At 35.5% G+C, this 121,896-nt stretch overlaps 4 protein-coding genes across 5 annotated transcripts; 2 read left to right on the plus strand and 2 right to left on the minus strand.

Moving 5' to 3' along the window:
• Positions 1-28,190: 28,190 nt before the first annotated feature.
• Positions 28,191-51,835, plus strand: LOC112052865 (pre-mRNA splicing regulator USH1G). The gene is made up of 9 exons (XM_024092098.2): positions 28,191-28,637; positions 40,913-41,056; positions 42,099-42,320; positions 42,931-43,157; positions 44,731-44,888; positions 45,799-45,959; positions 47,426-47,548; positions 48,083-48,204; positions 50,419-51,835. The coding sequence occupies exons 1-9, from the start codon at positions 28,615-28,617 to the stop codon at positions 50,688-50,690; spliced, it is 1,452 nt and encodes a 483-aa protein (XP_023947866.2). The 5' UTR covers positions 28,191-28,614; the 3' UTR covers positions 50,691-51,835.
• Positions 51,836-54,342: 2,507 nt separating this feature from the next.
• LOC112052867 (uncharacterized) lies at positions 54,343-116,303 on the minus strand. Of its 2 annotated transcripts, none has more exons than XM_024092101.2 (7): positions 115,906-116,303; positions 88,096-88,225; positions 61,345-61,450; positions 58,736-58,878; positions 57,942-58,039; positions 57,347-57,512; positions 54,343-54,569 (listed from the first exon to the last, which is right to left on the minus strand). In XM_024092101.2, the coding sequence occupies exons 1-7, from the start codon at positions 116,029-116,031 to the stop codon at positions 54,466-54,468; spliced, it is 873 nt and encodes a 290-aa protein (XP_023947869.1). In that variant the 5' UTR covers positions 116,032-116,303; the 3' UTR covers positions 54,343-54,465. The 2 variants fall into 2 exon arrangements, with proteins under 2 accessions (XP_023947869.1, XP_023947868.1); XM_024092100.2 differs by lacking the exon at positions 57,347-57,512 and adding an exon at positions 55,596-55,761 and having other exon boundaries at positions 115,906-116,302.
• Positions 116,304-116,608: 305 nt separating this feature from the next.
• LOC112052863 (nudC domain-containing protein 3) lies at positions 116,609-119,214 on the plus strand. Its single transcript, XM_024092095.2, has 5 exons — positions 116,609-116,845; positions 116,925-117,370; positions 117,684-117,869; positions 118,301-118,416; positions 118,943-119,214. The coding sequence occupies exons 1-5, from the start codon at positions 116,733-116,735 to the stop codon at positions 119,093-119,095; spliced, it is 1,014 nt and encodes a 337-aa protein (XP_023947863.2). The 5' UTR covers positions 116,609-116,732; the 3' UTR covers positions 119,096-119,214.
• LOC112052862 (zinc-type alcohol dehydrogenase-like protein SERP1785) lies at positions 119,082-120,987 on the minus strand. The gene has a single exon (XM_024092094.2). It carries the CDS (start codon positions 120,265-120,267, stop codon positions 119,224-119,226), a length of 1,044 nt encoding a protein of 347 aa, XP_023947862.2. The 5' UTR covers positions 120,268-120,987; the 3' UTR covers positions 119,082-119,223.
• Between the last annotated feature and the right edge of the window lie 909 nt (positions 120,988-121,896).

Below are 121,896 nucleotides of genomic sequence, written 5' to 3' on the forward strand. Positions count from 1 at the left end.
TTTACAAGTTCGCCCTTGACTACAATCTCACCTGATGGTAAGTGATGATGCAGTATAAGATGGAAGCGAGCTAACTTGTTAGGAGGAGGATGAAAGTCCATCTTGTAATTACCGTATAAATTAGCTGTATCATCAAAAGTTGCGCCTTATATCTGGACAGTAGTGGGTTTTACAAAACCACCTTTATAACTCCTTAGTTAGAAACTGTACTTGTACTTTTGCGTATTTTAGGAGCATCGTCTAACAAACTTCCCGTTTTTTAGTTCGGAAGCGGGTCACACTTAAAACTACATGATAGTGAACATCATCATCATATCAGCCGATAGACATCCACTGCAGGACATAGGCCTTTAGTAGGGACTTCTATACATCGCGATCCTGAGCCGCCTGTATCTAGCGAATCCTGGGACTAGCTCGCTTGACCACATGGTGGGGATTGAACTTCCTATACAAACCGAATAATGGATAAACCTAAAGTTTAAAGTATTAAGGTAAGACTATCTACCTTTGGAACCTACGGGTATCCGTAACTATGTGACAAAGCGAAGGAGATCCGTAGAGCCAATGTTGCTTTCATATCTTAAATATTCGCAGCAAAGATGAAATGGGTGAGATACATGGGTTTTTCCCTACCACTTACAATTTGGTATCTTTAAGTCAAGAGTGAATAGGTATCATCTAAACAAGCGTTTTCCACCATAGGCTGCATTGCTTACCACAGACGCGATTGCAGTCACTTGCAATTATTTGCAAAACTTTATTAAAAACGATGTACTGCGTTAAATAGTACAGAAAAATAAAATTGAGTCATTATGTAGCGCGCGCGCCGACCGATATCTGTACGATACCGATACAGCCTCGGGAACCGATGTGGAGTTACGTTCAACATTATTTTTTTAAGACTACCAAGTGCCCGACATCGCAGTAATCTGCTCCTTAAATACGAAACTATAACTGCAAATATATGGAATGGCCTTTCTGCTTTGGTTTTTCCCTACCACTTACAATTGGGTATCTTTTAAGTCAAGAATGTTCTGTCGCATTGCTTATCACAAGCATGATTGCAATCATGTGCTTAATATTAGAAAAAAAACATAACTAATGAAACACGATGCAGTGGCTTATGTACTGAATTAAATACACGCTAAAATAAAATAATCCTTCTGAAACCATCTCCACACCAACCATTCTCTAGTAATGAAGACACAATGCAGCCACGCCCCCGTAAGCGGATAATTGAGTCATTATGTAGCGCGCGCGCCGACCGATATCTGTACGATACCGATACAGCCTCGGGAACCGATGTCGGGTTACGTCCGACATTATAGATTATTTATCTTGAGCTTATTTTATTTAGTGAACACGATGCCCATCAAATTATGAGTGCGTCGTTCCGGTTTTTTGTCTTTTTTTGTGGCCCTTGTTGACGAACAAGCTGTTTAGTATTTAAAGTACGCGCGTTAACAACTGAGTCTTAGGGCCATAAATCATTTCTCTATATCTATCTCGCTTGCACTTATGGGTCTTATGGAGCCGTCTAGTGAAGGGTGTAACAATGAAAGACATATTATCGATAAGTAAAGTTTATTATCGTATCTTGTTCACAAAATTAAAAAAATTAACAATATTTGATTTAATATAATACATATTTCATATTATATAATTATTAACTAAATAAAATTAATCTTCATCTGAGTCTTCATCATCAGAATCTTCGTCTTCTGCCAAATTTATTATAAGCGGCGCGTGATCTCTAATTAGAGCTTTTTGTAAATCTTTGTTTTGAAGTTCTTCGGCATGCCTAACACATTTGGCCCAGTCTTCTCGTGTGACATTTTCTATGGCTCGGTGGAGGTGATTTTCGACATCTGCTATCTTGAAGGTATTATTATTCTTCGCAACTTCTCCCTTTACTTGTGCCCAAATTAATTACATTAGAAACCGACCAATCAGAATCGTCCAAATCATTATTGACTCATCATTAGCACGTGCGCAGGTAGCCGTTTATCGATAATTAGGGTGCGCAGGTAGGCGCGCTGCACATTCCTATCTTTTTTGACTTTTATGACCGGACGACTCAGATGATAACGCGCATACTATAGTAATGAAACTCTCAATCAGGCGCGATTTTGACCATATTATGTATGTATTTTTCAAATTCAATTTTATCTATAATTAAATAAAAATAATTCGTTCCGGTTACTTGTTTTTTTTTGTGATACCTTATTGATAAATAAGTTATTTATATACAACTCAGAGAGTGTGCTCAGGAACTATTTGATCAAATCTTTCTTCGCCGTTCTTTATTAAAAGTGTCAGGCATCGTTATAGGTATCCATTGTTACTAAACGGTTTGGTTCTTCATTGATACGCACGGAATGGAATGCATGGAATGCTTCTTCAAGCTTCTATTTTCCCTACCACTATATACATAATGTTGGTATGTTTAAGTCACGAGTGAATATCGAATATCTAGTGCAACAAGCTGATATACCTATCATCATCATCATCATCATTACGTACACATATGCGGCTTATTGGTGAACTCGAGTCTCCTTTCATGCGGATTGGCAGACTTCAAACATGCAGAGAATTAAAAAAATTCTCAGGTATGCAGGTTTCCTCACGATGTTTTTCCTTCACGTGATATTTAATTTCAAAAATGCATAGGTATAACTGAAAACTTGTAGGCACATGTTACTACACCCTCCAAATCGAAAGCAGCAGTCATGGGTCATATCTACTGGGCTATTACGGCTCTTGAGCATGATCATGTATAGATACTTATTTTGTTTCGGGGCCAAATCATCATTAAAAACTCTATCGAAATAATCATAGAAGAAAATCAAAGAAAATTCTTTTTTGACAAGAAAAGTCATCAAAGTGTTTGCTGGTTTCATAAGAAAAACATTATTTTCTGGAACTTGCTTATTATTATAATTATTGATATTTATATTTGAACATAAACTTTAATTTAAGACCAATAATGTCGGATTCAATTGAGGGAACTGATGGTAACGAAAACGATGGACTATTGGATACCACAAAATATCGTAAGAATATTTTTTAGCAAAATCAATAAAAATTTTCAGTCAAAATTATCAGTGAAATATATCATATATATATTGTTGTTTGTTTGGATTGTTGTTGTTGTGTTGTTGCTTGTTTTCATTGAATACGCCAATATACTAGTCAGCAAAATTAAACGACCAAGCAGAAAATGTCATCATTACGAGTAACACCCGATGGACGTCCACTGCTGGACATAAGCCTCTTGTATGGTCTCGAGTCGCCAGCATCCAGCGGCTGCCTGCAATCCATTGATATCCTTGGTCCACCTAGTGGGGGGTCGACCAACACTGCGCTTTCCGGTTCGGATCGCCATTCCAGCACCTTGGGACCCCAAAGTCCATCGGCTTTTCGAACTATGTAGCCTGCCCATCGCCACTGCAGCTTTGCGACTCGCTGACCTTTGTCAGTGACTTTAGTGACTGCGGATCTCCTCATTTCTGATTCGATCACGCAGAGAAACTCCAAGCATAGCTCGCTCTATCGCCCGCTAAGTAACTCTGAGCCTTCTAATAAGGCCATAGTTAGCGATTAAGTCTCAGATCCGTAGGTCATTATTGGCAACACGCACTTTTCGAAAACTTTCGTCTTCACTGAGGAATTTTGTACGTAAATACCTATGTCGCTGCCCAGCCGAGCTAGATTCGGCGGTTCGCCTCTTTTCGACATTGGACCTACCTAACTGAGTCCAGTTATAGACGAATATTTTTTTTATTCTTTACAAGTTAGCCCTTGACTACAATCTCACCTGATGGTAAGTGATGATGCTGTCTTAGATGAACGCGGGCTAACTTGTTAGGAGGAGGATGAAAATTCACACCCCTTTTCGGTTTCTACACGACATCGTAACGGAACGCTAAAATCGCTTGGCGGTACGTCTTTGCCGGTAGGGTGGTAACTAGCCACGGCCGAAGCCTCCCACCTGACCAGACCTGAATAAAGAAAATCTTAATCAAGGATCAAACCTAGGACCTCCGTTTTGTAAATCACTGCGTCACGGAGACCGTCAAAATTATTAACAACAATCTGAATTCTCTATATTTTATATTTTAGAGGAATCGACAAAACCAGATTTTTTGTCAGAAACGACGAAGGCACTTCCAAATGCTGAAGACTACAAAGTTTACGATAACTCCCAATACGCAGTTGAACGTATCCGTGACAGAAGAGAGAGCGACTTCTTACCCATGGCAGAAGAGAAACCGCAAGAGAAGTTTTTGACTCCACTTTATGTGATCACTGCGGTTTTTGGTGCTATAATAATCATTGGGCCATTGTTAGTCAAAAGAGGGCCAAATAGGGGGTTAGTTAAATTACCACCTGACTTTAATTGTAAATAATAACTAGCCACAACTTTGTCTACGTGAAATTCAGTTTTTCATATATACCGTGGAATCCATGGATCTTCCTGTGATGGGACACGGGATAAAAAGAAACCTTTATGTTGCTCAATAACCTCCACTATCTCCCAATCAAATTTCCTTTAAAATCGGGCCCGCCGTTCCAAAGCTTGAAATGCGAACAAACAGGTTGACAGGCAAAAATTTAAAAAAAAGATTGTATTTTAGTGTCCTGTAAATAAGTATAGGCGCATCTCGTATTTTGAAATCACGGACAGACACTTTTAATTTTTTTTTATATGTATTGTTAATTAATATTATTTTTTTTTATTCTTTACATGTTTACTCTAGATAAGTCATGACAATCTCATTAAGTGATGATGCAATTTAAGATGGAAGCGGGCTAACTTGTTTGGAGTAGTATGAAAATTCACATCCCTATCGGTTTCTACACGACATCGACGTTTTTGCAGGTAGGGTGGTGATTAGCCACGGCCAAAGCCTCCCACCAGCCAAATAGACTAAATTCTAAAACCATCCTGCCCGAATACTGCACAGTCAGAGCTGTGTCCTGTTGGGACGCAAAAGGATAGCGAATACAGGCACATTCACATCCCGACGCGCTTGTCGTTTGACGCAGTCGTGTCTATAAGGGTGGGAGTATACCTGTGCCATCTACCACCCGTTCTTCTTCTGCGGAGTGGGTCAGCATCAAGCGCCTGTCTCTGTTGCTTCGAAGCCTCCTTCAAGTCGAGAACGATCTCACAAAGGAGGCAGCATGAGATCATCCTTCTTTACTGTCGAACATGTAGTTGACAACGCTTGATAGCGAAAAGTCTCTCTAAAGAAGAGACACTAGTGAATGCCTTTACGGTGTCATAGACACCGTAAAGGCACACACACACAGTCTGCCAGGGTGTGACGTGTCATGACGGACCAAGCACCTCACCCTGCTGATGGTGAATAGAAAACCATAGTCTATAAACCATAGTCTAAACAGAGCAACGCTTCGCAGAGCATCCATATTATTCTGGTCTATTAATAGCTACTTGAGTTGTCTGTAATATTTTTCTTTGTTTTCTCTAGGATCATACAAGCATGCATCCTGCTGACAGGCTTTTGTATGTGGATTTTGTAAGTACCCTTGTGGCACAAAAATATAATATGTATACTACAGCCTTTCTTGATCAGTAACTTGTTCTTAGATAAATGAAAATAAGTTTGATTAATAAGCTTAGAACAATTAGATATGGTTAATATATTTCATAAAACATTTTACATACAAACCATACTTAATTTTAAATAAATAAGTTATGAAATGACATGCGTTTTCTAATTTCTTTGTTGGTAAACAGTACTCATCAAGAAAGGCTGTAGTATAATCAACTTATGACATTTATATGCATCTACCTATTTATGTATTTTACGTAATAGCTATAGATTTAGTATAATAATAAAAATCTGTTTGATGAACCTAATAATTATTATAATTAATAAACTTAATATTATTTTAGCTGGTTCACAATATATTTCGGCCAAATGAATCCGTTAATGGGACCTCGTCTTGAAAACACGACTGTCGCTTGGATGGCCTACAAAATAGTTAGTTTACTTAATAATTATTAACTAACAGACGCCCGCGGTTAAATAAAATACGGGGATAAATTATAGTCTTTCTTACTAGGATAACAGCAGCTATCTGCCAGCGAAAGTCTCGTCAATTTTGGTCCAGCCGATTCAGAACAAACAGGCAGACAGATGAAAATTAAAAAAGGTACATTGGAACAATGTGGTGGGCTTAAGCTCCATAATCATTCCCTCTTCTATGAGACCTGAACCTTATGCCATGTTGCACGTGTATTCTTTTTCTACACACAATAACGCTTCAAAAACTTTAATTAAATATATTTATCTGTACCACTCGTAGCATGAATAGAATCTACAGTCACAAAGAAAAACATTGCACAATATTTTCACAATAAGACGATAATTTTCAAATTTCAGGGAAAACCTTTCAATGCAACATAAACTTTTACATTAATTGAAGCTCGTCAATCGCTAAAAAAAGAAAACTATACGAAGTAAAATTATGGATGTAATATACTTGTATTACTGTGCCCCGCATTCAAAAAATCAAAGAAAAAATATAATTACACTAGATACCTTTGCTGAAATAAGGCAGAAGAACTCTCTGGTTTATTATGGTATGGATAGAGATGGTATACCCTTCTAGCTTCTGTTTTTTCTACAACCTACAATATTGGTTACAAGTCGAGAGTCAAACAAGTCAAGAGAGGAATCTTCAAGGCACGATTTCACCATATGCTACAATCTGGAATGATTGCAGTTAAGGGCTAGCTTACTCGTACATCATGTAATAAAAAAAACGATTAATCATAATCGGATAAAGGTTTAATGTGTTTCAGTCATTTAAGGTCTAACTATTTTTCGTTAATACGATGTAAATGTTTTTAATAATGAGTGAATTCAGAAGAGATTAATTTTAAGTTATATTTCAATAATAAAAGTAAAACCAACTGTTGTTGTTTCTCTTATTCTGCCCCGAAAATACTCTTAAGATAAAAGCTATCACACATGTATCAGATTTTAGATTTGATAGACGTATTACCTATATTCATGTTATATTTAAGATTGTACGTCTATTTGGCTCCAATCTAAACCTGTTTCTTCCAATCTAAACCTGGGGGTAGGTAGTCCCTGGATCTTCTAAACCAATTTTTATTTTACCACAAGAATGCCACGTTATTTGTGAGTGTCATAGGCTAATAGATTTAAGAGTTATAATTCTATGCATATTGGGCTATATATTTTATCCCCAAATTCTCACGGAATTACGCAGGTGCAACCGCAGGTCGTCAACTAATAAGCATATGAATTTGTATGAATATCAGTTGCATACTAATCCGGTAGCAAAAGTCACTAAGCGAATTATAGTGTTAACTAGGTATTTTATTTTAATACAAACCAATCTTCATACAGTATGGACCTATTAATTAGTAACACTAATTTAAGTATTACTAATTCACTACAAAATACACCAATCTCTGAAGAGAAATCCGTAGTAATTACTTGATTATCTGCGCCTTCACTACTATACCTACTTAGTATTTAATTTCAATACAAGCCAACCTTCGTACATCAATCTGTACCTATCACTGACGACACTTAAGTAAAATATACCTCTATGCTATTAGTTGCCTGACAATAAATCAATCTCGGAACAGAAATCAATATTAATTGCTTGATCATCCGCGCCTTCACTACTGTACTAAGCATTTCATTTTAATACAAACCATCTTTCTTATAGCATATAAATTTGTACCTATTAGTTGCCTGATAATCCGCTAACAACTAAGCCACTAATGTTAAGTGTTAAGCTTTGCAATTCACTACAAAATAAACCAATCTCGGAACAGAAATCTGTATTAATTGCTTGATCATCCGCGCCATAACAATGCAATCAAAAGGCGCCCCAAACAAATTGTGATCGCGCCCCAAAACAAATCCCGCGGTATCGCTAAAGATCAAAATAACATTTGTACCGAAATCATTTATCAGGGCTGATTCTCTTTCCATTTGGCGTCCCCCGGCTAACGGCGAACAGCGAGTCAGCTCCATTGTTAGGTTGCGGTCATTTTGTACAAGAGTAGCGATTTTGTTTTAATATATTATGTCTGTGTGTGTACTTTAAATAAAATTATAAATAACAGCAACACAATAAGAAACCTGGCTGAGTTTATTGTATGCTCGTAAATTAATTTATTTTATAACATTAATACCTGACCTTTCAAACGTGCTTGTAAACTAAGCCTAATTAAAATAAATGAATATTGATTATTAACTATTGGAAGAAAATATATTTTAAAATTGTTTTCTGTCTGTCTGTCACACCTAAAATATTAAAATATATATTCGTAATAGGCTTTGTTTCGTGAAGATCCGTTGTAAGGAAAAAACATATTTTCGTGGTAATCGACCGAGTAGCTATCTCGCTTTTTAATTTAAGTTGGTTGGGCAAATATTCTTTCAAGTTCTTTTAAAATAATTTCTGGTGAGGTGCTGGTGTCAGTAGTGATTTGACTGTATGTTTCGTTGAGAGAATAAGGCGGCATCTTTGTAGTGGCTGATGAATCGTATATAATTAATTGGATCTCCGTCGAAAAAACATAAGTCGCTCATATACCTACCTATGTTGGTGGTTTTTCGGTGATGCTTCATTTTTCTCTTATTCTTGTAGGTACCGATTTTGATATCAGTGATGATAAAGCATTGATACCTTAGTTTAAGTCAGTATTGTATGCGGTTGAAGTGGCTGGAGCTTTATACATCTAATCGTTAACTAGCTTGACTTACTGAATTTCTTAGTCTAAGTCTCTGTCGTGTTGTATTAAATCTGGCTTGGTTCATGCTTGTGCTTCTTTCGCGAGAGCTCTTTCCTTTTCCTGTTGTTGTAATTCTAAACTTGTAGTTCGGCTATTTTAGATTGTGAAGTATGAGTTACACTTTGTTTCTTGTTTCTTCTAATAGGAGAGAGAAAGTATATTAAAATCATAAGTATACCGAGTATATTTAAGCTAAACTGAACACTGGTTCCTAAGCTAGTTGTACCTACTAATAGCTTCAGGCACAATACGTTACAGGTATCCTTTATATAATTAATTTAATTGTATGATATAGGTACTCGTATTGACAACCCGCATTGGTGAGTTTAGACTACGACTAACTCACTAGTTTGAAGATTTTGGAAATAGGTGCAAAATTATCAATGTATTAGTTGCTTGAATATCTGCAAATAGCGGAGCGGGTAGCGGTTTCCGTTATACAACCAAAATCGCTATCCGCTTTCGCTGTTCTACGTTCACAATGATCGCGACACATACGACTAATGTGTTTCAGGGGAATAGCTTCTTTGTGGGGAGATCGTCATTAATACTCGTTGGTGACGACGTTTACATTAAAATTTAATATTTGTATTAAATCCAGACACTTGTTATGAATACTCAAATAGTCTGTACCTACTCGTGCAATAAAAGATAATCTATCGATTGAATACTGTTATAGGTAACCAAGGTGTATACCTAAGCTAAAAATTATACAATAACCTATAAATCATATACATTTTTTGTATCTCCACAGTTTTAAAAAAATATCGGATATTTTTGGTTTTCAATAACAGTCTGAAGCAACATAAAGCTTTCTTTCATTTAAATTTGATATATGTAGACAACTTTAACTGTAGCATCAGAGTGAATTCTAAGACAAAAAGCTCAAACTCGATGAGATTGCTAAGCTTAGGAGTGTATATGGCCACATTCTAACTCCATCTTCAGACCAGCAACATGGTAGGTACTATATTATTACTGGCACGGCGAATATTTTTATATTAAAGTCCATAACATGGTTCTAATTTATACTAACAGGCAGTAGCATGTACTTCTAGACTATGCACCTATTTTGAAAAAGGATTTTTTTATTTTGGAAGTACCTACAATTCGTAAGTATAGTGCCTACCCCAGTTGAAAACCTTGTGCACAACACTAACAGGACAAGTTAAATAAGAGCGTATAAAAAACGCAATACAAAACAAATCTCGCCAATACCGCCGATGTCCAATAAAGGCGCCACTCAAAACTGATTCCTGTAAGTACAAGCAATTTTCCAAAACTACGAACCTCGCCCCGACCCCCGACCTAACCGTCAATTGTCGGCTTTCGATCTATTTTTTCGGCGCGAATTCACGCCATATTGCGGGGCTACCCCATCTAAATGATAATTCGGGGGTCCTTCTTACAATAAAAATTATTGCGGCCAGTTTATTTTATTACACTTTTTATTGTATTCAAATAACCACAGACAACGCTTTGGTACAAGAGCTAGTGGGGATTGTGCAAAGTGTTTTTTTTATTATTGACTGTACATAGTCATTTATTATTATTTACCCTGATGAGATGGTAGCACGTTAACTTGAAATGGCTACAGATTACGGGTATTTAACCAATGTCAAACCAAATAGGAAACAAAAGAAAGAAAGAATCTTTACTTTTAAGTAACCATATAAAATTATTAAATTCTAAATTATACCATGGCATAACTGTCCACTCAAACAGTAGAGCAATAAAAGAAAGCTCTGCAATATGTGGCATAACCTAGAAAAAGCATTCTGCCACATACTTTCTTTACAAAAAAAAAAGTATGCAGCACTGATTTTCAGTTAGGACCCAGTTAAGGTGCAATAACAAAAATACTATCAGAACGCTTGTGTTTATGTATTTGTTCGTACGGCTGTACTAACTAGACACTTCTGAGCCTAACTGCCAGGAAGAAATTTGAGCTTATTTATTAAATATAAAATTCTAAATTGATCCAAGCTTGAAAGGGAAACCTGGAAGATCTTTCGGACATGTAACAATGCAATAAACATTGTGCTGGCTTGTGTCAACACCTAAGGGCTTGTTTGTTGAAATTCTTGGCGATTTTCTATTAGGTATTTGGTATTTTTAACGTATACAAAACTTAATTTGTTTTTGGCTGTGCGCCGCGGTTTAGCCCGCGTTGATCCCATTTATGTAGGAGTATTCGATTAAAAAGTTACTCCTTACAGGTATAATAATTAATTATAATCAAGGTCAGTGAAAGAATATATGGTCAAAATTAACAAGATGATTGTTTTTTTTTTTTAATTTAGACTCTAATGTTTTCCACCAGCTCTTAAACTATTGGATTGGGCGACTCATTTTGCTGTTTCCCTAAAATATAGACCCTAGAGGGGAGGTAGTAAAGTGGTGAACGAATTGAGGTGTTCTATCATGGCGGCTTCTTTATTTTCTCGGTCTTTTCGGGGAAATATCGCGTTCTGAACCTTCGAACAATTTTTCCGCCATTATTCTTTTTTTGTTTGGTCTAAGTCTACCTACATAGCTTTGTTACGAGATTTTTCTAGTATTGTTTCGAGTAGTGTAAAATATGAGAAGAGTGTCTACATTGTTTTTGTTTTCTTGATCTTATTTTTTATAAATGTTTACTAACAATTGCTAGTTATGTGCTGCTAGTCAGTCAGGGCAAACAATATAACAAGCATAGAATAGTTTCTTTATGTAAAAAATAAAAAAAAAAAACCCGACTGCCTGGCATGCTCGCATCAAAATTTTGTAAGACGAATAATAAATACCTAACGTTTTCACGTTTTTTTTTTAATATTATGATATACCATTTTGAAATCCTCTTGATGAGCCCTTGAATTTGATTCCATATCGCAATACTCGAAAAAAAAGTTTTTTTGCACTACTCTTGCCCAAAAACACTGTTATATTACCACTCCACAGCGGGGCTAAACAAGCATTTTAGCCTCTAGGGGCTAAAGTAATTTTGTTTTTTAATTCTTGTCTGTTACGAGTGCTAGCCAAGTACTAGCCTACTATAAAACGGAGGAGGTTTTATTCGAAAATAGAATCATTATAGGTAAAGCCCCGATTGCTTTGAAAAATAAATAAAAAACTTTTAATTGGAATCAAATGCAGCGTTTTTGTCTGTGGAATGCGTTTATTTTTTTATTTAATTTTTATTGAGTTGCGAATAGAGCGAGATTTGAAGACATTGAACATCCTTTATGGTGTAATACCTTTGCCTTTTTCTCATGTGAAAAAAATAAAATTAAAAAGCGAGAATTTAAAAAACAATTGGCGTGAATAATACACACTTGATTTTTTTCAGAAATTCATTGTAAATTTTGTGACCGTAACTTACATATTTTTCAACAATAATTGTTATTGTTGTCTTCATCAAGTGATTATGGTGATCCTAATTTGGAGATAGATGAAATTTTCAATCTGTTACCATCAAAGTCGAGACGCATTTACTTAAATACTTACCTACGATACCTCCGAATACCTACAAAAAATTAAATAAGTGGAGAAAACAACAACGAATGGATTTACTTACGAAAGGAGTTTTTTAAACTATTATCTCCCACGTTTACCTCACATACTCATTATTCGTCTTCACAGTAGTCGGAAATTATGTTACCGGGTAAAAACATCTCCCTTAATATCCAAAATTGTAGACTTTGTAAATTTAATTTTCAATTAAAATAAATCATTGAATATTGTACTAAACTATTTTATTTTCTCGCAATCGTAGTGAAAAGCAGAGTGTAACACGTGGGGCTAAACTCATTATAAACTCGGTTTCTATTTAGGTGGCCCTCGCCTTACGTCTCGGGCTCTAAAAATACCTCGTATATAATGGGTCTTTTAGCCCCTTGTATAACAATCTACTATTTTTCACTTCGAGACTATAGCGTCTTACAGTCGTCATATTGGTTTTTTTTTAATTTCACCTAGCTAAGAACACTTGGGTTATTAAGACATGTCTAACGATATCTTAATTACGTAAATCCGTTCAGCGGTTTGGAAGATATGAGGTAATAAAGAATATTACATACATACGTACATACAAGATACAGGCGAAAAACATAACCTTTCTTGCAGTGAGGTAATAAAGCGAAATGTTCAATGTAGTTCTACATAGCGGAAATTCATCATGTTCGCTAGTTATGTACTCGTAAATACGCAATTAATGTGAACATGCCCTAACCCCACCACATGAGCTTAATGACTGCACATAATTGCTTCATTACAAACTCTCATACGTTTAAAGCCAACACATTAACACCTTCAAACAATGCAAATAATAACAACTGTTGTTTATTTATAATCCAGTAATATTCGAGTGCAAGACAAATACGCAGACTATACGAAGAAGATTAATGATAGACGCTACCTAGAAATAAATAATGACATAATTATTGTATTTTTAATTATATTTTTCTCTTTAATATAATGGTTTTTGTCATTTTGTTTAAAGTTTTCGAACATCCGAGATGTATATCTAGTAAAATCTGCAATTGCAAAAGAAACTCTTTAAAAATTTCATCATCTAAGGATCTTTTGTAGGTACGCAGGTAAATATAATATTGTATGTATTTTTTTAAAAGAGCAACTGTTGAGTATTTTGCCCGTTTCTTCTCAGCAGAACCTGCCTTCCGAATCGGTGGCAAGCAAAATAGCTTGTAGACTGAATATGAAATAAATGAATTTTGAATCTGTGTACCTACAAAAGATTTTTGGGATCTAATTAACATGGTCGCTTAGGTTCATCGATCTTTTGCTACGAATTGCTATTGTTGCAAGATCGATAAAACTCATCGATCAAGATAAACAAATATTTATTGTTAGTGAACGTTTATCATCATCATCATTTACAGCCGATGGGCATCCATTGCTGAACATAAACTATTTGCATGGAGTTCCAAACAACAACAAACAACGACGGTTTTGAGCCGCCATTATCCAGCGACTAGTGAATGTTATTGAGTGTTACAACTGCGGAAAGACTAAGTCCTCATCCGCACGAGGGGAAGTCAAAAAGCGATCTCTAAAAACTCAGCGTTGGTGCTTTTATTTACGTTCTTAATTTAATTCATGGTCTATTTCCAATGCCCAAAATTGAAAATGCAACACTGCTCGATAAAAAAGCGTCGTGTTTAAAAAACGCTGTAGTATGAACATTATTTTTTTTGTATTTGATCGCTTTTTTAACGTCCGTTATAAATACTCTCGTGCGAATGAGGGCTAAGGCACTATTAGCGTAGAATTAGAACGAAGCTTTTTACGTCATCATAATATGGTATACGTCGTCATCAACTCGTACCTCGATTTATTAATAACACGCTACTTAACTATATTTTTCGGTGCTCCGTCCACGTATTTTCTATAATCTATGAACAAAGCTGCCACTACCACCCCGTCCTTATCTGCATCCGAGATCGCAATCAGCGACGCCATGTTTGATGCCATTATGAATCAAGTTCCCGCCTTTTTACTTTTTTTTTCATTTTCCATTCGCTAGGCACAGGGCGTCAGATCTCACAGCCGATAAGTTCTTTATTATCCTGGATGATTTTTTAATCTGTCCGTAGTTCGTATGGCGCTCGTGTTTCACACATTGTGCATTGTTGTTGAAATTGCAATCACACATAATAGTGAATTAAAACTGAATAAACATTTGTCTTGGTAGCGTAATGCGTTTTGTGTAACAGGTTCACAGAAGTGCTTATAAAACATTACGAGTTTCTATTGAAATGGTTATTATCGAGCGGTTGTACCTGTATGTTAAATTACAGCTAAGTGGCTGTTAACGTAGTAAACTAACGGAGCTCCGCGGTTTTACCCGCATATATCCCATTTCTGTAGGAATCACACATAATAAGGGCGAAATTTGGTATGTATGTTTGTTCCTCCTTTAGGCTGCGACTACTGAAGGGATTTGGTTGAAATTTGTCAAGGAAATGGATTTTATTCTGGATTATCACAAAGGTTTTTTTTAACCTGAAAAATTCATGGATTCCGCGAGATATGTGAAAAACGGACGATGACGCGGACGTCTGTTAATATCTGAATAATAAGTAGACTCCTTATAACATAAGCTATCTGACAGTGAAAGTCCCGTCAAAATCGGTCTTTTGGTTACTCCTCAGCCAGCGAGTTCCATGGTACCTGGGTGAAGATTGCGTTGATATGATCCGGAGATTCTTTTAATCACACTTTAAAAGCGAATGTTTGTGTGTAAATGTGAGTGTATGTTTGTTACTCCTTCACATCGCAACTACTAAACCGTTATGGCTGAAATTTAGAACGGAGATAGAATATGCTCTGGATTAATACGTTGGCTACTTTCATCCCGGAAAATCTATGGTTCCCGCGGGTTTTGTGAAAAACAGAAATTTACGAGTCGTGGACCACAATATGCGGGCGACGCACGGGGGGAAAGACTGCGCGGGTGTGAAATCGTGTATGCGGGAAAGTGAGGTGCATCAGACGTGGGGTTTTCATTCATCGCTACACGCCCCCCAGTCCGCATGGACTATCAGGAGTGTTACGAACGAAGTTGTCAAGCTATAGTATACAACACTTTACATTTTAAGAATATACACACAAGAAGGGGCTAATTAAAAAGTAAAGCTTATTTCGCGTTAACCACACGTAATTGCACCCCCAAGACGTAGCTTTCCACAGATCTGTGCCGGGCGAGAAAATTGGAAAAAGAAGGGCGTGGGGCGAGTTCCGAACTTGGTCTCTAAGTAGATTTTCCAATTTGAAACTCGTTACAGCCGGAGATTCTTTGCTGCATTGCTCATTTATAGCATACGACTTTAAGCCGCGAGAATAATAAAAAACCGAACAAGTGTGTGTCGAACACACGCGCTATGGGTTCTTCACCATTATCTACAAAAACGGATAAAAATTATATTAATGTTGTATGGGAGCAACAGAAATACATCATCTGTGAAAATCTCAACTATCTAACTATCGCGGTTCATGAGATACAGCCTGGTGACAAACGGACGGACAGCGGAGTCTAGGCAATATTTTTTTTAGATTTAGAATATTTATCAAGACAGCAAAATTGTTTTTTCCTGCGAGTGCGAAGTGAACACCTAGCAAGCGAAGGATTCTAAGATTGAACCAGAGGGCTTTAAAAAGAATGCTGAGTATCGTGAGGGATTGAAGGATACGAGAGGTAAATGAATTTACTGCCGTACGCAACACAAAAGCCTTTTCATTTTCACATTTAGACAAAAAAAGAAATTACAAACATAATTGAATTTTGAACATACTATTTACCGTGCTTTATCCGAAAAATTGCTAACCTAGGCAACCACGAGATGATTTGAAGTAACTAACTAACATGTACTTGTTTTATAAAACATACACAATATACCAGTACCTAGTCAAAGTAAATAAATCATTAGTCTTATATTTTTCTAATAGAAGTCAATCAGCGGGCAATGGAGCGAGCTGTGCATGGATTTTATCTGTGTGATCGAAAAAGAAATGAGATCCGCAGACGAACGAAAGTCACTGACGTAGCTCAGCGAGTCGCAAAGCTGCAGTGGCAAAGGACAGACCACATAATTCAAAGAGCCGCTGGTCTTTGTGGTCCCAAGGTGCTGGAATGGCGACCCCGCACCGGAAAGCGCAGTGTTGGTCGACCCCTCAATAGGACCGAGGACATAAAGCGGGTTGCAGGGAGCCGCTGGATGCTGGCGGCTCGAAATTGTTGTTACCATGCAAGAGGCCTATGTTCAACAGTTAACGTCCATCGGCTAATAATGATGATAATGATGATATTTTTCTAACTAAATGCAATTCTAAAGTTATATTAAATTGTTTATTATTGAGTTTTGATTGATTTAAGTGTTTTAGTGGCAAAATCGTGTCGTTTACGTTCCTCGAATGTAAAACACCAACCGAGTCCTTTTCACTTGAACTTAGAAGAGGATTTATTGGTGAACTTCGGTGAACTTTGAGAGAGACGGATGAAAATTGTCAGCAAGAGTTATTTATTGTTAGCTCTGTACGGAACTTGTGAGCCAAAGCGTAAATAATGATTATAGCAATGCTAGTAAAACAATCAAGTACAATATTAGAGACTAACTAATCAAAAGTTAAAAAAAAACCTTGTAAAGTCGTATCTAGTAGAGATGAAAAGCCTCAATAGCTCAGCGGTGAAGGAAACGGACTCATTACCGAGAAGTCTTGGTTCAACGGAATATTGGTCATATTTCAAAACGAAACTGAAGAGTTTGCGCGAGAGAAGCTTCCAAAGTGGTAAAATGTCCCCCCCCCCCTGTAACTTCTAAAATAAGAGAATTAAAAAAAAATATAATTGATGTATAGTCGTCATACAATTCGTAATCGTAATATAGATATATTTAATGTGTATATGTAATTAATAAGCTAGAAGTTTATGTTAATTGCTGCTACGGAACCTTTCATGGGCGAGTCCGACTCGCACTTGGCCGCTTTTTTAAAATTTTTGTCTGTTACGAATTGGTACTAACGTACTATAAAACGAAAAAGGTATAATTCGTAAATAGTTTTTCCATAGTAAAATAATAATGTCCTCTACGAGTATAAAATATGTAATAGGTATCGTATACATATAATAGGTACCTATCAGTGACTCAATGACGTTTACTCATGTGACCACGGAATGTGCACAACACAATTCTGTTGCCAACGAAGCCAATTTTGAAAAATAAATTATTATTAAATCAGCAATCACGAAGTCAGTTTTTGTCGCTTAAGTATTATTAACTTATTGGCATTGTTGTATGTATGTGTCCTGTGCTTTCCGTATCCGTATTAGACCGAACCGATTTAGGGGTGAGAACAATACTTCAGATACCGATACCGCCATTAGTGTCGATTTCCTCCAACTTCCGGATAAACTCTGACACGTCATTATGATCTCTACCCGTTTAACGATGGTAAGTAAGGTAGATAATAATTATATAGGTACCAGTTTGCTTTAATTAGATAAAAATTAGATAAAACGATTAATTATTCGGCTCACTGTTAAGCACGAGACTCCTGTCAGAATGAGTGGGTTAGGCTAACAGCTACCTAACGCTGGCCCAATTAGCACAGGTACAGTGCCCGCCACGAGATATTCTGTTTGTGAAGTTAGCAACAAATGACTGCGCAATGAATTAATAACGGTACAAACGACGCCGGCTAGACGCGACTGCGCATCTATACTCATTCCGCAAATAACTTCACAAATATAAAGATCCGTGGCGAGCACTACACGTATGCAGGTTTCCTCGCTTTTCTTTCACCGTTTAAGACACGCGATATTAATTTTCAATGCACGTAACTGAAAAGTTGGAGGCATTTTCTCTGAATCGATGGCAGAGGTCATATCCACTGATATATATGATAGCTCTACATTCCTCTTATCTATAACACTACTAGGTAATAATAATTTATTAACAAAGATAACCGATGGATTTACCGTAAGTACCACCAGATGAGCCATCTGCTTGGTGAATTATCTATACCTACTTAAAATAAATCTGTAGAGAAGTCAATTATGTACATGAAATATATTTCCAAAATAAATATCAGGGGGTGATTAGTGATCGATACTAATGACAAAAAAGCAATCAGTAAAATTTTTGACTCTCTGTATTGTTCGTTATAGAAACAAAAACTACTTAACGGATGTTAACGAAACTTGGTACAATTATTCTTCATACTCCTGGGCAGGTTATAGTATACTTTCATCACGCTACGATCAGTAGGAGCAGAGCATTGAAGGGAAATGTTGGGAAAACGGGAAAAGTTACTCCATTGTTACAGCGATATTGTAAGGGCTGGATTAAAGAGTGAAGTGGAGAGGCGTCCGCTAGTTATAAATAAATAATTTCTTTGAAATAGTGGCAACCCTGTTAATAAATGTAAGCAAACACCATCCGCGCTGGATAGTGTATAATACGGCGACATTAAGAGCCAGTTCCTGCGCAGTAATGGAGTTAGCGGCAGTGCAAACAGCGCTAAGTGGCGGAAGTCGGCAGATCGATGGCTCAACGATGACTGGCGATCGCTATAGCGAGCTAATAACGTTATGTAGCTACCGTTAAGTGGATTTGTTTCTTTACATATGTACCGTAGTACGAGACACTTAGAGAGACTGCGATAGTTAGACACGCCTACTATAAAGTTTTGCAGTTGTATGCATGAGCTTTTCTTTGTTCAAAGAAAGGAGATCTCTGAAATTCGACCCACTTTGAGAACGATACAGAATTGAAAAATGTACTAGAAATCTTGTATATTTCATTAAGCTATTCCTTTACAATCTTAGCTAAAATAATATTCCCTAACAGGGAAAATAAAGATTTCATTATTTTCACACCGATCGTATGTATCCTCTTTGATGCGAATTTTACTGATTGTCAGTTGTCTTTTGCCAACGCGAGCTGTATTTTTTCTGAGTCAATCAATGAATGAGATGTCATTGTGAAATATTATGTCATGTATGTTTATCAAACTGACAGTTTTCCTATAGATTTGACATTATATAATGTCCTATTTTGACTAAATGTGTCAAGTTAGTATCAAATCAAATCCTTATTAGGACTGTCGCCTGTCAGTTTGACAATGTTAAGCATGATTATGCAATGAATTATATGTCAAAGGCATAAGAATTATTGCTCACCTGTAATGAGTAATTTAACTGATTAGGCAAATATAGATTTTTTGGATATTTGGCCTCATGAGTTCTCCTTAATTGTCCCAGTTTATGGCCAATTTTTAGCTCTTTTTTTTTAATTCTTTACAAGTTAGCCCTTGACTACAATCTCACCTGATGGTAAGTGATGATACAGTCTAAGATGGAAGCGGGCTAACTTGTTAGGAGGAGGATGAAAATCCACACACCTTTTCGGTTTGGTAGGGTGGTAACTAACCACGGCCAAAGCCTCCCACCAGCCAGACCTGGACCAATTAAGAAAATCTCAATCGGCCCAGCCGGGGATCGAAGCCAGGACCTCCGTTTTGTAAATCCACCGCGCATACTACCACGGAGGCCGTCCAGCTCTGTAGCATTCGTATAATTTGGGCCCGAGGAGACAGAGATCCTTTTGATATCCTTTTTCGGATAAATTCTCTATCCGTAGTTGGGCAGTTAGTTGGTGGTGTTACCCCCTGTTATGCCTCAGAGAGTCGTCGTGCCATGTTAAGCCGTCGATCGTGATCATTATTATAAAACTCGTAACTATTGTTGAAGATAACTTATCAACCATAGTCAACAGCATGGTGGGTCTAAGCTCCATATCCTCGTAGAGAGCCTGGTACAAGTAAATTTATCTATACTATAAACTAATATTAAAAAAGATGTAAAGTTTGTGGTGTTGTAGCCCGGGGTAATGTTTGGATCTACTAAACCGATTTTGAAAATTATTTACCACTAGCCACGTTATTTGTGAGTGTCATAGGCTATATTTTATCGCCGTATTCTAAGGGAACGGAAACTACGCAGGTACGCGGTACGTAGGCTAGTTAGGCTTAATAATAAAAAAACGAAATAATAGAAGAAGAAGAAGAAGAAGAAATATACTTTATTGTACATTAAAAACAAAAATAAACAATAACTTATAATAACACTTAGAAACTAATTTACAAAAATAATAGTTACTTAAAGAACTAAATAATAGCAAGTTAACGTTGTTGTATTTTGATAAGCCGACAGTAGGTAAAAATCTATTAAACAAAATGACCTCTCTGCGTTGTTCTAATCTATGGGCGGCGACACGTCGATTGATTGGTCCCGATGACTCGTAAATGAGCATGATGGCGTCATTTCCATATCGCCAATTATTATTGGAGCGCTCGTTAGCGCGGACGCTCACTTGACTAATGACATGAAAAAACTGTAATGGAATGGAAAGGGGTACCTGACTTTCACTCTTCTTTGACAGCTTATCAAGCATTTTAAGCTTTAACAACTTCACAGTTAAGAGGACCAAAGATTTTAAGATATAGAGATTTTCTTTTTTTTAATCATATATCTGCCTAGCCGCATTGAAATAGCGAGGTCAGCCAAAGATTTTCTACTATTAAAATAGATATGTTACTTGCCTACAAAATCACCGCAAAAAGTGATCTTATTTTAACTACTCCACTGAGCGCACACATGTACTGTTTTGTGTTTACTTACATTATAATATATTTATGTAGCTATAGTTATTAGATATGTTACTAACACATTGAAACTGAGGCGCTTAGGTACCTAATTGTCTTCATTTCTAGTCACATAGTAAACACCGAAAATTATTTAAACAAATAATACCTAAATATTGTCTATAATGTCAAGTTGTGTGTTCAGGAAGTGTAAAGTACACATATAAATACATATATAATAAAAATAAACACAAAAAGTACAATTGGATCACTTTTTCCGGTGATTTTGTAGGCACTTAAGAGTGTGCAATATGTAATTTGGTTGTTACAAATGGTTCTGGATCTCAGATTCTGGAAAAGTTAGGAGCCTGATATTTGGGTAAATGATTTTTCAAAGTGTTAGCTTCGTTATGACTATACAATATACACAATTTGTAAAACTTTTCTCGATAGTTTATTTTTTTGAAAAATACATGTTTTGCTCACATTTTGCTTTCAATCTCAGGAAAAGCAAACTTATTTTCTTAAATTTTTGTTTTGTATAGAAAATTAGGTATATATCTTGAACATGGCCATTTTGTTTTTCGTTGTGTTGTTTTACTTGCAATTAGGTAAAAATGGTTTCACATCATAAAATTTGCGTCGCGCGTCAATCGCTCCGTGCTTTTCACTCACGTGAAAGTCATAATTTGGCATCTCGTTTGCGCTTCGAATTTTATCCATATCGTACCGACGCGCTGCGCGCTCTTAACATGTCTAAGTATAAAATGTCGTTGCTATTTACTATATTTGCAGGCAGTTTGTTATATAATGTGTCTGTGTATTGTTGAAATAAATACAAAATTAACTAGGAAGCTTAGACAGTAGGAATATTTTGAAATTCTATCATGCTACGAACGCTGTAGCGGCTGACTGCACCGCGCTGGCTCGTATCGCACCGTCTACCCGCAGTTTGTGTTTATTTCTCTGACTCACACCATTGCACATGAAATATTGCAAAGGAAGCCTTATCTGAGCCGTGATAGCCCAGTGGATATTACCTCTGCCTCCGATTCCTGAGGGTGTGGGTTCGAATCCGGTCCAGGGCATGCACCTCCAACTTTTCAGTTGTGTGCATTTTAAGAAATTAAATATCACGTGTCTCAATCGGTGAAGGAAAACATCGTGAGGAAACCTGCATACCAGAGAATTATCTTAATTCTCTGCGTATGTGAAGTCTGCCAATCCGCATTGGGCCAGCGTGGTGGACTATTGGCCTTACCCTTCTCATTCTGAGAGGAGACTCGAGCTCGAGCCGAATATTGGTTGAAGACGTAAGCCTTATCTGAGGTCAAATGGCTACACATATAGGTAGAGTGCATAGTTTAACGCTATATGTACCCACGTTTATAGTTATTTACAAAGATTTTATACTATTAGCAATATCACTAGCGCGTCGATACTGAGGCGATCAAAGGTGGCTAATTTTGGTTCATTTAGTCGCATAGTATATAGGTATACAACGAAGGTTATATAAACAAATTAATACCTAAATATTGTCTACAATGTCCAGGAAGTGTTAAAACTATATATTAATAAATATTTAATGCAAGTAAATATAAAATTGTGCATTTGTGGGCTTTGTGGAGTAGTAAAATTCGGAACACTTTTTGCGGTGATTTTACACGGCACCACGTACACAAGCACGTAACATATCTAGTATAAAATATCGTTGGCTATTAACAACATAAATAAAGAGTAAACGAACAAGACTGCATTCAGGTTTATGTCTATACACCCCTATCAATTTCATAGTTTGAAGTTTTTCACAAAGCCCTTGAGAACCAAGGATTTTTTCGGGACAAAAGTCCCATTAAGTTCCAAAGATTAGCCCAGCTAGGACAAACACAAACAAAAAAAAGTTCGTTTGTGTTTTGGTATCAATTGAGAAAACACAGTTATTTTAAAATCACAGACATCAGACACAATTATTTTTTTATTCATTACAAGTTAGCCCTTGACTACAATCTCACCTGATGGTAAGTGATGATGCAATCTAAGATAGAAACGAGCAAACTTGTTAGGAGGAGGATGAAAATCCACACCCCTTTCGGTTTGTACACACCATCGTACCGGAACGCTAAATCGCTTAGCGGTACGTCTTTGTCGGTAGGGTGGTAACTAGCCACGGCCGAAGCCACCAGCCAGACCTGGACCAATTAGGAAAATCTTAGTCGGCCCAGCCGGGGATCGAACCCAGGACCTCCGTCTTGTAAATCCACCGCGCACACCACTGCGCCACGGAGGCCGTCGAACACGATTACATTTTTAAAATGATGTTTTGGTTCTACTTAGATACGATCTATCTTGCTTGTAAAAGCTCATCTGAAAATCTGATCCTTGTTAATAAGAAATTTTCTCACGAATATCGTAGGTACATTCGTGAGAAATTTCATGTTAGCATCAAGGAGTGATTAAGGAATGTAGAAAAATATACCAGTAATACTAAAATCTCATCGTTTGTATTAAAATCGTGTTTCTCTAATAAAAAATAACAAGACAAATGCACCCGTCGAGTCGAATAAAACTTTCTCCGTAATGAAAATTAATGTAAAGTAAAAGTACCTACGTTCTGACATAAAGAGACGTGATAGCCTTGTGGATGTAACCTCAGCCTTCGATTCCGGAGGGTGTGGGTTCGAATCCGGTCCGGGGCATGCACCTTCAACTACAATTGTGTGCAATTTAAGAAAACATAGTAAGGAAACCTATATACTAGAGAATTTTCTTAATTCTTTGCGCGAGTGAAGTCTGCCAATCCGCATTGGGCCAGCGTGGTGGACTATTGGCCTAACCCCTCACATTCTGAGAGAGACTCGAGCTCAGCAGTGAGCCGAATATGGGTCGATAATGATGAGTGTAAGAGTATCAACTCTATTCCTATATGATGTAAGACATTTTTGGCGTATAATCGAGTGCCAGTAGATAAAATAATAATTTTACTTTACTTTTAAAAAAGTATTTTTTGCGTTGGGAGTTTATTAGATTTTTAATTGAATACAATTACAGTTTGTATTAAACGTTGGTACGTTTGAAATGCGATTGAAAAATAATGTCCGAAAACAAATACGTGCAATAATTGGCGAGCTCGGTTAAGCCCAATGACGGTAAATGAGCAAAACCACAAAATGCTAAAATGGCGCCGCCCGCCTCACCATTATATTGATTTCGACGCCATTAAAACGGACCGGAAATTAAAAAGAAATAAAAACATATTGCTTTCCCGCGCGTCCCGAACTTATCCAATTTGTACATGTTCCGTTCGGAGCTTCGGTATTTTTGGATAATCGAATACGACCGACACGATTTTTAAATAACAACATAACATCAACTTTATGTCTATACAATAAAGTTTATTTTAGCAGAGCAGTTGTTCCGATAAAATTCGTAACATTATGTCGATCAGAATATAGGGTAGGTAGATTTTATTTGGCATGCCATTATTGTCAGCGTGATATGATTATTATATTATCGGGCGATAAACGAGCATAAAAAAGATATATCGCGCTCGGCAATCATGTAGGATTATGACGTCATTACACCTATTACCGAGTTTTGTATTTTATCGGGTTTGCTCTACTAATTAGCTTTCTGATGTGTAGGGAGACGATAAATCTTGCTTTTGAGGCTTAGGAGAGGATCAAATCGTAATAGGATTTTGGTTTTCGTGTGAATGGAAATATGTGTCTAGCTACTATTGTTTGGAAAGCTACTGGTAATAATGCATGCTGTCTACTCACTTGGTTTCTCAAGCTTAGTTTAAAGAGAAGCTTCCCCCATCACCTTAAAGGATATGCCTCATTGGAGCGTTGCGTTGCGTCGTGACAACGAATCATCGCATTATACTTCACTTGTGTTGCGACGACGCACGATGTCGCAGTGCAAGAGGACAACACACCCAGTCAGTGGCGTGCACTTCGTACATGCACTAAAGTACTGCATACCGTAAGAGTTGTCGTCTTTAAGCTTATTAAATGAAGAGTATTCCCAGTTTGCTTAATTTTCTTACTAGTGCATATCCTGACCGACAACCTTATGCACGCCACTGCACCCAGTCATGTCTCAACAATGGATCGAAACAAGTGAAACACTGTCCATCGTCATGTCTGATGATAGACATCGGCCTTGGTAAGCATCGGCCATATGGCTGGACCCTACCGAAGAAGACGTGTCTCCAAAAGATTTAGCGTTCCGGTACGCTGGCGCGTAAAAGCAGTCAGATATACGGGTAGAACAAACGTGTATCTCTTCCAAGTGGGCTTAGTTCCATCTTAGACTGCATAGACATCAGCACGGCTATTAACGATGTTTTGTATAACTCGCAAGTGCGACTTCCTCATTCTATAGTATCGTGTTAAACAGAGAGAGATAGAGGTGAATTCGAAACTCGCACTTGCGAGTTATAAAAATGTCGTTACAGAATAGCCTAGCAGGTGAGATAGCTCTTAGCAGTCACAGGCTAACTTTTCATAGAATAATGAAAATTTTATTTAAAATATATGGATACAACGTAGTAATGAGGCATCGCCCTAATCACCGTTTTTTAACCGACTTCAAAAAGGAGGAGGTTCTCAATTCGGTCGGTATTTTTTTTTTTTATTCGTTTGGCTGTTGGATCAAAGGTAAGACACAAAGCAGTAGTTAAGACGACGGCGTGCATTGTGAGGAACTTTGACTACCTTTGCCTGGACCCTCAAGCCTTTAATTTTTAATTTAATTTTTTTATTCTTTTAAAACAATGCTCTTGGAAGTAATAATAGGTACCTACTGTCAAAATGCAGGGATAAGGGATACGATTTCAGGGAACCTCTATACTGACCCCTATATGTTGTCTATAATATAAAAGGTATACGACATTATTGACTGTATGAGGACAACTACAGTTCGTTTCATGTAGGATGGTGCGGGTGACAGTACGTTTCACTCTTGAAAGTTTGCCGCGATTCACAATAGGTAATAGTACCCACGTAATATGAACGTCATACAGGTGACTGTCACCATACCCATGGTATCTGAAAAACCACTATAAACGAAGGAGGAAACTTGTGTCCTGTCATTAAAATTAAGCTGGTATGTATTAGGTATATGATAATAATGACAACAATTTAAAAGAGGACTTTAAATTACAATCTTCGTGTGAATTATATGTAGCAATAAACAGCCTCAAACTCAAACGATAGGATAGTATATTTTGCACAAAGATTTTCAATATATCCATTTGTTTTTAGGGTTCCGAACCTACGTAGTACAAAAACGGAAGCCTTATAATCTCACTCGCGCACATTTTAATGTCTGTCTGTTTTCTCCGAATGTACTGGGCTAATCTAGTTGAAATTTGGTACACGTTTAAATTTAAGTGACCCAAATAGATACAGGGATGTATCGTGAATAAGTAAAAATTGAAAATGTGGGGCACTTATGGGGGTAAGACGGAAAGTTGAAAAAAAAACTTTTACAAAATTCATTGTGTGATAAATGAAATAGGTAATAGATCTTGGTAAGAGGATTTAAAAAATATTTTTTTGGAATTTAGGAAAAATTACCTTTTAAGTTATTTAAACAAATAGACGAAAATTGACCATGCCCTTTTTCTCCTAAATTACAGTATCTAAAATTTTGAGAATAATACAGAAATCAGTTATTTTTTAAACTTGTGTCCTAAGATTTCCAGTATTAGGTGTCGCACATCATTTACAGTATACACTCTGTAACAGTTTGATTCGCATGGCGTCAAGATAAAGCTTCACAAATCATGATTGTTTCAGCACATTTGTCGGCGAAGAGTTACACGCGAAACGCATTAGCCGATAAAAGTCTAATGGATCACAAATATTTGTACAACGCTATCGTTGAGTACGGTAGATGTCGCTATCAATATTGCCTTTTAACAATTCATCCAAGATAATCCTTTTAATTTATAGTTTATTGTTTTGGCTTCTACCAACGCATTATGGATTAGAAACTAACAGACGCTTTGTGGTTTCACTCATGTAGTCTCCATTTCTATGGGAATATAATATGCCTATGACACTCGCAAACAAAGGCGCTTTCTATTGGTAAAAGAATTTTTTAAATGGTTCAGTAGATCCAGAGATTACCCCTCTACAATACCACAAGCATTCGTCGTTATCAACCCATATTCGGCTCACTGCTGAGCTCGAGTCTCCTCTCAGAATGAAAGGGGTTAGGCCAATAGTCCACCACGCTGGCTCAATGAGGATTGGCAGACTTCACACACGCACAGAATTAAGAAAACTCTCTGATATGCAGGTTTCCTCACGATGTATCTTGAAGGTTTGAGAGACGTGATATTTATCTTCTTAAAATGCACACAGCTGAAAAGTTGGACCGGGATCAGAGATCCACTGGGCTATCACGGCTCACAAACATTACCTCGTTATAATATTTAGTATAGAAGTGCTTGCGATAACCAGACCTGTCTCATTTTATGAAGGCTAAAAGTTTCTCACCTCATGCTACTATCCCAGGTAAGTGCGGAGCCAATTATGGTGATTGGATCGACGTGGCTTTGGAAGGATAGGCTTAAAGGATCCAGATCAACTGTCCAAATATTAAGCGTATTTTTTTAATATTTTCGGCATACTTTGATAAATCATAATAACCCAGTGGACATGACATCTGCCTCCGGAATTGGAGGCAGATGTCATGTCCACTGGCTACCACGGCTAGCTATTCTCTAGCCGTGATAGCCCGGTGGATTATATTATAATATAGCTGACGCCGCGCGTTTTCACCCTCGTGATTCCCTTTCCCGTAGGAATAAGGGGATAATATATAGCCTATAGCCTTCATCAATAAATGGGCTATCTAACACTGAATGATGAAATCGGACCAGTAGTTTCAGAGATTAGCGCGTTCAATGAAACAAACAAACAAACAATCTCTTTAGCTTTATAGTATAGATGATGGTTATTTAATTAAACATAAATTAATATGTAAAATATTATTTATAACGACTGTACTTAGAAGCTCATTTTGTACCTATAGCGCCATCTACTGTCGAGATGCTGTTTTCAACTTCTATTCAACAACAGATGGCGCTGTAACGCAAGTTTAACTTTAATGTAGTATTCATAAAGTTAACGTAGTTGGACGGTTATTCGATAGATGGCGCTGACAATTATCACTTGGGTCATTGAATCTTATCGCCGCTATCTTCACACTGGTTCAGTAGGTATTCACCTTTTCCCAGAAAGCAGGTGTTGATAGAATTAATTGTTGATGTAGCGTATTTGAAAGTGCAAAATTAAAAACACTTTGTAAAATCAAAATATTGAACTACATTATTGTTCAAAATTATACTTGTCTAGATTTGTGTACAGTTTAGTTGCATTTTACTGAAGTTAGTGTTATAAAACACTGTTTGGTTTAACTTTTTGTGAGAAAATTATATTAAGCTGCGACAAAAACTAATAATTCGGGTGAATTGAGGTGTAAACTGTGACAGAATTGCGAATAGAAATTTTCTCGCGATATTAATAAAGTGCTACAGTGAAGGTGAAGCCATATAAAAAGTAAATTAAAAGTGTTTACTTTAAAATGACTTGAACGTATTTTTTACAGTTTCGTTGAGTTATTTAAATCGTGCCTAGAATTTAAACATGACTACAGACAGATTTCACAAGTAAGTTTTACCAAAGTTTATATAAAAACATAATCATATAAAATGTCGATAACTTGTACAATTATCTATTCAATCTACAGAAGATAAGATTAAACTCACCGATAGATCAATAATTGCATTAGTTATCGTAATTAATCACTACAACGTATGATTCTTTCTTTCTTTTGTTTTTACGCCAAGCCTTTTTTATGGCCTCGCGCAGTGATATGCGCGGTGGATTTTAAAACAAAGGTCCTGGGTACGATCCCCGTCTGGGACGATTGAGGTTTTCATAATTGCTCCAGTCCAGGTCTGGCTGGTTTCTGGAGGCTTCGGCCTTAGTTAGTTACCATCCTATCGGCAAAGGCGTACCGCCAAGCGATTTCACATTCCGGTACGATGTGAAGAAACTGAAAAAGATGTGGATTTTCATCCAAGGTAGCCCGCTTCCATCTTAGAATGCATCATCACTTACCGTCAGGTGAGATTGCGGTCAAGGGTCAGCCTATTTTACCAGTCATACCAATTCTACTTAAAGGTAATATGGGGCTTAGGCCCACCACTCTACTCTAATTTGCGGCTTGATGGTTGCTCCAATATTAAACTCTTACGAGCACTATCATCATCAACATCATCATCATCACATCAGCCGATGGACATCCACTGCAGGACATAGGCCTTTTGTAGGGACTTCCAAACAACACGATACTTTCGCACGATTCGCTGGATGCAGGCGGCTGCCCTGCGACTCGCTTGATGTCGTCAGTCCACCTGGTGGGGGGTCGACCAACACTGCGCTTTCTAGTGCTGGATTCCATTCCAGCACCTTGGAAACCCAACGACTCTTCGAATGAGAGGGATTAGGCCAATAGTCCAGCACGCTGGAATAAAGAAAATTCTGTGATATGCAGGTTTCCGCACGATGTTTTCCTTCACTGATTGAGACACGTGATATTTAATTTCTTAAAATGCACACAACTTCGAACACACACCCTCCGGAATCGAAGATAGAGGTCATATCCACTGGGCTGTCACGGCTCTTATGGATGTTAATTATTATTATAAAAAGTCATTGGTGATGGTCGGGAGGAGCGACACTCAGAAGCGAGATATGCAATGCAGCTATAACTTGGCAACTTCGTTCGTAACAGTCTCGATGGTCCGCGCGGGCCGGGGGGCGTGAAGCGATGAATGAAAAACCAGCGACTGGTGCACCTCACTTCCCCGCACACACGATTTCACACCCGCGCTTTCCCCCCGTCGCCCGCATATCATGGGGATGTCATCAACAAACTTGCCAGACAATACCGTCGTATCAGGCTTATCAATGATACAGGCCTTTCGGACACAAAAATTGGTGAAATGTAATCCATAATGTCACTTAATCTAGTGCTTCCCAGAAAAAAAACATTATCAGATTTTAATGATAATGACGGAGTATATACTATTTCATAATGACCGTTATCCTTAACCTAACGTGCTCTCCTAAGCACGGGGGTGTAAAACCACCAACTTCCCTACTAAAGAAATTCAACCGTGTAGACGCCGCCTTACCATATCTAACTTTAATTAATTACTTAAGTAATAAAAAATGCCAGATTTTTGCATAAGTAATAGTCATACCTACTTGTTCTATTCAAAAAAGAAATCATTTTTCCATTTTACTTATGTGTAATTAAAATAATTGCTTCACGGCATGAATTCACATAGCATTACAGTTAATTATCACCTATTTATTTATTTGCATTAAAATTCTAAACATTGCACTAATCTTATATCAACATTAATAATTTTTTTTATTCTTTACAAGTTAGAGTATTATCTCACCTGATTGTAAGTGATGATGATGATGATGGCTATCTTGTAAGGAGTAGGATGAAAATCCACACCCCTTTCAGTTTCTATACGACATCGTACCGGAACGCTAAATTTTATCATCCCAGTAGGGTGGTAATGGTAACTAGCCACAGCCGAAGTCTCCCACCAGCCAGACCTGGACCAATTAAGAAAATCTCAATCGTCCCAGCCGGGGATCAAACCCAGGACTTCCGTCTTGTAAATCCGGCCTCAGTGGCGCATAATCATCATTATCAGTACCTATATTTTTACTACAGGCAGGCCAGACTATTTAAGTGAGTGGATATGGACCCACCATGCTTATCCAACGCGGGTTGGCGTTAAAATAAAGTGATAGTTTTAATTTAAGGTATAAGTTATAGAAAATTGATTTAGTAAAGTTTCCTATAGGTTGTTTTGTCAACACCTGCCCGTGAAGGGTTGCTAAGCAACGCTTTGTTGGTATACAGCCTACATAACAGTAACAGTTACTAATATTGAATTCAGCTAGAAGGGTTATGTTTTTTTACGATAAGTTAACCGACTGCTAGAAGGATTATGTTTTTCGCGCGTATCTTGTATGTATGTTAATTACTTCATATCTTCCAAACCTAACATCATTTCATAATAAATGTATTCTTACATTAGTGAAGTTAAAAAATCCAATACGACAACTATAAGACTGTGAGACACAAGGTGAATGTATTTTTTTAGAATATTGCAATATGGGTATCAAATTCTAGGGTTCATCATGAGAATTTTTAAATTGTATAGGCCATGTTAAAAAAACTTAAATTAGAAAAACGTTATTTATTGAGTTATTCATTTTATTATTCATCTACATTTATATTTTAGGAATTTATCACATTTTTTACACGCTTATTTAGCTTCACTTGTAACTATGTATGTAAGAAAATCTTGGAATCTTAACCCACTTCCCGGTCTTCGATTAGGATGAAATTTTGCATACGCTCTGAGTTCTGATTACAATACATGACTAGCTAGCTAGCAGCCTCCCCAAGATGGCGGACAGGCTATTTGAAATGCACCCCCAGAAATACGAAAAAACTCCATTTGTAATTTTTAGTGGTTGTGTTTTTTTTAGTTTTTTTAAACTATTAAGTATATTATTTAAGTTTCATAAGATTTAACCAGACCACCTAATCAGTTCAACTAGGAAAATGAATAGACTTAAAAAACAGCGCGTCTGTAAACTAATACGATATTTTCATGCTTCTTATCATATCTAATGTCATTTAGATTTTGGTTACTCATAACTATCTCAACAAGAAACCCTTTACCTTCAAACAATCTCGCTAAGATTACCTGCTCTACGCCATATCTATAAAAGTTCCCACGGAATAGGAGCACAGATAACGTATGTTACAGAAATCATAAAAAATGGGACATTTTTTCACCTAATAGCTACTTGACACACGCGATTTCACACCCGCGCTGTCTTTCCCCCCGTCGCCCGCATATCATGGGGATGTCATCAACAAACTAGCCAGACAATACCGCCGTATCAGGCGTATCAATGATACAGGCCTTTCGGGCACAAAAATTGGTGAAATGTAATCCATAATGTCACTTAATCTAGTGCTTCTCAGAAAAAAAAACATTATCAGATTTTAATGATAATGTCGGAGTATATACTCTTTCATAATGACCGTTATCCTTAACCTAACGTGCTCTCCTAAGCACGGAGGTGTAAAACCACCAACTTCCCTACTAAAGATTACCTGTTTTACGCCATATCTGTAAAAGTTCCCACGGAATAGGAGCACAGATAACGTATGTTACAGAAATCATAAAAAATGGGACATTTTTTCACCTAATACTAGACGAAATAAACAAACCAACTGCAGGCTTATTTACTATCTTTGACCTATGCTACTTGACATAGCTATATGAAATTGAGATTCCATGTAAAAATGTCATCCGGTGCTTACTGGATATCACACAGTAGATAAATGGCTTTTTGTCAATTGGTTTGATGTTTATTTTAATAGGTTGATAATAAAACCAAAATTGTGAATAATCCAGCAGCAGCTGGTCTATTGACTAATTTGGTCTTTATTAAGAGCGCGCAGCACGTCGGTACGATATGGATAGAATTCGAAGCGCAAGCGAGACGCCGAATTATGACTTTCATGTGAGTGAAAAGCGCGGAGCGATTGACGCGCGACGCAAATTTTATGACGTGAGCACCAAAACCATTTTTACCTAATTGCAAGTAAATTAAACAACATAACGAAAAACAAAATGGCCATGTTCAAGATATATACCTAACTTTCTATACAAAACAAAAATTTAAGAAAATAAGTTTGCTTTTCCTGAGATTGAAAGCAAAATGTGAGCAAAACATGTATTTTTCAAAAAAATAAACTATCGAGAGAAGTTTTACAAATTGTGTATTTTGTATAGTCATAACGAAGCTAACACTTTGAAATATCATTTACTTAAATATCAGGCTCCTAAATTGTCCAGAATCTGAGATCCAGAACCATTTGTAACCACCAAATTACATATTGCACACTCTTAAAACCTATTAAAAGCTCCGTGTTTTTTATTGTGAAGTGCATATCAATTTAAAACAGTAACTTCGTCATAATTTTAAATAATTTTAATACATGCAAATGTACTTATAATATGAGAATATTACCTAGATAAGTTGGGTAGTCTCAGTGCTTGAAGACAAAATTCTTCGAACAGTGCGTGTTGCCAGTGATGACCTATGGTTCCGAGACTTGGTCGCTAACTATGGGCCTCATAAGAAGGCTCAGAGTCACACAGCGGGCGATGGAACGAGCTATGTTAGGAGTATATCTGCGTGATCGAATCAGAAATGAGGAGATCCGCAGAAGAACCAAAGTCACCGACATAGCTCAACGAGTTGTGAAGCTGAAGTGGCAATGGGCGGGGCACATAGTTCGAAGAGCCGATGGACGTTGGGGTCCCTAAGTGCTGGAATGGCGACCCCGCACTAGTAAGCGCAGTGTTGGTCGACCCCCCACCATGTGGACTGACGACATCAAGCGAATCGCAGGGATTCGCTGGATGCAGGTGGCTCAGTATCGTGATGTTTGGAAGTCCCTACAAAAGGCCTATGTCCTGCAGTGGACGTCCATCGGCTGATATGATGATGATGATGATGAAGTTGAGTAGTGAGAGAACAATATAGACAGCCTGTGTAGCACAGATACTAATTGCAATGCGTACTAATTTTCTGCTTACTCAAGTCTCAATTATCTGCTAGCACTTTTTTGACTAACTCCGATGTAATCTATTTGTCTGGCTATAATTTTAACTTATAGTTTTTGTGAGACAATTGCAGAGTGCAACACTTTTACAATCTAATTACATAATAATTGGATTAGTTAAGGTTGTTGCTTTGTAGATTGCATCCGTGAGCTCGTCGGCGCATCCAGCTAATTATAGAAATTGGATATCACTTCCAGTATTTAACGAGAGAGAACATCCGATTTCTACGTAATGTGTAAGATACAACGTTATGTAGAAATGTTTACCTTACTGTTATTTGTTTAAAGGTTGTTTTCCTTTAAATAGGTAGGTAGGCTTTTTATAATAGAGCTCTTTGTGACAGTGCTTGTTAGGGGGAACTACCACAGAATCTAACACTTTTAAACGAGCAATACATGTATTTATTATATATTATACCTTTAAACATATATTATAATCTGAATCTCAAAAACGGTTGCAAAAATTTTCATGAAATTTTGTATGTAAGGGGTTTTAGGGGTGACTAATCGATTTAGTTAGGGTTTCATTTATAGAAAACATACCTATCAAAAAATACCGAGTCAGTAGGTACTTAGAGCTCGGTTCAGGTATTAAAATATAATAGTACAAGGTAACATTTGCTTTTATTATAACAGTAAAGTATGGGTTTTTCTGTTGAAGGGTTGCCGGTGTAATTACCAGTACATAAGGTTTGAGATCATGCGGTCCTGATGTCGGGCTGTGAGATGTAATGTAATTTGTACTAAGAAATTTTCAGTCAAATTATCTGTCTGCAGTTGAGAAATCGATAGTGTTACCCTGTACCTCAGAGAGCACGTCTCGGTCTTAACAATAACAGCAAATAGTGGTCGTTATGAACATTATCACCCTAATCCAGTTAATCTGTATTGGAGCAGTGTGGCAGGTAAGCTTCATATCCCCTCTCTTGTAAGAAGGGAGACTTAGCTATGAAGTGGAACGATAATATTGAAGGTTTAACACCTTAGTAACCGAAAGCAAGGCAGTAACTGCTTATTTATGGATACGTAAAAAAAAATCACAAAACTAGGATATATAATGAAATTACAAGGAAAAATATAACGGCTAATTAGCATTTGCTATTTAAAGAGTAATAGTCGACCAATTTAAAAAAACGTAATTGGAAATCGAAAATTGCATACTAATTCCGTTGTTAATTAAAAAGATAAAGTTGTCAGTACGATAACTCAGAGTTTGTTAAAACTAGAAAGATAGAATTTAGTTTGGGTATGCTTAATTTCGAAAAATATAAAATGAAAAAGAAGGTTTGAAAAAAATTATGCAAAGTTATCAGTTTATAAGAATTTTGTATGGTATGGTTATCGGTATATTTGTGCATTACATACGTAATTAAAGTGCTAACTTAATCTACGCAACCCTACTCTACGCGTGGACCGGCATGCACTTGGCCGGTTTCTTTTGGCTACGGAAATGATAACTTTGACATTCATGCAACATACTCAATAGTTTACGTGTGAAATCTAATTTCCCAGTGTTTAATGATGAGCTCGTCACCTATCGGTCGTTGAACCGTCGGTGACGATGCGGAGCGTGTCTCCTGCAGCCTTCCACTTCCGCACGGGTGTCAGTGTCGACGCACTGCGTGCCCAGGGTCATGGTACCGTGATACATGATACCATCTTTCATGAATAGTTCACATGCCCATGTTTAGGTGACGCGTTTATTGAAAAAGGAGATGGTCCAAAATTGTATGGAGCCCAGGATCACTCATTGTCGTCGTCGTCATCAAACCATATCCGGCTCACTGCTGAGCTCGAGTCTCCACTCAGAATGAGAGGGGTAAGGCCAATAGTCCACCACGCTGGCCCAATGCGGATTGCCAGACTTCACACACGCAGAGATGTATACAGGTTTCCTCACGATGTTTTCCTTCACCGTTTGAGACACGTGATATTTTTTTTCTTAAAATGCACACAACTTAAAAGTTGGAGTTCACTCATTGTACCCTAGCGGAAATAAAAGAAGATATTTTTTTTAAATATTTTTGATTATACAAATCTACGAATTTACTTTAATTCTTTCGAAATAATATTCATTATCTCCCAAGAAGTGCAACATTATTTAGGGTATTAATGGCGTATAGATGACGTTTTCAATGCATTATTCGATTTGACGTTTGCTGTCAATTGTCATGTCATAGTTGCTCTATGGGCGCCATCTTGTTATAACTCAAAAACTTGGGTTTTTATTTTATTTTTATTTTTTTATTTAGTTAGATTAATTCACTTTAATAAATTTTAATAAAATTCTTGTATTTTTTAAATTTAAATACGATACGATGTACAAGAGTGGACTTGAAATGGATCATCTCCTTTTAGCACAAAATTAAAGAATAATTAAAAAAATTAAAATCGACTGCCTATCCTGCTCGCACCTAGTCATCCGCCTATTTGTATAGCGATTAATAAATAACGTTTTTTTTTTAATATAGCCATGATATACTATTTTGTAATCCTCTTGATGAGCCCTTGAATTTGATACACATATCGCAATATTAAAAAAAAAATTTTCACCTCGAGTCTATAGCGTCTCACAGTCGTCGTGTTTTTTTTTAATTTCACCTATGCATTTTTTTTCATCTATGGAATGCATTCCATTGTCACTACTACATTAGCTAACAAGGGTTTTTGGATTTCGTAGTCAACAAGGAATAGGTAGTTTTTGTGAATTAATACGTCACCGGCTTAGTACCGCCTTCATACTGATCAGCAGCTCGAACGTATTATGATGTTATATTTCGCTTTTTAGTTTAGTGGATACTTTTTTAGGTTTTGAAGTCGGTTGTATTTTTTTATAAAAAAATCATTATCTTTAAGTATACTATATTATTTAGAGCTTAAATCTAAAAATACTATATTTTTCTGATAAATTGTTGGCAACCCTAATCCACCTAGTGAGGATTCCGCTAACTTTCCTTTGTACCATAAACTCTACAGTTGATAATGTAACTATGTAATAAATGATAATAATAATATGCACTTTATGCTTCAGCAACCATGCCATGAGGGTAAGGTATTGCAACCACACTGACAAATCAATTAGAACCTTAACACTCAAATATTAGAAATCATATTCACATAACAGCGTGCTATCTATTATCAGCACAGGTGTTAGTTTACCGATACCGGTGCTTGGCAACGTTGACACAATGTAAATATACAGAAAAAAAAAATATTTTCACTACTCTTGCTCAAAAAAACTGTCTTAATACCACTCCACAGCGGGGCTAAACAAGCATTTCTTACACTTTGTACATTTAATTTTCAATTAAAATAAATCATTGAATATTGTACTAAACTATTTTATTTTTTCGCAATCGTAGTGAAAAGCAGAGTGTAACACGTGGGGCTAAACCCATTATAAACTCGGTTTCTATTTAGGCGGCCCTCGTCTTACGTCTCGGGCCTTAAAAATACCTCGTATATAATGGGTCTTTTAGCTCCTTGTATAACAATCTACTATTTCGTAATTTTTGTGATGACAAAATACAAAAAATGAACCTTTCTAGATTATTTCGGATGAACAGAGGAACTCTCAAAGTGGTTCAATTATGGACAAAAAAAATCAAATATACGTATAGACGTGATAGCCCAGTGGATATGATCTCTGCCTCCGATTTCGGAAGGTGTGGGTTCCAATCCGGGCCGGGGCATGCACCTCTAACTTTTCAGTTGTGTGCATTTTAAGAAATTAAATATCACGTGTCTCAAACGATGAGTGAAGACATTGTGAGAAAACCTGCATACCAGATTATTTTCTTAATTCTCTGCGTGTGTGAAGTCTGCCAACCAGCATTAGGCCAGCATGGTGGACTATTGGCCTAATCCCTCTCACTCTGATAGGAGACTCGAGCTCAGCAGTGAGCCGAATATAGATTGATAACGTTATTATGTATGTCTCTGGATTATTACTACTCGAGCATGAGTATGAACATTACAAATGTCAACGAAGTCGTAAAGTAGAAAGAATTTTGAAAAATATTTTTTTTAGGGTACCTTCCCTACACGTAAAGTGGGGACGGTTCTTTTTTTCATATATAGTCAAAATTCATTTATTTCAATTACGCTTAGTTTACAAGCACTTTTAAAACGTAGGTAGCGGGCGCCCGCGACTTCGTCCGCGTGGAATTTAGTTTTTCACAAATCCCTCGGGAACCATGGATTTTTCCGGGATAAAAAGTAGCATATGTTAATGCAGGCTACAATATATCTCAATACCAAATTTCAACTAATTCGGTTCAGTAGTCGAGGCGTGAATGAGTAACAAACATTCATATCATCAAATTCATCAGTTTTTAAAAATCTCGGGAAACCAAGGATTTTTTCGAGATAAATTATAGCCTATGTGTTAATCCATAGTAAAATTTATTTCCATTCCAAATTTCAGTCAAATCGCTTCAGTAATAGCGGCGTTAAAGAGTAACAAACATCCAAACATACATACAAACTTTCGCGTTTATAATATCAGTAGGATCTGGTAGGATGGTGTTATGATTAGTCGAAAACTTAATACATAGTGTGGGGTATTGTTGTATAGGTCTTTAAAATATATGAGGGGTATTTCAAACACTATTAAATTTAGGCATCCGTTTGTGAAATATTAATCTTCTTCTAAAAAATAATCACTCAAAAGCAAATATCTTTCTATTCTATTCTTTTCATTCAGTGTTTAAACAAAGCTGATTAACATAATATGACAAGAACGGTCAAGTACGTATCTATAAAGTACAGAACTAGTTTTACTTCGTGCAACATTTTCACGGTCAATAACCTGCGATCACGGTAACTCTAACTAGCCATCACATTCTTTATAATTATAGTTAACTTATTTAGATTTTTATCATACACATGGACATATAATTTTTTTTAAATTGACTTTAAAAATCTACTGATTTCGTATTTTTCTTTTTATTCTCTACAACTTAGCCATTGACTACAATCCCACCTGATGGTAAGTGATGATGCAATCTAAGATGGAAGTTAGCTAACTTGTTAAGAGTAGGATGAAATCCACACTCCTTTCGGTTTCTACACGAAATCGTACCGGAACGCTAAATCGCTTGGCGGTACGTCTTTGTTGGTGGTAACTAGCCACGGCCGAAGCAATTAAGAAAACCTCAATCGGCCCAGCCGGGGATCGAACCGAGGACCTCCGTCTTGTAAATGTTGTAAATCCACCGCGCATACCACTGCGCCACGGAGGCCGTCAAATTCAAAGTAAAAAAAAAAAACCACGCTATGGGTAGTAGTAATATCACAGTGTTTTAGAACAATAGTAATGAAAAATTATTATCAACATGTCAAACCTATGTATCATCAAATTCTACACTCGTGACTAAGCAGGTAGATAGCAGCTAGATTAGTAGCCTGATAAATACTATCGATAAATTATTTTTCTAATGAAACGTTTTTGTAATGACAAAGTTAATCAATTAAACATATATTAGGGGCTACCAATGATAATTTTATACTATTTAATAATTAATTATTAACAGTATTTAATATCATTGAAGGGCTACCCATGTTTTACGTTACACGAATTTCATGATTTTGGCACCAGCGCCCAGTTGTGAAACTCACAATCTTCATCATCATCGTCATAATAATATGTGGTTATTAGGAGGTATTTACCCACACTTAACTTGAAAATTAAAATGCATCTTTGGTCCAGTGTTTGGCTTGTGTTTTCGTCTTTTAGGCCTAGTTCGGACTATTTTAGTATTTTAGTCGAGTACGAACAATTTTTAGATTTACCGCCCAAAAATTGTTCGTACTCAACTAAAACAAAAAAAATTACCTATTGTGTACATTTTTCGTTATTGTTATTTTTTCATCATCATCATCATCATCATCAACAGCTGATGGATGTCCACTGATGGACATAGGCCTATGACGCAAGGAACCTCAAACATATAGCTCGCTCCATCGCACGCTGAGTGACTTTGAGCCTCTTTATGAGGGCCACCACAGTTAGCGACCAAGTCTCGGATTCGTAAGTCATCACTGGCAACACGCACTGTTCGAAGATTTTCGTCTTCATGCACTGAGGAATTATGGACGAAAAGATGTCGCGGAATTTCCCGAACGCTGCCCTACCGAGAAAGATTCGGCGGGTTACCTCCTTCTCAAAATTGGACCTATTATTATTTTTTTAGTCTATGATATTTGTCGGCTATAATTCACGCCTTTAAAATGGTGTCCACCCGTGCGTATAACCACGTGATTCAGCGCGTAAATAAGTCTAGTTCACACAGTGACACTGCCTCCACTCGGTGAAAGTCATTACCCATTGTACAAGTGGCAATCACCGCGCAACCATTATTCACTTTTCATTGCTTCCGCATGTTTGTTGGTATATCATCTATCATGGTGAAATTGTTCTTATCATTGCTATTGACTAATGTTTTGTCCCCAAACAAAGATTTTGTACTATTAGATATGACACTAGCGCGTTTAAACTGAGGCTAACAAATGCGGCTAATTGTCTTAATTTCATTTAGTCGTATGCGACAGTAATAACGAAAGTTATTTAATAAAGGTCTCGTTTCCTTGTGAATACGGGAATAAACCATAGACTATGACATTCGCGAATAATGTGGCTTTCTATTAGAAAAATAAATTAAAAAATCGGTTTAGTAGGTCCAGAGATTACCCCCTACAATACCACAAACTTTACCTCTTTATAATATTACTAGTTGTTTTTAATGCACTTCTACAATATGGGTATCAAATGAAAGGGCTTTCTAAGAATTATTTGAAAAATAAAGTGAAGTCAGTCTAAATCCAACATGGCGGAAGTATAGTATAGAACTATCACGAACTAACTTTAGTAGGTAGTCCGAGAGCAGTATAAATTAATGATTGGCTAAGAGATTTAATTACAAATTGTGCCTAAGACTTAGCTAAGAATGAAAATTAAACGATGGAAGTTCTTTTGGAAGTCCTTTGTTTTTTTTTTAATTATTAATAACTTCCTACATAAACTATTATACACAATCTTCAATACATAATATTTATCAAGATTATGAAAATTATACCATTAAGGGACTTCAAAATTCATAAAAGTCATTATTTAGCGAGACACAGCAAGACAGAACCTCCCAAAGCCACCATAGTCAAAGCCATCATGTTCATTTCGTATTTTTTTTTAAATTCCAGAGCTGCCAAGGATGGTCTGCTGGTGGTACTCGGAGAGGCGACGAGGAAAGAGTGCAACAATAAGGATGAATCAGGGATGACGCCAACGCTGTGGGCCGCCTTCGAGGGACACATCGAAGCATTGAGATTACTATGTGCAAGAGGGTAAGAGACGTCAAATCAATATCTATATATCTATATTCTTTACTAGCAGACACCGCGCGGTTTCACCCGCGTAACTAAGGTCCCTTAGGAATACGGAATTTATAAAATCGGTATAGTAGGTCCAAAAATTACTCCCTATAATACCGCTTTACCTCTTTATGATATTACTAGTTTTTTATAAACACTTCTACAATATGGGTATCAAATGAAAGGAGTTGCTAAGAATAATTCGAAAAATAAAGTGACGTCAGTCTAAATCCAACATGGTGACGTGATTCCCGTTCCCGTAAGAATAAATATAGTCTTTCCCGACTATTTGAAGAGAAATGGAATCAAGCAATAACAGTTCTAATTAAATATCAGTATTTAGATAAAGACATAATACTAGGATCATTCTTTTCAAGGCTGTTAAAGTTTGAAGTTAATTTGTTTAGTTAAATTGACTCTATCTCTAAAAAAGCGTGAAAGAAGAGCAGTAATTATTCTTGAGAAATACCAATTTAAATTTTAAATCAGCTGCAAACTATAGTTGCAATTCATAAATAAGTTTAATACTTTAATTTAATATCATTTTTGCTTTACGATTTCGTGTTTTAAGTCTTTTATCAGTAAGAAGGTAATTTCTGCATATTTTATGTGCATACCATTCTGTTATCGATTATTATTGTTTTATTAAAGAATCTTTTTTCACAAATTTCTCGGGAACCATGAATTTTTCCGGGATGAGCCTATGTGTTAATCCAGAGTAGAATCTATTTCCATTTCAAATTTCAGCCGGTTAGTTAGTTGCTGATTGAGATTTTCTTAATTGGTCCAGGCTGGTGGGAGGCTCCGGTCGTGGCTAGTTACCACCCTACCGACAAAGGCGTACCGTCAAGCGTTCCGGTACGATGTCGTGTAGAAACCGAAAAGGGGTGTGGATTTTTATCCTCCTCCTAACAAGTTAGCCCGCTTCCATCTTAGACTGCATCAGCACTTATTAGGTGAGATTGTAGTCAAGGGCTAACTTGTAAAGAATAAAAAAAAACTATTTTATTTTCAGAGGTGAACCTGACAAAGCTGACTACTTCGGCAACACTGCCCTCCACCTAGCAGCCGCGCGAGGTCACAAAGAATGCGTCACCTTCCTCATCAACTTCGGGGCGAACATGTATGCGATGGACGTGGATGGACACACGGCTCAGGAGCTGGCCGCCATTAATGGCAGAGACGATATACTGCGCTTCTTAGACCAAGCGACGGGGAAGTTAGAAAATAATGACAAGTGAGTCACAGATTCAAAGAATTCATTTTCATCATCTTTATAAGTCGATAGACGTCCATTGTTGGACGTAGGCCTCCTGTAGAGTTCAATTTCTTTAGCGGCCCTCTGCAATCCGCTTGATGTTACCGATCGACCAACACTGCGCCTTCCGATCCATGATCGCAATTCCAGCACCTTAGGACATCTATCGGTTCTTCGAACTAAAACTCTGCCCATTGCCACTTCAGCTCTACGACTCGTAGCATTGTCACTGACGTTGGTTCTTCTGCGGATCTTCGCATCGTTAATTTAATATTTCGAGCATATCTCAATCGCCCACTGAGTGACTCTATGCCTTACTACGAGGCCTAAAGACGAAATCTCAGATCATCGCTGCGGTCATCACTGACAACACGCACTGTCTGAATACTTTTGTCTTGAGTCACTGGGGGATTTTGGACAAAATCAAATATTTTCAGTATCAAAATTACAATTAACCCACGATTAACAATAAACCTTTTTACCTATAAGTACTACTATAAAAATAAAAATACCGTAATGGAGATTTTATAATTTCTAAAACCCGCATCAAACCACAAAAAAAAAATTATACAATTCGTTTCATTTACAGAAAAAAAGCAAAATCTTTAAAGGAAAAAGCGAAAAAAGATCACGAGAAACTCCAAAAACAGTACACAAAGAGACAGAGCAAAGCTGAGGTGAACGCTGAGAAGGAGCTGAAGAAACTGACGAAGGAATGGGACCACGGGTACAACGAGGAGGTGTCGACGATGCCGCACAGGCCCAGTAACGTGCTGATGGCTTTGAAGCAGAAGATGACTCGGTCGTCTAGCCAAGGTAAGCCTACCTAATCTTTCTCAGTAATTATCTACAAGTACTTCTTCTAAGCCGAGCCTTAGCCATGATAGCTCCGTGGATATGAATGACCTCTGCCTCCGATTCGAATCCGGTCCAGGGCATGTACCTCCTACTTTTCTGTTGTGTGCATTTTAAGAAATTAAATATCACGTCTCAAACGGTGAAGGAAAACATCGTGATGTTCTGCATACCTGAGAATTTTCTTAAATATTTAGGTGTGTAAAGTCTGCCAATCAGCATTGGGCCAGCGTGGTGAACTATTGGCCTAAGCCCTCTCATTCTGCTCAGCAGTGAGCCGAATATGGATTGATAATGATGATGACTTCTTCTAATATTATAAAGAGGTAAAGTTTGTGGTATTGTAGTACGTAATCTCTAGATCTACTGATTCGATTTTTAAACTTTTTTTACCAATAAAAAGCCACGTTATTTGTGAGTGTCATAGGCTATATTTTTTCCCCATATTCTAACGAGAAGTAGAACTTCGCGGGCGAAACCACGGGCTTGTCATTGATAATAATTCTTGGGACCATGAATAAAATTTATTCATGACCATAAGTACTGCGCAAACTTTGTGTATTTGGGAATTACGCAAATTCTGGCCTTCCAAAAAGTCCGGTTTACCGATAATTCTTCCGATATATAGACTAATCTAATAGTCCGGGATTCCGATATATAGACTAGTCTAAAAGTCCAGTCTTCTGATATATAGACTAGTCTAAAGTCCGATTTCCGAACTACAGTGCCCCAGCTTGATCAGGGCTCCAGAAATTCTATTCACAATACGGGCCGTCTCAAAGATTACTGCCTTCTGTACCGACCTTTGATTCAACAGCTAAGTAAAAGTTTCTTCAAGTGTTGGCTCAACCTTTTTGTTAAAAAACTCATTGACTGAAACTAAGATTGCAACAATAACAGTTCACGTAGGTAAGTTAAATTGCCGTATGCTTCGTCATGCAGCATAATGCTGAGCTGGTACCTTTTCAAGGTTGTGCCAATCGTAACAAAGTGGTGTTATGGTTATGGTCTTGACATGCCCAGGTGGTTGAGGCATCGGACAGTACAATTTGTGAACGTTGACACTACTAACGGTCGGAGTTAAGCTGTCTTTCTCAAACACCATTAGTTAATTTCTACAGCATTCCACTAAATCTACAATTCTACATCAAATCTTTATGGAGAGCTGTAGTAGGCCATTATAGACTGATAATGATGATGGTCAGAGCTGTGATAGCCCAGAGGATATGACCTCTGCCTCCTATTCCGGAGGGTGTGGGTTCGAATCCGGTCCGGGGCATGCACCTCCAACTTTTCAGTTGTGTGCATTTTAAGAAATTAAATATCACGTGTCTCAGTTGGTGAAGGAAAACATCGAGAGGAAACCTGCATATGAGAGAATTATCTTAATTCTCTGCGTGTGTGAAGTCTGCCAATCCGCATTGGGCCAGCGTGGTGGACTATTGGCCTAACCCTTCTCATCCTGAGAGGAGACTGGAGCTCAGCAGTGAGCCGAATATGGGTTGATAAGGAATGATGATGGTCGATGTACCAGGCAATCTGCTGGAGGAGCAGCCGCGGCCGACGTATAGCGCGCTGGTGGGCACGGTGGGCGGCGGCGCGCGCGGTCGCGGCGCGGTCTACAAGAAGGCGCTCGCCAGCAAGTTACGCAACGGCACAGTGGGCAAGAGCGCTGCTAAGGACGACTTTAAGGTAAGCTAATCGTCAAATAGCCGTGATAGCCCAGAGGGTATGATCTCTGCCTTCGATTTGTTCGAAGGTTTGAATCCCGTTCGGGACATGCTCTAACTTTTCAGTTATGTGTTTCAAATGGTGAAGGAAAACGTCGTGAGGAAACCTGCATACCTGATTATTTTCTCAATTCTCTACGTGTGTGAAGTCTGCTAATTCGCATTGGGCCCGTGTGATTATTAGCCTAAACCCTCTCATTCTGAGAGGAGTCTCATGGTCAACAGTAAGCTGAATATGGGATGTTATCTCAGACCAAATACTATTAATAGGTCTTGTATCGGCCTAAAAAATACCAACAAAATTGTCTGTCGTTTTTTGAGGGGAACGACATAAACTCACACATCGAAAATATTTAACCCCAATAAATAAAATACTCTGTGTCCTTGCACTACACACAACTATAAATTTGATTCGCAATACACACAGAATATTCGATTCTTTTTAGATATTGTTTTGATTACAAGTTTAATATAATTAAGTTTATTTATTGAGAAAGAATACATTAAGGAACTTTACGCTAACTTATCCTACTATACTATATACTATACTAGACATACTATACTATACTATACTAGACATACCTACTTATGCCACTTACCAGTTTCAGCTTTTTCTGCTGCGGCTCCCTTGATTCTGTCATATAAATACTTAGTAAACTAAAAGTTTTTGACCGTTTTTTATGCCATGCAACTATACAAACCGATATTTTTGGGAATCTTTTTACAAGACGAAAACGATTACACCAATAAAACAGTTTTTATAAACGCTTTAGATCGTTGATCGTACTTTGACGGTGGGGTAACATCTAACGAGGCAGGTCCCTATATAATTAGTCTGAGGATGTTAATAATGATGACGCACTTTGCGCTAGGTGGGCGAGGTGGAGCGGACGGGGCGGCGCTCCGTGACGTCACTGAACGGCGTGCGGCGCGACTCGGAGGTGATGTACGTGGGCACGTTCGGCGCGGGCCCACAGCAGCGCGGCGCCGTCGCCGACGTGTTCGACGACACGAGGAAACCCGCGCTCACGAGGTAAGCTTAAACCATATTAAGACCTTGGTGGGGCGAATTCGTCGCCAATCGTATCGCGCGAATAATAACGCGTGTTGTCGAAGTACTAGACATCAATACATCGCGTCCACAAGCATCGCGCGAATTAAATCGCATGCACTACGCCTCTCGACTCTCGACTCGCGGTGATTCGCGCGTATTACGCGCGAGTCGAGATACTAGGGACGCCTTGTTGCGTTCAGTTAACGCACGAACTCTAGAGCGAGTGCACGTTCAACTCCATGTTTCGTACTGAATTCCTCCCCAAATGCTCGCGCGTTGGTACGCGCCTTGTGGACGCAACGGTCGCGCGTGAGAATCGCGGCGAATTCGCCCTTTCTGGACTGAGCCTTAAGCGTTGCTTCATTGCAGCGACGTTTCAACGGAGCTCCGTTGCTATGATTACAACAGACAGTGTTTCACTTGTTTCATTCCATTGTTGAGACTGACTGTTGATTCGTGATGTGCTTCGTCGCAACGTAGGTGTGGCACACAACGCAATGCACTAACGAGACATTACCTTTACTATAGTCTGTGACGTCACTAAGCGGCGTAGGTGGGTCGTCATATAAAGTGGCCTGCACGAGACTGCTGGTTGAAAGCGGCTCAAGGCCAAGGTGTTTGGAACTCCATCCAAGAGGCCCATGTCCAGCTTCTGATCAGCCGCTAATGCTGATGATATACACTTGCAACATCAGAAGCACTACAAATGTTGTCGGCTTTTGAGGCATTCGTTTACACCCATATCCCCATCACAAATTTCATACAACACCTCAGCGCGGTATTGGTTCCAAAATGTACTAGTAGATTAAACTAAGGTTCATCATCATCAGCGTATTTTAATATCCTCCCACAGACCACAAACCACCTCCGTCCTATAAGAGCTACATTTAGAGCTTAAACCCACCTACCCCGCTCCTACCATTGTTTGCTTCACTTATTCTTGATGTGAAGCATCTATAGCCGCACGTAAAACCGATTTCTGGCGTGGCGACGCGTAGTTCATATCACAATCTGTTCTTTTCTGCATATTACTTTTACAGAATAATGTCGATGTTTCACATCTGCCAGGCGTCCCGTGACGGATCACATTTTTTTATTATTCTCTATCACTATGAGACGTTAGTTAAATGGACTGACTGTTTTCACGAGCTCATCGACGCACGGATGTAACACAGCGAATCCAACTCCATACTGTTAACTGAGAATTACATCGGAAGCTTGAAAAATGCAATATTTCATAGACATAGGATTTAAACCAATTCCACGTAGAGTAGCCACTGGAAACTGGCTCAATGTGTTGAAATTTCACCGGCCATACCTTTAAAATAGCAATAGGCGAAAAAGTCGAGCTATGTCATATTAAGCACCTCAACAACAGACCAAAACAGAGTTTTCTCATAATTATTCCACAAAATCACACGCACTGCACTTTTTGCACCGCACAGGTCAGCCAGTCAGCCAGACTTCATGGCTGCACAGAACGAAGACAGTGGCATCGGACAAGAAGTGTTGCTTCAAGAACCCGCCAGCATATTCGACCGGCCTGGCTTCGGCAGCGTCGCTTTTAGGTATACTACACATTATGTATATTAAATTATAAAAGTCTAATGTAGATTTATAATGTACATCTAAAAAAAGCCTTTTATAATTTAGCTTAATCTTCTCAAGTCCATGTACTTCGAACACATTCCCTTTAATTAGATATTTCCCTTTAATTCGTACTTCTTGTCATCCTGTTGGTTTTAAGGTTTTAACTGTTGATACATTTTTTGTGTTGCATCTTTTGCAAAAAATAAATATGTATCATGACCTGTGATCAGCATTGGAGCTGTAGAGCTAAAAGGTACAAGGTTGTAGAAAGTTTTATTAAAACACAAAAGTTACAACTAAACTGATAAAATTAATTAACTTAATCTATAAATTAAAATTTGCCGCCCTTATTAGGGCCCATTCCCACGTTGAATTGCGATAGAAAATCGTTGCTTGAGATAGCTGCCTTGAGATAGTTGTTTATTTTTATTTTTAATGTACAATAAAGTATATTTCTTCTTCATTTTCTTCTTCTGCCTACCCTGATACATGTTCTATTAAATCCTTTCCAGACGTTCGATAACAGCAACGCTGAGCGCTTTGCCGGCTAGCGAGGAGCTGTCGATCGGCTCGGCGGGGTCATTGGCCGCCAGACACGCATACCAGCCCACTGAATGGAATTCCACACAATCTGGTAAGATACTCTTAACCACAGATTAATCTATACTAATATTATAAAGAGGTAAAATTTGTAAGTTTGTAAGTTTGTCACATTTTTTAAATGGGGTAATCTTCGGAACTACTGGTCCGATTTTAAAAATTCTTTCACCAGTAGAATGCTACATTATCGGGGAGTGCTATAGGCTTATAGCACTCCTACTCATATATTTTATATTGGTATCATATATATTAGCCGAGTTATCACAGTTTTTATCATACAGGTCGGACTGAAAATCCTCTTAAACAGACTTATTCGCATGCGCTGCCTTAACTATTGTGTAAAATTGAAATTAATGTATGGAGACTTTATGTATCTTTAAAAGTTCTACAAAAAAGTCCGCGACACCATATATCTATCTTCTATATATTAGCAGATATACCTTTTGTGTTTTAAAAATTATTAATTTTATATACTTAGGTTTACGTCATTATTTATACAACTAAACTTTAATCCTTATTAAAATAAATTATTTAATAATCACAAGGATATTACGGAGATAAGATTTGCCCTTTACAGTATGTTAATTACTTTAATAGTTTCGGAGATAATACAAAAATTTCTAAAAGACGCAGAAATTCCGCTATATGACGCCCGGCGCTTTCATTTACGTAGTTCCCGTTCCCGTGTGAATATGGGGATCAAACATAGCCTATGACACTCGCAAATAACGTAGCTTTCTATTGGTAAAACAATTTTCCAAATCGGTCCACTAGATCCAGAGATTACCTCCTACAACCACACAAACTTTACCTCTTTATATTATTAGCATAGAAGTCTCTATTTCTCTTGGTCATACCACCACTCTCGAAGGACTGGACCGATTTTGCTAGGGGTAGGAGTAAGATAGAGAAGTTACAGGGTAGGGTAGGGTACGGGTAGGGAAGCGTAGGGGTAGGGTAGGTTTAGGGCCGGGTTTAGGGTAGTGGTAGGGTAGGGGTAGAGGTAGGGTAGTGGTAGGGTACGGGTGGGATAGGGAAGTGGTAGGGTAGAGGTACGGGTAGGATTGGGAAGTGGTAGGGTAAGGGTAGGATAGGCGTGAGATAGGGGTACGGGTGGGATAGGGGTAGGAAAGGGATAGGGTACGGGGAGGGTAGGGGTAGGATGGGGGTAGGGTGTAGGTAAGGTAGGGGTAGGTTTGGGGTAGGGTAGGGTTGGGGTAGTGGTAGGGTAGGGGTAGGATAGGGTAGGGGTAGTAGTAAAGTTGACATCGAAATTTACGCGGACGAAGTCGCGGGCGTCCGCTAGTAATAAATATATTAACAAACTTTGTTAATGGTAAATAGGTTTGCCATACTAAAAGAAATGTTGAGGTATAAATTGCAGACATTCTTGCTTTTAAATTATAGGCAAAACGAAACAGACACCGGAAGGGTAATCCACATTTTAGCTATATCAATTTGAATTGGAAATGCAGAAGTAAGACATTTAAAAAGGGTCGCCTCGATCTCAGAGTATGTTTACATCAAGGTATAAATGATCTAGTAGTTAACACGTGTTTTCTGAAGTCTAAATACATCCAGAATGAATGTTATTTAAACGGGTACATACCACGATAAAACGACGAGATTTTTATTTTTATACCACCGGTGGTAGAATTGTGCAAACCAAGAGGGCGCCGCGATACGCATAATAACAAAAGCGATGTCGTGAGTGTGGTTTGCCTAAACAGCCAAAAACGCGAGGTCGTTGAAAAAAGAAAAAGAACAAGAAAGAGGGTAGATCGATTCTGCCCCTAACAGCTGACTTCACTTCTCATCTCGCAACTTCAGTCCCGTCGTGACCACGATCCATGCAACTGGGTCGAAATATCGACAATAAAAATCTCGTCGTTTTATCGTGGTATGTACCCGTTTAAATAACATTCATAATGAACAACCACGAAATAAGTTTAACATCCAGAATGATAAGTAAAGTTACTGTTCTGATAATCTAATCTCAAATATTAGAGGGGTATTTAATATAGACCTTTAATGTGGCATTGGCAGGTATAATCATGACAACCCATAAGGGTAACAACACAACTTTCATAAACAGTTACTAACGATTAACCGTTTACGAAAGTTCAAACTTAAAACTACTATTAAAGCAAAATCTAATCTACCAATCTACCATCAAAATGTCAATCTCTCCCTCGAAAACAAATAGCCAATTCTCAATACAAGACAATAAACAACGATAAAATTACAGGAAGTTCAACCATAACATCCGACGAGGAAGGCGAAGCAGACGAGACAGGCTACTCCTCTCTAGAGCGCTTCCTAACAGCCTGGGGCTTGTCTCAATACATACAGAAGTTCAAGGACGAACAGATAGACTTGGACTCCCTCATGCTGTTGACGGAGAGCGACATGAAGTCGTTGGGTCTACCGTTAGGGCCGTATAGAAAGCTGGTAACTGTCGTACAGGAGAGGAAGCAAGCGTTGTCACATCCCGGACCTATGATTGATACTGCGATATGATTTACTTGGGGATAGACTCTGTATGGCCAGACCTTCATTGTATAAAAGCTGAATGTTTGTTAGATGTCCTACCATAAGTATGACATACAATCATAGAGACCGTGCAGTAGCTTTGGGAAGTAGAAGATTTCAAGGGTCTAATCCGATTAGGCAGAGTCAGCTTAAGTTGTATATTTCAAATGATTTCTTGGCAATTAAAGCTAAAGCTAAGTGTCGGGACTCTCAATCAACTGGGACTTGATTTCTTATATTATGACGAAGAATTGCGATATGGACGGTTAAGGATCATCTGAACCATTGAACCTGCTATCTTCAAAGCTACCACGGTTCAAACTCCTAAGTTGCCAATCAGCAAGTAAGCCTCTTGCCATGGGTATGGTATAGCCAATTGCTTATGGCAAGTGGTATACGTATTTTCTGCTTTTATATTGAAATCAGCAGTCTGGTTATATCACAGGTTTTTGTTCTGATCAAGATGATACCGAAATTATTGAATTTATGTGTTATTTTTAGTCAGAGTTTTCAAAGATAGATTTGATTTTGATGATTTTCTTGGCTTTTATTATATATTTTTTATATAATTGTGTGTCCATGTTTAGGCATATATATATTTCATAGAAGTAATGTCATCGTATATTAAAAATAAAATACAAAATGTTTAGAGGAATTGTGTAAATTAATTCTAGTTTCTAGTTTTGAACACTACAAAACACAAAACAATCTGTATTTTCGTATTTCATATGCGATCACAAACGCAAAATATTAAACACTGATGTTAAAAATTAAATATTTTGTAAACAGCGAATCAAAGCATAGATTATAGAATACATAGATACCTAATAGAATACGTAATGTAATATTTTATTAGATTTACGACTTTTGAGAATAATGTAATTTATACACTTTATAAACTATTTACATATTTTCGCAGACCTTTTTATATTTATGTATTCAAATTACCTAATTAGTATGCGTGTGTGCGTTTTCCAGTGTTAGTTTCTATCATGAAATATCCAGTAATATAAAGTAGTTTTAATATTAATAACATATTGTGATGTGATAACTGTAAACATTCCATTCCATCCATACGCCATATTAAATATTTTTATAAAAACAAATATACATTTTTGTAAGATTTTTCAAAATGGAGTTTTCTTTGGGGGCCAATTTTTATTTTTCAGGTCAACTGGCCTATTCACTATTTTGGTCTTTATTATCAACCTATTAAAATAAAAATCAAATCAATTGACAAAATGTCATTTATGTGTGATAAGCACCGGATGATATTTTAACATGGAATCTCAATTTCGTATATATCAAATAGTATACGTCAAAGATAGTAAATAAACCTGCAGGTTATTTTACTTCGTTGAAAAAAAAACCATAATCAATTTTACAATTTTTATTTTTGAAATTATAAATACAAATTCAAGTGGAAAATACACTAAAATCCAATAATAGTTGTACCGAAATAAATCTAAATTGATTAATTTACAGTGTCTCTTAACTAATAACTAATAGATATATTTATTTATTCGAAGTGACTATGTGGTAATTAAATACAATAATTAGGAATTCGGCGAATTTAGATTTCAATATAATGTCATAAAGGGACGGATTATAAATATCAGTCGTAATTTACTCGAAAGAATAGCAATAGTAGTAATATTGAAAAAAAATAACTATAATTATACAAAATTATATCATTCGATTCTTTGCTTTACCTATAAAATATAATTAATAATAATTGGAATAAAATTAACTATCACTCTGTAGTAAAAATAATAAAATGTTTCAAAATGGCGCCGCTTCTACTTGTCTCTGGCTCGATCAAAAACTAGAGAGCCTTGTCATTTCAGAATTAAATTATCGAATACATTAGAAATAATTTGAAATCTAGATAAAATCTTGATTTTATAACGGAAAATATTTGGCACTATGCGACGACGTAACTTTTTGAGTTAAAATATTACGGAGATTTATATTATAAGATTGTATGACGCCATTTTGAAGTTTTTATTAATTTAAAGAGTTCCATCAAGAGACTAATATAGGATATGTTTTATTCTTATTTTAAAATATATATGTATAATGAGCATTGTTTAGTCCCAAGGCACTGATTCCGATACATAACACTCAAACATTCATACATTATCAATAAAATATTACACCTTACTTAGAAGATCTTACAAACTAAAAGATTTGTTTTTTCGATACACTTATGGCGGAGTCGTGGACGACTTACTCCTAATTAAAAAATACCTACTTTACTCAAGTAGACTTTGATACAATTATTATAATATATCATATTATTTTTTACTAAATTCGTAACATTTTGTTCGAAAAAAAAATTGGAAACGCGTCAAGTTTCGAAGGCGGTGTTAAGAGTTTCGTAAAGCCGTGCTCAGAGGAAAAGCAAAAGTTTGTTCGATGGCAGACTTTTATTTAGTTATTGGGTTATTTGTTACACTGTACTGTTAAAGATTTTTAAACGTTGTTCATATATTTAAATTGTACCAAATCTAGTTTCTATTTTGTCATAATTAAAAGTTATTCATAAAACTTAAGATAATATTCAATAAATCCAACATTCATAATATTCAATAAATCCCAGATTTCAAGATTACTGAAGTAGTTATAATACAATTGGAATGATATTATTCTACTTTAATTGAACACTACTCGTTTATCGTGCTTTTTCATGTATTTATGAAAAAGCACATAAAAGCGTTATGCTTTACAGCGTGTCAATTGTCTGCTTTTATTTAACTAAAAAGATTCCACTCCATGCGCCTTTCTCGAACAACCTTTGCTTTTGCCGTTATAAAACGTGCCAATAAGTACTATTTTATTCATATTCCACCAGATTCGGGCCACCCATTTATAAAAGCAGAGTATGATTGTACCAACATATCACGAAGACTTTCCTAGGACTTGTTAAGATAAAATTTATTTAATTTATTTATAAACAGACTGTCTATATCATCTACAAATTTATAAGTTCAAAATTAATTTTATCTTAACAATCCGAAACCTTTTAAAAAACAAAAATAAAAAAAAAACCATGGGTGTGGGTCATAACGGCATTCGTTTCGAAACTCGTAAACCATTTCGTATAACTCCTGGCAAACATCCGCGCTCAGTACATGAAGGCTAGAAACAGGTTGTTGGATTTGGGGGAAGGCTTTTTTCTATTGTACTTCCACTTCAGACGATTCAATCTGCAGTCATCGTCATGGTAATACGCGTATTCGGGGTAGGGGATGTACGCGCCCGTCGCAGGGTCTAAAGGAACCATTATGGGTAAATCCATTATGGACGCTGGTCTTTCGTCAGACCCTGAGTCGAAACCTTTGGGCTCAGCGTATTGGGGACTGACGCTTTCTATCTGATTCTCTATATCCTGGCTCTGATTGCAGACGGGAATACTTCGACTCGTGTCATCAGATACGTGCGATCGAGAACGTATCATTGGTCGAGTTGACGAGAAGTCTGTCGAGTGCTGCAGAGACTTTGACCTCGGTCGGTTCAAGGTCTGTGGCGGCGTTTCGTCTATTCGAGACAACGTATGTCGTCTGACCGGTCTGTAGACTTTCTTGTCACCGAGTTTAGGTCTCTTCAGCTTACGGTGGGAGTTGTAAGTTTCTATAGATGAGGTTGAGGGTTGTCGGTAGGGGTAGGGGTAGGGTTGCGGGGAGGGGTTGCGCGCGGGTGCCTGCGGGGCGGGGGCGTTGGCGAAGTGCGCCGCCACGAGGTCCCTCATCTGGTCGCATGCTCAGTAGTTGTAGGGCCCGTACTGTGAGCCGTGGTAGTAGGGCCCGGGGTAGGCCTGCGGCGGCGGGTAGCCCGCGTACGCGTATTGCTGCTTCTGGGGATACACTGGAGAACGCGGAAAATTTTGATTAGTAATATTGAGATTTCCTAAATTGGTCCAGGTCTGGCTGGTGGGAAGCTTCGGCCGTGGCTAGTTACCACCCTACCTATCCTCCTCCTAACAAGTTAGACCGCTTCCATCTTATACTGCAACATCACTTACCATCAGGTGAGATTGTAGTCAAGGGCTAATTTGTATAACTATTACATATACATTTTTATTGAAGCTTAGATTAATTCATCAAAGAAATCAGGAAATATTTTGTTTTCTTTTTTTAAATAGGCAATTAATAAAAATTCTAATCTAATATTTTAATGCACATTGAAGCCTCTTTAATTCCAAAGTTAGAAATAGGGGATAGACTCAAATCCAAAGGTTTCTGGGTTTGGCCTTGCTTGGTTTATTCATCATTTAATTTTTTTTCAACAATAAATCGCCTTGATGAGTTGTTGTATTTAATATTTTACAAAAAGCGTTGCAAAATAATTCAGAAACAGACATGATATGATAACTTCAAAATAACATTTCCCAATAACCAGGAAAACAATATTTAACATCATGCACCCAGTAAACAGTGACCCATTCCCAATTATATACAAAAGATTGTGATTTTCTCAAAATATAGAATTTCAGCTAAGGTTCTGTTATTATTTGAGAATCCATAAGAAATCTAGACAGGTACTTCAGAATTTAACGTCCTAAATATATTTTATATTATAATACCTAATTATTATGAAATTTAGCTAAATATTTTTTTAAAAAAAATTGTACAGGTACCCTGTGTTTATTTAAGCCTTGTATGATGGACAGTATGGAATGAATATCCGAATGATTGCGTCAAGCGAGCTCACGCAGCGCGAGTGAAGTTAGGACTCTGCTTTGAGCTAATATTTGCAATTTTATAAAAAACGTTTCCGAACGTGTCAGCCACCGAAGTTGGTGACGATAAAACTCTGAATTTGATGTTTAATGGGTTTAACATTTGAACAACATGCATTGCATCCATGAGGCTGTATGTGAAAAGCGTTTACCCGGCATGAGGTACTGCATGTTAAGCGCCTCCTCTCGCTCCCGCTCGCCGCGCAAGCAAATGGCGGCCGACGAGAACAAGATGGCGGACAGCAGCGAGAGCCCCACGCCGCACCACGCCACCATGTACGACCAGTCGTACCACACGCGGACGTTATCACGCAATATCTGGTTTATACCGGTTACCGTACCGTACCATGTTTTTGTTTTGATTGTGTGATTGAAGGGGACAAAATGATTAATTAAATTGGATATAAAATATCAAACCGTTTACAAAAGTATTGTATTTCGTACCGTACCATTTTTTTTATTAACACAAAAAAATTTGAATTACCAAATGATTTGCGTCAGTCCAGACACATTTACCAGAGGTTTTTTTGTTTTATTAGTCGAAAAATAAATAATTAATTTCGTAGGATATTTTAACAAACCGTTGACAAAAGTGTTGTATTTCGTACCGCACCGATTTTTTTTATTAACACAAAATAATTTGTATTACCAAATGATTTGCATTATATCGTCAGTCCAGACACGTTTACCAGAGGATTTTTTTTGTTTTATTTGTCGAAAAAAAATTAATTAGACAATAATAGTTGATAGTGAAATTGTAAATGTAGGTAGGTTGTTTTTATATTGAGGGAATTTATAAGAATCACAAGATTTTTTAATTGGAATCAGATGAGATTTTTATTTTTTTTTTAATTTACACAACAGATGTAATGTAGAATCAAACAAAATATGTTTTAGTTATTATTTTAGTATTAAAATGTATTGATTTGATTTGATTAGTAAATTTGGGGAATATTTAAACAATTTCGATAAAATAAAAATTAAATATAAAGTTATTTAATTCATTTATTTTTGAAAAATAACGGATTTATGATAAAAGAATTATAAAATAGGTGTGATCAGGATGTGAAAAGAGTATGATTTTTGGAAGACCAAAATGTTTTAAATTAATTTGAAAAATGTTTAATATATACAAATCCCACGTGTTAATAATTTGGTAAGCGAGTTAGTATGGCGTTGGCGTAAACCAGATATTAAGATAGCGCGTTTTTATTTTATTAAAATGCATTATTTATTTATTTTTATTAAAAAATGCAATATTTTCGGTCGCATATCCGTTGTCCGTTATACGCAGTAGCCACGTTTCAGAGGAAACATGAAAAGAAAAGAAAGCATTTTGTTAGTGTAAGACTTACCTTACCTTATTAATATTTAAAGTTAAACCTACCTTCGTATTGAATTAAATATAAAATAAATAAAAAATACGTATTACATGGTAATACATACGTAATAAGTATAAAAGTACCTAATTATAATATTTAAATGAGCATTTATAATATGATAGGAACTTCTGAAGGTCTCTTGATACTTATCTATTACATACAAATAAATACTAAATACCTACTTAAATAATTTAAATGTAATAATAATAATTTTAAACATTGAAAGGAGATTATTGTTACGGAAGACCTTATTATTTGGATTACAAGGTCCACAATTGTTCGGCAAAAAATTATATGTATAATGTATATTGATATAAAAAAATATAGATATTAGATATATTATATATTTATAATAACATAATGAAATATAATTTTAATAAAAATTTATAATACACACGACAAAACAATGAAGGCATAAAAAATATACAACAGTGGCAGAACTTAGATTTAAAATGATCCTTAACCGCCAAGCGTTAATCAATCACCCGTCCACAAAATGGCGTCCAAGATGGCGGTCTAACCTGGCATTATATACTGCACGTTATTCTGCTGTTCTCGTCTCTTCTCTTTGCTGAGGCAAATGGCGGCAGAGAAGAATAGTATGGAGCTCCCGAAGGATACACCAACTGATAGCCAAGCGAGGATGTACGACCAATCGTACCAAATCGACGAGTAGTCTTTTAATACCTGTTTTATTTAGTTTTGTAACTATTTAGTAAGGTAGGTATCTATAATACAAAATGAAATGAAATAAAGTCTAACTATAGATCAATGCTGTAGTCTACTGCTGCTTTCGTTGAAAATAGACCTATTTTATATATATAGAATTACGGCTTTAGTTTCTAGCCTTTTTGAGCCATTATAAAACTCCATCCCAGACATTATTGTTTACACAAATTATTGTTTATACAAAACACAAAACTAACGATCTTAAATGCTGGGTCTAATTTATCTCTAGCATCAAAAGCCATTCAGCACTTCAACAGTGAGAATTCAACAGACACGTGGACATTCGAATTTATAATATTAGCAAAGATTGATTTGGGGATTTCAAACACTCCGCACTCAAACAGTATCTGTATGTATGTATATGTACTGTAAATCGATTGTACTTACATGAGGCCACTGCTGATAATATTCCTCGCCTACAACTTTTTCCTTCTCGTAGAACTCCACTCCGTGCCATAGAGCCATCGCACCGGCAGATAGTAAACCTGAAATCAACATCACCGCTTATTTTAATATATAGATAAAAAAAATATATTCAAATAGTGTACCAACCTTAAAAAGTATTAAAAAATAAAATTTAAGGTAAAATGGAAAATCAGTCAGTTCAATTTTCATGTGTAATATCGCACATAATAATAACATTATTTCGGGAGACTTTTCTTTCAGATTATATATAACTTTAATCTATATCATTATTTAATTCGCTATTACACCCCTGAAAATCTCAAATACCCACAAGGGGACATTATCGTCCACGTTGAGAACCTGAGTCAAAATAGGTAGGAACTATAGTAAAAACAGTTAATAGTAAAAGTAACAGGTGACGATCCACCATAATAAAGCCAGAAAAGACAATACTAACAAGTGACGATCATGAGCATGCCACCGTAATATAGCTAGAACAGGTAATACTAACAAGTGACGAGCATGAGCATGCCACCGTAATATAGCCAGAACAGGTAATACTAACAATTGACGAGCATGAGCATGCCACCGTAATATAGCCAGAACATGTAATACTAACAAGTGACGAGCATGAAGATGCCACCATAATATAGCCAAAACCGGTAATACTAACAAGTGACGGCATGCGCGTGGCACCGTAAGCCAAAACAGGTAATATTAACAAGTGACGAGTATGAGCATGCCATCGTAATATATCCAGAACAAGTTATACTAACAAGTGACGAGCATGAGGATGGCGGTGGCGGTGATGTTGCCGGGGCTGCGCTTCCAGCAGCCCACCACGCCGGTCCAGAAGGCGATGAACAGCGACAGGAAGCCCACGATGAACAGCGCCACCGTGGAGCGCGCCATGTGTAGCCTGGAAACAACCGGTTTACTTTATTAGCAATTTTTCTATACCTCCAGATATTATATAAAGTATATAAGTAATCAGCTAGCCTATTTACTAATTTTGGGTCCTTGTTTATCGACTAGCTATTGTTAGGAATTCTCAAGTCACGTTATTACGTTATGCACTATTTATATGATGCTAACTGATCAAAATTGTGGTAAAAATTACCTCCGGTAGTCACTGACAACACGTCGTAGTTATTATAGAGTGGATATTATCCAGTTCATATTGTGATTTTTGTTAAGAACAGGCTTTACGGAATACAAAAAATGCGGTTGTTATTGGTTTGATGTTATTTACCTACTGTCTAATACTGTAAAATTTATCTACTGTCATAACATTAAGCTTCAATAATGAAATTAGGTGCTATGTATTCTCGATACATTCTTTAAAAAAAAAACCTAGTACGAGTACCTAGTTAGTAGAGTACCTAGTAGGTAATAATACTCGTAGTGTAGTATAAAGTTTTGATGATTGAGTTTACAGACTGATTCAATACCATAATAAATACTAATGAAATCTATTATCTTCGAATGACATATATAAAAAATTACATGTCACGTTGTTTTCCAAAATTGTGTCCTAAATTACTTAACCAATTTTACTCAAATTTTTACACCGTGTGCAGTTTGATTTAACTTGAAAGATAGGGTAGGGTACGGTAGGGGTAGGAAAGAAATAAGTGCATGTAAGTCAAAGCGAAGCTTGACCGGGTCCAAAGTCTTTTAACCGACTTCAAAAAATGAGGAGGTTCTCAATTTGACGCGCAGGTTTTTTTCATGTTTGTTACCTCATAACTTCGTCATTTATTCTTATTTTTGTATGAAAGAGAATACTTCCAGAATGGTCCCATTTAATTTTCACGACAATCAGTTTAATAAATTTGTGTTAAAATCAAAATAACTGATCTTTTGATGTAGTCTTTGTAGTCGGTTCCATTTTTAGGGTTAAAAAAATTACAATACAATGTAGGTCATTGTGGACCGCTCAATATTAACAATCATCAAATAACGAATTGTATGTACAGAAACAATGCAGTAACTATTGCGATTTATTCGTACCAATTGATCTAATTGGCGACAAACGTCGGCCCAGTTTTCTTTATTGCAAGGCTATTGCTCGTGTGACCGTTACTTTACATTCGTAATGTGTTAATTCATTAAAATATACCCGTTACAGTATGTGGTTATTTCAAGTAACAGTTAAAATATTATCTTGCATATATTTTTCTTTTAACTTAGGTTATAATCAGTGGCGTGGACTTCATACATGCATTAAAGTACTGAATGAAAGTTGTCTTCTTAATGCTTATTAAATAAAGATTTTTCCAATTTTCTTACTAGTGCATACCCTGATCGACAACCTTATGCAACCCATTGGTTATATACCTATTGGGTTATTCCATTGTACGGTTAATAACATCAATGAATTTACAGTTTTTTTGAGCTTTTAGGTTTGAATCTATTGAACCGATTTTGAACATTATTTTCTAGAATGTCACGTTATTTGCGAGTGTCATAGGCTCGTCATAGGTTTTATCCCCGTATTTAGGACGGAAACTACGCGGGTAAACCGCGGGGCATCGGATACAGATAGGTAGGTAAAAAGCTTTGATCAGTGTAAAATTTGATTTAAAATTTTAATGAATTAATTACATTTACATAATTTGTGAAATTTATTGATGATCAAAAGTAAATCTAATCTATCAATCTTTTATCTAATCAATTTTACTCAATTTATCTATTAATAAATTGAGTAAAATTGTTTTCATTAATTAATGAATAAATATATATTGAAAGAAATCTCTTTTTAGTCTGATTAGTAAAAGCTACGCATGCTTTTGGAAGCGCTATGACACCTTACGTAAAATATTTATAAGTAGACTATGTCATCGTTACTACTTCTTTTACACAGGTAAATAAACACCTACCTATATACTTACCTGTTCAACGCATCGTCGGACATATTTTGATATTTGACAACAGGTAAAATAAATCAGTTTACCCGTATCACAGGTAAATAAAACATCAGCTTATCTGTTCATCGCATCGTTGGAGACGCAGTATGACATCTTATGTAAAGCCAGCATTCACGAAATACGACAGATGAAATAAATCCGTTTACCCGTATCTCCTCAAAGGTTAATAAAACACCTGCTTATCCGTTCATCGCATCGTGGGATGTACTAAACATGACGTCATAAGCAAAGCAAATTTTGATAATAAATAAGTATAATAAAATAAGTCAGTTCACCCGTATCTCCGCATTAGTAAATAAAACACTAGGTGTAGTACTTGGGCTGTTCAACACATCGTTGGACGCAATAACTTTAGACATCTTATGTAAAGCCAACGACAGAAGTACGACAGAAGTACGACAGGTAAAATAAGTCAGTTTACCCGTATCCTCTCGAAGGTAAATAAAACAACTTACCTGTTCATCGCATCGTCGGACAGTCCTTTGGTTTCGTTGTTCTCGTCGGGAATGAAGTAGTCCACATTACTGCAGTGCGTTTCTACCGGTGACAGGTAAATCTCAACTGGAAAGAAGAAAAAATAAAAGTTCAACAAATTGAACAAATTGAATTTTCAGTAGACACTAGCGGTCGCCCGCGACGTCGTCCGCGTGAAAGTTGTATTAACTGTTCAAAATTACTAACCATTATGTTTGTGATTGATTTGATGTTATTTATATTCGGTGGTTAATAGAACTAAATTAGTGCATAAGCTAGCAGATACTTTATTGTTATAAAATGTAATTTTTTGATATTCTTTACGGGAAAGCATGAGTCAATTTAGAAAATAATAAATCCTAAACTGGGAATCAAACCCACGACCTCTCTGTTGAGCACCACACATCACTAAAAACTGACAGAGAAGTCAAAGTTATATAAATATAGTCAAAGTAATAATTACGTCCATACTAGCATACTACAACGTAAATGATCATAAGGATAATTCACAATAAAGTTGTTTCTGGTTATGAAAATTTAAATGATATTCAACATCAAGTGAATAAATGCCAACATATTGAGTCACAATGTTCGAGTATCCGTTTCCAAATGACTAAGTTGCTAGCGAGAATATTACTCAGACATATTTCTGAGGGCCAAAAAACTTACATTAGCTTTACAATTAATTTCTTAATTTAAAATTATAGTAAGCGCGTTATCAACTGAGCCGTCGGGCCAACATTTTCTCGTCGCTATCATAATGACATTCGTGGCCACAACTCCGTGGGACTTTGACGATTTCGGATTTCGAGGTGGTTATGGAGGTTTTGTGCCTGTGTTATTTTTGTGAAATTGAAAATACCTACAATGATGATTAATTTTCGGTAACATTTTATTTTTTAATTTATGGCTTTATCAATTAAGCTTAACAAAAGCTTTAAAGAGTAGCTTTCGTTCGAGCTTTCTCACTTTTAAGTCTATTACTTTGTCAACAATCGCCAAACTTCGGTTTTTGATTTTTCCTGAAAAATTAGCTTTTTGAAATCACAATTTTATGCGGGAATAGAGACAGCATTTTTTTTAGAATCGACAAAAGTAATACGAAGCTCGTGTAAAACTACTGAATTTTTGCTTGGTTAAGTAGGCCTACTTTTCCATATTAAATATTATCATTAAACAAGTGAACAATTTGAATGCAAAAAGCTATTGTTCTAATGCTTCCTACTGTTCAGTCTTCACACGAATAGTTCCACTTATTACCGAATAGAACACGACATCTGTATTGTTAGCGAGATACTTCCCACAAATATAAAACCTATAACATAATAATTAGTCAAGTTTCTTATATATACTTTCGCTTTATTATATATCAATCACATTATATTCAAGCCCCTTATTAAATTATTTTAACAGAGAGTGAAGAAGCCTGCAACGATTTGGGCATATTCAAAAACAATTTGCAACGTTGGATGACAAAACAGAATACTGAAGATCCTAATTTTGGAAAAACTAGCAGACGCCCCGCGGTTTAATCTGCGTAGTTTCCATTCTCGTGGGAATAGGGGGACATAATATAGCCTATGATATACACAGATAACGTGGCTTTCTATTGGTAAAAGAATTATCAAAATCGATTCAGAAAATCTAAAGATTTACCTACAACCTCACAATCTCACGGACTTTACCTGTTTATACTCGTAATCTTAATAAAGAAGTATATATTTTGTCAGACAGTGAAAATGTCCGAATCGATTTGGGCATATTCGTAAAAGTGGAATGACAACGTTCGATGACAAAACAATACACTGAACAACCAAATATTTGAACCCCAACCCTAAAAAAAACGGAGAGAAGGTAACAATTCGACGTGTATATTTTTTTATAGACAGTACAACCAGCGAATACTTTTTGGTTTGAGTTAACCGTGAATTAGTAAATTAGGCTTTAATTTCAATTATGTTGTCGTGGAAGAACTTTAGTTAGATTTTCAACTTGATACGTAACGAAATTGATACAAGGCTGATAATAAACCTGCCGCGTTTTATGAATATTTAATGGGCACCAACAATATGCAAGCATTGTTCTACCCACATAGCCTGGCATCCAGTGTCGAGCCGTGCAAATGATACTCAGGTAGCACTTGATAGAATAACTAATTAAGTTTAATATCAAGCTTCACAATCGAATTGTTCATGTGAGTTAATCCGGCTAAAGGTGCCAATAACTTTGGAATCCATGAGCTTATTCTTACCACAGATAAAGCAAATATTCCCGTTATCTTTGACTTTTTGAACATGACAAATTTTTCCTTTTCCTTTCCAACCAAGTCAAAAACCACAATGTGCGACAGTATTTAGTCGACGGGGATTGGATTCCGGCACATTAATATTGATCATCTTATTAGAAGGCTAAAAGTCACTCAGCGGGCGATAGAGCGAGCTATGCTTGGAGTATCTCTAATCGGATCAGAAATGAGGAAATCCGAGAACCAAATTCACTGTCATAGCTTAGCGAGTTGCGAAATTGAAATGGCAAGGGACAGTCTACATAGTTCCGAAGAGCAAATGGACGTTGGGGTCCTAAGGTGCTGGAATGGTGATCCCGTACCGGAAAGCGCAGTGTTAGTTGCAGGGAGCCGCTGAATGCTGGCGGCTCGAGACCGTTGTGCTTGGAGGTCCATGCAAGAGGCCTTTGTCCAACAGTGGACGTCTATCGGCTGTTAATGATGATGATAATGATGAATCGTTACCAGTATCGTGCACTTCATATATGCAAAAATGCACTGCCTATCCCAAGAACGCATTAGAAGCCTAACATTAAAAAAGAAAAATTCCGAAAGAAAGTAGCAAGTCAAAAACCTTGTGAAGCTACGAGTATGTGTATGTATAGTATGAAGGTATATAGTATGAAAAAGGTTCCATTAAACTGCATATTTGCTTACAGGTAAATACGTAACCTAATTACATAGAGGCACTGGTATGTAAATATTGTTATCGTATAATCTTAATCTTCTCAAATAATGGCGTAACTCAGTTGATTAATGGTCCACTCAGAACTTTCTAAGCCCGCGATCTCTTATCTGGATATCTTGATTAATTCAAGTTTCAACTGGCAGACCTTGTATCTAAAACTGCGGTGGATTAAACTTGGGCAATGGACTACTTGCAGGTACAGTCAATACCAATAGGATTATCTAAACTTATAATAAATCTGTAGAGAGGTCAATTCTGTACATGAAATGTATTTCCAAAATAACTATCAGGGGGTGATTAGTGATCGATACTGATGCCAAAAATGCAATCAGTAAAATTTTTGTCTTTCTGTCTGTATGTTCGTTATAGAAACAAAAACTATTCGACGGATTTTAACGAAACTTGGTACAATTATTCTTCATACTCCTGGTCTGGTTATAGTATACTTTTCATCACGATCAATAGGAGCAGAGCAGTTAAGGGAAATGTTGGGAAAACGGGAGAAGTTACTGCTGAGATTAAAAAAAGAATTCTACTAATATAAAGCCACATTATTTGCGAGTTTCATATGCTATATTTTATTTTTATCCCGTTTTCCCATGGGAACGGGATTTGGACGGGTGAAACCGCGGCGCGTGTGCTAGTATTTAATGTGAAAGCCTTTCTTTTTAGTGTTACAAATGAAATAGAAATGGCGGTAAAAGTTTGCCGGTTTCATTGCATGTTTTATGCGCATTATGTAAAAGTTAATATCATAAATTTTTAAATGACGTATTAGTTGTTTATTGCTACAATAATTATGATCCTATTTGCATTCAAGCTATAGAGAAAGTAATATTTAATGTCTGTAGAAACTCAATCTTTATAACAAAGATGACAAGGCAATCTGTTTTATCGCTTATATGCTTACCAATAATTACTTATTTTATATATCTATATTCTATGTTGATTTATCTATGTGAAACCTGACTACATAAAGGTGCTGATAGACTTGAGCATTCACTTGTAACAGAACATCGAGCATTCGCCGTTTTTACAACGAGCCGAGCCAAGAATAAAGCCAAACATTGCTACGAACATCCTGAGAATTTTAGCGAAAGCTCGATTCATTCAAGCAAATCTGCTCGCTCGAATGCTCGGCTAAATGTTCTCGTATTTGTCTGTGATGTAACATTCGCAAGAATACTCATTCCAAGTGAATAAAGGAAAACGTATTTAATTTATATGTTATCTATATCTATCTATTCTTATAATAAACTTATAATACACGAAATATATTTCCAAAATAACAATCAGGGGGTGATTAGTGATCGATACTGATGCCAAAAATGTAATCAGTAAAATTATTGTCTGTCTGATTTTAACGAAACTTGGTACAATTATTCTTCATACTCCTGGTAGGTTATAGAATACTTTTCATCACACTACGATCAATAGGATCAGAGCAGTGAAGGGAAATGTTGGGAAAACGGGAGAAGTTACTCCATTTTTACAGCGATACTACTGTAAGGGCTGGATTAAAGAGGTCTAAGGGCGGACGAAGTTGCGGGCGTCCGCTTGTCTACAATATGTACATTTTTACACTGTAAGGGCTGGATAAAGAGGTTAAGGGCGGACGAAGTCGATGGCGTCCGCTAGTCTGCAATACCTATGTATGCATACTTATTTCCAAAATACATTTATCGAAACCTCAGTCGTGTCGTGTCGTGTCGCAAGGTACAGCACGACACGATAAACTAACGGATTCACATTACAAAATGATATGATAAGTAGGTAAACTCAATAGGTAACCCGGTCCGAAGTATTTCAGTCAACGGGCGCGGCGCTAGAGAAAGTCTTCGACACAACGTCCTTGTGCGTGACTCTTGATACAACTAGTTGCCATGCAGGTGCCAAATACGACGTCTTTTAAATGTTTTAAAGATAAGGGTAATTGAGTAGCTATCTTAAAAGAAAAAGCAGTTTCTCCCGTTTGTAAAAACAATCAGCTGGTAGAGCTGGCATACTCGTAGGTAACTTATTTATTTTCCCGCCGCACTGTTTTATTTATAGTTCCCGATATCATATTCTGGTTAAAAAAATTAAACAGAAGTATCATTATGAAGGATCTCTCGGCCGAAAGTCGGCGAATCAGTCCACAGATACGACGATGGTTCCTTTATAAGTATATAATTGTAAGAACGGAGGGCGGAGTTAACAACTCAAGAGCCCGGAATTTGTGACCGATAGATGATGATGGGTTTAGGTTTGGAGCTCCATTAAAATTTATGAACACTCCCCTTTCATAAATTCCCCCCCCCCCCCCCTTCGCTCGTGTTGTTCTCCCTGTCCAGCCAAATATGGTATGAACTTATATACTAGAGCACTTTTAGATACTCATTACAATATAGGACGCAATTACGTAAATAAAAGCGAATGTCGTTGTTAAATAACTAAAAACGTGGACCCGTTGAAAACGAAACATTAGAAGGAAGGTAACAAGATATGAAACAGCTGAGCCGTATTAAGTAACTACTCAATTTGAATATAGAAATTAGAGACTACCAACTGTGTGACATTAGAGGCTAAGTAGGCTCTACCTACAACAGTTTAGTTATAACCAGTTCTGAAAACAAATTATACAATTCCTCAATTTCAAAGTTTGCAGGTATTCAAATCCTTTTTAACAGCTATACCTATAAGGCGTGGCAAAGCGTAACAAAAGGAAAGCAGTTGTTAAATCAACAATTTAGTTACATATTGCATGTGTATTTACATGAAGCAATATTGCAATTTATTACGAAACACTAAAAATGCAGTAATTACAATACATAACGTAAAGCTACATTTAATGCACTTTAACACAAAGCAAGTAAAAAGAAAATGTTACGAGCCTGTATGTAATACTTAAAAATAATTGTTGTGTTACACTAGTCTTCCAGTGTTCTGTGTCCTGAAATATAAAATGTGAAAATGATACGAACGAAGTGGAGGAGCTATTTGAGCTTGTACTACCGTCACCTATTTAACATCGCACTGCAAAAGACATCGGGTAGGTTTCCATCCCTACATCATTGACATTCCTAGAACTCGTACGAAGCGATATGCTTCTTCGTTTCTTGTACGCATGGCCAGGGTATGGAACTTTCTCCCGAAGAGTTTCTGAAGAGGAACTCTCTCCTTTCCTAATTTTTACAACTTTGGGCATCTTTAAAATGAGAGTGAATAGGAATCTTCTAGGCAAGCACGTATCACCTTAGGTTACATCTACACTTACCATCAGGTGAGATCGCGATCAAGCGCGAGCTTATTCGTTATAAAAAAATATATCATCATCATCATTATCAGCCGATGGACGTCCACTGCTGGACATAGGCCTCTTGCATGGACTTCCAAAAAAAACGGTGTCGAGCCGCGAGTATCCAGCGGCTACCACCTAGTAAGGGGTCGACCAACACTACGTTTTCCGGTGCGGGGTCGCCATTCCTGCACCTTTTGACTCCAACGTCCATCGGCTCTTCGAATTATGTGGCCTGCCCATTACCACTTCAGCTTCGCAACTCGCTGAGCTATATCAGTGACTTTGGTTAGTGACCTTGAGCCCGCTGAGTGACTTTGAGCCTTTTTATGAGGGCCACAGTTAGCGACCAGGTTTCGGATCCGTAAGTCAAAAAATATATACATATCGTTAATTGTTATCTATTTATAACCTTTATTTAATAACACTTTATTTGATAACCCTTTGGCAAAAAAACTAAGCATAGCGATAGTATCCCAGACGAGCGCTGCCAATAAGAACTTCATTACTACTGAAAAGTCATTATCTCGTATGTCAGCTATTGAGATATGAACAACATTACATAACAGATAATAACACTTGTATTTGCAACGTTCGAATTGCATTGCAGAAACGTCTATAACTGGTTGCAAAAGCATTAATTTGATTGTACCCAACTCATAGTTGCGTGGGTTATGAAGGTATGTTTTTACTATTAAGTTGCAGTTTGGTGTCGTGTTGTCAACCGTGACTCGCTTTTCCCATACGCTAACGTAGGATTTAATGGTTGGATACGTTCAATGGTATTTGTTTACTTGATGTTGCAAACTAGACTTATGCATACTCTTTATGTACTTAATAATGTTAGGTTGAAAGGTTTGATAAATAGTTACTAACCGTAATACAAACATATTTACGATAATAGTAACGTGTTCATTATACATTCATGGTACATACTGAACTCGTTACTTTCCAGGTTCAGGGTTATGAAATGATGGATTTTTCTTCTTTACTAGAAGTTCACTGACTGTTGCCTCAGAAAAAGATTAGGTCATTTATTGATTGCTATTATATAGTATATTATAGCGGCTCAGGGCCATGTTTTTTGGAAGTCCTTTAAAAAGCATCTAAGGAGTTCCATCCTTTTCTATATCCAGAAATGGGCATATATCGGCTGATGATGATGTTGATAGAGGTTGTTAAAGATTCAAAACATTATCTCACCATTCAACTGGTCAGTCAATAACAATAAAGCAATGTGGTGGGTCTACAGTCTACACTCTACACGCAAAATATCTATACTAATCTATATTAATATTATAAAGCTGAAGAGTTTGTTTGTTTGATTGAACGCGCTAATCTCAGGAACTACTGGTCCGATTTGAAAAATGATTTTAGTGTTACATAACCCATTTATCGAGGAAGGCTATAGGCTATATATTATCCCGGTATTCCCACGGGAACGGGAACCACGCGGGTGAAACTACGCGGCATCAGCTAGTTGTCTTATAAAGAAGAGTCTTGGCCCTAAAGTAGACCACTACAGATGCTAAAAATAAAAGAAAATTAATTATTATATATACATTACATATCACATAATAATGTTAGATAATAATTAATCAGTACTGACGGTTAAGTTAAGGCTAAGTAAAGTAAGTAGGGTACATCCGGAAAGAAAATTCAAGATGGCCGCGCCTACCTTACTTTTCCCGCCAATTATTGACAAGTCACTTTCACTGTACATTTCCGAAGCAGTTGCTAATTGCGGAACGCTTTTGGCATGACGATGACAACTGGTTTTCTATATATGGACTAAATAAAAATGTACCAAAGTTGTTTAGATGTAAGAAGTTTCAATCCAGTTTTATGGATTTCCGGCTTCCTATCAATCTTTGCAATCGATTATTATTTATTTACTTCGTCATTATTCGTTATCATTATCAAATTTTTCCTAATAATACTCTACAGGGCTAGGTAAATCGCTTTTGCGACAGGGAATGTATCCCATATTCATCAGACCAAAATCATATGGTTAAAGTACCCGTCGATTAAATAATATTTTAACGAGTAAAAATTTGATTCTTTGTTTGTTAGTGACGAATAGACTCTGAAACTACTGAATGGATTTTTTAAATGGAGAGCTACATTATCAGCAAGTAACATAAACTATATTATATCCTCGTATTCCCATGAGAATGGGAACTGGAATAGGGTGCTAGTCATTATTATAACTTTAAAAGACCAGGGGACCCAATAAGCTTCCTTGAGATACACCATGCGTAGGTAATAATTAAGTGTTTTTCGTATTTCATATTTGGAACTTTCTGGTATGATTACTTAATTTCAATACAATCTTGTTGACGTAATCGTATTAAAGTCCAGCGATAAACGAATAACCAGGTTTGTATAAGAAGCAAGTCGTGTATGATTGAGCGTGTTTTTCGTCACCGCACGCCGTCACGCGTCACGCATTCATTGATAGGTGGGTTAGCTCGATCGCCCACACGAATCATTCTATTGAACCTATCTTTATGTATGTACTATGAATTTTCATACTAGACTTGTAAAAAATAACCACTTGTAAGTTTAACTGCTATCAGCTTAATAGAACGATTATATTTATTTATTATAGGTAAGTACGGTATGAGACGAGATAGTGGATGTGAGCTCTGCATTCGATGCGGAAGGCATCTTTTTGATTCCGGTCTGGGCATGAACCTCCAACTTTTCAATTCTGTGTATTTAAACATCAAGTGTCTCAAACGGTGAAGGAAAAACATGAGGAAACCTGCACAACTGAGAATTTTCTTAATTCTCTGTGTGTGCAAAGTCTGCCAATCTGCATTAAGGCCTAAACCCTCTCATTCTGAGAGGAGTCTCGTGCTTAACAGTAAGCCGAAAATGGGTTGTTAAGAAGCTGAATGATGATTTAGCTTTAGACTATGATGGCTTTAGAAGGTCTCAAAGGTTTAGACTCTCAATCGTTTAAACACCATGACTTTTATTATGCAATAGTTTAATACTAAACCTTATTTCTTTTCTATGAATAAATTCTATTAATAAAGCAATTTGGCTGTAACACGATAAAAGTGACAAGTTTAGATGAAGGAACAACAATGCCTTTACTGTGTTGGTTTTATTTAATAGTTTCAGTTGTATGTAATACATGTGTCGTAGTGTAAATTGCACTAAACATACAAAGTAAGGTATGCGGCCACGCAACGGGATTGGGGACGCGATGTGTGCCGCTTAAATATTTAAACACGAGGAAGGCATATTTGCTACTGCCTTCGCTATAATAATTGTAAAAACTTACATGCTTAATTTTGTTCATAATGATGTAATGGTACGTTTATGGACTTTATACTGTCTAAATTTGTATATTAGAGCCGTGATAACCCGGTGGATACCTCTGCCTCCGATTCCGGAGGGTGTGGGTTCGAATCCGGTTCGGGGCATGCATCTAAAATTTTTCAGTTGTGTTTGTCGCATTTTAAGAAATTATATATCACGTGTCTAAATCGGTGAAGGAAAAACATCGTGAGGAAACCTGCATACCTGAGAATTTTCTTAATTCTCTGTGTGTGTGAAGTCTGCCAATCCGCATTGGGCGAGCGTGGTGGATTATTAGCCTAACCCCTCTCATTCTAAGAGGAGACTCTAGCTCAGTAGTGAGCCGAATATCTGTTGATAACGATGATGACTCTCGAAATTGGCTTAGGTCTGGTCTAATGGTAGGTGCCGGCCATGGCCAGTTACAAACTGGCAAAAACGTACCGCCAAGCGATTTATCGTTTCACTTTGAAACTGTCAAAAGTATACTAGACTATTCCAAGTAACCCCGCTTCCATCTTAACCAGCACCAGCAACCAGTAACATTAGTTGAAATGCGAGGGTTAACTTGTCATTCAGTACAGAAAATCATACATTCAATTTTGTGTTAGACAATATTTAGTCCGTCAATCAATCAAGTTACCATTTTACATCATGATAAATTAAGACGCCGAGAGATAAATAGGACGACCATGCTTGTACTTTGGAATCGTAGTTACGACACTCATCATCATCTCCTTACCCTTATCCCACTTAAGTGGGGTCGGAAAAATATGTCAATCTTTTCCATTCGTTTCTATTACTCGTCAACTTATCATCCACTCCTTTTACACACATGTCCTCTTTCACACAATCCAACCATCTCTTCTTTGGCCTTCCTCTCCTCTTATGTCCTTCCACTTGCACATTCAACATTTTTCTAGTAATATGACTTTCCTCTCTACGCATCGTAGTTATGACACTATCATACTGAATTCAAAAAATATTATAAAAAAGTCAAAATGGGATTTAGTTATAATGACAATTAATTGGTTATTTGTAGTTACCGATATAATGTAACTTAACCTGCATAAATAGATATTTCTGGGGTTTATTGCAATAATTTATTATCGGTAGAACATATTTATCGGTTTTCCTGTACATCAACTAATTAACTCAAATCTTCATTGCTTGGTAAATTTTCCTTCCTACTCTGAGGTTCCGCGCGTTTGTTTTGTGGGTGAATGGAAAATTTTCGATATAAGCTTGTCTGCAATTTTAAAGTTAGGTACATGGAGATAAAAGCCAATTAACTGGAATCTAATACTAGAAAATGGTTATTTTGTACAAATCCTTTCAAAGAAGTCCCAATAGGGGAGAATCCCACTAGTTCCCTTAGAGTCTGGACTTGAACTTGAAAGTGACAACGGTCCATGCAATTATATGGAAAATATATCGGCAATAAACATCTCGTCGATTTATCGAGTACGTACCCATCCAAGAACCTACATTAAAATGGTCATCATCATCAGGAAGGATTATAAATGCATTACGGAACTCTAATATTCTATCACTTCAGCAGAATGACACACAGTAATATAAATAGCGTGCACGATCGAATAATAAGACAACAAACAAGTTTGGTGTGATTTTGATTAACATTATTGAGTCACGGACATTACTCGTAAATAGCTTAGGTATAGGGGTTCTTTTGTACTAATAATGGAGAATAAGGAAACCCGTTTTCAAATAGATGACGATAATATTCTTAACCATAAAACTTAATTATTATTAAAGCACTTAACAAAAGAAGATAATAATCTGAATACATAATATTATCCGCAATTACGTTAGACGAGATTTCTGGCACAAATATCATCATTCTAGCAGAATTCACTGTCAAGGATTTTTCCAAAGGAGATGGTCCAAAATTGTAAGGAGCCCAGGATCAGTCATTGTACCCTTAAAATAAAAGAAGACATTTTTAAAACTATTTGTGATTATACAAATCTACGAATTCACTTTAATTCTTTCGAAATAATATTCATTATCTCCCAAGAAATGCAACATTACTAAGAGTAATAATGGCGGATAGATGACGTTTTCAATGCAGTAATTGATTTGACGTTTGCCTTCAATTGTCATGTCATAGTTGCTCTATAGGCGCCATCTTGTTATAACTCAAAAACTTGGGTTTTTATTTTTTTTTTAATTAGTAAGATTTATTCACTTTAATAAATTTTAATAAAATCCTTGTAATTTTTAAATTTCAATGATACGGGGTACAAGAGTGGACCTGAAATGGACAATCTCCTTTAACTTTCAAAATTTAACCTTTTCCTTTTTGTTGGCAATTGGTTTGAAAATACCAAAGTTACAAAGCGCAGTGAACAGTTATAATGATTTCAACCACTTGTAACTTTGTATCTAACTTGTTACCCAACCAACAACAGCCATTGCTATGCAACAAAACATTAACAATTATTAAGAGACTGTACGAAAACTAATGCGCATGTAAATAGTCCGAGGCCTCGGCTATCGCACATCCGAAGTATGAGGTCGGCATTCCTTCACGGTACGTTGGCCGGTTACAAAACGTATCTTACTTGATATGGGTTCGGATTCGCCTGGGCCGTGGCTTGCGAAACCACCAATATGAGCGGCGTTACTAATTCTTATTGAAAACTAGCGGATGACCGCGACTTCGTCCGCGTGGCATTCACTTTATTAATCCCGCGGGAACCATGCATTTTTCGGGGATAAAAATATAGCCTATGTGTTAATCCATGTTTTTGAGTTAAATCAAGTCGTCCATAGAGCAACTATGATATGACAAAAATGACAGCAAACGTCAAATCGACTACTGTCATCAATTCGCCATTATTACCCATATTAGTGTTGCATTTCTTGGGAGAGAATGAATATTATTTCCAAAGAGTTAAAGTAAATTCGTAGATTTGTATAATCAAAAATAGTTAAGAAAAATATCTTCTTTTATTTCCGCCAGGGTACAATGACTGATCCTGGGCTCCATACAATTTTGGACCATCTCCTTTCAACCAAATCGGTTAAGTAGTTGCAGCGTTAAAGAGTAACAAACATCCATACAAACTTTCGCGTTTATAATATTAGTATGAAGGATTCAGCGGCGAAATCGAAAATATCGCTATCTCTTTCGTTGCGATGATGACAGAGAGAGAGCGATATTTTTGATACCGCCACTATTGGTTGTCAATGCCTTCTGTAAGTCAGAACCAGGATTTCTATAATATAATGTGCTAGATTAAGGGTCACAGCAAACATATCAAGTCTTGGGTATTGTCACAGTAGGTGCGTTGATTGGTAATATTGTCCCGAGGCTAGGGAATTATGTCACGATTGTGATTAGTATGCGGTGCATTAAAAAAACAAATAGAGGTAGTAAAAAACAAATGATTTTATGTGGAGATTGGAACATAGATATGTTAAAACAAACTAAATACTCGAGGGAATTATCGTCAGTGTTAGCAAACTATAATTTATTCAATCACATCACTACACCTACGAGAAAACAGGCATGCATTGATTTGATAGTCAGTAATTTACCATCAGTAGAATCAAAACAATTTTGCTTAGGTTTATCCGATCATGAAAATGCTCAAACTATCACTACATCAATACGGGTTAAAGGTGAAATTTATAAATCTAACAAGCAATTTTGGTATGAAAAAAAGAGAGATCTTGGAAAAGACAATATACAAAAATTCTTAAAAGTGATGTCGTCCTTGAGTTTCAATGAAATTTATGAGGAATCAGATGCAGAAAAAGCATTCAATAAATTTCATGAGCTGGTTATTTTGTTTTATAACTTATGCTTTCCAATAATAACAGTTAAAGTCTCAAATAAAGTTATAGAGCAAACATGGATGACTAAAAATATCAAAAGATGTTGTATTCGTAAAAGAAGTTTATATTTAAGATATCATCTTTCGAAATCTAAAGCAATGAAAAAAAATTATAAGATGAAATACCGTAAATATTCTTCAATACTTAAGAGATGTATAGGGACTGCGCGACGTATAAACAATCACAACAAATTACAACAGTCCAATAACATTTGTAGGTCAGCTTGGCAGATAATAAAGAACAACTTTAATTATAAGACTAATGTAAATAATAACTTATTAAAAATTAGACATGATAATGAAATTTATACAGACCCCAAAATAATTTGTGAAAAATTTAATAATTCTTACATTAATGTAGTAAATAACACTAATAAAAAATCGGACAAACATAATTTTAAGATTGACATTCCTTTTAATCCTAATAGTATATTTTTAAGCCCTGTAAGCTACTTCGACATATACAAAATAATAAAAGCATTAAAGAATACAGCATCTACTGGTTACGATAATATTAACACTGGAGTTTTGAAAGAGACAGCTTCTGTATTAGCTCCTCCTCTAAGCCACATTATAAATTTGAGTATTGTTCAAGGGCATTATCCTTCACGCCTGAAGTACTCTATAGTTAAACCGCTCTTCAAAAAAGGGGACAAAATGGATATAAATAATTACAGACCTGTCACTTTGATACCAATAATATCCAAAGTTATAGAAAGGGTCATGTACAATAAATTATACAGCTTTTTGTCGACTTGTGATATTTTGAAAACTGAACAGTTTGGATTTAGGAAAAATAAGTCTACTACATTAGCGTGCTTTTCATTAATCAAAAGTGTGACAGAAAGCCTTAATGAAGGTGTAGCTCCTATAGCAGTATACCTTGATATGAGCAAAGCGTTTGACTTTGTTGAACATAATACTCTTCTCAAGAAACTGGAACATTATGGCATAAGAGGACCAGCACATGATTGGTTCGAATCGTATTTAAGGGATAGGAAACAATGTGTTGAAATTTGTAACATTGTCGGGACTACTAAAATAATATTTCGATCGTGTTATCGAGAAAATAGATTTGGAGTACCACAGGGCAGTGTTCTTGGACCCTTACTTTTTCTCCTTTACATTAATGATTTGCCTAATACAACAAATCATGAATGTATCCTTTTCGCAGACGACACCACCCTGTTAATTAAATGTAAACAACATCAAAATATTGAAAGTGAATTAAAAGGTGCAATAACAGGTGTGGTGGAATATCTTAAAAATAATAATTTAAATGTTAACATGGGCAAAACGAATATAATGCGATTTCAAACTTATAAATCTCAACTACAAAAGATTGATATAAAACTAAATGATACGTGCATTCAGGAAGTGGATGAAAATAAATTTCTAGGTATTACATTAGATAAGTTTTGTAATTGGAAGGCTCATATTCAACAACTTATTCTAAAAATTGACAAATATGTATATGCCTTAAGACGCATAAGGCAAGTTGTATCTGTGGATGCAGCAATTCTAGCATATCATGGTTACGCCTCTTCCTTATTAAGATATGGATTGATACTTTGGGGTAATTCAACTGAAGCGCATCTAGCATTTAAGGCACAGAAACGTTGCATTAGGGCTATATGTAATGCTGATTGGACGGATAGCTGCAAGCCTTTGTTTAAGAAGCTAAAAATTCTACCACTTCCATGTTTGTACATATTTGAAATCTGCATTTTAATAAAAAAGAATCCCGAATATTTCAAGTTTAAATCAGAATTAAACCCAGAATCAAGGCTCAAAAATAAATTATGTGTACCCTACCAACACTTGGCCTTGTATAGGGATAATGTGTATTGCTCAGCTATACGTATTTATAATAAGTTGCCACCGCACAGTTACGACATGTCATTTTTGTCTTTTAAAAAATATTTATTGAAATTATTATTATATAAAAATTATTACTGTGTAAAAGACTTTTTAAATGACAAATTCTGAATGCAACAATAAATATAATCAGTTATGATTTTCTTATAAATTATTGACAATTTTAATTTTAATTTCTGACATTAATTTTTAATTTTTGACTTCATTTTTTTAATTATATGACATTGATTGATTTAATGTTGCATTACACCTGACATAGCATTTATATTGACATTGTTTAATTTTAATGGATTCTGATAGTATATTAATTATTTATATTTGATGTTAAGAATGCTTCGTCAAATTATGCTAATTGTACTTGTATTTTTTTTTTTTTATTATTTATTTATACCATGTTCACCGATTGAATATTTAATTATTGGAATTTTGGAATTATTAGTTAGTATAATATTATTTTTTAATATTCATACACCTGTCAAGGTAGAAAGTATGTATGTCTATAGCAAGTTCTGTAAACCTTCTGTACTTTCTCATGAATAAATAAATTATTATTATTATTATTATTATTATTAAGGAGTTTCATATACTCATATTTATGATGACGATCCCTTTCCAAGTTGATATGAGCAAATTAATGTAAAGGTATTCTCTTTAGTTACACTTACACTTATGAATAAGTAAGTTTAACTGCATCTAATTTAATGAATGCGTTACTGACTTCTATAAGTGTGATAACAATAGGATAATTGAAAATTTATGTCTTACTTATGACAAAGATAACCTTCAACCTTGCATCACACCATGGACTCACAGAGGCGTTTACAATTGCGATGTTATTTGTATGCCAATTCAAAAAAAAATGCCAATCTTCGTAGAATCTTTAACTGTCAAATATGTTGGAGTCTTGGAAAACTCTCGCTTTTATTCTTGGGATGTTGAGGGTTTGGACCATTGAAGCCAGCTATTTTAAAGCCATCAAAGTACCTTCATAGTTGCCTATCACTACCTGCCAATACTAGGTCCAAGCACAAATTGACAAACTTCCCTTAGAGAGTCGTTCCGCCCATCTCTTCTGCTTCTGCCTTCAGGCATCATCACACATACCCCCCAGTGACGCTACTGAGGTCCCAGTAAGGAGGTCACACCACAAACTAAACCACTAACACAATCAAAAAGAAAAACTTCTAGCTTTGCTCTCGTTCTAATATGAACATTTCTGAAAGTTTCCTGTCAAATTTATAGATATCTACTACATTTGGACAGGCTGCGTGTATTAGTTAGACGGCTTCCGTGGCACAGTGATATGCGCAGTGTATTTATAAGACGGAGCTCCTGGGTTCGATCCCTAGCTGTTCAAATTGAGGATTTCTTAATTGGTCCAGGTCTGGCTGTGGCTAGTTAGTACTCTACTTTCAAATACGTACCGCCAAACGATTTAGCGTTCCGGTTCGATGTCGTGTAGAAACCGGAAGGGATGTGGACTTTATCCGTATCTAACTACTTTATACACGCAGTTTTTGTAACAGATATTGACCTTCAATGTTGCAGGTAGAATTTACTGTAAGTAAATCTGTTTTTTTTTTTATTTCGTTAATGTATTTCTTTAAAAGTGGATAAAATTAATTTTGGCAACGGCACATGTTAAATTGGGACATTTTTATTACACTTCTGTTATACTTATACGAGGAAAGGCCCGTATCTAAGAGTACTTATACACCTCGTGATGGCATCATCATGATTATAAGACGTACGAATAATGTACGACGTATCTAACTTCTTTACACACGCACTTTGTAACTGATAGGTTAAGACTGATCTTCAATTTTGCAGGTAGAATTTGCTGACGGTAATAGTAGGCGTCCATCGTTACTTTACGGTAGATTCGTGGGATTCTTACGGTGCGGTTCAGTGGACTCACTTGTATGATGTACGTTTATTTTGTCAGTATTTAAAAAAAAACTCATCATAAATCACTGTAAGCTATAGGAAACATTATGATGTAAATCCTGTCGCGAGAAAATCGGAGATCGGAAACTTTAAACGTAGCTATATTATATTCATTAAATTTTTTACCCTAACTTTAAAGCGACCTACATTAATCTAAGCTTTATATAAAATCGTTAAAAACCGTGCGTAGGTAGTGTCTACTGTTTGGTATTTCTTAATTTTATACTTTATTTGGTTAGTTTCGATAGAGCTATTGACCTTACTCCAATATTCCAACAGCATTGCAATTTGAACTTTATGAAGTGCTTCATAAAGTAGATAATTGCCTATCAGCTAATTTGGGTCCACTATCCACTTGACGCCATTTAAATTGCCGTGTTAATTGGTGAGTCGATTAAAATATATTTAGGATTAGTACGACACAGACACAAGACAAAAAAGGAATGCTTATGGTAAAAAACATTATGATTATCAGGATTTTAGTGACTAAGAATATTTTATAAAATGCATACATTTAGCTAATAATTATACCTTGGATTTCCAGACCAAAATAAGGATTCAAAATATCATGAATTTTTTCGAGAACCGGCCTGCGCCACACATTTGAAAAAACGCTACTGTACATAAAAGGTAAAGTAATTATAAACGTTTTTTAATGATTTTCGTAGAAACCTGACATCCTCGTAACATGCATCTGAACATCTTAACCCAACAATATACAACTTCGTCCTAAAAGTCGAGTCAAGTTAGCAAACTGCTTCATTTATTTAATAAACAAGCCCAACAAACTGACTTGTCAGTTAGTATTTAACAATTAATCACTGTTGTGATTTTCAAATATCAGTAATAATAAGAGAAATCTGATGGAAATAACGTTAAAAATGCCTTATCGATACTCCAAAGTTTACCAACAGCAGGTATACTGCACCATAAATTGTTGTTCTACTATCAATGCGTTTTAATGCGTTCTAAATACCACACCGATTTATTTATGGAGTGGTTACCCTCAAAATGTTTACAAAATTCCAACCAAAATGCGTTCTACAATTCCAACAAATGCCAATTTTAGCATATTCTCTCAATATTCAGTTAAGTAGTCTTTAACGGCCAGTTTCTTCATCGTAAGTAACAGTCAAAGTAACGTCATAAAGCAAAAGTGACGGTCTTAATCACGGAAAAATAAAGTGTTCTTTACTACTTACTACTTTTACTGTTACTTTAGCTTTACATGAAGAAACTGGCTGTTAAACTTTAGTATTTAGTCCCTAAGGACTAAAGTTTAAATAACCCCCGATAATTAATATTTTTTTAGCTAGAATGAGGACAATGTCAAAAAAAAATATTTCTTTATCATCATTATCAACCCATATTCGGCTCACTGCTGAGCTTGAGTCTCCTTTTAGAATGAGAGGGGTTAGGCCAATAGTCCACCACGCTGGCCCAATGCGGATTGGCAGACTTCACACACGTAGAAAATTAAGAAAATTCTCTGCTATGCAAGTTTCCTCACGATGTTATACTTTCACCGTTTGAGACACGTGACATTTAAGTTCTTAAAATGAACTTAACTGAAAAGTCTGAAGTGCATGCATCGGACCGGATCACACCCACCGGTATCGGAGGCAGGGATCATATCGACTGGGTTATCAAAACTATAAAATATACCAAAATATTTGGATGGCTTAACCGACATTCATAGCTTTTCTGATATCGTTGGATATGCTTATCCGAATCTCATATTTTCTTCAATCTTTTCAAACAGTTTTCTATTATTATGCCATGCCCATATCCGTCAAGTACTAGGTTGCCAGTGACAAACACACATGTTAAATATTGAGTCGGGGCTTAGAAACAAAACATAATGAACAAAAACAGTACCTTAATATTTACCCTCATATTTAAAACCTCAGTATCTGTTTGTTACACATTTTTTGCTCGCACTAAATAAGACAAACATCCTCAAGACTAACGTCCTAAAGCTTTTTTGTATATTTACAAGGTACCCACGACCTTTCTAACTTAAAAAAAAATATCTTATCTCTTACTCATCCTCGTTTGGCATGAGCGAGATGCACTCAGTAAAGCTATTCTCGTAGGACCGGTCTCAGTGGTTTGTGGAACAAAGATTTCACCTGACAGCGATGAGTTTGAAACGATACTCGAGTTGAATTCTCCGATTATTATCGAGAAAGTATGATCCCATCTGTGATCGAAATTCATGAGACTGTTAAATCGATTTGAGATCGATGATAGAGCCAATTAAGGTTTTAAGAGATGTTAAAACCAAGTTAAAACTGTATTGTTGTCAACACTATCAATTTATTTCATCTTTTTTTTTTAAATTAAAAGACGCCCTGCAGTTTCTAACGCGTAGTTCATGTTGCTATAAGAATACGGAGCCTATCACACTCAAAAATATCGCTAGTCGTGTGGTTTTCTAGTACTATTGGTAAAAGACTATCAAAATTGGTTTAGTAACCAGAGATTACCCTAAAATTCCACAAACTTTACCTTTTTTAATATTAGCGTCACAGAACAAAGAGCACTTGTGTTGCTTATAAAAGTAAGTAAGTTGATAGTCTATACTAATATATAAATGCGAAAGTCTGTCTGTCAGTCTGTTACCTTTTCACGGTTAATCGCCTGAACCGGTCCAGATGAATTTTGGTATAATGATAAATAGGACCTTGGAGCAAAACATAAGGTACTTTTTGACCCTAAAATAAAAATAGAAGAGGGTGATATAGGGGTTAAAAGTTTGTATGGAAAGTCCTTCATTTTTAGTTACAGTTTTAAATATTTGTTTATAAATACATAAAAAAAAAAAAAAAATATAACGTGATTCTTGAATTTTTAAAATTTAACTCCTAAAGTGGTGAAATTAGGGTTAAAAGTTTACATTGATTTCGCGGACAAAGTCGCGGGTGTCCGCTAGTATAACAATAACAGAAAATCCTACTAATATTAAAAACGCGAATGTTTGTATGGATGTTTGGATGTTAGTAACTCTTTAACGTCGTAACCACTGTTTTGGCAGAAATTTGGAATAGAAATAGATTTTACTCTGGTTTAACACATAAGCTACTTTTCATCCCGAAAAAATCCATAGCTCCCGAGGGATTTGTTAAAAACTAAATATTACGCGGACGAAGTCGCAGGTGTCCGGTAATCACTCAATAAATCGGTTAGTATTGAAATTGGAAAATCGTCATAGTAGTAGGAATTTATAGCTGATGGAGGCCAATAGGAGGCCAAGGTCAGTGTGGTAGGTTGTATGAATTCGGAAAGAGTGGGCGAAGGCCTATACAATTCCTGTTATTGTTTGCTTAACACACCGTAACTAGAAACAGTGCTAATATCGAACTAACAATCAAACAATTCATCAACCAATCGATTGTTAATGGAGATATATGGGGTCTATAGGACATAACTACGCGTATAAAAGTAAACATACAAATTATTCCTATAAAATGTAGTGGTCGGAACTGCTATTGTAAAGCATCGACCTTCAAACACTAACAATCTTTGATTTGTCGTTTATATTTGTCCTACATGCATCCTAAATAATATTATAACCAATGTGAATTTGCTTACTTTGCTTACTTTTGCTTGTGTTACGCTTTCACAAAGAAACCACTAATTAAGATTTTAAATTTTCTTTCTCTAATGGAAAGCTATCTATACTAATATTATAAAGCGGAACAGTTTGTTTATTTGTTTGATTGAACGCGCTAATCTCAGGAACTACTGGTCCGATTTGAAAAATTTTTTCAGTGTTAGATAGCCCATTTATCGAGGAAGGCTATAGGATATATATTATCCCCATATTCCTACGGCAACAAGAACCGGCGTCAGCTAGTATATAAATAATTTGGTATAGTATATAAATAATAGTACCTATTCGTTTCACTCTTGATAAAGTTGCCGCGATTCACGATAGTAATACGCATTATGAACGTCATACATGCGACAGTCACCGTGCCCATGCTATCTGAAAAATACTGTAATAACAATATTTTATGGATCTCATATCATAATGGTGCCAACCAAAAACAAATTATATGAAGAACTTAATTGGTATGTAAATATTCACGTAATAAAGATAAAAATAGAATATAGGGAAGTGAATATTACTGAATATTATAAACCTTGCTTCAAGGTGTTAAAATTGATGATAATTCGCGTGCTGCCTTCAATCTAATGGTTAGCTCTTAATGTATGTCATATCAGTTATCGTTGTAGTGACAATTTGAACGTGACTAATCTAGGAACGTAACAACCTTGGTTACATAGCAGTCACTTAAGTCCAGAACAAGTAGGCTTTAGATTTAATGGTCAACAATCATACATAGATATTTTTGAAATAACAACTAGACTTGTTATAAGTAAGAACAAAAATGGTCATTATTTATACTTAGTAGTAAATTGTGATTTAGATGACAAGCAATTATTTTACTTATGTTTTAAATTAAATGATTTAACCTAAAACATAGACAATAAAAGTTAAAATTAATGTCGTATTACTAAATATAGCAGACGCTCACTATAAATATAACCATGAATTTAATCAAAGAAAGCGTATGTTTCTCCTTCTTTGTTAAAAGGTACCTACTAAAGAGCTCTGTTTTGAAGTCCATCAAAAATTCGTGGTAATTCAGTCAGTTCTGATTACTTTTTGGTTTCTGACGTTTCTGGTAGAACAAAGTTTGACCAATAAACAGAAAATTTCAATCGTTGGTTTAATCCAAACTAATTTAAGACATGACATATCATTGATAGCTATTGTTATACATATCACGACCAGCCTAGACCTTCGGTCACACTTAAACAATATTCAAATCGTCCTAAATAGTCGCAGCAATGTCTCGATGTCTTGCAAAAGGCATGTATACTCGTACTGAATATACGATCGGTGAGGTCCTCACTTTCGAATCGACCTTTAAACGACCTAAAGGAAATGGCAGGTCGGTAACATTGAAAATAAGAGGTCATCAAGAAGAGGTCATGCGAAAACAAGAGATCGAAAGTTTTAGCCAAAATTATCTTTAAAGTGTAAGAAATTGACATCAAAATGGAATGAACGTTTCACGATAATGAATCGAACTGTGAAATGGTTGTAAAGAATGGAAACGTGATTAATGTTGATGTGACATTTTTTATTTCCATACAATAAGATGTAAATGATGCTAATTATACGGATGAAAATAAGCATTAATTAAATAATTCCATAGATGGATTGAGTCTATAAAGAGTGACTCAGGAAAATGTGTATTTTAGAATTTAAACTATCGTGAGTGTTATTCATATTAATTGATTACGAAACACGGCTAAAACTCAAACTGCAGTTTGGATGGTGTCGCGATGCAAGAACCAGCTCATGACTAAGGGCCCCGTATGGGTTCGAAACTAGTCGGGCATACTCCGACCTAATATCACGTGAGTTTTAGCCGTGTTTCATAATCAATTAAAATGTATATTGATTTAATATTATATCAATTGCTTGTGAATATGTATTTAACTTATCTAGATACTCTAACGGTATTCAAGTCAATAATGAATAGACATACATTCTAAGCAAGCACGTTCCTTTGGCAGACATCAACATTTTAATGTCTGATGCAACTATTACAGCCATTACTTTATCTTTAAAAAAAAGTCCGTTCTGACGTGTCTATCAGTTTGTCGGAGAAAGATATAATATCAAAAACACCGAGAGAAGAAGAAGAAGAAGAAATATACTTTATTGTACACTAAAAAAAAATAAACTAATGTACAAATGAATGAGAGGTTATAGATTCGATCCCTGCTCACTGGAATATTGTCGTATCCGCACTTCTAACATAGTCTTTCCGACTAATTGCATCTATACTAATCTATACTAATATTATGAAGCTGAAGAGTTTGTTTGTTTGTTTGATTGAACGCGCTAATCCCAGGAACTACTGGTCCGATTTGAAAAATTCTTTCAGTGTTAGATAACCCATTTATCGAGAAAGGCTATAGGCTATATATTATCCCCATATTCCTACGGGAACAGAAACCACACGGGTAAAACCATGCGACGTCAGCTAGTCGGAAATAAAAATTCACCATAGTCACAACATATCTTTAGCAATTTTTTTTTAAAGAGTAAGTACAGTATTAACGTTTGATTGTCGCGTAATAACTGACAATCATTATCAATTCATAACGCGTAATTCTAACGTCAACAGTGAACTGGAGTCAGGTTAAATTCTTGGCAGCCTTTCACACCGGTTACCGTGGAGAAATTTAGCCTGACACCAAATATACAGGCCTATACACACATGGTAATGTAATGTAATCTAACTTCTATTTACTAGTAAAAGTTGTGGCTAAAGGAATAAATAGTCAACGTACTTGCATTTAAACTGAAATCATAAGAGATCCTGCGAATATTTAACTTAATCTCTGATTAAATTTACTGGCGGATAAATTAAATAACATTGAACTTCGTTCTGGAAATAATTTATTTAGTAATATTATAAAGCTGAAAAGTTTATTTGAGCCGCTAATCTTTGAAACTACCTATTAGATTTGAAAAGTTCTAATAAAATGTCTCGGGCAGATAATTCTAGTAGCTGACCATGACATGAGAGAGTATGATATCCCCGAGAAAATATAAAAACATCCATTTTATACTTGGACAATTAACCCTTAAGTACTGCTAATTCCCAAAGCCATCAGCCCAAACTCTATACTTGCCTGCCATACTAAATTATCTATGGTAAATGACAAAAAAAAGGTCTCTCTAAAACATACACTTATCAGCGGCGATCGTTTCTAATAACCCAATTCCTATCGGGTTACCTTTTAAAAATCCACGAGTTTTAAGTTCGTACATAACTTACCGTACTCAGTCAAAAACATATTTAGACTAAAAACCACAGGAACGGGTTGGGTTACCTACGAGAAAATTTCAGTCTTCGCTACTGACACTTATACCAATATAATCTACAGAACCTATTGCATGCTAAGCTAAGCTTATGCCGGAAGTCCAGTTACCTACTCTAAATATAATAACCCCACAAAGAAAACTAATAGGTTAACGAATATGATGCTTCACAATAACACAATACTTATTGTGCAGTTAGACACCTGTCTTATACCGTATACTCCACTGTGTCTGACCAGAACATCCTTTGCACGCAAATATAGACATTAATTTAAACGGCACAGTGGTCAATTTCCCATGTTAATAAATCACGCACCGCCTTGCTCCAATAGGTTCTAATTGTTACCATATATGTATAGGTAATTGGGCTAAATACTTGCGGCTTATGCGTTCGTGTATGCTGCAAATTAAATAAGTTCTAATTGAAATCCATATGAACAATGAATAAATGATTTATTTTGCTATCATCCGCCATAGACCGACAAATCTAAGCGGCAGAAAGTCGCTGATCAAGAGTCAAATCTTTAAAAGTCACTACAAAAAGTCTATATCCAAGGACATAGGCTGATATTGATGATTTTGTATTCTTAATTTAACTCTTCATTTTTATGTGGCTGCCATAAAGTACAATAATTGCCACAATATTTCTTATAAGTATGTACTTGTACAAGTATTTACTTGTAATTAAGTGTAATATAATTCACATTTAAAATAAACTTTATATTTCTGTTGATTTCTGATCTCATTAGTATGATAAAAATTAACGTTTAAGTGAGTTTTTGTAATTATGCACTGTAACTATTCACAGGAAATACGAGTATATGCTTATCTTAAAGGTTAGATTTACCTACAAAGGTTATTCATTTTTCAGTTAGTTTTCTAATATCTATTTCTTAATAACTAGACCGAACATGATGATTTATAGTGTCTTTCAGATAGCATGGGTGACAGTTCGTTTCACTCTTGAAAGTTTGCCGCAATTCACAATAATAGTACGTATTATAAACTTCAGAAGGTAACTGTCACCGTACCCATGCTATCTGAAAAACACATAAAATTTTAAATATAATATGTTTTAGAAGATAATCGTGAAAAGAAAAACGAAATTAAAATCAAAGACATTCAATTATGCGGATTCAATGAACCTAAAAGATCAAGATCTCCTACTCGTTTGACGGACTTGTGAAGGTGCGAGCCCATACAACAATAGTCGAGTTGTCCCGCAACGAAACCAATTGGCAAAAGCGTAGAAACATCCAAGAAAAATACTAGCAACCACGACCGTACTTAAGCCAAGAGTACAAGACTTGGAAGAAAAATTCAGTGTAAATAATATACTCAGTTTAACTGTATTATATTGTACTAATGAATATATTGTTGTATAATTTATAGATCATTTAATTACCAACGAAAATGTTGCAATACTTACTATACAAATACAAAGTTATTAAAGAATCGCCTTGACTTCGCAGATTTCCTAATCAAATCGTCGGTTATAGTTACAACTAAAATTGCGTATTTAAATTGGGTAAGTAAAACGGTTCTCTCTTTTTATCTTTACTTAATTAGAATATTATTTTTATTTACATTGAATGCCAAAACTCTTTGAACTTCTGAAATTCAGTAGATTTTATTGTTACAATCGTCTAGTTTTTACATCACTAGGTGATGGCAATATATCTTGCGACGACTGCGATGATTAGGACTACAAAAAATAAATATAAGTAAATAGCTCGTCAAGCACCAACGGAGAAACGTTTAGTGTCTGATCTCCATATCCTCTTATTTTCCCCCTAAGGGTGGCTAGCAGTGGCGAAGCTTCCGCCGTATCAATGACTAGCTGACGCCGCGCGGTTCCTGTACCCGTAGGGGATAATATATAGCCTAGAGCCTTCCTCGATAAATGGGCTATCTAACACTGAAAAAAAATTTCAATTCGGACCAGTGGTTTCTGAGATTAGCGCGTTCAACCAAACAAAAAACAAACAAACTCTTCAGCTTTATAATATTAGTATAGATACGGTGCCTCTGGGCTACAGAGACACCGTATCTACAGAAATCGTCTTCAGCTGCAGATAATTCAATAAATAAATTTTCCGAAGATAAAGGCAGGAAAAGAATTTAATTTGATTTGTTATTCTAGCTCGATTTATAAGACAAAGTGATAACTTATAATCAATAAATATTTTTTATTTTCTTATCTTTTGGGTCAACTAATTTTGATACAGGCATGGCATGCTACGCCCCTGAGGCTAGGCCCTTGTAGTGGGCCCTTAAAAACTAGGCTGTGATAATGAAGATAAAGATGAAATAATAAATCGTTTCACATTTTAATACTATCTTATCCTATAAGACATAGGTACAGTTTGCACCATCCCGCTCTCTCTCCGCAGGTCCTATATCATCAGAGGTTGCCTATAAAAGATTGCTTGCAATAAGGCAGCCTTTGCATGGCAACATGTTGTTCTGTTTATTTCTATTTTGTATGTTTGTTAACTTTTGTGCAATAAAGTGTTTCTTCTTCTTATTAGAGATTTTTGAAACTTATATTTTTGTATGATAAGGCTCACCCGTGGGAGGTCGTTCCTTAGGATAGCAGATTCGGAACAGGCCGCGCGTCCTCGTGTAGAAGTAGTACTTTGAGTTGAGGCTCTCGAGGATCGCTTGAGAGTTGATGTCCGTGTTCTCCGTCACGTATGTCTGCAACAACGAGAAGAGATGTTATTAGACATGATGTCATTGTGTTATAATTGTATATATATATATATATATATATATATATATATATATATATAATGTATTAAAAGTATGCTATGTAAATAGTAAAGAAATTTTGTAGGAAAGGGTATCTGCGATTATTACTTCCGGAGCTACAGGGATTTGGAAGGGCATATCCGCGCTGCCGCGAGTCTCTCAAACACTCTCCATACTAAATGGTACGAAAGGATGACGTCAACCATTCGTGAGAATATTAGATTAGTCAGGGCGTTTAAACAACACTGTGTGTCAAAATTGTGTTAATTAAAATGTCCTTTACAGACAAACATGAAGATACCTAGTTCTTTAAGTTTATTTAAAATTACGAGTATATTTTAAAACTAATAAATCAGCTTAATCTTCTTTATTTGCTTAATTAAATAACCAGCTACTTAATTAAACAAAATTACAAGTTAAAATATATACATAACTAAAAATGCAACTTTACGCAACGCAAGATTCCGATTTCAACTGAAGCAAATAATAGGTCATACCGAATATCCTCAACTTTCAACACAAACTAATTAAAGAACGATCGATAATAATGAATTACCAACCTAATATCAAGTTTTTAAACTAGTGTCTATTGTAGAAACATCATGCGTCCATTTTATTACGTTCGCATTTTTAAGTATATTTTTGTAAGGAAATCGTGAAACTGCGGATCATAAAGTTTTACGGCGTGGAGTTTTTACAGGATTTTATACAGGAAATTTATTAATTTTGTTGTTTTTTTGCTTAATTTTGAGAAACGGATAGAGAATTGTAAAATTGAATAAATGTGATGTAAAACAAACTGTTCTATATATTTAAAATCGTTGTGGACTTAAATGAAAGCAAAATATATTTTTTTATTTACCGACGATCTAATTATAATTATTATTGTAAGACTAAATTCTAAGACTACTCGACCCTTATATATCCATAATGATAAAGATGCTTGGAGGTCATTGAATGATCTTCACACAACAAGTAAAAAATACAATTATGCATGTTTTTTTTAAAAGAGCAACTGTTGAGTGCTCAAACTCAACAAATCCTGCCTTTGCCGAATCGGCGCGGCGGTAGAATCGCAAACTTTTACTGCTTTTAGACTAAGCTTATTTGAAACTAATACATTTTGAATGTTGATCTACAAACTTAACAACAAACAACAACATTTAAAACTGTAAATTTCATGAAATTAGTGAAACAATAACCTTTCAAATGTCGGTTACACCGTAAATATATAGTTCATGTTCCGTTAATTTCGCTAAAACAATACAACATTGACGTAGTCATTGTCTGCCGGAATTCTTCCGATTGCTTTGTCATCGGAATTTATAGAACGTAGAGTTTGTTACAATCAGTATCAGCCGTGAGAAACCGGTAATGATTAACATTATAAACGGGCTTCGCTAGAATAGAAATTATGCGAATTCCATTACTGAGCTCTTTAAGTGGGAGTTAGTCTTTACTATTCGTATAGCTACCAGCGGCGAACAGTTCATGGAAGTCGATTCCCGCCGAGTTACCTTTAAAAATCCATGCGTATACATTATCTAGATATATGAGAAATTGTAGTTTGTTTCACGCCATATGAATTTCCTTCTCTTTGGTTCGTAAAACTTATTGACCAGTATTAGTTCAAAAGATTGCTTTAGCTTTCCCTCATTTTAGGATGGATGAAAATTTGTCAACCCATTCAAGTATAAACGGGATAAGGCGAGGTCAAAGAAGAAGCATTGATGTAATAGTTGACTAGGCCAATTTTCTATAAGCCTAGCAGACGCCGCGCGGTTTCACATGCGTCTTTCCCGTTCCTGTGAGAAGACGGAGATAAAATATAGCCTATGACACTCACAAATTTTAACTCTTTATAATATTAGTAAACAAGTTAGGATTTACTTATCGGCATCAGCATTTGAAATTGTGCACAAAAGACGAATTGCATTTGTCAATTGCGAATAAAAAAGATTTTAGATTAAATCCCGATCGTTATCTATGTCAATAGTAAAATTGTTTGCAAACCGTTGTAACTATTATCAACCGCAATGGAGAAACTCATTCAAGTAGGCGACTATTGTAAGAATAAATAAAACATTAAAGTACCAGTGTGTCATTGCCACACCATTTTCAATGACAAAAATCTAATGAAACACGCAAAAAAGTGTATATACCTACACAAGTTTCGCTCAAACACAATAATGGAAAATAATACTATTTATTCGATTCATCATCATCATTATCAACCCTTATTCGGCTTACTGTTGAGCTCGAGTATCCTCTCAGAATGAGAGGGGTTAGGCCATTAGTCCACTACCACTACGCTGGCCCAATGCGGATTGGCAGACTTCACACACGCAGAGAATTAAGTAAATTTTCAGGTATGCAGGTTTCCTTACGATTTTTCCTTCACCGTTTGAGACACGTGATATTAAATTTCTTAAAATGCACACTGGATTCGAACCTACACCCTCTGGAATCGGAGGCAGAGGTCATAGCCATTGTTCTATCACGACTTTATCCGATTAATGAAATCAAAAATTAACTTTTTGTAATTAGCAAAACGGAAAACACAACGGCATTGGAATATTTTTTTTTTTAATCAATTCCACTATCAGGCTGTAAATTGCTTTATTTCCTGCCTGAACAGGGGTGTGATTCCGCTATTTGAGACGTGTTAATGTAATATTCGCCTATTATAATTTGAACATTATTTCTATGGGATGCCAAAAATAAAATGTCACTAACAACGTAGTTGCGATGGACATGAGCGATGTCACATCGCTGTAACTTTACAGAATGCAGGGGCTACCAATTAAAATAAGTATTTCATTTAGAACGATCACCGCCTTTGCGCTATATAATATTTTTTTATTTTTGACTGAGCAATAGGGAATTGAATAATAAATAATCGGTTGGTTTTAGCCTACAGTTTTGAACAGTTTTGAAGTTTTTATTAAGCTCTATAGGAATTATTGTAACCTTCAAAGTCTTATTTGACTGGATTATTATGGCTAGTCCTAAACATGGATAAAGCTGTAAGCTGCAACTATGTATTTGTAAAACTGTCGCCATTAATACCAAATGCATCTTCGATATTAGTCTATTTTCCACTACCGCTAAGAATTTCTCAAAACACTTTCTCAAAATATTAAATATAATTTATTCTGTTTGGTTACACCGATTCCAAATTAGCTGTGTAACGAACACATGTATTACGTACGCCATCGCAGCTTCTACGTGGAAAAGAAAGTAGCCGCCCAGTCGCCGTATAATGTGCATTATAATGTGTTGTGTGACCTGGCTACTGCCTGTGACTGTGACTAGATAGTAGATAATATGGATGATGACAGTTTTTTAATCTTATAAGTACTAATACAATAAAGCTGAAGAGTAGAGCTAATCTCAGGAACTACTGGTCCAGTTTGATAAATTGTTTTCAGTTTAGATAGCCCATTTATCAAGGAAGGCAATATGCTACATATTATCACGCTAAGACCAATAGGAGCGGAGCACCAATGAAGAATTTTTTAAAATCAGGGTTTTCTTTTCCATTGAGAGCTTACCTACTTACTTATAGCTTAGATCGAGATCTGGTTCTGGTGAAAATCAATAATATACTTTAAAGTAACATTAGTTTTTTTTAAATAACCTACCATCTACATGATATCAGATTATAAGACGCAGTACTTACTCATCTATATAAACGAAGTCGCGGGTTAAAGTTAGCGTTAACCCAAAGTAACTATTCCACACGGACGTAGTTGCGGGCGGAAGCTAGTTGTAGTGTAAATTAAGAGTATGGTAATAAATATATAATATAGTAAAGCAATTTTGTAGAAATAAGAGGGTAAGCATCTCCGAAAGTAATGATCGAATATCATTACTTTCGGAGATGCTTAATGCCAAAACGCTACATATTAAATGGCACAAAAGAATAACATCGTCACTAAGAGCGATCAATTGTATGGGCGTTCAAACAAAATTACAAATATGTTTATTTTATTTAAGGAGTCCTTAGGGTAGACACTAGACAGTGCATTTTTGCATCTATTAAGTGCATCACAGAATCTATATTACTCGAACAAGTAATAATTTTAATGGTAATTTATTTTTAAATCGGTCCAATTGTTTTTAAGTCAAATCAAAAAAAAACAATCAAGTCTCTTTATGATTAGTTTATATTAGTGTGAATGAGCCTTAACTTCTAAATCGGAATGCTACTTGCCAGTAGAAATCTTTTACGACAAGAAACCTCAAACCTGTCTATAATGACGTGGGTAATTTCCAGGGGAAAAACAGAATATTATGACGTTTATAGAAACTTAACAACGATACATGGCCGTTAAGACTTTATGTAGGTACATAGGCATGTAACCTATCTATTTTCTGGAACTAGAAGACATAATTATATCTTAGAGCTGACCCGGCAAAAGTTCTACCATATCAATTTCCAATTAAAAATTTTACAAAAAATGGAAGTGTAGGGATAGTGAAAATCACTTTACCTCGTTCCTTCCAAATATACTAAATAACTAATTAAACTTGGTCTAGGCATTTCCGACTACAACTAAAACAACGTAACAAGATATTTCTATATACTTCTATATAAAAATGAATGTAAAAAATGTATTGCTAAACCGATTAGACTAATTCTTTTTTTTAGAATATTCCTTGAATACGATGGTTTTTACGGAGAGTTTTGTTTTTAGGGTAGGGGTAATGGTTCGAAGAGCCGATGGACGTTGGGTCCCAAGGTGCTGGAATGGCGACCCCGTACTAGAAAGCACAGTCGCAGGGATTCGCTGGATGCAGGCAGCTCAACATCTTGATGTTTGGAAGTCCCTACAAAAGGCTTATGTCCAGGGTGGACGTCCATCGGCTGACATGATGAATAAATTATGCATAACATAATATTGGTATGGTTTACTCGTCAACAGGAAAATGATTAGGTAGCATTGTTTACTGTTCCAATGTATATTTTAAGATTAATTAAGGTTACCCACATAACGAGGATATAAGTATGTTACATGTCAGTACAATAGGACAATGTGAAATATCTGATGACCTTCGTGGCGCAGTAGTAGGTATGTGCGGTGGATTTACAAGACAGAGGTCCTGGGTTCGATACCCGGCCGATTGAGGTGTTCTTAATTAGTCCGGGTCAGGCTGGTGAGAGGCTTTTGCCATGGTTAGTTTCCACCTTACTGAACAAGATACCACCAAGTTATTTAGCGTTCCGGTACTATATGTAGATATCGATAGGGGTGTGGATTTTCATCCTCCTCCAAATAAATAGACAAAAGAAAGATAGTTAACCTATAGTTTAATTATCGTAGATACTATATCACTAATACTCTGGTTAAATTTGTTCTCTAATGCCACAAACCTTCTCTCACCCGGTATACTATAAAATCTTTTTAACAAAATAACATCGTATAGTACCTTCTTATCACTTAGAAGGCGGTGCCAAGCCAGTGACGTATTAATTAAAGCCGTTTCTGAAAGAACGGGAAAGAATTTTCTGAAAATCATGATTTAAACAGCTTGAGTTCATGCGTCACTGTGTTGGAACCGCCTTAAAAGTGATCAGAAGGTAGGCATTACTAAGTTATTAGGTAACAAACATTAAAAAAAATTCGAATTCAGAACCTCCTCCATTTTTTGAAGTCGGTTAAAAAGTACGGCAAAAGCGATACCTTCACCGGGCCTGATAAATTTGCGGCCCTATTTTCTATGGCCAAATAATATCTTGAGAATCTATTTGAACGTTAAACTATATATTTCAGACCTTCAATGCGTAAGTACCTTCGCAACTTGACACATAAAGTTGTCTAATCAACAAAAAGATGTAATAACGCCAGCTAATTATTATTATTGCCTTAATTTCCTACAAAAAGCAACGAATAAATCATCTTAATTATGTGTTTGCAGCACACTTGTTTCAACATTGCACTTTTATCGACAGTCGATACGCAATTATTGATTCCCACGATCGATACACGCATCTTTTACTAATGTTGTAACTTAAGGCACGTCGATATTAGACTATTTATGTAGTAATTATATGTGTGACACTAAAACCGGAATTAGGTATAGAAATTGGAAAGTGTAGTTTATTTTAGTAGTTGTTAGATTTAATAATAATTTAAACGATGGTAGAGGAGCTAAAGAAAGGATTTGTAATGTATGCAGCAGATGAACGAACACTTTTGCTAGCATGTTGTTGAGTATTTATTTAAAAAAAACATTCATACATCCGAACGTAAAACCTCCTCCTTTTTTTTTGGTAGTCGGTTAAAAATTGTGCCACCCATCACGATCATAGTAAGCACTAATTGTAGTGTCTGATGCTTCAACCACCTGCAGGCTGATTCACTATATTTGACGTATGCTACTTGACATATACGAAATTGAGATTCTATGTAACAAATGTCATCATACGGTGTCTACTGGTGGATATCATCTATCTATACTTATAATAAATCTGTAGAGAGGTCAATTCTGTACATGAAATATATTTCCAAAATAACTATCAGGGGGTGATTAGTGATCGATACTGATGCCAAAAATGCAATCAGTAAAATTGTCTGTCTGTATGTTCGTTATAGAAACAAAATCTACTTTTAACGAAACTTGGTACTTTTAACGAAACTTGGTACAATTATTCTCCATACTCCTGGGCAGGTTATAGTATACTTTTCATCACGCACACACACACACACGCACACAGCAGAGCAGTGAAGGAAAATGTTGGGAAAACGGGGTACTCCATTTTTATAGCGATACTACTGTAAGGGCTGGATTATGGTTTAAGGGCGGGCGAAGTCGAACGCGTTTAATTAGGGTAAGGTGGGTTATTTAGTCTAACTAAAAAGACTAACTAAACTAACTAAAAAGTGTGCATTCTAAAATACTGACGATTTGAACGTAACCTAATTAGGAGTGTGAGGGTTGCAACTTGCAACTTTGTAACCTTCCCACTCAAATATTCAAATCGTCAGAATTTCTAGTAGTAAATAAGTAATTATAATATATAGAGATTTAGAAAAAACTACGCAATATTGATCATGTCGTAGTTTGCACGAGCCTCAAGAGATTCCGATTGTTGTTGCGAACGTTTTTTCAGTAAAATACTAAGTCGACAGTGATCAGGTATCGGAGCGAGACGTTCCTTCAACTCGAGTTCATCGCACGCTGTTTTTATATCCTCTATTCACTATTGGATTGGAATAATTGACGAGAAAAGTTACTAATTATTGTTATTGATGTTTTACTTATCTAAATCATTATGGTAGGAAGTATCATGGTCTAATTATATTAAGCATGTTATATTCACATCTACTCGTAGTAGGCACTTAAGGATGTGTAGGTAGTATCTATTGTTTAATAACTTAGGTTGAGTTATTGTGCCAGTATTGTAAACCAATAAAGAAAAAAAATATCTAAGCTAAACTCGATTTCTAATGAATAAAATAAATTATTATTACTACTATATTATTATTACTTTATTATTATTCTTATTATGTGTATAATATAAATGAACTGAATTACACGTGTAAAAGAAACTATCCTCCTGCCTACCAGAAATATTTTTGTCTAGTAACAAAATAACATTTTTATCTATCTTTTGTTCTTACGTACTATGAGTAGTACAAATGTAGGTAGGAGGCTATAGTACCTATTCTTTAAATTAAATTCTGGGATTTTCAACGTCAATATAAAATAAAGGCTGACAATTATTGTTATTTTATTAGGAATCACACTAATCGACTACTTACAACAATCAGCTAATAGAATAAAAACTAAAATCTAAAGGATACGTAAGTAGTCTTTGAAATTTAGTAAAAAAAACATTAAAAACTTAAACTCTTATGTTTTATGAGTATGAGTTTATGTTTTTTTTTAATTTCAAAACTTTACTCTTGACTCTACTACTGGTCACTTATAGCAGAACCAAAGTTTCGTGTCAGATCACACCAGTGATAAGAGATATTAAACAAATTGACGTATCCTTATTACAGATATTAACTACTTAATAGAAATACGTATCGCAGTAAATAGAGCGGACGCGAGTAGGAGCGGCGAGCGAAAGTCGCAGACAATGGTCAGTGTTTAAATGATTGTAGCTCACACGCAGCAGGCGAAAGTCAAATTGTATGATTGTATGTCTCCGACCGACGTTTATTACATCTTGATGTGTGCGCGTTAAGATGATGTGATACGAAGTTAAACAGTGGCCTAACTAACTACCAGCGGCGAAGAGTCCATACAGGCTGATTATCTCTGGGTTACTCTGGGTCAGCTTTCTAGAATTTTTCTCTAGGGACTGGGATTTTGAGAGATTTCCGACATAGCACTCCGATAATCATCCTAAATAGCGGTACTTATTGCTGATATGAGAAACGATAATTCATACAAACATGAACTGTTTATTTTAGATTACCTACTTTTATTAAAAAAAAAATCTAGTTTTCCCGGTTCCCGGTTTGTGAAAAGCAAAAGCGGTTGTTAGTTACTAATACTTATTTTCGTTTGAGATATAGTTTAATAGGTATCAAAATAAACCACCAAATAAATCATTATAAAAAGTTTCCGTTGTGTTTTGGTGTATAAATAAGGTCACTTTACCAAATCAATGGTACAAATAACGTAAAAACAACCAAACGAAGGAAGTAAACAAACTTTCTTAATCTTTTTTTACAGTTTAAAGTACATCTCGACGTTATTCAATTTGCGAGACGCGGACAAGAAACCAGATACGGCGCAAAAAACACGACCACTTGTGGCGTGCCTACTAGACACGGGCCCGCCACACTGGCGTCGGCTCAAACAACTTAACAGATAAGAATGCGCCTATGTCTGTAACATAGGATACTCTAAACATGAGTCGTTTACTCAACGTATTCTAAAACTAGCGGACGCCCGCGTGGAATTTAGTTTTTCACAAATCCCTCGGGAACCATGGAAATTTTCGGGATAAAAAGTAGCCTATGTGTTAATCCAGTCTATAATCTATCTCTACTTCAAATTTCAGGTAATTCGGTTCAGTAGTCGCGCCGTGAAAGAGTAACAAACATTCATACCATCTAAATAATCAGTTTTTTTTACAAATCTCGGGAAACCATTGATTTTTTTATGAATAATGACTTAAACTGTTGCTACTTTTAGCGGCGGATTGTAAAGCCTATTTTTTTTTCTTTTTATCTTATCTTAAATTCTTTTGTTGTTATACCTTAATTGAATGCATTCAAGATTTATTGTAATTAAAGCAAAAACAAAACTAAAATGGAATTTAATATATATTAATTAAGGAGGTCAAATTAAAAGACTAATAAAACCAAATGGATATGAACATAAAAACTAAGCACGAAATACATAACGGTTAATACATAATAAATATCCCACGAGTCACGCGAGTAAATATCACACGGTACCGATAAATGAAAAAAGATGAAAAAAACAATAATTACACATAATTGTTTACTATTCGCTCTGAAAACAAAGTATTATAAGAGTAAAACAATCGAATACCGCATAATTAATTCAGTAGTATAATTTTATCAGAGGATTATTTTAAGAGTATGTCGATTTTCTTAGCTTTGCACGAGGTATTTTTTTTTTGCATAAGTGTAGGTGATTCCGGTCCACATAGTTACGGTACGACTATAATATATTTAATAATATGGCATGTTTTATTGTATTTTTCAAATAAAACATGATATATTGGCAGGGGGTAAGGGCGGTAGCCTAAAAAACGGATTCGTGGTGCCAGACTGTTTTAGAACTGCAACTATGGGAACGCAAATGACCAGTTAAAATACCACAAATGAAGTAGAAAGAGGATATCGAGGCGTCGAGCTATAACTGGATTTTCACAACCCAGAAGCATTGGAAGAGGTTGAACGGGACTTATATTAATAAGGTGAAGATAATAATAGGAATAAGAAGAAAATGGCTGATGAAGAAGAAGATTATATTTTTTTGTTTTTCTTACATATTGTAGTAGTAATATCTAAAAGCGGTTATTGTTTTTAAATGATTCAAAATAAGAAACAATATTTAGAAGTAATGCGATCGCGTTGATGTCTTTTGTATGAGTCACTGTTATCATCGAATTCTAGACCCGTTTTGAAAGTAAAAATATGGATGACTAATTTATGTTTTATAGGCACCTGTCTACGTAGATGGCCGAATTACAATCTATGTACATTGTACAGAAAACACAACACTAGTGTATGTATAGCGATGTAGCCCATATATGATTGAGCATTTTGGTATGTGGTTACGAAGGAGCTTAGAATAATCTGCAATCAATTAATGATTATGATCATAGTAGCTTTATGGTCATAGCAAAAGCTAAGTCATGACCGTACAAGGCTTTACTTGTCATTCTTCGCAAGAGAATGACGTAATCCAAAGCTGCAGTATACTGGATCGTTGGTTCAATGGTTAGCCTGGCTTACCAAATTATAGTTTTCCTTTCTTCCGAGAATAACAAACGTTCATATAAACTTTCGCAATTTTTTTTTTATACTTTACAAGTTAGACATTGACTGCAATCTCACCTGATGGTAAGTTATGGAGCAATCTGAGATGGAAGCGTGCTAACTTAGGAGGAGGATGCAAAACCACACCCCCTTCGGTTTCTATACGACATCGTACCGAAACGCTGAATCGCTTGGCGGTATGTCTTTGTCGATACAAACTAGCTACGGCCGAAGCCTCCCACCAGTCAGCTAGTACCAGTATAAAAACATTCTCTCACTAACTGATAACCGCGACTTCGTCTGCGTAAAATTAGGTTTTCCACAGTTAACAACCAGATCCAGTCAGTAGTTTTACGTGAAAGAGTTATAGATACTCGTACCTTCATAACAATCAGGTTTTCGAAAATATCGCAGAAACGATGTTTTATTTTGGAACAAAAAGTAATAAACAAAAAGTAATTTTATAAATCTTCATTTCAAATCTCAAATAAATTGGTTCAGAATTCGCAACGTTAAAGACTAAGAAACATCCATCCATCCAACAAACTTTCGCGTTATATTATAAGTAGTTATAGTAGGATTACTGGTTACTGAACGTTCCTCACAAATACAAAGCGTTGAGGCAACGGCGTAAGACGCAGATCACGCAGAGGGCGCGGTACGCAGGACCCGTCTTGATCACCTTGCAATGCCGATGATCCTACACATTGCAGTAGTGTGTGTACACACAGACACGCTGGGGTATAATGTGTCGGTATTTCCACACTTTGTTCTGATATACATCAATTTCCGGCTGTTTTGCTGTTATATCAGAGTTAATATGGATCGAGTTGCATTTTTTTTTTTTTAATAGTATCTTGAAGTTTTGTTAAAATGTGAATGCAAGATGTCTTTTTCTAAAAAAAATGGATATAACATCGCGTTTTCTGAACACTTTATATAATTTTTTAAAGCATCACCACAACTAAATATAAAATATGTGCATATAAATGTATTTAATGTACACATACAACATGGTCCATATAATTACTCTCTAATCCTTTCAAGTACATATTTATGATTGAAGTTCACGTATGGGGAAGTTAGTATTACTTGTCAAATGTTTTCTGTGGTATAATCATCAATTGATTATATGAGTTATAGACAAATTACTGAATTTATTGTCTTCACTTGTGTATCAATTCTTGACGTTATTTTTACTTGAATTTTTAAACATAATTAATTAAAAGTAAGTTCAAAATAACGTCGAAATTCCAAAACATCCCAATACAGACAATATTATGGTTTCAGGACGAGTTTGAGGAACAAGTCCCGAATCCCGATCACCTTGCAATGCCGCCGCCCTTCCTCCACACACACACCAATGATGATAAACGCATACACACACAATCACCGTAGCTGTCGGAACAACGGCCCTTATTAACAAGAACTCGAGAGCCAAGTTCAAAAACCTTATCTATACTGCGTAGAAAAGATACGTATAGTTTTTAAGGCTTAACTTTTACTAGCACAAACTTTTACCATACTAGAATATAATATACATACCTATAGAAAGAAAGAAAGAAAAGTTTATTCAGAATACACATTACACAAAGGAAAAAGAAAAAATTTAAACAATTATTAAAATAATAGTAATATACGAGTACATATACTAAGAGATGTGTCTTTTGCGTTTATTTTTGGCTACTACAAGCAGACGCTATTAGGTGAACCGTGGGAATACGGGGTTAAAATATAGCCTATAGCACCCGGATAGTGTAGCTTTCCAACAGTGAAAGAATTTATCAATAATTTTCATTCAAATCCAGTACATAGTTGTTAAAATTTTCAGATAATCTAAAAAAACATCGCACTAATAACAGGTTTAATTTTCAGTTGTTCAGAATCACTTAGTACCAAGTAATTCAAATACTGGTACAAAATGAATTGCAATCATGTCGAAGGCCTTTACGGCATCAACCCATATTCGGCTCACTGCTGAGCTCGAGTCTCCTCTCAGAATGAGAGGGGTTAGGCCAGTACCACGCTGGCCCAATGCGGATTGGCAGACTTCACACACGCAGAGAGTTAAGATAATTATCTGGTATGCAGGTTTCCTCACGATGTTTTCCTTCACCGATTGAGACACGTGATATTTAATTTCTTAAAATGCACACAACTGAAAAGTTGGAGGTGCATGCCCCGGACCGGATTCGAACCCACACCCTCCGGAATCGGAGGCAGAGGTCATATCCACTGGGCTATCACAGCGAAGGCCTTTAGGTAGGTGTATACTAGTTATTATTTTTAAAACGTTACAAAATCTTTACATAATTATACAAAACGACATTGACTTATAATGTTCTGTATTATAAATCAACTTCCTCACATTGTATTCAGGTAGAAGTGAAATATTCTTTATCGAGTATTGTAAATTATGACATGAGAATTCCAGTCGCATAATCCTTCCGGTAGGCTCTTTGGTGGCATCGAGGAGATATAAATCTTTTTCTTTGTAAATACATAACTTGTTTTACCAGATTTATAGTCCACAACTTTAGGCTTTTTACACAACAATATCACTTCTCAAAAAGGTTCTTTTAGGGCGACACTTTTCGTTTCGATTCACATACATTGTATTTTTAATAATAAGCTTTACGGCTCTGGGTTCTAGCCCTTTTGAGCCCGGATTCACAAACAATAAATTAATTATCTCGGACCAATAATAGAAGGACCTACCTCGCAAGACGTTACCTCTCTGTCAAAGAATCAACGATCTATCTATAAGTGTTTGTAAAATCGACTGGGATAGTTGAGCGGCTAACGCGTGTAAAAAAACTAACAAACGCGTTAGATTGTTCGATTGTATCGATGTTTCATTGTTGTAATCGTTTTCGTCGTCTAAAAAACTCCCTAAATATTCCGGTTTGTGTAGTAAGTAGTTCAATGGCATGAAAAACGGCCAACAACTTCTAATTCAGTAAAAGATGACGTGACGTTCAATTTGAAAATATTTCTATTTTATTTTTGTTATTCTTTACATGTTAGCCCTTGATTTCAGTCTCACCTGATGGTAAGTGATGATGCAATCTAAGATGGACGGTATGATTTCTACACGACATCATACCGGAACGCTAAATCGCTTAGCGGTACGTTTTGTAGGTAGGGTGGTAACCAGCCAGACCTGGCACAATTAAGAAATTCTCAATCGGCCCAGCCGGGGATCGAACCTAGATCCTCCGTCTTGTAAATCCACCGCGCGTACCAGTGCGCCACGGAGGTCGTCAAAAACATAATTATAATTTATAATAAATTTGTAATAAAAACAATATCTAAAAGAAAAATCGATTCTATTCTTCTAACGAACGAACGAACAAAACATCGATCCATTAATTTAACGTTCTGTGTACAGATTATATTATTCTTGTTAAATATTTTATTATTTATTCTTGTTAAATATTTTCGATGACTGAGTTTACCTCGTCCCTTTCAAAAAACGACAGACAATTTTGTTGCTGCATTTGGGTGCGATGCATTTCCATTTCTAATTCCTCTATGTTAAATATATAGAGTTTGCACAAAAACAATACAAACGACATAAAAAGAACCCAAGCAGACATGAGTCACAAACCATTATGAAAAATAAAGATATTGAGTTTTATGGGTATTAAATGTGCATTTATAAAATTAAATAATAACTTTAATAATTTTTATAAATGTCGTATTTTCATATCAAAAGAAGATGTTTTCTTTTATTTTAATGTGAATTTTACCTTTCATTTATTGCAGAAATACCCTATACTATGATTAATTTTTTGATTTTGTGTTATTAAGTGAAAGAAGATTTGACATTTCACACACACACACTTCACAGCACAAAACACTACTTTATTTGTTGTCTGTGACTAATACTCCTACCTCACAGTATTCGTTAACTAAATCCAGACTGTTGTGCGTATTTTCTTCCTTTGTAATTTTTATTATTTCGTTTTGTTCTCGTTTCGTTGTTGTTGTTAATTATTGTTTATTTGTTGTTTGTTTTTCGCGCGTATCTTGTATGTATTATTTATTACCTCATATCTGCGAAACCGCTGAACGGATTTACGTAATTCAGATATCCTTAGATTTGTTTTAATAACCCAAGTGTTCTTAGATAGGTGAAATTAAAAAAAAACCAACAAGACGACTGTGAGATGCTATAGAATCGAGGTGATTTTTTTTTAAATATTGCAACAAGGGAATCAAATTCAAGGGCTTTTTGTGAGAATTTCAAAATGGTATATAATGGCCAACAAAAAACTACAATTAGAAAAACGTTATTTATTAATTGTATATACATAATACGCGAGGCAGACGACTATAAGGTTTATGAAGTGTAGTTATAAAATACCTTAAATAGACTAAATTAAATATATTGATTATAAAACTCGACATGTGCGAGTCGGATTCGCCCACCGAGGGTTCCGTAGATTTTTTTGAATATTTACTTATCCTCGGTTGGACGTAGGTATACACTATCGTACTTTGTAACAAACGTAACAAATAAATCCGAAATTCACCATCTATCTAACTAAAAATTATGAAATAAAATAATTAAATAAACGAATAACCCGACTGCATAAATGATACAAAAACTGATTAAACTAAAGTGGGGACCTATTAAAAAATGTAGACGTAAATCATTATATTCAATATAATAGGTCCCGACTGTTTTCTAATTTTTTTCTACACTTCTGGACTGAGCTTGTTTTTTTTCTTTTCAGTTTTTGTATCATATAGGCAGTCGGGTTTTTTATTTGTTTAATTAATTAATTTATTAATTTTATTTAGTTTAGTACGAAAATGAGTGAAGCGGAGCCTGGTACTAGCCGGAGCAGTTATTCCTCATTGCTATCGTTTCCGTCACCAAAAAAGAAACGTACGAAGCTATCACCCTTATCGTCCTCCGAGAAAACCGTTTTGATTAATGTGTTTAAATATGCCGAGGATACCTTATGCTTGCTTATACATAATAAAAAACAAAACTATAAGGGTTCTTTATTGACTACGGAACCCTGAATATAAGTGAAACATTATCTGTTAGATAAATAACAGGATATAGGAATATAGAATAAAAAAAATATTGGTTATCAAAGGAAGTTTTATTTCATGACAATATTCGTAAATAATGCTGTAGTAAAATGTTGAGCACTCCTGAGTCAGCTGTTTTTGTTTATTTACATTGTTTAAAATACCTACCCGATCTGACTATAGTTTCGGTTTTGGTCTTTAAATTATTCTGAAATAATAACAATGTAATGTACATGTAACATACACACATGAAGTTGAACAATATTTAAAACTATAAAAATTTTAATACTAGCGGACGCCCGCGACTTCGTCCGCATAAAATTAAGTTTTTTACAATTCCCGCGGGAACCATGAATTTTCCTGGATGAAAGTAGCTTATGTGTTAATCCAGACTAAAATCTATTTCCATTTAAAATTTCCACCAAATCGCTTCAGTAGCTGCAGTGCAAAGGAGGTACAAACATACATTACATGAGATCACAGTCAAGGATTAACTCTTCGTTAATTGAAAAACAAACGCTTGACCGAATCGATAACTTAAACCTGCTGCCATATACGTGAGAGAAAGGGAAGTCAGAGTGGCGCTGTAACGGGTTACGTTACGAATCAGTTTACCATCCCATAAGAACTTATCACTTCAAAAACTGTATTGCGTCAAGTCAAAAGAATTACAAGAAATAATAATTGTATAGAGATCAGATGTACCTGAAACTAGTTTCATTTCGAGCTACTGGTATGTGGATACTATAAAAAAGAGTCTGTATAAAAATAGCAAACACCTGCGAAGGTTCCACACCATCTGCTAATTTGTAATTTAATATTTATCAGATCGTCCGTACTCGATACAAAGGCTTTATACGGAGCTAAGTATACATCGCCATATTGACTGGTTTATACTATTGTGTAAACGGTAAAGGAGCGAAAATACTATGTAATTACGATCAGTAAATACAGATTTATGTCCCAAACTATCGAACTGGTAGATCTCAAACATCTCTCGAAAAGCTATTCTCAGTGGTTGAGGCTTCCAATAATTACTCCCCAGACCCCAATGCTACTTGTAGAACAAGACGACCGAAAAACATCTGAATCCTAACATCTAATCAATTTACGTCCCTGACATTGACATGACATTGCAACAGGCAACGCATCTTTTCCGGCAAAAACGAGGTCTCCGATTTTAAACGTCGTCCAAACGAACTGTCGTCCACGATTATGGGAATCTGGAAGGATACACTCAGGCCAAAACATCCTACTCAAAGAGGTCAGAGTCTCAAGGAGATTCTCTTAAAGTATCGATCCGCCCTTTTGATTTCTTCTGCCTTCGATCCCAACCATTCTGCGTACGCCCAAACGCCCCGGTGCTACTGAGGTCCCACTATAGACCATACGGCAATCACACGATCAGAAAAAAGGTAGAAATCTGGCCTTCATGAGCAGTTAAGGTTATATTTAAAAATACACATTTCATTGAACACTCAGTTTCATAGTTTAGACTAGAACTCAAAGAGCTAGCTAGCTAGCTAGCTCCAAAGTCTTTTATATTCTAGTTTCACTAATTAATTAAATATATTACATTTTATAACGCAATTACGAAAGCCGAGACGAAATAGCGCAAGAGAACAATGATGGGAGGCAATGAGCGAAAACAAAGATTAGTTAACGATTTGGCAAGAAGCAAGAAACCGTTAGCTTTCAACAATTATATCCATGTATGTATGCGGCTTTAGAGCTAACACACATCTGGCGAATCTAATATCAGTGCATTTATTAAATCAACTGCCAGCAATTGAAATTGCTTGTATTGAAATCAAGTCAAAATTAATTGACACTAATTGTATTCTCTTCGCCTCTAGGGGTTTGTCTCTTATGTTATTTAGTTTTATTTATTTTTTCTAGACACCTGCGGTACGCTACGTCAAGAAAATACGTAAGAGATATGCGCCGTCTCTTATGCGTAACATTCTAATAGAACTTATCGCTTTTCTATTCACAAATACACACTTCGCTGAGCTTAATCGGCATTTTCAGTTCAAGCACTAAATGTCCACTACATTAAGTCGGAGTTGCTATCACTCTAGTCACAGAGCGTAGACAGAGAATCAGAGGACATCATCAACTATCTACAATCAATGATGGTGTGATTCTCTGTTTACCTTCTGTGACTTGAGTGGTAACAACGCCGACAATTTTCGAGAAACTTATGTTAAATTAGTTACTTAATTATTTTAGTATCAATAATAATCTATTACACATTAAGCAGTTTGGTTTTACAAGGAGTCGCTAAACAACCGACGCAGGTGTTGAGTTAATTCAACATATCTTTGAAGCCTGACAAATCACAGGACGCTTTAGGAGTATTTTGTGATTTGTCCAAGGCATTTCAATTTTGATTGTGTGCATCATAAAACATTGGTCAGGAAACTACATTACTATGGATTCACTGATAAATCCCAAACTTGCTGAGTTCATATTTGATGAATAGAATTCAGAAAGTATACGTTAATGGAAATCAGTCTACCTAATAATCTTCATGCTAATTTCAAATAATTCTAATGAATAAAAAAAAACTAGTTCCTGCAATACCATTAATAGGCCGTTAGGAACTTGGACAATACCTACGGAGAATGATTCGATTATAAATATTCAATTGATAATAACCGAACGACGTCGTCGAATACATTAGCAACTGGTTTGTGTTGAAACACGCAACCAGGTGACCCTATTGTAGCAAGCGTTATTACACAAATTAGACTTTCGCAACCGCACAACCAGAATGTGCGATTTGTGAGAAAGTTGTAATGAAACTTTTTTGCAAATTCCTTTGATGAAAGGGCATTTTGATAAACTGGAAGTCGTTTTATAAATATAGGGTCCATATCAAAAGTGCTTGTAAACCAACTACCTACTAAGTCTACTTGAAATTAGCAACTATGACAAGATTTGAGAGAAATCTATAGGAATTTATTTATTTATTAGGTTTATTTACAACTAGCGGACGCCCGCGACTTCGTCCGCGTGAAAGTCGATGTAAACTTTCATCTACCCCTACCCTACCTTACCCTACCCTACCCTATCCCTACCCTACCCCTACCCTACCCCTACCCTATTCATTAAGGCTGCACACGCGACGGAAGCTTAAAATGGAGTAACTTCTCCCGTTTTCCCAACATTTCCCTTCACTGCTCCGCTCCTAGTGATGGTAGCATGATGAAAAGTATACTATAACCTGCCCAGGAGTATGAAGAACAATTGTACCAAGTTTCGTTAAAATCCGTCGAGTAGTTTTTGTTTCTATTACGAACATACAGACAGACAGACAGACAAAAATTTCACTAATTGCATTTTTGGCATTAGTATTGATCACTAATCACCCCCTGGTAGTTATTTTGGAAAAATATTTCATGTACAGAATTGACCTCTCTACAGATTTATTATAAGTATAGATTACACTAAGTAACTAAAACAGTAAAATTTAACTAAATTATAAATTAATACGGCTGTAGTAATTATTTCCAAATAAACACAGTATGGAATAAAGAACAAATTAAATAAAAGATAACATAAATATAAAATAAATATACATAATTAGCTTTAATAGAAAAAAAATTAGAGAAAGAAAGCAATAAAATAAGACGAGCAAATTTGCCACAAGAGTTCCAAGTGGAGATGCTTCTTTTTCGTAAAACTATATTGATTCTGAGTAAACATTAATCATATTATTGAAGGTCTTACATATTCTACTCGTAGGACTAAGAGAATTGGCCAAATACAGTTCTACGCAGCGGAGGATGTATAAGAAGATAGTGATTTAATATAGAGCACAAGTGTAGAAGAAATTCAAAGCGCTATACCTAACACAATTTAAATTAAACAAAAATATACTCATGTAATTCCTGGATTCTCAGGAATTACTAAACCTACCTAATATTTAAAATACTTTTACTATGTTAAAAAGTATATATTACAATCCATTAACTTTATGCTGTGCTTCATTTATACTGACGAAAGCAGTCTAGTGAAAGGCCGGAAAACTATAAATCTTAATATACAAGCAATCGTGAAAGGTGATAATGATCGTACATTGGAAAATTATTCACACTTTCCAAGAATTTGAATCTCTATTTGCGTTATGACGATCCCAATTTGCCATAACCGTTAACATAGCTTATGTAACGTTTGATAACTTCGGTGTTAAAGCAAATATGCTTCGAAATTGTTACTGCATTCGCCTCAAATAAATGTGGAGTTAGCGTTTCAAAACGCTTTTAATTCGTGGGCTTAAGCTTAGATAGACGTAACATTTGCTATATTTTACAATGGTATTGTTACTCTTATGTTTATACATATATATATATATATGTATGTATGTATGTATATGTACATATATATATATATATGTATGTATATATGTATGTATATATATATGTATGTATGTATGTATGTGTGGGCTTAAGCTTAGATAGACGTAACATTTGCTATATTTTACAATGGTATTGTTACTCTTATGTTTATACATATATATATATATATGTATAAACATAAGAGTAACAATACCATTGTAAAATATAGCAAATGTTACGTCTATCTAAGCTTAAGCCCACGAATTAAAAGCGTTTTTATATATATATATATATATATATTAATACTAGCGGATGCCCAAGACTTCTTCCGCGTGGAATTCAGTTTTTCGCAAATCTCACAAAAACCATAATTTTTTTCGGGATAAAAAGTACCCTATGTCTTGATTCAGGATATTATCTATCTTCGTTTTAAATTTCAGCAAAATTGGTTCAGTAGTTGCGGCGTTAAATAATAACAAACATTCGTACAAACTTTCGCGTTTATAATATTAGTAGGAAAGATTATGAACCCTTTATAGTAATTATGGATGTACGATGATTCTAAACTTATATTCTAAATTATACGCATGCAAATATTCGACTACGAAAACCTACATTTAAAGCAAGAAAAGCCGCGAGCTAGTCAAGATAGTTGTGTTTTTGCATAAAATCAGCAAAGTATATTGAATCTATCAATTTTTTTTTGGCAAATCAACGTTTCTTTACGGCGTTTTTAGTTTCTCTTACTAAGTCAAAGAGGGCTGCCAACAATAAACGATTAATAGACAACCTGCTTTCTTGCTTACGCCTACTTCTCACGACTTCCTACTGACGTGTTTGTTCTATTCCGCTTTCTTGACGCGTTAGTGACATTTGCACGCTGTTTATTTCCATTACAAAAGGAAGTAGATGCATAACACTTACAAAACTATTTACACAAAGTAAAGTTTCTGGAAAAACTAATAACCTACTAATATTTTTTCTTTTTAAAATTTTCATACACGAAAATTTTATTGAGGAAAACGAAACTTTAATGAAGTCAGAGATAGTTTAAAAATTAGTCAATAGTTTATTAAAGTGAAAGGACATAAGAAATTATTTCTTCCGGACCGTTGTAAGTCTAAACCGCAATTTTTTTTTTTAGTTTTTCTTTGAATTCTGACCGACATATTCGTAACATTAAAAAACTGCCAATGTATCTACTTTAATGACAAATTTTCATATGAACATGTGGTTTTAGAATTTAGCACAACCGGTTACGCAGGTTTTCTTGAGTTGTTAATCGCACATTTTATATTATTGGAGGCTGATGACAACGCTAATTTGTATAAAAATACAGTTACAAGAGGCTCTTTTGACTTGAATGATGTTTTTTTTTAATCTTTTTACCAAGTCTGATCAAGTCTGAGGTTTTACTACGAGTATGTGAATATCAACCGAACATTACAATTAATTATCATTATTTAACAACTTTAATAGGAACCCTAAATATCTTTAATAAAATATGTAAATGTACTCTTCTAAAGCTCTTATAAATTAACATATTCGTAATGTAAATGTAAGAGCTATATAAATATACCTACGAACAGACAGAAGCCTGAAAAACAAAAAATATCAAGTGACATGACGCTAACTTTGCAGAAATCGTTCAAAATTTCAAATTATAATACAAATTTTCATACTTTTTAACATATTTTCATGTCAACAATAAAATTAAGCACCTATCTAACTTCGCTGATCTTAATAATTTTAAATCTAACGATATTTAGAGGTAATTTTTATCTAGCACCTAATTATATGTAATACAAAACATATTTAGCCCAAATTGTCGCATATATATATATTACCTGTCTATCATAGAATGTGCATTTGGCTTAATATGGCACATGGTCTAATATTACAATACCAATAATAATTACTGGTACCTACCTACCTACTAAATAAAGTATTCATTAGTGGCAGAATTTTGAAACGTATTGGGCCTTGTTAATTAAATTACTTCCTGTAAAGTATTTAATAAATTCAATTAAGTAAACACGTCGTTACAATTTGCAATCGATAATAGATTTTAAACCAAGCAAATATCTACTAAAACTCAAGGAAATATGCTCTTAAAATCAAGCAAATATGTTCTAAAAATCAAGCAAGTCTCTCAAAGTCATCATCGTCAACCTATTTCTAATTGTCCACTGCAAACATCCCTCCACGTAGGAGAACAGCACGGCTAATCTCTAACTTGCGAGTTTTGTATAACTCGCAAGTGCGAGTTTCGAATTTGCCGCTATCTTTCTCATTCTACAGTATAGTGATAAACAAAGAGAGATAGAGGTGAATTCGATACTCGCACTTGCGAGTTATAAAAATTATCGTTACAAAATAGTTAATAGCCTAGTAGATATTATGGAGCTTAAATCAATCACGGTGTTCCAATAAGGTATATTTTGTCTTCACGTTTATGTGAATATTTATGAAAATTGAAGCAAAATTCCTTCTCAAATACAAACACGCTTTGTTTATAAATAAAAGCAAGCCGTATTGGAAATCATGTAACAATCATTTCTTTTGTCACCGCGTAGAGTAGGTAAGTATAATAAAATCGTGTCTAGGTTACTTTTTGTTATTTTGTTTACGTAGCTAAATATAGATACTGTGCAAATTGAGTTAGGCACGTGAACTTCAAAACGGAACTAGGTATTTTGATAAATACTAATCAAGCAAATACTTGGATATACTTGATTATCTGACGTCACCCAGACTTAGGCTTTTTAACTCACTCTCGAGGCGCCCGTACTGATACACTCAAGTCAAAACACCCTTCCCGAACGGCCCTCTAAGCCGTGGTCCGAGTCTCAAAGGAGATGCCCTTAGAGAGTCGTACCGCCAATCTAGTCTGCTTCTGCCTTCGGGCCTCATCAGGCGATGCGTCTGCGCTCGCCCAAACACCCCGGTGACGCCGCTGAGGTCCCCTAAGGAGCCTACGGCACTTACACAATCATAAAAAAAGGAACAGCAGCCATTTTGATTTTGTACAAAAGCCTTTGTGCTCTTGGGTTAGCCTACAAAACATTTCATACAAAAAGCAAAAAAATCTCGGAAGAAACGACGCATCGTTGTACCACCACAACTTTCTTCGAGTTTGCATAACAATTTAAATACATTTAAGATACTGCAAAGAAACGCAAAAGAAAGTAACGTTTTCTTAATCTATGTGACTTACAAATTAATGACTATTCTGTGCAGAATTTAAACATTTTTTAAATTTTTGCAGAATAAAATTCTACCAATACACTAATCGTGATGAGGTTAACATTTTTATCTGTAATTTTTTTTTAATTTTTAACAATGTTAATAGAATATAATAAAAATAGGAATTTATATATAATTTTATTTGATAAACTTTAAGATTTCCGGTTAAGATTTACTCGTAGTAAACTAAATATGAGATGTAGAGGAAAAATTATTAGAACTTGGTAAAGGAGAATCGACGTGCCACTTAGATGTCAGTTTATGGACACAAACGTGCTTGGTCTCTCATCTTACCATCATCCAAAGCAAAACAGACTTCCCTGCATACATTGACTATACAAAGAAATCAGTAGATAGATATTCAATATTGTGTAATCAACTAATACTTAGTTAAGAATTCCGAGTTTAATAAAATTAATAAGAACATAAAATTTAGTACGTATCGATATCGACATCGTCAAATTGTATGTGTGGTCGATTTCAAAGACGCTTTCTAAAGCGGAAAGTGGAAATTATTTGAAATTTAAATGCATTATAATTAGAAATCCATCGGTTTCAGCTCAGACCGGATGTTTTGGATGTGTGTGTGGTACAAAGGAAATAGTTCGAGATGGATACAAGAAACTACTAAGGTTTCACCACATGACTCGTTTTTATGAAAACGATACGATTTCTGAAAGTTCTATACTCAAAGGTCTTCAAAAAGGTATTCTATATTTGTAATATTCTAATTAAAGGTTCTATATTTGAGTGTATTTTTTTGTACTCTGGATTCGATCATTTATTTTTTTAATGGAGGGTAAATAGGTACCTACTTGCACTGTGTCTTCACTATTGAATTGAAGCAGGCATGGCATGACTTTGCAAAAGTTTAACATGGTAAATAATAATTAATTAAATTTTGCTAGTCTCCTCGAAATTGTTTCCTTGACGCATTCAAGCTTCAAAGTTACGTCAGTCTTCTCCGAAGTTTGCAATCGATCTTTGTAGGATCAACCGTCAACAAGCTCTGGTTTCGGACTAAAACGTACAGCAGCTGTTCTATTTAAATCGTATTTAGTCAATTTCGGTGGCGTTATCGCTTGAATTTGTCAGTTTTTCGACGAATAACTTGATCAAGTAGGTACTCACTGTTTATTGCTTTCAACTTTTTAAAGATTCGAAAATACACATTACGTACAAGTTAGCAAATCTGATTCATTCAGAATTTCTTGCAATAACTGATAGTCTTTGAATCTAAATGAATGCGAGAGAAGCAAAAATAATTTTGAGATTGTAAGTATTCCATTTTTGCATGTACCTAATATACAGAACTGAACGTAACCTACAATTTATACGGTGCAGTCAGTGATAACTATGTTAGAAGAGCATTAAAACTGAAACGCATGACAAAGCAACGTTGCAACGAGTACAAAATTAAAGCATTTTAGATTAAACTTGGTATGTATTAGGTAAACTTCGTACTTAGAAGTTTACAAAGCCTTTGATTATAGGCTATAGCGTTCCTCAATCTTCACTGTTATCCGTTAGAAAACATAAATGGCTGAATCAACATTCTTCGTTTTCATTCTTAGGTAGCAAATAAGTACCTAATTGAGATACTTAAAACCCAAATAGAATTCTTCATTAGTAGATCAACATAAAAATTTAAATATTAATAAAAGGGTATTTAGATTCATGGAATTTTATTTTAGTCTGTTTTAGATCGCACTTTAAACAAAGATACCCTCAATTAGACTGATTAAATTGGTTTTAGTGTGTTTTAGTTCGAATTTTAAACAAAGATCCTACCCTCTAATTAAGTGAAAATTCACCACTAGCTAGTTTAGTGGGTCTGAGAATAATTGTCCGAAAAAGGAATCGAACCAAAGCTGTCTAAAATAGCTTCTTAACAGTGAACAATTCAGAACATTTTTTGTAGCAAATACTCATAAGTAAATTATGTTAATTACATGAAAATGGTGTAATTTGCTAATTTAGACACATTAGACTCCCATGGTGCAATATAAACATATTTTAGACATTCAAGCAAGTCAATTCTGGGAACACATTCCGCAAAACGAAACAATATCTACCGCAGGTAGGCCATTTTAAAAGCAGGTAGAGAAAAAAACCTCCTTTGAGTGTATTAGCGTGGAACTGTGTTCTATGTTTAGTGAATATTTTTTCCTCGCATTGCCAATCATTTTATACGATAATTATAATTTCCGCGTAATAAAAGGAACTTTAGAGAGTATGCGGATTTTTCACAAATCTTAATATAGATAATTTCACTTAAAATCTGTTCACATTTTGTGTTGGACAGTTTTAGAATAGACAAAGCAAATAAACCTGTTTCCAAAAAAAACCAAATACAGAGCAAAATCAACCCTAAACGGGTGAAAATGTTTCGTTTATATTGAATTAGTAAAACGACGTCTAAAGTCTAGTGATACCATAATTTAGTGAGGAGGTTTTTTAGTCTATGATTGTGGGTCTAGTTTTGAAGAGGTCAACGGTTTTACATCATAAATGTAGACTCCCTCGAAGTGTCGGTATCGATAAGACCTTTTAGGATTTACTTGTAGTTGAGATTTGTTATTGTTCAGCCACCAATGTCCGTCTTCTTATCTTTTCCCTATACTTTAATTGTTTATTCTTGGTCAGCAGCGTTAGTTCATTGTTAATTCGTCGAATTTTGCATGTTCTGCAGAAATGCGTAATATGTAGTTTATCATTTTAGTACAAAGTCCATTTAGCAGTAGCGTGCACTTAATAGGTGCATGTAAGAACACTGTCTACCTTAAACATCTGTTTTACCCGTATTGGGAAAATTTTATAAAACTATTACTTATAGTACAAATACGTATTTGACTTTTTAATCACCTATTCCAGCTTATCCACAAAGCCGATGGGCTTGATGGATTTAGAAAAAAATGGACAAAATGGTTCTTTTTATTCCAAAAATCACAATTCCTGTGGGATACCTACTAAAACCCCTAAATCCATTAAGGTAAATGCACGACAGTTATATCTACTAGCATTTTATATTGTTTACGCCACTGACATACTTACAATACATAGTTTATTTCTTAATTACCCGCATTTTACCATTATTTGAGATTCAAACTATTTTACGAGTGATGCGGATGTTTTACTATACCTTGTTTCTTTCTAGAAGCTTATGTTTTTTTTAACTTGCATCAACTCAATTCAATGTTTCTTCTGCTCGAATGGATGCGCCGTACTCACTCACGGAATAGTACAGTTAGCCACACATGTTCGTGCTATTAAATACGTGCATATTTATGCGTAACGTGTCTACTCTAACGGTGCGGCAAGGACTTGATATTAAAACGTGTCAATATACCTTAATATATACTTACAATAATATGAATCGAAAGATTTGTATTTTTCTATGTACTTAACGAAATAATTCGAAAACTACTGGACCGATTTTTCTTTCACCAACAAACTTCATTATCAGAGCTTTATTTTATACCTATATTCCCACAGGAATGGTTCTGAAAACTAGGTTTTGCTAGTTGATTATAAATCTTACACAATAATCACTGGTAGGTGTTATATTTCCTACTTTTCTTGTAATTATTGTGTATTATTTTCTTGTTATAAGTAGAATGTTTTGTTGTTTTGACGAAGATTTTTTCCTGAAATTAAAAGCATAGTAGCAGGTATATATTCTATATAATTTAAATTATGTTTCGAAGTGAATGAGGTTCTGTTTTACGACCCGTATGTATCCTAAAAGCCCACCCGCATTAGAGCAAGAGGGAGGAAGCCTTAATGTGGACCGATAAAATTTACTGATAATTATTATGATAATGATACCTCTGATACATATATTGTGTGAGAGTGTGTAAGTATGTCTGCAAACTCGAAAAATACTGATGATTTTTTCTGTATTAAACACGTTTTTTTTCTTTGAAAAAAATTGTTTATGTAGGTAGCTACACAAAATTTGATGGATAAGATAAATTACTTAAATAAAATATACAAAACAGGCATAAAGTAGGTATAAGGAGATACCTACCTGCTTGTAACATTTTGATGGTATCTTCGTTCACAATTTGAGGTCGTCGTGGTTTGTTGACCAAGTTTTAAAAACAATTGACGATCAAATTGCGTTATAGCCTGATACCTACTTAGGTATTCGTATTGCTTGTGCGGTGCATTATGAATATGATAACTTGTTCGTACTTATATGGAAGTACCTACCTACAATAAATTATATCTACAAATTAACTTCCCTAAAGGCCAGAGTTTACGAAGCTTAGTTATTCGTTCGTCTAGTTCATCTTTAGAAAAACAGTTCCTGCCAATAATAGTAATTCAGGCATGTCCTAAAAAATTGTCATTTCAAAGTTCTAAATTCAAAATTAAGATTTTAATAATTTTTAACTTTTAACAATTTAAATATTTTTAACGGTTACCAAATAGACGGTAGGACGATTTTTTGTATACAAGAAATGGACTTAATAATAATTTTAAAGTAAATAAATATTTTGTTTACCTGTATACTGTTGCGTTTAACTTCAACATACAGCCAGTTGTCGGTAGAGAATGCAATTGCCATTAGAGCAGCGGCCACGATCGCTGTAATGGTCGCTATAGACAAAGTTACCGCTGAGCAAGGCATTTTAACAACCTTCAAGAGACAGTAAAAAAAGTAGAAGGAATAGGGTATATAGACACAATCACAACACTATGTTTATTCGGGAAGTTCACCTATACAGCATTTTCGTAAACACTTAACGGGACGGGAAACACGACAGCACTCTCACAATGTAATAAAAACTCATATGAATGCGGTCATCGCCTACTGCAGCGTACAGAGTTCGCGCGCGAGACTTCTTGGTTCTTCGCCTACTTCGCTCCGTCTTACCTTGCCGCTCTCTTGCGGATGTGAAACTTTCGAAAGCGAACCAACTCCCTCAAGTGGCAGGAATTTAAATTACAATAACCGGTTCCGTGATACCAGACTTAAAAATTTCAATTCGTATTTTATCTATGATACACAACGTGAACAAACGTTTATATATTTTAAAAAGGTTTTCATTTAGATTTAGTATATTAAATATATGCAAATAAAAATTAAAATTAAATTAATCCTAAATTATTGTAGACAAATAATTTGTTAAAAATAATCATAGACAAGTAGTTGTTTTTCTGTGGTAGAGTAGAATTGTCAAAAAGCAAAAATATTTACTGTCAATGTCAACTGTCATGTAAACAATTTTTTCGGCCCTATTGTTATTTAATATTAATAATACCTTTACGGCATAAAATAACTATTAGTTTCTAACAAGTGGGAAGTGTAAATATAAAACATTATGTAAAATGGCATATTCTGCAGAATACGCTAAATACGACGATGTGCTGACTTCTATTTTGGTGAACGAAAAATCGATATTGGGTTTTTTGTCGACAATATTCAATTTTCTTGCGAGACGGTAGTAATTCGATATTCAAAATTAACAAACTAAACAACTATTCAACGTAAAACTAAAGCATATTTTAATTTCATTTCAGAACTGATTTCTACTATGTTCCCGAAGATACTGAATATAAAAACATGGGATTCCCCCCAGGAGTGGCGGAGGAGCTGGTGCTAAAAGTGTTGCGAAGATGTGACCCAAAAAACTGGCACCCTAACACTGACACTTCATCAGATATGAACGAGATTATGTGCTCTACTGTAGCACAAGAAGTGGAAGTCATAGCAGATGATGACATGGATGAAATTAATGACACCATGGAAAGCGCTACCATACAAGACAATGAAACAAGTGATAACAGTAATAATCAAAATAAGATACAAGAAAACATTGAAAGTTGTGAGATTAAGACAAAAGACAAGAGTTCAATCATTCCTGATGATTATGAGCCTCCAGTGATACCAACTCAAAAAAATAGTGAATCTTACAATGGAGCAATAAGAGAAAAATACTCTTGGGCACAGACTATCATGGACTTAGGTAACCATAAAATAATTAAGAACTTTTTTATATAGGCACAATTTCTGTGGGATGATCAGAGAAAAAGTAGCCTATGTGTTACTTCATCCAGATCTATAAACTTGTTCTGGTGTGATTAAGTTATTTAAAGTCCAACCAAACATTCAAACAAGCTGTCACATTTTTTATAATACAAATTAGATATAACCAAAAATAACAAAGTTTACATCACCAGGATTTCTGAGAAACACTTTATTATTTCACAAATACAACATTACGGGATGTTAAAGTCCCTGTTCACTGACTCATAGGTGTATTGTATTTTTCTTTTCAGATGTAACAGTAAAACTACCACCAGATATAAAATCCTCTAAAGAGCTTAAAGTTACAATAAATCCTGGAGACTTGACTGTAGCGTGCCGCAATGGTGATATAATCATAAATGATGCACTACCATATAAAATAAAGACACTGGATAGCTTTTGGAGTATCAGCGAGGGACGATTGCTGTTACATTTAGGTAGTAATGGTGTCACATACTATACTATCATAATATTTTTGAAGCCTCAATAGCTCAATAGGCAGACTAATCACGGAAGGGTGGTTTGATCCCCACCTAACGGGGTGGGGTTCAAACCACCCTTGGGGGTCTATTGTCATACCCACTTCCAATACAGTCTTTTCACTTTCCAGACTAGTTAGACAGGAATGGAAATATTGGTCAAATTTACAAAAAAAGCTGACAAATTTAAAAAAAAGTATTCTTGGGCAAACAAGGCCTTAGGGCATGTGGTATCTTCTCCATAATCTTATGATTGTTTTGATAAAAGCTTTTTCTTCACCTGCTAAGTTTTAATGTGTTTCTTGTTATAATTTGCCCACCAATTTATATAACTTTTATTAATTATCAATAAAAAACAATGTAATAAATTAATAATATTAATCACACAGAAAAAGTTCAAGAACGCTGGTGGAATAAATTATTAAATGCTGAAGAAGAAATTGACATTTCCAAAATTGATTGTTCACGACCCCTAAATGAATTGCCAGAAGATCATATTGCTAAGGTAAGATATTTAATAGTAAACCACAGTATAATTGCTTCTCAGGAATTAGCTTCTGTCATTTTTAGTTTAGAGAACACTCTGTACCTAGGGATGTGTCCTAAACGAACACAAATAGTGTAAAAATATAGCACACTGACAAACTCCTGACTTAGTAAGAAATTATGATGTTGACTGAATATAAGAAATAATATGTTATTCTTCAATGTTTGATAAAAAAAACTTAATAACTTTAAATTACAGTTGAAAGTTGTGATCTTTTGTTTTCTAATTTCTATTAATAGGAGATAGACTTCATATATGAGGACATGCAGACCTCATCTTCTTTTACTTTTTATTAAAGTGTTAGCTTTTAGCTTTAGCATTTTATGTTCTGTTTTGTAAACTTTGAAAAAACCAGTGTAGTCTTTATTTTCTTCTATATTACTGCTGTCACTCAATAATTTTATTATCATGAAGGGATATACTTACTTCTACTCTTGTGTGTATTTTTAAATAGATTTTAACCACAATAACTTAAACCTTTTAGATACATGAGTTGCAATGGAATCAAGAACAGAAGTTAAAAGGCCTGCCTACAAGTGACGAAATTAGGAATATAGAAATACTCAAAAAAGCATGGAATGCACCTGGCTCTCCTTTCCAAGGCACCGAATTTAATCCAAATGTACTCAAAAAGTAATTTTCTTTATTGATTAATATAAAACCTTAAAGATTTATTATAATGCATTTAAAATTACAAATATAATGTTGAGTGTGTAATAATAATATCAATAAAAAATTAAACAATGTATAATAAAACTTGAGTTTTCATTGTTCATCAAACTTAGATAGAACAATTTTCCCAATTGTGTGTTTTTCTTCCAAAAGCTTATGAGCTTCCTTCAAATTAGCAGCATTAATAGGAGACAAAACTTTAGTAAGTGTAGTTTTCAATTGACCATTTTCCAACATCTTTGAAATTTTTTGGAGTATCTCATGATGCCTGAATTTATCATCGGTATTGTATTTAATTCTGGTGAGCATCATTTCTGACACTAATGTCACACTTTTGTCCTTTAGAGGTTGTAAATCCACAAGTCCACTGCTGTCTACAATCAAACATATCTTTCCCTGTGGTTTAATTGCCTGCATTAATGTGTCCCAGTAAGGATATGGATCATAGTTAACTAATATGTAGTCTACTCCATTACCAAAGCCTTTAGCTTCCAGTTGTGGAATCAAATCTTTAGTGTGATTAAGGACAGTATCCACTCCATGCGCTAAAGAAAATTCTTCAGTTTCCTTTCTTGAAGCAGTCCCAATTACATTGAGGCCTAAATTTTTGGCCAATTGAGAAGCGACTGAGCCAACTCCTCCTGCACTGTTTATTATTAACAGAGATTTACCAGCATCTTTCTTTGAAAGTAACAATCGGTCATACAGAGATTCGTAAGCAGTTACACCAGTTAATGGCACGGCAGCTGCTTGTTCGAACGTCAAATTTTTCGGCTTTAAGCCTACTATTACCTCATCAAGAGCTACATATTGTGCATTAGAACCAGTTCTCCTGAAATCGCCTGTGAAAAATACTTCATCTCCAATTTTAAATAATTTGGTTGCATCACCTTTAGCCACGACGACGCCTGCTCCGTCGAAGCCAAGAATTCTCGGAGATGTTTCGATCGTTGGTTTCGGTGCGCGCTGCTTAGTGTCGATAGGATTGACTGCAGTTGCCTTCACTTCCACTAGAACATCATTCTTTTGCACAGTCGGTAACGCCACTTCTAAATCAAGCAAGCTACTCGGATCCGAAATCGGTAAATACTTGTAAAGACCTACAGCCCTCATAGTTTTCGGTAAAAATCTTGCCATTTCGATTGAATGTTCTTGAGATGTACTTGTGTCGCACAAACTTATGATAACAATGATAGATAACAGGCGATACCAGTGTTGCCAGATGGGTCTTGTGAGAAGTTACCCAAAATATTAAAAAAAGTAACCTTTTTGTCTAAAAAGTAACCTTTTCACTAACTACTCTTGCTTTTTGCGTTCCACAGCATGGCTAAACCACCATTTCAGCCTCTAGGGGCTAAAGTAATTTTTTTTTTTTTAATATCTGTCTGTTACGAATTTTTGTCAAGTTTGCCGCTAGACAAGTACTAAATTACTTTATACCGAAGAAGATGTTACTCCTAAATAGAATCATCTTATGTAAGGCCCTGATTGTTTGCCTTTTCCTCATGGAATAAGAAAAATAACATTAAAGAGCAAGAATTTAAAAAACAATCGACGTGAATAATAATTCATACTTGATTCTTTTAAGAAATTCAATGTTACTGCAACTTACTTATTTCACAACGTCAATTGTGACATCTTCATTTATAGTGTGAATTGTGACCTTATTTTGAAGATTGAACAAAAAGGAAACACCTCTTATACAATGGGTCTGTTCAGTCCCTTGTTTAACAATCTATACATATTTTTTACTGGAAAGGTAATAAAAGTTAATAGAATGTTAGTTGAATTGACACAGAAACATCAATTCTTGAGCACTTGTCCGCATTTCTTGATTTAACGACCTTTCTGTTTTAGGTGTACGAAATTGTAAGTTATTTCTAAAAATTCCGAAATATCACGTAAAAGTAACCTTTTTATTAATGTAACCTAAAAGTAACCAATGCAGTCAAAAAATCACCTAAAAGGTTACAAAAGTAACCTTCTGGCAACACTGGGCGATACATTGAATTATTATGTAAATAGTAACTACCGATAACCGAACACAAACATTAAACAATGTTTAGTCGTTTATTGCTTAGTAATGGTGCACTTTTCAACCTTATGACATTGGTGAATAGTGAATACAACGCTTACTAAATATGTATAAGCAGCTTTATGCAAATACAGTATGCAGTTTTATTTATACTAATAACCTTGAACCCACAAACGGCTAAAAAGATACAGACAGCTTACTTCATAGAAACTGCTTAGCACATTTGAGAAATTTGAATTTCATTCATAATTTTAAAATCATATAACCACAAATTTCATTCATAAATTTATCCTTTATCTCTCTCATACAAGGCAAATCTTCATTAAAAATCCCTTTGCCCTCTCTTTCTATTCTATGTATATGTAGAATGTGCCTACACGGCGGAAACGGAAATACTTGTAGTAATTTGAAAATGGTTGGAAGGGGTCGTAGGTTTATTCCGTAGTTAAATTGATTTGTGAAAGTAGGTTATGCCGTACTATTTGTGGTTATCCCATATAACCGCAAAATGTTACCGGTCTTCTGATATGCCGGTTTCGTTTATCTCGATTATTTATATTGTTACTAGACTTTTTCTTTTGTATGATAAAAAAAAAGGCAAAATCTTTTATTTATTTCTTTAATAAAAATGTAAACATTTCCATGCAATAAAATACCAAATTGTACAGTTACAAAATTATATGACTACTTCACAAAATATATGACAGATGTCGCGTAATTAATGGATATAA

This window comes from Bicyclus anynana, chromosome 11 (assembly GCF_947172395.1).
Source record: "Bicyclus anynana chromosome 11, ilBicAnyn1.1, whole genome shotgun sequence".
NCBI lineage: Eukaryota > Metazoa > Arthropoda > Insecta > Lepidoptera > Nymphalidae > Bicyclus > Bicyclus anynana.

Bases quoted from the DNA above. Each gene is read 5' to 3' on its own strand.
- LOC112052865 (XM_024092098.2), top strand. From the start codon at position 28,615: ATGACTACAGACAGATTTCACAA. The intron at 44,889-45,798 runs GTAAGCTAATCG...ACTTTGCGCTAG, and splicing joins CTGCTAAGGACGACTTTAAG to GTGGGCGAGGTGGAGCGGAC. The intron at 48,205-50,418 runs GTAAGATACTCT...ATAAAATTACAG, and splicing joins ATGGAATTCCACACAATCTG to GAAGTTCAACCATAACATCC.
- LOC112052867 (XM_024092101.2), bottom strand. From the start codon at position 116,031: ATGCCTTGCTCAGCGGTAACTTTGTCTATAGCGACCATTACAGCGATC. The intron at 58,879-61,344 runs GTAAGTTGTTTT...GGTTGTTTCCAG, and splicing joins TCCGACGATGCGATGAACAG to GCTACACATGGCGCGCTCCA. The intron at 57,513-57,941 runs GTAAGTACAATC...TAAATAAAACAG, and splicing joins ATTATCAGCAGTGGCCTCAT to GTATTAAAAGACTACTCGTC.
- LOC112052863 (XM_024092095.2), top strand. From the start codon at position 116,733: ATGGCATATTCTGCAGAATACGCTAAATACGACGATGTGCTGACTTCT. The intron at 116,846-116,924 runs GTAGTAATTCGA...ATTTCATTTCAG, and splicing joins TTCAATTTTCTTGCGAGACG to AACTGATTTCTACTATGTTC. The intron at 118,417-118,942 runs GTAAGATATTTA...TAAACCTTTTAG, and splicing joins CAGAAGATCATATTGCTAAG to ATACATGAGTTGCAATGGAA.
- LOC112052862 (XM_024092094.2), bottom strand. From the start codon at position 120,267: ATGGCAAGATTTTTACCGAAAACTATGAGGGCTGTAGGTCTTTACAAG.